The following is a 144,179-nucleotide window of genomic DNA, read 5'->3' as shown; positions in this document are numbered from 1 at the left end:
CCAGGTGGGTGTGGATGCGGTTCAGCAGGAAGATGATGGCACCCTCAACTCCCAGCCGGGGCTGGTAGGCGAACTGAAGGGGGTCCAGGAGGGGTCTGACTATGGGCCACAACTGTTCCAGCACCAGTCTCTCCAGGGTCTTCATTATGTGGGATGTCAGTGCCACCGGTCTGTAGTCCTTGGAGCCACTGGGACGCGGCGTCTTCGGCACAGAAACAAGGTAAGATGTCTTCCACAGAATAGAGACCCTTTGAAGACTCAGGCTCAGGTTGAAGACATGCTGAAGGACTCCACGTAGCTGGGGGGCACAGGCTTTTAGCAGGCCCCGAAGGGGCAGCCTTGTTTGAGTGGAGTTTCGTCAGCTGTCCTCTCACCTGGTCAATAGTTAGGCACACAGCAGAGGTTACAGGTGGGGGAGGTGGGGAGTCATCAGTCTGAAAAGGGCCGTTAGCCTGAGAGCCAGTTGAGGGGGGAGTAGGAAGATAGAGGAGGGGGGAGCAGTGGACTCAGAGGAGCTTGAGGGCTGACAGCAGCTGAGTTAGAGGGGGGATGAGCAGGAGCCAGTGTGTCGAATCTGTTATAGAACAGATTCAGTTCGTTGGCCCTGTCCAAGCTGCCTTCAACTCCTCTGCTGCCAGTCGGTCTGAAGCCAGTGATGCTCTTCATGCTTCTCCAGACCTCTTTCATGTTGTTCTGCTGGAGTTTCGGCTCCAGTTTCCTCCTGTACTTCTCCTTGGCCTCCCAGATCTTCACCTTCAGGTCAGCCAGGATTGCTTGGCATCTTATCGATTAAGGTCTATCCAAGTTAAAGTACATTAGATTTGCACTGTTTGTACAATAAGAAAAAAATATTTATGGTAAAATTAGACAAACAAGCTCTCATATCGAAAATAGGTAGTTTGTCTGTGCTTTGCAAAACAGCCCAAATGACTGTCCTTACAGTGACTCATATGCTGAATAAGACAATCACATTTCAAATCGGTGCTGTCTTTCCTTCAGCTTGTTTCCTTCCAGCCAATCAAATCGCTTCATTGTTAACCATATTTCAATAAATCAATAACCTGACCGTTCTATTATAGGCTGAGCAGATGGTCTGCTACACAAGAGCCACAGACCTTGAACAAGCTTTCTTGCTAAAGTGTCCTTCTTATGTGGCTGTGGTAGAGCGGGTCGTCCACCAATCAGAAGGTTGACAGTTCGATCCTGGCTTACCCCAGTCCACATGTCGAAGACACTGAACCCCAAAACTCCCGAGGGCTGTGCCTTCGGTGTGTGTGTGAATGATTAGTTACTTTGGACTGATGCCATCAGTGTGTAAATATGATATATAGTGTATGAAGCTACAGACCGTTTACCATTTATCTAAGATGAACACACATCTTGTCCCTTGTTGAATGAGCAAATATTCACTGGGGAAAAGTGCACTGCACTGTCAGGTTGCATGCTATATAGCTAATTAGCGGGTCAGCTGCAGCATGTCAAATATCAGTTCAGTCTGTTTAGATGCTGGTGTGGTCCTTACTCATCAATACCACTGTTTGTTTACTTTGTCTCTCGTTCCCCTGCTGCGGCTCAACCTGCAGCTCCTGTCAATCAAACACAGACACCGACTTGCACATTACATGTACAGTTGTGGATAAGGACACGCGCTTTCGGACAGTCTCTCCTCAAATGCGTTCATGGGGTTCCACTCATTTTTACACACAAAAAATGACAGTAGTAGATATGTGAAGAAAGGACCTCCCACATCAATCGCTGCCACTGAGAGAAGTCAGTATTCTCACAACCACAAGATTTTGCTTTTATTAAAACGTAAACATAGATCTTGAGAAAACAAGGTCCATTAGCTGTGGAGCTTTTGATCGTATTACACGATCATCCTCAGTAAATGGAGTCAGTTATCATAGACTTTCCAGCATAGATTGCTTTAAGAGACCAGTGCTGTTTTTTTCTGGCGAGGACAGTTTCAGTAGACTAATGCAGTGAGACATCATTGTCATAAAGAACAAATAAAGGCAAATGACCTTCTCTCATAAGCAGATGGTCCATTTTTTTCCAAATCTATGTCACTGATAAATGTTACATTACGGGCAGATGGCAGCGGACAAAGTTCTGTCAAGCAGAAAATGATACAAGGTATTTCACATAGTTGCTACAAACAGATGTTTTGCTCTGTTGTCACCAGCAATGACCTCCTCAGACACATTATCATTAGATGCCAGCTCCTCTGACTGTGGCTGCCATCTTGAATTAGTGACGGCCTAGTGTGCAGAAGGCCTTCCTGTCTCCCTGTCATCTCTATGGAGACAGAGGAAGTGGATCTCGCCCACAGCTTGTGCCCACATTTCACATCTACTCAGCTTCACGCCACACCATTCCTGTAGGCTGCTGGAGAGCACGATTCTGCACATGAAGCCAAGCAGACCTAATAAACATGATCAACTCTCCCATCCCTTTCCATTTAGGGCTTTAAAAGTCTTCAGATAGTCTAGGTACAACACCGGGGGTGACAGTTTGGCTGAATATGACATTATAAATTGAGCCGTAAGTGCAAGCAAGCATATTTGTAATTCAAATTTCAGTGTATTGCACCAAACACCTCTAAGCTGCTACCTGGCATGCTGCAAACTCAGATGAGTTACAAGAGACCATAAAGCTGATTAGTTTCAGCTCTCACTATGTCCACTGTCCAGCACTGCTAGCAGAATGGACGAGGCATGAAGCTGAATTTAATTTTAATGGTTTTTGATCAGAAGGGAAAATACTGTACTCCAGTCTGATAATTAAAGCAAAAACAGCATTTAAAGATTGTTCCCAAGGGATACACAATTATTGCAAGTATTGCGCTGACTTCTTTTCATTACATTACATTTATTTAGATTTACATATTTCCTGAATAAGACAAGAAAAAACAAAGTGAGCAAAGCATTATTAGAAGGTAACATGACATGCATGCATATGGCACTGCAATGAGGAGAACAAACATAAAATGATTATTGTTTTGACAAGAGCTGTTTGATGCAAGTCAAAGGAATGAAAGATTGATGGACTGAGGAAGGCAGTCAGGCTGTATTTATTATATTTATTTATTCATCATGACATTTAGCTTCCCTCAGTTTCAGAAAGCTTTCTCTACTGTCACTATCAAGAAAGTTTTACTCATTTCCAAAGGTTTACCGTGTGACATTTGAAGTCAGCTCAATGGGGAACTCCAGGTGGAAAAGGCTTATTGGGAATGTAAGTGGATGAAATATGAACTGTGCAGGAATGGAAAGTTCACTGCTTGATACAGAGGTTATAATTATGCAAATGTATTTAAATGTATTAATTATAATATCTTTGAACTGATGGATTGTGTGAATGATAGTAGAAGAAAAAAATGTAGTAAATGGAAGATTGGGCTGAGCGTAGGACAAACAGGCAGGATAGTATTCATGGAATGTGCAGCTCACACTATATACTACAGGCTGACACTGCTAAATTATTCTTTACCATTTTTTGGTTTGATTGTTCTACAGCATTGTCCGTTTTGGGTCTGCACAAAGTCCCACCTCATCTCTTCTGGATGAAATCATTTGCATCACTCAGTAGAATCTTTATCTGGGAAGAAAGATCCATATGGGCAACTGAGGAGATTTAATTAAAGAAATAATAATCCAAAAACCTATTTTTTGAATGTCAAACGCTTGCTACCTGTAAGCTTGCAAGGTGGCTCCGAAAGGTTTGTAGCATGCTTCTTTGTGGAGGACAGCAGCTGTAGTCAGCTTGGATTTACAACAGTAATCCATTTTTTACAGCAAAAAAGTATTACAACATCTATAGAAACTTACCTCACTCACCGATCTGTTTGTATAGTCACATTGGTCAGAATGTTCCGCACACTGAAATCAGTTCAATTAAATTATGGCACATAATGACTAAAAACACAAATTCAAGGTGCCCTGTGGAGTTTTATAGTAAACAAACAAAAGTAATGTTTACATTTGTAAAGTAGTTTTTTAAATATTTAAACTCCAATATGTTTACTTGCATAGTAGTCTTTTTCTTCTCTGCCTTTGCTGGCGCATTGTTGCGCATGGTGGTGTGTTACTGCCTCCTGTAGTTTAGTGGAGTAGTGTGAATCCATTGGCTACAAACTGCAGAGCTAGCTTTCAAGCTTACATAGGGTGAGTGTTGATATTCAGAACATAGCTTTTCATTGCCGTATTTCTTTAACTGGAATTTTTAATTCAACTCACAAATATATAATAATAACATAACTTTAAATGCCGTTCTAAATGTCAAGTCAAATTTGTCTTTTAAGTGTTTTACAACTGATTTGTCAAGTGCACTTGAGGAAAAGGAAGAAACAGTAACAATAAAAACAGAACAATCTCCTTTATATATAATATACCCTTGTTGATAAACACATAATGGACCATGGCCATGACAGATACAAACAACCAAACCAGTTTTGTCAAGGCTCTGACATTTCTTTGTATGTAATTACTCATCGTCACACCACATGCTATCTCATTGTAATCTTTTTTTGCCAGTCCGCAAGCCATCTTATCGTCCTCAGACTCTGTGAACCGTTTCCTAAGCCCAGCTTCCCGAGCGCAGCGGGGAGTGGATATCTCAAACTTTCCTTGTTAAACACAAAATAGAAGACAGGCCACAGAAAGGCTGAGTGTCAAAGCCACTGTGTTTGTTCAGCAAACACCATCTGTAAAAAAAATTATGTTTGTGTAGAGGAGATGCTGACAGTATGTGAAACAGGAGAAAGGAAAAGGTGGGAAGAAGACAGATAGATAGATGGATAGATAGATAGCCTCTAGAATGACACATAGAAGCATTTTCTGATCTGAAGCCCCTATCAGACATCAACATCATTTGTCATAATCATATGGTTTGGGTTAAAATAAGTACTTTGTTAACATTAGGTTAACAATACTCTTTAACAGTTTACTTATTGCGCGTGAGTCTCATGCAGCTCGCCATGCTTTAAATAAATAGTGGGGCTTGTGTAGGATGATTTGTGTAGGATAAAAAAATTACATATACACTATATTGCACACTGCACTATAAGCATGCAACCTTTTAATTTTTACTAAATTTATAAACATTGCTACTAAATTAAAGGAGTTGAAATGTGTAGTGTAGTATCACCTAACGTCCTCCTTTGCTCCTGTCATCATTTCTACGGCCACTAACCATATGCCGTTTTGGGGCACTTCTTCTGGGGACGAAAGACTCTAGAAAAGAGTATTAAAAATATAAATTTGACGTTTTTGAAAAGTCAGTGCATGTCACAACTCCTGAACTCCCACCACAGCAATTTATAACTGTGTTACAAAAGGTGGTGCCTTTTTTAAATATGGTTTATTGGTATTTTACTGATTACTATATTATATTTAATTATTATATGCATTTTTCTTTTCTTTTTACATACATACATTTTCCTTTTTTTTTCTTGCTTTTTCCTTGTTTGCACCTTGGCCCCAGTGAGGCATGCCACTTTGTTGAACTTGAAGAATATTTATCTGTTTTTTAGTGCCTCCAAATGTTCTAACATGTGACTTGCTGAGCTTGTACTTGTTTTCAAGAAACAGCATACATTTTATGGGCTTTCTGCTACACATCGTCTCCCTTTCTCTCTGTCTCTTTCTGTGTGTGCATGCATACGTGGACCAGAGAGGAGCATGGTCGTTATCCGTCGGGAAGCTAAGATGAGATAGCAGTAAAGCATGGTGTGTGGGAGGTGTATGATGCTGGCATGCCACATCCATTCCCCTGGCTCTGCAGATGACATCGGCCCCGAAGGCAAAGTCTTGACAATGGATGTCTTTGAGTCATGGGGCAGAGGGCCACAGTGAGATGAGATCTCTAGTTCCTTACTCACTCTCTCTCTCTCTCTCTCTCTCTCTCTCTCTCTCTCTCTCTCTCTCTCTCTCTCTCTCTCTTTCTCTCTCTCTGGCTCACACACACATACACACACACACACACACACACACACACACACACACACACCTCCTATCATGAAGCAAGGAAATACTGGGGTTAAGTAGTCAATTAGAAGTCTAAGTTGAATAATGTATGCAAATGCACAGTATAGAAAAATCAGGTAGAAGTTCAGTACAGTAATATATTAATATTTTCATGTCAACACTTATAGTCAGGTATACACTGTACAGATTAAGCGTGATTTTAACCCTGAATTCGTTGCACCCGGCTAATTACCGACAGATCAGGTTGTCGTTTGACGTGCAGTTTGAAGGGGGTTGCGAGGCCTGATTAATTGGTCGGCCATTTGAGCAGTTATGCTCAAATGCTGCTATTAAAAGATCTGTTATAAACTGTAGTGAGCTTGTTTTAATATTAATGGAGAAGTATTTTGCGTGCTGTGGCTAAAACTGCAGTCTTGACTGAGACTGTGTTGTGATGTAAAATTCCAGTCATCTGCGGCTCCATGTTTTGATGTTGTTCTTCTTACTTTCTGTTCATAGTAATATTGAACAACGTAATGCTGCCTTATTTCTTTTTGTCAGCATTTTAAGGACTATGGACGGATGGTCGTCACGTTTCAAAAAACTTTTATTCACGGGACGTTCAGTGTGAGCACCCACTTCATGGAGGGTCAATTGATCCGTACAGCATAGAAGCACAGAGCATATCATTTGCATTTTCTGGCCGTGCAGAAAGGCCGATTAAGATGTGTAAGGTTAACACAATGTAAGAGATTAATAAAAACGCTGTGTCTGCCCAGATTTACTTAATCGTCTTATTAAATGAAGTGAATGAAGGACTAAAGCCCATAATTACATACAGTAATGTGTCTGATTAGATTTTTTTGTGAATTTATTCATTCACTTGTTATTGTTTACATACATTCACAAGAATGAGGCTGTTCTCATTCACTTGTCGGAGTGATACCTACAAAAGGTAAAGCACTATAATTTGTTAACCACATGTTTATTGTTACCATGACAACAAAGGTCTGGTACGCCTGTTGCTGGTTGCTGGACATTTGTAGGATTTTGCAAGAAAAACTTACTTTTGGTAAGATATCTACGAACCGTTGTATGAGGATACATTGCATGAATACATATTCATATTCAAATTCAATTTTATCAAAAAAACACAGGTTTGTTTGAACCAATTTTCATTTGTATGTTATGTCCATGTGCACTCAAAAGATGTTGTGTGTTTTTTATAAGATTTTTTATCTTAATATTTAAAATACACACTAATAAATCCCAGCTGATGCATATTTTTATTCTCAAAACCAAAACTAAAAATCCCAATCTGTTTTTATTGAGAGTACTTGAATAGCTTTGCCCATGTCACACAGAAAAGGAGGTCAGGTGTTTCTTGGTTTGGTTTCTTTGCTCTTTGAAAAGTCATTTTTCAGAAAGCCAATAAAGAGCAACAAAAGAGAGAGTCACTGTGTGTGTGCTTGTATGTTGTTGCTTGTATGTTTACCATCACGCTCAACTACCGGGATGTACCTATTGGGAGGCATGATTGTGATTTCTAAGGTGCACATTGTATGAAATTCAACCAGTGATTGATTTCCCCGTGTGCAAGGGAAATGACAGTAGGAGGATTATCGGTTTGTTTTTCCTCTCCCTCTCTCTTCACAGGTAATTTTCATGTTGTAAATGGAGGTATCGATTCACTCTCTGTTCTGTTTGACCTCAGCTCAGTTTATCATCTGAGAAGAAAACAAGAATGGAAACTTGCAGAAGTTTGACTTCATAGCATGGGGGAATGTGATCAATGGCTCCAACTTAATGTGATGTTCTCTGAGGGATGTTTGTTACACATTTGTGATTTGATTTGAATTCTACTCTATTGATTCTCTCTTTCTGAATACACCCATTTCGCCCTAGTTCTCCACAATCAAAAGTATTTTTTTCCATCCTGTTATTTCATTCAAGTGCAAGTGGCAAAGAGATATATGTCTTTGTGATTATTTCTAAATATCTGCTTATACATTTAGTAGTTGATGTTTGTAGTAGGCTCATAGAAAGTCTGTCACAGACACAAAAAGGAATGCTAAAATCTGTATTCCACATAGATAGTTTTTGGTTACCTAATTAGCAGACAAGGAAGGAGGCACTCCATACACTTAATATTGAGTGAAGTTGACAGATCAACAAAAACTTAGCTGTACAGACTGACTGGGGTCCAGATTTACTAAGAGAACGGTGTAGCACAAATGTGCATTGCGAGTTTCATTGTATTTGAGAGAGAGAGATGAAGCAGCAGGTTCAACAGCTGAGACAGGATCAGGTGGAGGTGGCGAAGGTGTTGATATGGCTGATGTTAAATGCACTCACTGTAAATGTCTTGTCAAACGGAAGAAGAGTGCAGTTGCTCACATGTAGTGATTTCTTCACTGAATGTCAAGTTCAAATTCAAGTTTAATGAACACAGCCCACATCTTGCTCACTATTAATTTGTTGTCTCAGTAATCAGATGTTGTGTTCATTAATAACCATTGCTTTATTGATCTATATTGAATCATCAACTAATTTAAATCAGCAAACCATTTGGAGGAAACAATACCTGAAGTGATTGCAGCTGGGGATCTTTGTTGCATGTTATCCCCATGTTTTCAGTCTCTCAGCTGCTAACTGACTTTTTGGGGTATTTTGTCTTTATTTGACAAAGTCAACAGTAACTGACTTGAAGCATTCAGCAGGCCATCCATACCTCCAATGCTGGATTACCAATTGGGCAAAACAGGCAACTGACCCAGGGCCCAGACTCCCAAGGGCTCCTACTGTAAGTGCCTATGTCAATTGGTTATGGTCATTTGATCAACAGGTTAGTCAGGCTATGCATACCTCATCCCTATAACTTTTCACTGTGGTAATACATCACACTACTATGAACAAAAATAATATTGCCAATGAACATAGATCAACATTGCAAATAGCAACATCTGTGTGGTAGTACATATCTTCAGCCAATATTTGTATAATGAACATAATTTATAGGAGGTAGGGTTGCCTAGTTCAGTTGTACTTTATGTCCTGTTGATACATATATTACATGTTCATGTTCATTTTCACAGTGCTAGCAGTCCATAAAAGTTCTCCGCACTGCAAGCGGCTGAACAGTGGGTGGTAAAAGGTTAATGTCATTGTTATTTACAAAATGTATCTCCCTTTATGTGGACCAGCTGGTCACATCCTTGGTGAGCTTTTTTTTTTTTTGGATGAAGCAGAGTTTATGTAAGCATTCATAGCATGTTAATAATACATGTAACAGAACATACAGCAATGGAGGTAAGTGCTTAGTTTCTTCTGGCAACCATGTTTGTGCACTTGAATTGAAAGAGAGAGAGAAAAAAAAAGAATCTTAAATGGACATCAGCTGCCTACTTCAAGACATGTTAAAAAAAAAAAAATTGTTAAAAATGAGAAAGATGTCTGGAAAGCAGTGAACAATCCCAGAGTTGGTCTGAGTGGGGGAGAGTGGTTTGCCAACAGACTGTAATGTCATGCTTCAGTAAAGCTGCGGTGGTCAGAGGAGTCAGCAGAGGACAGGAAGAGAAAAGCAGCACTGGTGACATTGTTTGTTGAATCAGTGATGTCTGCAAGATGTTGTGGAATGCTCACCTTCAGAATGTGCTGTAGCCTACTGAGGCATTCCTCAAAATTTCCACTGTGGTTTAAATTATTGCATTTTCATCCCAAATTGAATAAAGTAATGAACTGATGAACTGATGTAGGTTTCCAAAATAAAAATGTGATAAAACTAACTGTGGAAATGTCGAAGTTCATATTCACCAAGGACACTGAGTCCATGCAAATGCATACATTTTTACATTTTTAGTATAATGATTCCTCCAATGAGTAAACTGGCCATTGACATCCATCTCTTTACTCACTCTGTTGCTGTTAAAGACATGAAGCCTCATAATTCTGTTAAGTCAAATACTTTGGTGTTATATTTATTCCCAGGGAACTACAAATACACAATCCAGTGGTGCAACACGCCTTTTAGAAATGAGATTTAGCTTTTCACTAATGCACAGCTGAGTGTAATAGGCTTTTCGCCCAGGCCATGGTACAGTCTTTATTACTGCAGCTAGAGCGTGATGCAGCATGGAAAATATCAGCTTTCTAATAGAAGAAGAAAGGGGAATTCGTGTCTGACTGTATTTCTGGTGATGATTTAGATTTGTCATCTATTTAACATTAATACTGACTCCCTAGACATCAAATTTGTTCAAAAAAGGAAATCCATATATGTGAATTAGAGGACAACAATTGAATTTCACATTAGTTGGATGAAAAGGCCAGTGTCTATGACAGTGGTTGTTGTTCTTGGTCACCTTCCATGTTAGGCAAGCAACTCTCAGAAGAAGTTGTGCACATATGAATATTTGCTTGATACATTGAGGAAAAAGCTAGACCTAATTTTCTCCAGAATATTCTTTGATAATGCTGGTCTAGATAAAATAATGATTATGCCCAGTCCAGGAGATTAATGTTGCCACAGGTGGTGTGAAGATTTCAAAGTAAATTAGATATGTCATAACTCTGTTTAGAGTGTCACTTAATTGTAAATGTATGTGTGAATGTATTTTTACATAAATGACTCAAGAATAGACATTATATTATGTTGACTTATATTCTACATATGCACACATACAGTATAGTATACACAGTAAAGATACTGTAGCTCTCTATTCATACTAATGCCACACTCAGATTTGCAGCTGAACACATGGTCCATCACAGCTGCATTTAACTGATAAGGCACTTAAGGAACAAACCTGATTGCAGCACTGAGACCAAAGACCTGTAAAATAGATTGACTGTATAAATCCCATGTGGAGCTTTCCATATCTTAATAGACCAGTGAGAGGGCAATGATTTACAACACAACAAGCTATGGTGGTAGGTTGGTGTTTGGGTGTGTGTTTGTGTGTTTGGCAAGCTCAGGATTTTCTTGTGCAGGACTTCACATTACTTTTCCTGAGTTAAGAAATACAGCTTGTGCATGGCACATCTGCTCAGAGCCACAGACGGACCCCACGAGAAACCAAATGAAGCTGTCTGCTCAGCCACCGCTCTCTACCCACTCACACATTTCCAACTTTCAACTGGCGACAAACTACTTACTCTTTATACCCTAATCCAATCCACACATCAAATATATTTGATCTGTTCTCTAATGTTGTTATTCCCAACCTGTAGGTCCGGAGCCCACCAAAGGGTGGTGAGATAAGGGTGAGGCTTAGAGGATTGATGTGTTTGGAAAGCAGAAAAAAATGTCTGCTACACTATTTACTTTTTGGTAAATGGGTTGAAGGGGTCACAACCTATAGACATATGCAAACTGTGACGTTCATGGTTCCCAGAGGATGAATACTACTGAATTTCCTGTAGCCCTACAGCAGTCCAAATATTTCCCATGTGGAGTGAGTTATCTCAACATCTACTACATGGATTGCCACAACATTTTGGACAGACATTCATTGTCCCCAGAGGATGAATCCTAATGACTTTAGTGATTCCCTGTATTTTCCTCTAGCGCTAACATGAGATTGACATTTGTGGTTTTGAGTGAAATGTCTCAAACAAATGGAAACATTTCATTTTAAAACATCTTCAAACCTCTGATTAAATGGGAAAAGTCTTGTCACCTCTTCTACAAAACCTCTACAGAATAAGTGGATGTGTGAGTTTTCTTATGTCTTCTTGATATTTACGTTACATTATATATGCCACTCATGGCTGTTACCCAAGAGAATCTATCCTGATTTTCTGAGACCTTTGATCTTGGATTACACAGGGACAGCTGAGGAGAGAGCTAAGTGATTGGCCTGGTAGAACTCCTGAGGTGGTCCAGGCATCTGAAGTCAATGCTGCTGCTGAATCTAATGAAAAGACAGGAAAAGGTCAAACTTAAGTGTACAAAATATTCAGAAAACAGTTTTATACTGCTGGCATGATTTGGACTGGTTTTAATCATCAGGAACATAGCCAAGATTTAAATATTAGACATAGACATGTGGAATATTTGAGTATTAAAGCTCAAGATAATTTTGCTTGTTTGTATCTGCAAGAGCATGTGTGTTTTCTGTTACCCGTACAAGTTATGAAAAAGAGCAGTTTCTTTTCTTTTTTTCTTGGTATTGTTACAAAAACAAGAAAACATATACTGTATATAGCAGGCGATGATAAGACTAATACCCTCCCCATCATCACACTATTTTGCATTTTATCCACATTTGGATTGTCTATTTTAATGTAATGATTATTTTAATCATTTATTTTAAATCAGTACTAAATGTGTCATTAAAAAGGAAGTGATAAAAGCCATGTTCACCCTAGTAAATGGTCCTGTTTTTCAGTTCCATTAAAAGGATTCTGGGAGGAAAAGCATGGAAACAGATGTAGCACCCATTCTCACACAGCCTCGGGCTTGACAGCTCACTGTACTTTAGGAAGATGTCACCTCCCCTCAAACCAAAGGCTTTATACGAAAAACTGCACAATATGTGTGTCACACAGCTTGCCTCGGGTCTTTAGACTGAGAGGTGAGATGCCTGCTGGTATCACCTTACATTACTGCACTCGCTATCCACAGTGAGCCGAATCTTCAGAGGACAAAAACTTTTGAATGTAAATAAAGACGTAGATGTTTTCTATATGGTTCCCGTTTTCTTTTCAATTAGCCTGAAATGAACTTACAGTTGATCTCCTTTTACCTAAATGTTTCTTTCCTCTTCCTTACCTCTTTTTTCCCCATCAAAAAGCTTTGAATCAATTTCATGCCCTACAAATGCTGTTTACCCTCTTGGGTGTGAAACATCTGCTGCTTGCTCCCACTGGCTTCTTGAGCTTTCCTTGCTCTCTCTCTCTCTCTCACTCTCTGGCTTTTTTTCAAAGACTTTATAAAGAAACTTGTCGCAGTTCAGTCCCGGTGTGGAAATGGTCGATTGCTCATAATGTGCCTTCAAGGATGGGCGGGTGCGGCATATTCATTTCCTGTATCCATTGATGAGGGACACTGCTACAGTCTATTGTTAATTCAACCTACAGTATATTTTGTGCTGCAATCTGTTCCTTGTATTCAGTGATTCCTTAGTGTGCCTATTATGCTCCTTCGAGTTGTTGCTGAATACGTATCTCCGAGGTCCAAAGAGCCTTTACAGTCAATAAAAATGTCCACCATCTGGAAAAGTCTTTTATGAAACACTTTTAAAATATATGTTGTATTTATGAACATCCAATAAATGCTATAAGAATTTCTCTCTGTGTCATGCTCTAACACTGTTTCTTTTTCATCTTGTTAAATTTGCTGTTCTGGGGGCTGTCGGATTTGGAGTGATTTTAAAAAGCCTATAATTACTGATACACCCCAAGGTTTCAATGCAGTGCCACGCTAACAACTGAAAAGCAGCTGTTTATACTGGAGTGCAATCTTAGGAGGAGATTTATGCATCTATAGTGGATGGTTTTAATGTCCAGTAATATATACTGACATAGGAAGACTTGTATTATTCGTGTCCAAGGAATGCAACATGAAATCCTGTAATCCATAGCATGTTCAGAAACATATTAAAAAAAGTTATTTTTATAGCTTGTAACCACAGTTACAGCCTCAACAGGCATTATGGTCGCAATATCAAGCAATAGTTGAAAAATATATTAAAAAGTGAATGAAAATCATGTTATGTGCCTTTGTTACTATGTATGCTATATGCAATGTTTTTATCTGTCTTTCATCAAAGGTGCAGTTTAACTTTTTAAATCATCATCTGTGAAGTGATCTTTATGCTCATTTCCACTGTTTTAGATCAAGAAACACTCTTGACATGTTGAAAGGTGGACATTTTCTATTCACTTCACTGTTTTTCCAAGACTGTGACTGGGAAATGCCACTCTTTTCTCACAGAGACCTGACCTTTTCTGCTCCTTTCTATTACTTCAGCAGGAGATTACAAGGTTTCAAACCCACAAGATGAATATTTCCACAGTTATCACTGCCACTCCATACAGAGATTTGGCTAACATGTTCGAATGACAGATGGTTTGTTTCCAAAAGGTTGAAGTTTTAAGTTGTTAGATACATTTGTGTTGTATTATCATGTAACCACTACAGCTGATATGATGCAGACATGATGCAGATACAGATTTGCATGACAAGCTGATTTACATTAGGGATGCCAAGTCCATTGTTTATATTTCTATAACTCAAATCTACTGCATGCATATTCTGTACAACATTACCTGGGATTCTTCAGGATATCTCAGACTCAGGTTGTCAAGCTTAGCTGAATTTTATCTCACATAGCTCAACGTTCATAAAACTCAGACGACCCATGTCAGCTTCAGCTGTCCCTCATCCTCTTCAGCTATATTTCATCAGCCTCAGTTATATTTGGTCAGCCTCACCTCTTATTTTTCAGCCTCAGCAGTGCTTCATCAGCCATGAGTAGCATTTCATCAGCTTCAGCGACTCTTCTTCCACTGTATTTTGTGAGCTTGTACTTTGTCAGCTTCAGCTGCAGTTTGTCAGCCTCAGCTGTACTTGATAAGCTTCAGCTGCAGTTTGTCAGCCTCAGCTGTACTTGATAAGCTTCAGCTGCAGTTTGTCAGCCTCAGCTGTACTTGATCAGCCTCAGTTTACTTCCTCAGCCACAGCAGCATTTCATTAGCTTCAGCAGAAGCTATCCTCCCAAGAAACATGACAGCATAAATCGTTGCAGCAAGTGCACCAAAACAACAAGGTTCAAGTAAGACAGCCCTCTTGCAGTAGGAATTATGACAGGCAAAGTAAGGTGACATTATTATATCAACAAAGTCTGTGTAGAGAGGAGGAGGGTGGATAGATGGGTCAACAAAACAGGGGACTTCAACACAGGATTTCCCGTTTTTCCCATTTCCAACTGACGGTCAACATTGTTTTGTTTTTTTGACAGCATGACCAAGATGGTTCCCTAACCTTAACCAAGTGTTTACCCTAACTAAGTACTTACTTTAATCCAAACCACAATCTTTCCCTAAACCAAGTAATTTTTGTGCCTAAACCTGACCAAACCTTAACCATAGCTTTGTCACACCATAAAACTGATTTATTTTCAACAGCGATTTGTAACAGTTTTGAAAGCCACAGGCAAATAATGTCACCCTGCCAATATGGGCGTCAAATGTGAAAACGCTTCTATATGCCGTTCAAAAGGGCAGTTACATACAACTTATTTTGTCATTTAGCAAATACGTTGTTTGTAACTCCAAGCTGCACTTTGTCAGCCTCAGGTGTATTTTGTCATACTTATTGGCTTTACTTTGTTAGCCTCAGCTTATCATCAGCTGCACTGACTTTACATGTAAGCATGCTATTGCTTATGCTAACAATCGTAGGAACACACTGGAAGCCTGTGTATACTGGTTGTATAATCATAGCAGGTCTGAACCCTCCCATCACTTGTTAAAAGGACAAAAAACAATAATAATGCAGAAAAACACTGTTGCTGTTGTTCTAATATTATAGAGGATTTATCCAACCTTACAATATGATGCTGATAAAAACAGACACCATCACCCCCTCTGGACCATCACTGAACACACACATTTAATCTTGATAGATGTATTTGATAAAAAAAAATGCTCACATAATGCTTACTGTAATCCCAGTGATCCCAACTGTAGTGTGAAATACAGGCGTTAATGCTCTTATCGAGTAGATTAAGGTCAGACTATAGGCGTTAATATGTGCCAACATGCTAAAGTGGGTATTCCAATAGTGACACATTTATCCAATGCAAATAATGTTACTGAAAATCACAAAATAATAACCATAATAACCTTTGATGAGTGGGACTTAAGTATATAATCCTCTCTTTTGTCTGATAAGGAAAATTATCCACTGAACTTTTAAACCTCAACATGTGTCAAGACGTCCATAAAAATATGGGCTTAATCTTTTTCCCTTTTTACCCTTTTCAGAGAAGTATTTTATCCTTTGGTGTTACTGATACAAAACGGTTCACAGAATGCTTACTGTGTTTTGTGCTGTGAGTGTTGTGTTGGTACATCTAAGGTGGGCTGTTTCTGTTAACCCTTACCTGTGCCATAAACGGGTCACCACTCTGGGGAGGTGATTATTCTCTAGCCTGGTTAATGGTCCTTACTGACAGCACTTAATGAAAATTAATGACCAGCTTTAGGATAGCGTGCACACAAATAGGGCAGCAACTGTATTTTGCTTTCAGATCCCATATTCAGAAGCCAACCACAGTATGAATTTAGATAAATAGATACATAGATAGATACAGATGGATGGGGGTGCTAGGAGTTTACAAAATCTTATTAACTTGGTTTTAGTCCGTGCCAATGTGTCCCTATGCAGAATAAACGTTCAAAAATAAATCAAACTGCCCTGTGGTAATACCCCAAATTTACTTGATGAAATGAACTCCAGGATGTATTTCTGTCTAATAATAACACATTTCAGATCCTGGCCAAGCCTCTGATGAACTACCTTGGCAGTGTTCTTGCTTCATCATCCACTCATTGGTTGGCCCAGATGGCTGGGGAGAGAAAGCAACACCCGCTAGAAGAGATCAGCCTCAGCCTTAAACCTGTGAGAATCCCATTAATGAGTATTAATGGGTGTCTTGGAATGCCGTGATCCCCGAAACATGGATGGGATCTACAGCCTCTTAACCTGACTCAGTCTCAAAGATTAGGTCTTACTGGATTTACAGGTAGATACATTTTACTTACTGTCTTTGAGACTTTACTTCATTGCCCTCATCGTACACAGGCACAGCTGATTAGACTGAGTTGGACCAAGTCACTTCCTTGGACAGTAGGTAATGAAAGTCAGTAGATAGGTGTGTGGTGTTTAATGATCATGCTGTTTGCCTTATGATGAAGTTGGTCCCTGTCATTGTCATTAAAAAATGTTTAAACATGTTTGATTTTTATGATTAGAATCAGGACTGTTGACATCAAAATAGAGAAAAACTGTGCAGTATGCCATGAGGTCATCCAGGTTTCAGTGTAGAGCCAGAGTTACCCTTGCTCTTAGAAAGTTCCTTCATCTCCAACTATCTCTGCAGAGTTTACAGTCATTCTTGCCCACATTGCTCCATCCATGTCTTTGCCTTTTGCCGCCTAAATTACTAAGGTTAACTGTTTTGGATGTATGTCTGTGTCCGTTCTTTGTAAAGTCATGCATGTTCTTGCGGGTTTTGCATGGTTGCCTAGCAACACATTGATTGTCAACCTGTCATTCAGATTGTTGTCCACAGTATGTAGGTTTTATTTTGGATGAGCATCTTCCTTTTAAGGGGAGTATTAGTGTTTTGGTTAATTCAGCAGGTAGTGTGCAGCTGAGCAAAGTCAAACTATGTAAAGATCTGGCATTCCGTATTTATACACAATTGTTTAAATCCCGTATGTGTCCGGTTTCACATTATGCTTCATTTGGGCGTTCCATGAATCCGATCACTTTGTTAGTTCATAAGCTTACACCAGTTTTGGCCATTAGTGGGGATATAGGATGGGAACCTCTAAACGTCATACAGAAATGTGAGATAATTCGACTTTGAAATAGACCAGTGAATATGCCTGAAAAACTGCTCACCAGAAAAATCCTTAATTGGGACATTTTGCATGGACACCCCTGGATTAGTGGGGTGAAATCTTTATTTTGTTTGACTGATACATTTTTCAAAACAAATTACTGTGTAGTGCTCAACACTAATTGTTCCTGATGTACAAAGAAAGATGGTTATGATGATGATGTTTAGTACAAGCTTAAATTATGAACATATTGTCTGATGAAAAACAACTACAGTGTTGTGCCTCATTTGAGGCAGAATTTAGCCAAAAGTCAAAGATATTATTTGTTGAGCATGGGACAGGAGACAATGTAATGTATGAAGTTAGGTTCATGTCTGATAAATGCCTCACCACTGCAACAGTGTTTTTTGTGTCTTATAAGTCTAATTATGTATGTTGGTGGACAATAGTTAGAAATGTGCGGTCTGTGTCATTGTAGGTTTCATAAATCCTAAGGTCTTTTCCCCAGCTTGATCTGACTTTGACAAAACAGGGAATGCATCTCACCCCTGTTTTCCAGCTATTTCTGGATTAAAAATGTCACAATTATTGCCCCAAAAGGGGCACAACATGTTTCACATTAATACACAACTGATAAGATGTTGATAACTTGTGGAGGAATGATTCATCTCACCAGCAGGTTCAAACAATACTCCAGGGAGGACAGTGTATTTACAGTAAAACATACTTGTTATGGAGTGGCTCAGGGACAAACATTGTGTTTATCATTACTTGGTTCCCTTTGAGAATATATTCTTCATAGCACATGATATCGGGTCCGTCATGACTTAAAATAAGTTCATTGCTAACACGCACTTTTAACCAAACAGCTGTTGTGTTGCTCTTTTAATTATGATTGATTTTTGTGTTGTGCATTTAAAACACTGCATAAGTGGTTTAATGCATCTACCAAACACGCTTATTATAAGCATTCCCCAAAGTTTCCCTGTTTTGCAGAGTCAGAGGAGCCTTGGTGAATGTGCAGAATTGGTGAATATTTAGTAAAAGTGTAGAAAAAATGTGTCACATTCAGCAAGACGAAGACTTTAATTCTTATACAGTAAATGCAAGCATCAGGGCATACAGCATATTTGCATGAACACATACTGTACATAGAAAGCATAGTTGTTTATGTAAGATGTAAATGTGAGCATGCTTGTGTGCATTAAAATGTATATATGTATGTTGTGACTGTGTTCACACATATCTCTGAAAGACAGTTCTCAGGTAATTCTACAGGCAGACATAACAGATATTTCTGTGTCTGGTTTGTTCTTGTGCTATTCCATAGAGGCCCAGCCAAGATATTAGCAGTCAATACTTGCATGAGGCATCTGAAGCCATTGCAATTTATAGGCCTTGTTTTTGCTGATACAGCCTGGCTGTCAAAATCATCAGTGTGTGTACACAAACACCGGCCCTTCTGGAGGCACGGAAACGCATACAGAGCAGACACACCACACACCCTGAGAATGAGAGGAGGGAAGAATTGAATCTCCGTCTATTTCTCTCTGTCTCTCTTTCTCTTTTTCTCTGCTGTTTATCTTGCCCTGCCTCTCCCACCCCTCAATACTTCATGCCATTCAGAGATTATCTTGTTTTCCTCCACTTCCACAGCAGCAAACCCCATCAAGCTGGGATTTGTGTGGAAAGTTGTCATTCAAAACCTTTCAGCCGTGTTTTTACAAATAATCCATAGCATTAAAGGAAAATAGCTAAGATTATTATGTGCATGCTGCTTGGCTGTATAAAAGCGGATAGTAAAAAAATCTATTCTTAGAGAAATGACAGAAGACATTCAAACAACGGTGGCGTGTGCAAGTTTCTTGCATCAAGATCAGCCCAAATTCCTGTACATCTATGGTTTTATTATGACTGACGTGTTTCATTTTAATGGACACATTTTTTCATAATTAAGTTTTTTCCTGCTCTGTCAGAATTTGTGCCATTATTACCAGCGCTTTTGGTTTTGGGCCACCACTCTTTTATTCTCTGCTAACTTTGTCCTTGTGGATTAGTGTACACACTGAATCTGCTCTTCCACATTTAGAAATATTTCAACTGGCCACACTGGATATACCAAAACCCTACAGAGATAGATGAAAGAGGGGTGTGAGGTTTAAAGCTATCAAGGACTGATAAGTCAAACTGATAAACCCTACAGTGGTTCCTCCGGTGGCCTGATCTAACATACCTGTTTGTATCAAGCTATACTGTCAATAGCACGCAGTGATTTGATCTCTGCCTCCGGGCTCTGTGATAATTACCCTGCGAGAGCATCAATGAGGATTTATTGGTCTTCGCTCCACAGTGCACAAAAGAGCCCGTGCCTTTAATCTTTGTGGGGTGAGAGCCTTCGACTTTTTAGCAATGTGTGAAAAGCCCCATCGTTTCTTTATCCTTGACTAATCATTAGTGGAAATTAGCGTGAACAGGGATTGAGTGAGTGCAGATGCTGTGTGAAGAAAAATGTGAAAAGTGAACGATACTTACAAAGTAGCTAGTCACTCTCCATAACAAATGAGCTACATGTTACCATGAGAGGCCAAGGACAAGGCAGTCCATTGAGTATGTAGGGAAAAAAATTGCTAATGCTGAATAGACAAACTCAGCGGAAATTTTAAAATGATTTCCATTATGTGCACCTAGTGTGACTCTGTCTGTCATCTGTGCCTCTGTGTGTCTCTGTCTATGGCCACATTTGGGGACATGGTAATCTTTTGATTGAGAACAGTTTTTCAAAGACTAAAATTGACAGTATCACCAAATCGATAGTTACACTTTATTATTTATTATACATTATTTATTTTGGTTTTAGGGCCGGAACCGCTCTCATCAGTGTTGTTTCCAGACGCAGCAGGCAGCTGTTTTCAGCGAATAAGCTCTGATAAACACACAAACACTGCCCAACACCAAATGGCAGACAAAGTTAGCAACTAGCTGGTGAACAGAGTGGAGCATTTAGCAGTTAAAGCGTCAGATATTTCCCTCAGGAGTTTGTGGAAACCAAAACAGGATGCATGGACACAAGTGTCCTCTAAAGTATGCTAAACTGTTTTGTGTGTGTGTGTGTGTGTATGTGTGTGTGCATATGTGCTGTGTATTCCCATACCATCAAAATCTAGGTCACAAAAGCCAGTACATTGTGCCCTTGGCCTAAGTGGGTGAAGTCCGAGGTCTGAGGAAGGTGACTCCCACAGTGTGTAATTAAACAGCAAACTGCCTCACTAAACATGGATGCTGCCCTACTGAGAGCCTCCTCGCTCTGGCATCTGTGCCAGACACCAGACCGACTTCCTTCGCCCATTTTTCATGGCACTCCTCACGCTGTCAAAGAAAAGCTGCACCATGCCATCAACCTAACAGGTTATAAGTCAGGAACTCTGGAAAACACAAAGAAAAGTTTGTTTCACCTGAAGTGACACATTTCAAAGTGCCTCATTATACTGTATCTCCCAAAACACGGAGGTGCCAGTTATTAGATAGCAGCAAAGAGCACACTTTGAAGATGAGATTTATGTATTCTTTAAGAGAAATGTCATGAAATGTCAAAGACAACAGCACTGAAAGAGGAAGTGTTATTCAGTCAGTTCTCTCAGCTCCTTTACCTTACATTATCCAAGCTAAATGCCAACTTATGGTTGGTATTGAGAAATCTGGAAATAAATTCACACATTTCATATTAATTTACACCAATAATTTAAGTGTGAACATTACTACATATTGTTTTGCCTATATTGGAAGTCCCGCTGACTAACTGTTTTTTGTTTGTCTGTATTTTGCCTGCTGAAGTTGACCTTATTATTATCAGCTTGCATAATAGCATTTTATAAGCACTTGGGTCCAACTGCTGGGAATCTTGTCAAATATTTCTATTACTACTTATATCATTTTTTGTTTACTGACAGTGTCATGATATTTTTTAAACACTAAGATAGTTAGATAGATTTAGGAAAATGGTGTGTGAGGAAATTTTAGAAAGCACCCTTGTTCAGGTGCTTTCTAGCTTGAAGGGAAGACAATATCAAAGCCATTTAGAAAAACCTGACACATTCTGCTTTCCTCAACAGTTAATTAACCTCTGCAGGAATCTTCTTTGAAGCCTAGCCAGGAAAAGGTGGTGCTGTACATGTCACATGCTGCAAGCACACGGTGCACATTTGAATACAACAAAAAAGCCATATCATGAGTTCAGAATCAAATACTCTCTCACCGAACTACAAGTAATGAAACCTTATATTTGTGTGGGTTTGAAAATGATTCTGTGCATTGGTGTTTAACCACGGTCACCCGTATGAAATAGCTTGAGACCATCTGCGATTTATGATTCGCTCTCAGCCTCTGGCAAGCCAGGCTGAATAATTTACATTGTGCTGAGGCCTACGTGCCCAGAATGTTTGATGCCAAAAATAGAGGAATGAGGGGAGCGAGCGCGATGAGGGGATGGAGTCAGACGAGCTACCACTACATTTGGGATGTGGCACGAAGTGGGTGTGTCGAGGGAAAGGGAGCGGGTAGCATGCTGAGTAATTGGCCAAACATGCTGAGTCACATGGAAGTGCTCTTCGGAGCCTTGCTAATCTGTGCGCCTCCAGTGTGTCACCATGACACTATAAACACTACGTGCAGGAATCTCTTTCCCCTTCCTCTTCAGTAATAGAAAGAGATGCTCACACTGTGAGTCTGTGATCCACAAGTCAACAATAAAGTAGGTGGAAAGGAGGAAAAGTCAGATTTTTTTGTCAATGTTTCACAAATCAGATTTTTGTCAAATACTACTCATAAGCTCAGATGAAAGTCAGAAATGGGTTAACATCAAACAAACAAGTGAATCTAAAGTACATAAGCCTTAGAATAACAAATGAAGATGAAAAAAAGGCAGGAAAAATGTGTTTTGGAATTTTGGGGACATCTGTGGAGGTGTGTATTTGTGTGTGTGTTGTGTGTGTGTGTGTGTGTGTATGTTTGTAAAAAAGTATGTGTGTCCCCCCCCCACGCCTTCTGACTGTAACCTTGGATGGCTCTGACTCTCTCACAGGTGAATGCACTTTAACAAAGGTGCAGCCCCACAGCTCACAACTCTCCCAAAGGCTCCAAAAACTGCAAGATGGGGAGAAAGTAAAAACGTAACCCTGTTTTTCATGGTTATAGCATGTGTTCATTTAGCAAAGGTCACAAGTAAAAGAGTCATTAACGTTGCTAGAATTATAGAAAATAATGAGATACAATATGATAATAGCTTAATTATATTGCCTCCCCAGAAACACCAAATACTATTTGTCACTAACCACATTAAATGTGTCCTTGAGGATGCTTTTCTTGTGTCTTTGAACACAAAAGTAAGCAGGCAAACAACGATTGCATTCGGTGATAATCTTCAACTTGTGCCAATCAGCCAGCCTAATCACATTGGGGATTTAATGAAAGTGGAGGACCACAGGCAGCACAAAGTTAAACTGAAGCAGATAAGAAACTCCAGTGGCCTGTAATTGGACCTCATTGATCTGCTGGGTTTATAGATACTTATCATCTGACATTATGTAAATTCTTTCGTCTCGCAAGAGCATTAGCAGACATTCTTTGTGTCTTTACTCTTGACCCCCTATGGTTCTCTGTATAGAAGATATGGAAGCAATGGAATACATATTGTAAGACTGTATTTGTTCCTGGTATTCTTCCTATCTGATAGTGCCAACATCAGATCACTTCACAGCAATGGAAGTTTGCCATTTCTCCAAACAAAACTTAACTTGGGTGGTTTGAGTACTTAATCGATTTCTTTTGTCTTTCTAGTCATCGCTTTTCCCCAGAATCAGATCTTAAGAATTTGTGTTGAATACCCCCTGAACTAAACTGGAAACTATCTGCCTACCCATGTTCTACCCATGTGAGCTTATGTCCACAGAGACCCCATGGGCAGTCGACAGATGGCACTGCCATACACAGATGCCCACCTCTTATCTCTCACATCTTTGCCAAGACAAAACACATGAAGCAGGCTTGGAATCAAGCAGTTGGGGGAACAAAATTCTGGGGACAAACACTGAAGCAACAAAGGCACACTCGTACACTACGGAGATAAAGTGTGTCTAATCAGCAAAATTTCATATCTTCAGTGTTGTCATGTCTGGCACAGACACAAAGCTAACAATTATTTTATGTGGTGTGTATATGTGTGCATCCTGTTTTTGCAGATTGATTTACAACTAGAAATAATTAAAAACTACAAATCTTACACTGTAAATTATGTTAACTTGAGGTAAAGAACTAACTTAATGTATGTCTGATTAAAAAAAAAAAAAGTGCTTAAAGGACGATACCAATGTGTTTTCAACTTGTGGCTCCTTAATTACAAATCATGTACACCTTACTTTTTTTATTTTGGCTGGTTTTGAATGCATGTACACAGTTTCAGAGGTCTTGTGTGGATAGGGGAAACAAAGGCAGAAAGTATAGACTTGTGTAATTTACGATCACCTCCATTATTGGCTATTCCTCCCTTATGATGTCATCCATAAAATAAATCTGCTACAGAAATTAAAAAAGAAATCTGACTTTATACCTACATGGAGAGTAGTGCAAGAGAGCAGCAGATTATCAGTAAATACAGTTGTATTATCAGCAATATGACAAGCTTTACAGTGGGTGGAGGAGAACACAAACAATGTGATAATTGCCTCTAATCGTTTTTCAGCACCCTCAAGTACTAAGACCGAACAATTTTCATAAAGCCAAGATATTCTGTTTAAAATTCTGCACCTATTATACAAATTGTATATTGTTGTAAGGGTTTGGGTGTTCATCCTTTGGGTTCCTGTCCATGTACAGTAGGTGTGGAAAGCAATGAGGATGTGGACATACTGGCTAAACAGTCACTAAAATCACAGGCAGTTGATATACAGGTTCCATTAAGTAAATGTACTTTAAATATTTTATATAAATAAATAAGCAAAAATTCTGGCAACAATACTGGGACGTCAGTGAAACACGAGGTTGGTACTGTTGGAATACAGAGCAATACTGACAATAGAAAAGAAGGGTCAACACTTCATCCAATAGGTAAACACCCAACTGGACTATGCACACACTATAATCAGCAAGAGCTATGTACTACTGGAATCTAGTGTCTATGATGAGAAACAAAGGGAACTAGTATCAGCAATGTGCAAGCACGAAAGGAAGCAAAATATTACATTGGGAAATCTTCTCATCATGGAAAATATATAGTCACTTAACTATTCATACGAAACAGGTTTAGCAGAGAGAATTTTTATTTAAATTTGTTTCTGCTCATACTGCACCACACTGCAATCCAGCAGGTTTAAATTTGCAAAACACAAATAAATCCAAAGAGGAAAACTGTTTGAGATGTTTAGGATTTTTATTGATTTATTTTTTTGAGAGTCCTCAGTACTTTCTGTATGATATGGAAAGCAACAACTGATTATATTTGTTTAACTATCATTGCATGCTTATGTAGTTTGAGTGCTGATTGGTTTGAAAAGTCTGTGCTGGATTACCTTTCAGTGACCAGTGTTGGGTAAGTTACTTGAAAATTAGTTACTCATTACATATTACTAATTGAAAAAGTAATTACATTACTTTAGTAATTGTTTAATAGTGAAAATAATTAGGTACATTACGCATTACATAAATTTTGTAATTCAGCACAGCTCCATCGAAAGTGCCTTTAACCAATTCAAAAGCCTCCACACCCACACGTCAAATTGTATGTATTGAGAAATAGAAAACAAAGCATTGCGGTTTAACAAGCAGTCAGCCTTTGGTTTGGTTTTACTAACCATGAACAGCTAGCTTCACATTAGCCCGAGTGCTCCAATGTCCCATCCTCACAATGAAACACCCTCCAACTGAACAAAACCAGGTGATTCCTAAATGTAGAAATGTTTGGGCAGGCAGCTAGCCTCCCCAAACATTTCTCCAGCTCCTGCGCTAAGCTAACATGTCCAGGTCCAGTCTCTCCACTGAATGCAGAGAGACCAAACTGATATCAACCCTCCCTTTAATCCCAAGTAAATCAGCGAACAAGCCCACTCCCAAATTTATGAAGTAACTAAGCGTTACACTACTTGTCAGTGAAAAATAATCATAATCATTATTTCATTAAATAATCATATTACTAATGTGTTACTAAGTAATGCGTTACAGCACTGTTAGCAAAAATATAAGTTTGACCAAAATGAATATGGACTTCCCTGTCATGGATTAAACAACCCAAGCATGTTTCCAAAGTCTGCTAATATATTTTCCTTTTGTAGAGAAATGAATGGAAACCAATGGATATCTGGAATGGTAGACATACACAATACATTCACATTGCAGACAGCACACAGCTGCAGACTGGCAAAATGGTTTGCTGCGATGTAAAGTATGGGATAAAACTCCTAGTGCACTCCCCTCTGCGATTAATACAAATAGTGTGCTTTATCATGCTTGTTTAACATGTTTCAAGCACTTTATGTCTTGTATCGTGTACATCCGAGCCCAAGCACCTCAGCCCCAACCTGAGCTGCAGTGTGTGGAACACAGCACTCCAGATTGGAACCCAGCTTGGGGTAAAGGTTAATGGAAGCGACCTGCAAAACAGAGATTTACAACTATCACATCTGTTGTGGCAATCTTGGCATCATAACATTCTTTGTACCAAAAACAACAACTTTTTAAAGAAAAAAAAAGCAAAGGGAACAAGAAAATGTTTTATTTTCGCACGACACAGTGTTGGCTGTATAAGCTGTCCCTGGATATTTGCTCAATGATTCACATTCATAGGTGAACTCGAGAAACTCAGTGTCAGGTTGAAAATTGCCTTGAGGCAGGTTAAGATGATTCTGCCAGGCTTAAGATCAGAGGAAATGGAAAAAGAAAAGAACACTAGAGAGAACAAGTCCCAGTCTAATGTGAACATGGGAAGGACAGAACGGAGCTGTCTCTCACCCTGGAGATAGCCTGAAAATATCTTCTGTTGTCAGAGTCACTTAGACAGAACACATGCATCAGTGAAGGCCATACATTTACCCATTCAGGTCGGTCATTGAACCATCTACAGCCTGTTCATCCATCTTAGTATCTATGTTGTATCTCTGGTATTCTTTTATCAAACTTGTATCTCTATTATTCTCCTAAAATCCCAAGAAAAAAGTATTTTAAACATTTAATATGCAATTGTAATTTATCAGAACAGTGAGAGTAAGCAGGATAGAAGGTGACCTGTATTTTCAGGCACTAAATCATGCATTCAGACATTTATTAGATTTTTGCAAGCTATTTCCTGTGTTAATTCTCACAAGAATATATAGACACACACTAATGTGTGAATACTGCATGTTATTGCAATTTCTGAATTAAGTCTATGTCTACGCACTTTGTGTTACAGCCCCCATGTGTAGAATGTAATGTGTATAAAGCTAATGCTTTAAAAAAAACAATACAACAAATATCACATCTTTGTAAGCATGTGCAGGATGTGTGTTCCATTTGAGTCTATCAATAGGTTATGAGAGAGCTCAAAAAGAAGTGCTATTGAAATCAAGGTCTCAACATGTGCAACCTGAAAGATTGTTAGACATGTGAACGTTGCCGGGCAACAAACACAGTTCCAACCAGGGAAGAGTGTTTTGGTAAATATTACTTTAAAAATATATTTTGTTCCAGGAGGACACAATTACTCATGACAGTGACCAACCACCAGCTTGGTTGTATATTGTCAAAACAAAGAAAAACAATTTTACGTGAGAGTCGAGCATAAGAGATTTCTCTTTTCAAGGCCTCTAACTCCCCCCCCTTAACAAATGATGAATACTACCTACCTGACAGACACTTAAACCAACAAGCAGAGGCAATTCATTGGTGGAGTAAAAGGTGAGGGGAAACTATACAGTTATATTTCTTGAGGAGAGAAATCACTGCTGTAGCCTGTGCGCTGGCACTGTCTGTATCTCCATAACTTCACAGGGTATTAATTGTTTCAGCGCCGTCAGCAGAATGGCCTCTGCTTGTTGAACCAAATTCAGAAGTAAAGTCATCAGCCAAATTGCATGGGAGCAGATACTGAGGCTGAGCTACAGTGTAAGATGCTGAATTTTAAGATGGTATTGGAGAATGTCTGGCTCCATTTTAAGAGGTGCACTGAAAACAGGTAACCAACACTGAGCAGATGAATGGGCGGAACACTAAATACCCCGTGGGTTGGTATCATGACAAATTGCTCATTTATTATTCACTATAAAAGATGTGGTAGAGTTGTCAAAGGTGCAGCCGTCATTGACATTCATGTGACAGACGCTCTTACCAACACTGATCTACAATACTGCTTAGTATTTGTGAATACAATATACATACAAAACAATAAAATATATCATCAGATCAAGTGAAGAAGGGCATTTGGTGGCAATCATATACCACTCACTAGCTGAGAATAAATGCAAGAGGTGCTGCAGGGAAAAAAACATCAGTGCTAGGTTAAAAAGCTTCTAGGAGAGATCATACTACCCAGATTTTCATTTATGTTCTATTTAGCAAGGGCTTCAAGAAGACTTTGTTGAATTTAACCAAGGATTAGTGGTGGAAGTGGTATTGATATCCTTTACTGAAGTAAAATTATTAATTTTTTAATTAATAAAGTATGATGAAAAAATACCATTACTGCATTCAGAAATGTACTTAAGTAAAAGCATGAATGTATAGCTGCAAAATATACTTAAGTATCACAAAGTTGGAGTACTCATTGTGACTCTTGGTGCATTTAGAATATTAAATCATCATAATATATTTAGTGAGCTTATATGTTTTGAATGGAAAATCTGTATCTGCAAAGATAGTGGAGAAATAAGTATTTCACTCTGAAATATAGTGGAGTTAAAGTATACAAAATGGAAATACCCAAGTAAAGTACCAGCACCTCTGCCAATAAGGCGTTTCTTGAACAAATCTTAAATTTGCTCCTTAAATTGTTAAAAATGTGTTAACCAAATAATGTTTTGGGCTTAAAAGCTATGTATAGATGACATGGATGTCAGTATAAGGCTGGCTATATTTAAGTTTGAATAAAGGGGCAACACAGATTAGTAATCCAGTGCAGATGCAATGCACATTAAAAATTCAACTCCCTGTTTCTTTCTTAAATACAACCAAACTTTAAAAGGCAGCTGGGGTGAAGCAGAGGGAGGCCAATACGGGTTAGTGTTAAGTAGAACTTATGACTTCTGGTTCAGACGTTTCTCCTAACCTGTTTACACAGAAACTAGGAATCAGTGCCTGGGCAGTTCCAGGAATCAGTGCGCCTGTATTCACTCATGCTGATATACCATTTCAGCACCATGGACAGCGTCCTGCACAGTTTGTATTGGTTCACAGTATGTGGTTATAGCTGCTTTTACAAGAAGAGCACACACACACACACACACACACATAATCAGGAAACGATAACGAATTCATTCCTCATTATCTACAAATGCAAATGTTACATCCATACATACTTAATACTGGATCGTGATAACATTTCTTTAAAACACGTGATTTCCTTCAGCTCAAGCAAATAATGAAGCGGTTAAAATGAAGGAAGGGTTCGCTTGTAATATGTGTTTTAGGTTCCACTGTGATGAGAGGATTCACTTCGGTTTCGTCCGTGGCAACCTTCCTTAAAATCGTGCCACCGTAACATTTAACTCATGATGCAGCCCGGGACAAAGCTCATGGGTCGCACTCTCACCAGAAGAGGGCATTCCGATTCTGCCTGACAAAGTTGTCTTGACATGCAGACGTGATTAACAACAGCGTCATGCTGTATTTCAAACCGAGCAACAACGAGAATGAAAGGAACATTTGGACAAAAAGGTGGATATCTGGATATTTGACTATTCCGCGAGACTCGTTGACAGTGTTTCACAGAGACTTGTGGATAACCGACCGTTACTTTCCTCTGTGCGCCATGCGCGGAACTGACTGAGCATCCTTGAGAATAGAGACGGCGGGGTTTACTCGGCAGAGGAATCTAGGGGCTGCTTGAGTCCTTTGGAAAATTACATCTTGTTTTTTGCTTTTTTTTTTTTTTTTTTGCACATGCCAACGTATTGGTGAAGTTCTGTGACAGGATTTTCTCGGAATCTCCATGCTCATTTAGACTGAGATGAATTACTTGGAAGTGGCTCCGTTATTGTCCGCGCCTACTGCAGTACTCTTTTTGGCTGTAACTTGAAAAAAAAATAGAACGATTCTTTTCCTGCGAAGACATGGATAGGGAGTTCTGAAACCGGATTTTTTTTTTTACCCTTTTTAAACTGGAGTTGGAAGTAAATGACATTCGCCCGGTTCAGTTGTACGGTTATAGATGCAGAACTATACCGGATAGCACATCCAGGTCCGGGAGAGTAAAGGGCAGGTGCGCTTTGGAGTCGGCGGCTGCGCGGAGAGACCGGGCTAGTGGATTAGGACGGTACCTGTCTGTGGAGAGCGCGTCATGCGGACTCGGATGTCGCGCACTAGAAGCCATTAAAACCTGTAGGCTGGAGCTGACAGATAAGCGGATATGGGTAAGTTCTGTTTATGTTACCATCTTTTTGATAGCCTGGGTTGTTTCAAAATGTACAGCTGTCATCCTTTCTCATGGTACACCACAGAAGGATTTGCCTCTTCCCAGCAGAACATGGTTTGAATCAGATGTCTGCATCAAAAATGGTCGTAGTCTCAAATGCATTGTTGTAACATCTAATACGGGTTTTGGTGTCTTTTGTGAAGTGGTTCGGGAAGCTTGAGGAATGTTGCAGAAGCCTGTGCTGTTGCCTGTTAGTCGCAGAGCTGCAATGTGTTTTTCCTCCATTTCCTGGCGGTATGGCTTATTAGAGACTAAGGATACTTATTTTAGATTTTACAACGCTGTGAGCTCAAAGATTTGGTTCCAAATTATGAGCAAAGCAAATAAGCCTTTCTGTCTCAGTGAGGGCTATCCATTTTTTTTCTTGACTAGTTAGAGTGGCTGGCTCATTGACATGGACTGAAATGCTAATCACGGTAAATGTTGGAAGCCAGTCAACTTTATAAAGCGTGGCCCTGCATAATCATTGATTGTCCTTAATCTGTACGCACGAAGCCTATTGTCCCCCCCAAAAACTCTTGTGGGTTGAAGGCACCAGTCGTGCATGTTTTGCTTGGCAGACTGATTCTCATTCAAGAAAGCCGTCGTATTCTGCACCTGCTGTCAAGCGGCACTCTCCAAATCGAACATAAAAACTGCGCGTCCATCTATCAACTCTCTCTCTCTCTTTCTCTGTTTGTGTGTGTGTGTAGTTAATATCACTCTCCTTCAGTAATGATTATATGTCAGTGTCTGCGCGCGTGCACGTGTTTTCCCCATCTTATTCTCAGTTACATATAATGAGAATTTACCAGTTTCTGTTCCCCTTACACGTTAGCACAGTCATCCACCCATAACCCCCCCCCACCATCCTCTTGGCCCCCCTTTCACTCTGTCCCTCTCTTGGTATTTAACTGTTGACTGTTGAGTATTATTTCGCCCCCTTTCCCCAAAATTTCAAATAATTTGGGCTTGTTCGCTATCTTTTGCATTCTCTTGGTCTAATATTATTGTCTAATGCAGCCTAATCTCCTCAGTCATTCTTAACTGGTATACATGGCCAAGTTTACTGGTGGTGCTGTGCCATTAATTGTAAGGCTGCATGATATATTGACCCACAGTGGGTTACTGCACCACATCAATATAAGCTAGAACAGCACACAAAGCCATACAGTACATGCTGTAGGAGCTCAGACGCAATTTATGTATACTGCAAAGCAACCTATACGGTTAATCATAGAAGTCTGGTTTGTGGGCCTATTTCTTAATTTAATATCAGGGCATGTCAGAAAACTCTGCATAGTTGAGGTGCAGCGATTTTCACTGAGACTCACACACACATGCAGGTGCACACACGTGCCTACAAACACATTTGTGTCCAGGTGCACAAATCAGCCAAAAATCGCAACTTTTTTCAACCATATAGCTTCATGCTGTTGCCCACAATTACTTGATGATTACATGGCACTGTAGTCTCAGTTACCCACCAGTGTAGCTGACTGTGATGCTCTTCATTAACAGCATGCAATGCGCTGATGTTTCATGGGCCATATCATTAGAGATCTGCTTTGCAGGAAGTGAACAGTAGGGTAGGGGTAGTAAAAAGCCAGAGATGCAGCTGCAGAGCTTTAAGACCCAAATGACATTGCACACACCTTTCCTATATCTAAAAGATATTTTTGCTGTGAAAAAAAACATACGGCCACCTGTCTGCATAATAAAAAATAAAACAGATGCAATGTTACTTTGGTAAAATTTAAATCAGTGTGATACCAGCCACATTGGCTCGTCTGCGCATTCACAGTAGCTCAGTATAGGCAAGAGATGACCTTCTGCTGGCTCTACAGCATCCAACAAGCAGCATTGTTGAAATGTCAGGTGGAGCAGGTGAAGGCATGGGATCAACAGGCCCTTTGAGGACAATGTCTGGGCATTTGTTATTTACATTTGCTTATTTTGAAAGAAATAATCATTGGCTTGTGAAGCACTTGGGATCCAGCATCCATTATCTACAGTATACCTGCTTATCCTGTTCAGGTTTGTAGAGGATGGATGCATTGAGCAACAAGCTGAGTGCATCCTGGAAAGGTTTGCCAGTAATATTTGTGTACTAAAATGTTACAGTGTTTAGCAATATCAGACAATGGCCCCAGTCAAAGAAATCCATAAATATTTTTTAAATTGTAGGTAAAGATGTTGGTCATCAGACTACCTGATGTGCAAAGCTTCAACACAAAGAAATGTGTTATTGATGGTATAGTGCCACTCTGCGATATGTTTATACATCTATACTTGTAAGGACGCTCACTAACGTAATGCACTTCCTATCCCCTAACTCTAAAGCATCACAACTAAATGACCCTACCCTTACTCTAACTCTGACATAAACCTAATTCTAACCTCAACCCTCAAATCAAGTCTTAACCCTCAAACAGCTCTTTGAAGAAGAAAAAGCATTTTCTCACTAAAACTCAAATTTGGTCCTCACAAAATATACAAGAGCACACCCCAAACACACACAATAGGATTTCTTTCTACTTTCAGAACTATTAGTGTTTTTAGTGTTTCTGCACCCTTTTGTCGGAGCTGTGTTGCCCACTGATGAACACAATGACATCACTGTCCATCCATTCATCTTGACCAGGGAGCTGGTCTTTTGCTGGGTATCTGAGCTATTATAGGGTGACATGGCAGAAGAAACGAAGCACAACCTTTACAGGGACATATGAGGTTACAACCCAGTTTGTATTGAACCCTAGCACCTGGAACAGAATTTTCATTAGCATTGTTTCACATAGAAATAATGATCAACAGCAAGAAAGCTTCACAAATTTGGCAGATTTATCAATATGCTGTGTTGTCACAGTAACCATAATGAAAAGTACTGTAGTGGACTCAGAGTTTTGATGCCAAAGACTTACTCCACCATGAAGGGTGAAGGCTGATATATATATATATATATATATATATATATATATATATATATATATATATATATATATATATATATATATATATATATATATATATATATATATATACATACATATGTATACATACATTTGTATTTGTGTGTGCACAGTATTCATGACAATACTCCCTGCAGTGCTTTTCTAAATTCTACCTAATCAGTGCTACAAATACAAGACGGGCACACCAGGACACAATGTTTTCCAACTACTGTTGAAATGGGTCTAACTTGGCAGGCCTTGCTATCATCTCAAAGATAATTGGAGACTAATAGGATGGCTTAGGCTGATCTGGGGATGTCCTTCCCTATGTGTTCGGTTGCTGTCCAGCCTCTATGTGCAGGCAAGGGTAGCAGTTTTGTCAATGACAGGCAGCAAATAGCAATGAGCCACTTGTGTGCACTCAAAGTGCACCAGTTAGTGAGTCCATTTGCCAAGTTATTAAGCTACATTTGGTTTTATTTTAGGTCAGCAGTAAAGTGCACTTACTCTCTCTGTGTGTTAGGGTTGAGAGGCAGAAATATCTATCTTCTTGTGCTGAGGACAGCAGGGCTGTCTGCTATATAACTAAGTATTACGCACATGCCTTCAGACAAACTTTAGCTTTGACTTATCCATCCATATTAGATTTAGACAGATAACTGCAGAAGGTGACAAAGAAAAATGAGAAGCATATATCTATATATTATCATACCGAACATAAAAAGAAAGCAAGAAAAATGTTCATCCTAAAAGTTGGATCTGAAGGCAAGCGAGAACGAAAGAAAGACGGTTGGGGAGTGAAAATGGAATTCAACAAGGGAAGTGAAAGGGCTGAGGAGATGGTTTTGACCACATGCATAAAAATATACTCCACATTATAAAACCATCCTTATGGCTGCAGGGTTCAAGGACATGCATAACTAGCATATTTTCAATAGGATAGAGAACGAAACAAAGGAGAAATTGTTCATCTAAGTAGATACAGTAGAAGAACAGTAATGGTGAGAGGTACATCAGGTAAAAGGTAATAGAGACACAAACCCCATGAGTGACACCTCAGAGGGTGACTTGTGCTCCTTTGTGAATAAGATTAGAGGAGTAGTGGGGAAGGAGATGGCTTACAGAGGCATTAGCGCACAGAACACTCATTAAACCACATACAGTGTTGGTAAGGGGAGAGAGGTGCCTTGTGAGGCAAGCTCAATCTGAAAGAGATGGCGGAGTCACTTCTAATAAAGCAAGCCTATTATGCACATGGGAAATAAAAGCAATAGGGGGCTGTTTCTACATCCTCCTGGGATACGAGTCAAACACAAAATTTAGAAAATACGCTTTCATGTTTAACAGCCCACATATTCTGTTCCTCAGTCAAAAGTGCTGTCTGTTAAAATTGCTTTAAATGCACATGGAACATTACACATGGGCATTGTACTATTCTTCTGCTGTTTATATCTGTTTTTTTTATTGTAAGCCTTAGAGGCACAGTGTTGTTGGCAAATTAGTTAAAGAAACCTGAGAAAAACAAATTGACTACACTCAGAAATACTGCATCTTGCGATCACCATCCTTCTGCAATATTTATGTGAAAGTATCACAATTGTGGGATCCAAGATGAAGAAACATGATTGATGTATCTGCTGGTATAATCAATAGCCAGCACAAATTATCTGTACAGTTGCATGGTTCCCTCCATCTGTAAGGAATGATGAAAGATTCCTCTGAAAACAAACAGTAAGTGTGTCTCTCCCGCAGTCACACTCTTGGACACACACAGACACACACATATAATACCCATATGGGATCAGCAGATGCTTGGCAAGGAGCAAAATGGCTATGTTAGATAGCATATGCTGTATGATGCCTCTCAGCCATTCTATGACAGGGAATTATTTCTGACAAATCCTACAGAGATTACAGAAAATAATAGAAAATTGAAATCACGCTTATTGCCTCAACAAGTATCCTTAAAGCCAAGAGATTCCATGCTTTAGCTCAAGTTCATCATTCATTTTAATAAGCTGGTGAGTTCAGCATGGCACCTGCCAACACAAATGACAAATTAATCTTATCTCACTGTGATAATGGTAATAAAGTCCATACTTGATATTGTCTTGAGAAACACACATAAGTAGTGAATCCCCCCATACCACTTCCTCAAAGGGAAATCAATGTATCTTAATGACAGATCATTAGTGGCTCTGTAAAGGGGAACGGTTTTAATGGAAACAACTCTGTCTCACCTCAGAACAAGGAGTGATATCACAGGAAGCTACTGACCACTTTTTTTTACTTTTCAAATAGTATTTAAACAGACTATCTTCCTGCACAAAAATTAAGAAATTGACATCATTCTCCACAGACACATTTGGCATTCATGTAGTTGTTTTCTGTAGCAGAGATGAGTTGTGTAATTCCATAGGGTTTATAGTGATTTTTTATTTGAACCTGTGGAAAGCAGAAGCTGTGATTCATGCTGAACCTGTACTGCTTTGGTTTGGTTATACATAAAATGGCTGGAGTCTAAATTGAAACGCCTCTGGGATTGTATGCACAACCATCAGCTCTTGAATGTTAATTTGCTCTGTACAGGCTGCCTTTCATGACTTATCTGCCATTGGTGCAGTGATAACTTATGGGATGACTGAATACAAATACAGATAGAGATATGATTGAGTAAATTGCAAGTTGCTTTGCTTCAACATTGGTTGTCAGTGTGTATTCACTGTAAACATGCAGTGTAAATGACATCAATCCAAACAGCTAAGACCATGTCATTTGGGGTAATGAGTCCACACAAATAAAATATAATAAAATGTTTTTGTGATTAAAATAAAACTGCAAATAAAAATGTGAATTATACCACTTAACGACCACATAAAATAAATAATGAATTGATCAAAACAAGTAATATTAACACTAGGATCGCCAGCATCACCCCCTACAGGCACCACAACGGTCTGCAGATTGTTATATGTAATTTCCTTGTTTATGTTCACAAGCAGTGCTTGAAGTGGAAAAAAAAATAAGTGCAGTACTCCCCTTATTCACATGTGTGTCTCACTTTTGTTGCACTTATAGATAATGAGCATTGTCATCGTTGACTCCAATAAAATATATCCTGAAGTCTGTTTCATTCCCTCCGCTGTTATTTATACCTGTTTATAACTTATTTATAACTAACTGTTAACTTTCTGTTTATAATTTGGAAGTGACATGAAAATCATAGACGCACGAAAACAAACCCGAAAAATGGAACAATGACCTTATATGGTCACAGTGTATCATATGGCAACTGTGGTCATTTATTACTTTAATATGAATCAATAAAAATTAGTCAATTCTAAATTTGGGTAACTAATAAAATATACTCACAGAGCAGAGGTGAGACAAGAATGCAGCAGTGGTGGGACCAAATCCTGTTTTACAGTTTACAAGTGAGTCTCAATAGTTATTCATTTTAATTGAGTTTTTAAATAATCTCCTAAATAACAATGATTAGGTCATGTTGTGCCACAAATCAAGTTCTAAACAAGTTATGCTGCATTTACACGCTCACTGTCATGTGGAACAAACTGGTTTCAGACAAGCTGCTGTCCCTTCGGACTACCCGCTAGATATCTGACCATCACAAAAGTAGGCTACATAAGAGATTACATTCTTAAATGATTTCTGTACATAAATATATATTTGTCTTCCGGATTCTGATTTTTGTATTAAAGCTAAGGAAGCATGCATCTTTAGGCATCTCGTCCTTTGCTAAAACCTACGTAGAAGTTGCACTGTGAAGTGTTGTAGAAATATATATAGCTGCAGATACTGTAGGTTGGAAGACACCAGGTATGATGAATTACTGTTAAGCACATTCTCTCCTCAATTGTATGATGTGTTATGACTGGATATATTGGGTGTAAATATGTGTGTTGTAGGGATGGTGAACATGGGTCAGTATGGGGGGTGTTAACAATGTATGTGACAAACTTAAAATAAAAGGGATGAATTACATCATTGCTGTAACTGTTGAGTGGAGGTAGGGAGTTACGATGAGAGATGAGATATGGAAAAAAGGAACCTGGAAATCTTGAACTGGAAGTATATAAAATTTCTGGAAACTTGACGGATGAGTCTGACAGCTTTGGATTTAAACAAAGGGAAGGGACCTGGTATGTAAAGTGGAGAAAGGAATATATAGAAAGTGCACAGAGGAATATGAGTCTGAATCTGAATGACTGCAATGGGAGGAGAGATCACTGAAGGGAAACCCAACAATTTTGGAAGTAAAAAAATATCCTGAAGTAAGGCCCTAGAGAGTGGCCCTCATTTTTAAATTCTGACACTCACTGATCAATTGGGATGTGGAAAAGTCTTCCTTCCTTAGGATATAGCACCAGTTTTGTATAATTTTCTTGACTTTCCCAGCTCAATGTTATGTTGTTTGGTGATTTTGGCATTCAGATGCACACACATTAATCATTACACTGAATTTGAGCTAAAACCATAAGAGTTCACTTTTTGCAGCAGATTTGTTACATGATAATAAAAAGAAAACCATACAAATGTAGAAGCTCAGATACCTTGATGCTTGCCTCAGGATACCTCTTCAGAAGCTGTAAGCAAGCTGCCAAGATTGCCGGGCCTCATCTTTTCTTAGACAATAAGACAGGTCAATTCTAATCAATTCTAATACGGAAACCCACGAAAAATAAGCCACTCAGTGTGCATGCCTTTGTTTACCATAGGATAATTATAAATTATTAATTAGGGTTTTTAAAGATTGCAATACGCTCATCTGTTTAACTTTGTTCTCCTTTCTTGTTTTCCTCTCCCCTTACCCCTCCCTATAGGCTCTGCTCTGCGGCGTCGCTGGCTAGTGGTCCAACTCCTGATGCAGGTGTGGCTGGCGGCAAATCCATCTTTGAGTGAGCGTCCATGCCCCAAGAGCTGTCGCTGTGATGGAAAAATTGTCTACTGTGAGTCAAGCGCCTTTCGTGATGTCCCCAAGAACCTCTCAGGAGGCTGTGAAGGCCTGTCTTTACGGTACAACAGTCTTGCCAGTCTTCGTGCTGGCCAGTTTGTAGGCCTCAACCACCTCATCTGGCTCTACCTAGACCATAATTACATTGCCTCTGTGGATGGAATGGCCTTTCAGGGGGTCCGCAGGCTCAAAGAGCTGATCCTGAGTTCCAACAAGATCACAACGCTCCACAACACCACATTCCACCCTGTCCCTAATTTGCGTAATCTGGACCTGTCATACAACAAACTGCAAGCCTTGCAGCCTGGGCAGTTCCAGGGCCTACGGAAGCTTCTCAGCCTTCACATACGCTCAAACTCTCTTAAAATCATCCCAGTGCGTTTGTTCCAAGATTGCAGAAATCTTGAATTCCTGGATCTGGGTTACAACCGCCTGCGCAGTATCACTCGGAATGCATTTTCAGGCCTAGTCAAGCTCACTGAGCTGCATCTGGAGCATAACCAGTTCTCAAAGATCAATTTCTCTCACTTTCCTCGCCTCTACAATCTACGGGCACTTTACCTGCAGTGGAATCGCATTCGCTCAATGAGCCAGGGCCTGACCTGGACCTGGGCCTCCATCCAGAAACTGGATCTGTCTGGGAATGATCTGACAGAAGTGGACTCTGTAGTTTACCAATGCCTACCCAACCTGCAGACCCTCAATCTGGACTCCAACAAGCTGACCAATGTCTCCCAGGAGGTGGTTGATGCCTGGATCTCTTTGACTATGATTAGCTTAGCTGGGAATGTATGGGACTGTGGCCCTGCCATTTGTCCTCTGGTGGCCTGGCTGAGAAACTTCAGAGGGGCAAAGGAGACCACCATGATCTGCGCCTCCCCCAAGAAAGCCCAGGGTGAGAAAGTGATGGATGCTGTTGAAGCCTTTGGTGTATGTCAATCAAACCCAGCGACAACGCTCACTGTGAGTATTCCTCTAACCCCATCTGGTGTCCCTGTGCAGACTGAACATCCCCCAGCCATTCTGGCTTCACCTACTGGTTCTGGAAAGAGAGGAGAGGGATCTATCAGAGGTCCCACATTGTCAGCTGTTACCCCCCCTGTGGCACTTCACCCAGAGCAAGACTTGGAGCCTGTGTCCTTCCATAAGATTGTGGCTGGAAGTGTTGCCCTTTTTCTATCTGTTGCGATGATCCTATTAGTAATCTACGTGTCGTGGAAGCGCTATCCTAGCAGTGTCAAGCAGCTGCAGGAGCATTCGGCAGCAGCCCGCAAACGCCGCAAGAAAGCTAGAGAGACGGAACGCACCCTGAGCTCTCCGCTGCAGGAGTACTATGTGGACTACAAGCCCACCAATTCTGAGGCCATGGATGTGCTTGTCAACGGGACCGGACCTTGCACCTATACCATCTCAGGCTCTCGAGAATGCGAGGTATGACCCACACCACCGCCACTCCTCCTAAACAAAACTCTGTCCACAGCGAGGCGACGAGAGGTAATTATTTACACTGCTTTGACAGATGATAAGTCTGCTACTTGATTACTTAGCCTTACCCAGCAGGTTAGGTAAATACTGTGTACCCATGGATTATTATTGAATGAAGCAGAGGTGGTTTTAGCATCACTTTTGATGATAACAAGATATCTCTTGTTTAGAGATGGGTGTTTGTATATTTGCTTAAACCCTAAACTCTGCTGAGATGCACGTGTTTGTTTTGCCACAGAATTGTACAAAAATACAGATAAATGAGACTGATTACATTTCCTATTCTGCATAATCTTGAGTTTAAGATATGCTGTTTCTGATAAGACATTTGTGCTTGTTTAGGTACTCATTTGCTTTTTTTGCTTGCGTATCACACAGGCTTTGTGCTTTGTGTGTTTTCTCTTCTGCTATTCAGTTTTTGATGAGCAGTATTGTGTGGGGAGAATAGCTGAATAGTGGGATGATTCACTTCTGGACACTGGATGTGAATGCTAATATAGACTCTTGTTGTCACTGAATAGAGCTTCCCCTGAGCTGATGACTTTACACTTTTCTTGACATATGACTCAAGATAGTTGCTGGAAAATACTTAATGCTCATAGTCCCCAACAGCACTTCTTTCTGATTTTTTTCCTTTCCTTTGCACACTGATTTGCTGAAGTTACTCACTTGTTTACTCACTGGCTTCATTGATTAGTCACACATAAACTGAAATACATACTTTCACTGGCCATCCACATTCGCAAAAGGGTTGAAAAAATACACATTTTGTGACACACACACACACACACACACACACACACACACACATACACAGAGAAAGAACTAGTGTTTGATCATCCCGAAAGGAGTGGGAATCCTTTGAAATGTTTCGTACACAGGCAACTGAATTTCTTCAAAACAGTATTTACAGACAGCAATGTGGGAATACCACTTTTCTCCTCTTGCTTTCAGCTGCTACACACTTGTGTACCTGCCATACTGTATCATTCTTGGTTAAACCTTTTATTCTACTGCTGAGTTTTCCAAGCTATAGCTAAGCACAGCTTCTGTAGAAATTTATATTTCTTATCACTGATTAACTGGCGCAGTTAAAACAGGGGGCTAAGGATGGGTTAAGCCCACCTGGATGATCAGGTAGCCCACCCTCCGAAGTTGTAATACTGTATATACATATTTTGGTCAAACTCTCTATGTATTTTTACAGTACCAGCATTACTACTAGTTCCTAGATTTTCTCAGTATTTCCATGGCATGATTTTCTGGCCAGTTCTCTCTGGATGAATGACTATTAATGCAGAGGTTTAAACAGTGAGGAGGAAGTGAGCTCGATACTCCACATTCTTTTCCATTCTTCTTACTGACTGTTTGGCTTTTCTGGAGGCAAGTCACCTGATAATATGTAGTAATCACAGTATGCTCACACTGGTTTCACTGTAAAGAGGGACCACAAATCACAGCTGCCATTTTGTTGTTGTTTGCCCTTCCCTTCCCCATATAGGCTTTAAGTGCCTCCTTTCAGCCTACAGCACCGCTTTATGTTTAGTGTAAATTGTTAAAGGTAAAACTCCATTGAAAGTGATGTTAGATGGATGGAGGGGGAAAATAGAAGATTTTCAGCAACTGTACTTAATTTTATACAATGCCAAGCAACCTTCAATTTAAATTATGTGGTTTGACCTCATTTGATGCATCTTTTGTGGCTTCAACCTAACATGCCATGCTGTTTTCAAGCCAACAAAATGTGTGCAAAATCTTATTTTCTGATCAAAACAAGGATCACAGTATGATCTCAAACAAGCAGTGTGCACAGAATGTACCAAGGCTAGATATGATAACAGGGACACCTGTAAAACATAGTATAATCCAGTACAAGAGCATCACAAATGTCTAAAAAATATGTGTGCTGACTTTTTTTATGCAGTCCCAACAAAAATTTAAAATAAGCTTCACAGAAGTATAATTTGTTGTAAGGGTGATTTGGATTTCAAAAGCTGCTTGTACCAGTGTTCATGTTCTTGTACCGCCCCCTATAATTTGAATGATTAGCTAGTTAATTTGCAAAGTACACAGCTGCCCACAGGAATCATATCAATATGAAAAATGCTTTGTAAAAACAGTTTCAGTTGTTATTAGTTAGCTTATTTTTTTATAGCCCAAAATTACAACGTTGTCTCAGGCAGCTTAGAATTAGCTCACACCGTGTGTTGGACCTACACATTGACATTTTAAATCAGAGACCTGTAATACCATATGTTACCCGTGTTTGTTAGAGAATTGTTAATATCAACAGTAATATAATATTAGGCAAACAATGGATGGCTATTGCAGGAGGAATTAACAGCGCTGGGGAGAAGGGAATACTGTCACAATAGGTGAAAGCAAACAAAAAAATGCATTGGTTGCCTTCCAGTATGTCACATTACAAGGGATAAAATGGCTGATTGTCATTCTGAATAATCATTTTCATTCTGCCCCATGCCAATTGGATCAGACTATTATCAGACTTATATTGAATGCTCCAGAGGGGCCCTATAAGAAAGGTGCCCTCCACTTCCACTCTAAGGTGCCCCACACATAATACTTCACAGCCTGTCCATCAGTGTAAGCTAGAAGCGGGCCTGCTGTGTACCATTGAAATCATTGCATCATTAGCCTTTTATCTTGACTTGATTGAACTTGGCAATTTAGCTGATTCTTTTATCCTGTGAGCCAATAAAGCAGGAATTAACCCATACTAAGAGGGGCAAGGGCCAAATCAACATCTACATAGCCAGCAGAGTGTAACAACTCGTGAAAAAAAGGTACTGGAAATATTTGTGATTCATCAACAAGCAAGCGTAGGAAGGAATTGTTGACAAGTAAGTAAGAAGCCAAGAGTTTTTGTTCTTTTATAATTTAGGGCAGATCAAGAACAGAACAGAACAGATCAAGTAAGTAAAGGAAGGTAATAAAAGAGAGAGTGAAGTGAGCCATTCTCTAAACAAAAGTTAACACTACTAGTGTAGTGCTAGTAAAAAATAGGGCTCCCAATAGAATGTTTAAAATTATACAGTTCTAGTTCTCATGAACAGCAATTTGATCACATGATCTTCAGCAGGTTCAACAATTCTAATATTCTCCACCTCCTTATATAAACTATACCTAAGGGAGAGGAAGTTTGCACACACAGGTGATGTAAACCAGGCCATTAGCTGAACAAAATTTTAATCTTAGGTGAGATTTGTTCATTTATTTGAACATAAACCCAATATGCAAGCAGATAGGGAGCCCTACAGTGTTGACAATATTTGTTCTCTTGAAGTACTCTGGATGTCCACATCCAGTATTTAAAGTACTATAACAGAGTGCAATGTTGTATTGTTGGAATTGCTTAAGTTTTAAAAAATCTTAAATTTAAGGCTTACTCTGTCCCTGTCTCCCCTGCTTTCTGCAATCTGCTAATTCAATACACCTATAGGCCATTTTGGCTTCTTACAGCACAATCTATATAGCTATAGCCATATTATGAAGCCAAATTGCATGAAAATCATTTAAACTATTTTTGTAAACTTATGGAGGAAAACTGAGCGAAGGCCCTGCACTCTGCTAATTCCTGTCACATTAGCAGTTCTGTTTCCACAAGCTTCCCTTTTATCCCCACACTCAGCACCGGCCCACCCTATATGCTGAATACGCAATTGTGTAGGGCCCCGCTTCTTTTTTTTAATAAAGAAAGTTCCTGGGAGTCATAAAGCCAATCAATAGATCTGACCCAGAACAGGGGCCCCCCTCCTCAATGGATAGATCATGCCAAGCCAATCAACATCTCTGCTGGTGACATCGCAAGCTCTGGAATCTCTGCCTGCATCACCCAAAGAGAGGACAGAGAGAGAGGAGCGTGCATGCGTCAGCATAGAGTGCCAGTGTAACAGAGAGAGAGAGAGAGAGAGAGAGAGAGAGAGAGAGAGAGAGAGAGAGAGATCGACCCTCTCAATGGGACTTTATTTCACCGGCAGCGTAATCACGAGGATAAAACGGTCAGGTCATTTAAAGGCAGCAGTATTACAATTCTGTCAACAGGTCTACAGGCACTGCCATCAATAAACAGCAGGCGTCATACATGTATGCTAATTAAATATCTGACAAGCCCCCTGCATCAACCTATCAAAATTTATTGATTTGAAAAATATATTTTTAAATTCTTACATTGATCTACAGTTGTATTTGCGGCATCTACAATACCGCAAACACAATTTACACCATATATAAATGAACCATTTAGATTATTAGTGCAAGAATGATCTCATTTTTTTCGAGATTATTTTGAATTGTATGACTACCGTTAAGTGCTGGCTGGTTGTATTGTTTTTATGCAAACATGCCTGTCGTCAAGAGTTGTATCACCCTCATTTTTTGTTGTTACTGAGACCGCTGTTTTAAGGTCTGAGGGCAAAATTTTTGATGAAGGAATGTTTACTACAAATGTGTGTTTTGTGTATTAATGTCATGCATGGATTATGCCCACTTTATAGATTGCAGAAATGTTCTTGCCACAGTATGATATATGGCAATATCAAAGGGTTGTGATGTTGTCCTCGTAAAACAAATAATAGTTTTATATATATATATATTTAAACTACAGTTAGTAGTTAGTTAGTTAGTTAGTTTTATTTCAGGCTCCAGGCAAAATAAGGAGGGCCCCCAAAGACAATCTTGCCTAAGGCCCCCTGTTTTCTCAAGATGGGCCTGCCCACACTCTCCTCCATTTTGTTTCTTGAGATATCCTTGAAAATGCATTTTCTCCAGCCTTATCTGGCCCTCTGTCTCATCTTAAAACATTGTAGAGGGGAGACAGGAACTATCAGTCAGAAGTCCACAGAGTCCTGAGTTCATCACAGAATGTGCTCCGATCTTGTTTCTACATTTTGGTGCTCTCACGTGGACATAAATCACTCGGCAGAACGCAGCAGCACCCTGCTGCACTCTCCGCACCTCACAGCCTCACTGCCTCTCCTCATGCTCGAGGCCAAAGTGGCTCAGGTCTGTTCATCTCTTGTGAGTGAGAATTGCTTATTCCTCCTGTGTCACTCTTACCATTTCTTTGATATGGATTCTGTGACATCACTATTACTCACCCTGGACCTCTTCACATGATTGTCCTTTATCAGCCCCCAGGTCCACCTGACATGAATGTAAGTTTGACAGCCTTTTTAGTGAATTGCCTGAAGATGGTGCAATCCTCATTTTCCCACAATTCCTTCCTTTTCTTCTCTCCTTTCACTTTATACAATTCCCATGTGTCTAGCAACCCTGTCATCATCCTTTGACCTCTACCACCTTCCATCCAGATCTGCTCATTTGTTGTATCCTGCCCCTTGGTGGGTCTGAAACAGAGTGAACTAACTGAGCTGACGCAAAGTGGCTCAAATCTTCTTTTGATAAGGATTTTGATGATATGCCAGGCCTACTCTGCCAACTACCCAGTAGTGCTACCCCTAATTAAATCACAACCATCTCATCTTACCCAACATGTCCTGAAAAGTCCTGAAAGCTGTTTCTGCCAGCAGGACTGCTACATGCCCTCTTGACTCTACCTCATCATCCCTTCTTCTCATACTGCTGCTGACCTTTTTCAAACTACAATTGTCCACTTACTATAATGTCACACTGCATATATCTGTCTTAGAATTAATTAATGTGGTTACTATTTTTTAACAAACCCCATCTGATGCTAAACACTAGACAAATTAAATGGCACCTATTTCTTCTGAATGTACTGCCCTATAACCAAGTTTCTGAATAGGTCTTATAGAGCAGCACCCTGAGGTTATTCTCACTGCTGTCACAATAGTAATTCACTGCAGTGTAAAGAGAAATGACTCAAATATTTACACCTGTCTGCTGACGTTAAAATGGGAATCATTAAAAGTTCTTAGATGTCCCTTGCTTAACTGTGGCCTTGCATTTTCTTGAGTTCACTCTTAACAGGAATGTCACTCAAAAGGAAAAAAAAAGACTTTGTCAAATTGTCTCTGTTGTGCTAAAACAAATTGGTGATTAATCAATCAGTTGGTTGAAAGGAAATTAATCACCAAGAATATTAGCAATTGATTTATCATTTAAGTCATTTATCAAGCAAAACCGGCAAATGCTACACAAGCATAACCAGCTTCTTATTCTTCCCGCTTCTCACATGTGAGAAGTTGCTGCTCTGTTTTATATTTTGGTAAATTTGAAATCTCTCTGTTATAAGCTGTTGGTAAGACAAAATATGCAATTTGAAGATGTCATCTTAGGCTCTGGGAAATTATGATATAGTCTAAATAATATAAAAAAACAGATTAATCCATAAAGAAAATAATTGCTAGTTTTAGTCCTAATGCTTCAACTTCATAATACTTAAAATATTGGTTCTGTCACAGTTTTTTTTTATGCTGATGACATTCAACTCTACCTTTATATTCCATCCTGGTACTGAGAAATTAAGCAAAACTCCTCGTACAAAGTAGGTCTTCACTAAACTACTTCGCAACAAAAACTACGTTGTTAAGGGAAAGATTGCATTCATAGTTAAAAAAAGTAGTGTTAAATGTAGAATTAGGGTGTCAAAGTTACAAACTTTGTACGGTTTTGTTTTTCCGGTGAGGACAGTCTCAAATTGAGACACACACCTCTGCTTACAAACTGTATCTGCTTGCTTGATTTATATCCACAGTGTGAGTTTGAGAAAGCATGTTGCAGGCTTTGCTACTGAGATGTGATACTTTTGTGTCAGTCCAAGCCCATGATATAAGACTGACATGAAAAAGTACACACATTTTTGTAAAATGTCAAAATTTAAAGGGGAAATTATATTGTTACTAATTTGTCCTGTGCCATTGCACAGTAGTAGTTATTTCTTAAGGTATGAGGCAGTTTCCCTCTCTCCCTGTTTCTCTGCCCTATTTCTCGACAGTCCAAGGTCATGGTGTCAGATTGTTAATTGCTTAGAAAAAAATCAACACAAACACTGGGAGGCTAGCCAAGGGCAAGTAAGCTATCTGTAATTCAGTGGGGAGGCAGAGCTTCTCGATGCTAGTGTCTTCAGTTGACAATTAGCCATGTGGGAGACTTCAAACATGCACTGTGCGTGAGAGAACATCTCTCACATCCGCTAATCCTGTCTGTTTCACACTCTGGTTCAATGCTGCTGCTTTCTTCACCGCCGTTTGATCCATGCTTAATGAGGGTGTTAGATCACCAATATAGCAATTACATTACCTGGAAAAGAGGCAAGACTCTTTTCTTTTCCTCCCAGTTTTCACAATGCAACCCAAGTGCATCATTAATGCTAAGCTTCCTGATGCATTGCCTCTGTTATCTCTTCTACTCATTGGTGATACTCATCTTGATATCTTTTACAATTTGCATCTGATGTACTTACCTTGTACCTACTCACTCAGCAATTATTATTATTTTTCCCCTACTGGTCTGTTTACTTTCAAAGCCATTTTTCAAAGCTTTCCATGATTTGTTTCACTCAGGTCTCTTGGCCTTTTTACTACCTTTTACTTGCTTCACGACTGACTAATAAAAGGACTTATATTCATCCCCCCATATGGATGAGAAAACTAGAATGACTTATTGTAACTTTATGTGAATGGACAAAAATACAAAAAACTGCTGTTTTTATAAAATAGGTATAATAAAATAAGATTTATTTAAAGAACAAATGTTGAAAGGGTCATATCACATTACAGCCACGATTTGCTTGCCCCAGAGTGATCGATGTTTGGCTGTCTTCCCATTTTTGACACTGCATTTAGTTACAGCGGCAGCAATCAAAAATGTTCCTAAACTAGCATCTATCCTACAGCTAAATTGATTGCAGCATATAATATACAACTCTCCCTACTCTCTCAATGATAGGAAAGTTTCATCAGTGCAACTATTCACAACATGACAAATTATTGTTTATTGATCAGTGTCTTATGTGTCTTTATACAGATTTGTTTTATTTAAACAGTGATAGAGTAATGTGTGGTAAATGTTTCGGTGCAGGGGAACTGTTGACAACTTGACAGCTGCCTTACTGTAATGTCCACACAGTCACAGTGTTGTAAAAGACAAGGTATAGATTTTATTCGGAGCTGAGGATGAATCCACAATGTCCAGAGATCGCTGTCTCTGTCCTTACATTGATGACAGCTTTATCATGAAGGCCGTCATGTTGTTGAAGTAAACCTTACAGTCAGTCAAGTTACCTTCTTTCTGGAATGGAAAAGAGTTTCTGTCATTTCAGGGTTAACAAACTCAGAGTTTTCACTAAACCTGCTTTCTGAAACAGGGATGTTTGGATATAGAAGTTGTTTTTATTACTTCAGGCTTGTTGTTTGTTAATCCACATTTGAGCCACATGATTCTGCGGGCGAACCTGTCCAAATGGTTTTAATTTGTCATTTACCTGTCTATATGCCTACAACATTCTGCGTGGGTTCAGTTCACGAAGCATTCGCATTACCGCCTTTTAACACAGAGGCCATGTTTCTGCTTTAAAGTGAGCAAGTTCTGAATCCAAACATCTGATAGCCTGATGTTAAAGAGCAGGCTAGCTGCCCCGTTTCCTCAGTCCTAATTCTTTCAAGCGTGCTTTCAAGTCCCATGGGACATTTTAATGTCATGATATGTTGAAAGCATATCAAGAATTAGGCTATATCATGTCCTTTGTTAAAATGTTTTCTTATGATTTCAATCTCCTCTTGCATCCTTTCAAACTCAGTTTAAGATTTGTGCAAGGACACTGCTGAGAGTAGTAGTCTAGGCTAGGCTACACAAACAGGAAATGACATTGAACTGTCGCCAGAGACTTGGGTTCTGTTAATCACAAACAAGAAGTGTTGTCCCTCCTTTTCCGTAATCTGAAATGTTGTTGTTTTTTGTGAAATATTGTTGTGTATTTTCGAAATGTTGTTGTGTTTTTTCAAAATGTCGTTGTATTTTGACCCTCAGGGCCAACATTGGCAATAGCTCCTCCTAAATGTTACACAATGGCCCTTTAAGAAAATAGGACTTGTAACTATAGCGTGTGTGTAACTATAGCCACATGTTATAAAGCATCCCATGAAATTAATTACTTGCATTTCATAAAACAAATGTACTTTTTTCATAGTTGGTTTTTTGGTTTTTCATAGTTTCTTGTTTGTAATATTGTGTGGACTAAAAGGAAGGTTAGAGGATATTAGTGTGGATCCAGCCTAATGAAGCACTACGTTTTTCCCTTAAGTATATGATTATTTTCAGTAAGGTTGGACAGCCTTACTATCCCCTTGCCCATTAGTCATACAATTCAAATACTTGTAAATCAGTAAGTATGAGGCAAGATGAAGATGAGTCATTCATGGAGCTGCATCTAAATACACCGCTAAGTACCTGCAGCAGTGCATCTGCTCAGGCCTAAAGTGCTATAAAATGAAGAAGTAAAAGGGGACCAAGCCATCCCTATGATAGGTAATTTGAATCACTTTTTTATCTCAGGAACACTCACTGTTGAATGAAGCACTTCTGCTGAAGTTGTGCAGACTTGTTCACTCTTACCAGAAAATGATGTGCTATTTAATGAATTGACAATGAGTCAAGTATAATTAGCCTGTCATCCTTGCATAACGCTGCTGTCAGATGAAAATATTTTAGCTTTCTAAAGTCAATTTCATATTTCTTTTTAATAGGTTTCATGGGGCCTAGTGTCAAGATACTTACTTAGAATTCAAGACTGCATCTTTCAAGGAACTAAACTCTCAATTCACTTCTAGGAGGAGTTGTTATCTGGTTCTATAGCTTGTCCTAATTAACTAACTACTGTAATTAAGGGGAACATTCTCCAAAACGGGTAGAGATATTGCAGTTCAATGTGGGTGGACAGAGTATTAAGAGTCAAAAAGACCACAAATCTGTGTCTCCAGAGGATTTCTGTTATCTGGCCTGGTTTGGTTTTTTTTTATCTGTTCCTAACTAAAGAACAAAGTACATGATCTTTCCACTGACATTTATGTCTCTTGCAATAGTGCTTTCATATCTATCTATGAAACTAGTCAGTATTTCACAAGTAAGAAGGAAACAGAGAAAAATGTTGCCTTTTGTTTCATACTTCCAAACCCAGAAATCATCTCAGGACCCCTTGTAGGAGTCACCACTGCATTGTATCTTTGGTACACCCCTTCAGGTGTTTTCACTTAACTGATTACACCTCTTCTCAGCACTGAATGTCCTATCTGGATTTCTTGCACCTGTCAGGATGTGAAAATGTACATCTTTAATATTTCTATTCTGGGACTTTAATGTGACCGCACCTACATACATGAGGTCACCAGTCTTCCATACAATGAAGCTACCCCGATAAAGGGATGTGATGTCATTTATGCAGGTAATAAATAGATATTGAGCAATGCGTGACAGCAACGATGCAGTTTGTAGTCTGGTAGTGTTATACAAAAAAGGTGGTTGCAAGTTGTCTGGTAGTTTTATATTATGCAAGGTGGTGGCATGTTGTTAGAATAATGACTTCCCCATTTCAGAAACACAGTGGATCAATGTTTCTATTGGGCGACTATACAAATTCAAGGTCAGAGATCATCTTGAACAAAGGTGAAGTAAAGATGAGCCCACTGGCTTAACTGCAATTCAGCATGTTCCAACTGATGAAGATGTCAATTTCCTAGTCAATTTAAAAAATGCATTGTATTAAATTGCATTAATTCGCAATACATTATGTAATTGTATTAAGAAAATGTCCCCCCTTTCCCAGAGCTCAGGAGATGTTTGTGCTTTTATTGGTACTGACAGCATTTAAGTCATCCTGTTCAGCAGAAACAGGCAGAAAAGATAGACTGGCACTCGGCGTTGAAGTGGAGTAAGACAGGTAGGCAAGTGAACCTGGCAGAGAAGCACGTTCAACAGGATGGAGCAGCCGACAGGCGGACAGGAGAAGCCGTTAGAAAGCCAGAGAAATCAGGCAGTCATCCAGACTCGACAGCTAGATTGGCAGGCGTCCGTCCACAAAGACACACAGGCCTTTGTCCACGGACAGCTGTCCATCCACTGATCGGTGATGGCTCAAAGCTTTTTTGAAGTAAGATAAGTAAGTAAGTCCAAGGCAAGGCCCAGCAGATTGGCATGTTTTTCTCAGTGGTCAAATCAAAACTGCTATATACCGAGGATGGTGTGTGTGTGTGTGTGTGTGTGTGTGTGTGTGTGTGTGTCCATGTGTTTGTGCCCTCAGAAAATAAAGGGCACTTTTGATCAAAATTGTGTCAAACTTGTTTGTTTAATTAATTATGCGACTTGGATTGAAAAATTATAGATGAGATGAAAACATAATTTTTAGCTCTTTTCTATTAAGTTTTTATAGACTAAATAATTTGCCAGTTAATCCAAAAAATAACTGACTGATTACTCGATAATGAAAAAGTTTCATTAAAGCAGCACCAGCACATGTTTACTAGGCATCGTTATCATCAATATTGAAAACTACAGAACAAACACTGTCAGTCTATTGAAAACAATCAAAGTTTCAACCCTTTAAATGGAGATATTCCAGCTGCAGTTATAGTAGTTTGGAAATCTAGCTATAAAGATTGTGTTTACGCTTGTTGTAAGTGATTGTAAAACTTTCGGTCTGCTCTCATCTTTTTGCTTTGTTTCTTGAGCTTTTGGTGGAACTTTCAGTGGTTAAGAAACACTTGATTAAGCTCCTTCAGTTTCACATTCCATTCAAACAAAAACAAAACAATAGGGGCATGTACACTATGTGAGGGTGCCATTCCTAACATTTCTACAAGTTACACCAGTCCAACAAGAATCGTAACACAGTAGCAAAAGCAATCAGACATCAAATTTACAATACTGCTGTGATGTGCTCCCAGCCTTTTATGCTGTATATATAAAGAGATCAGATGAGGGGTTGTGGGTGAGTGAAATGTATTGATGTTGAAAATCTAATGAAATTTCCACATGCCTTGCGAGTTTGATCCTTCTCCAGTGTGTAGGTGTCAGAGCAGGCTAGGTGCATGTGCTGCATCCACTCAAAGTAACCTTCATCTCCCCAGCTAGGATATTCTTGGAGGTTTCATTACGTTGTGTCTCCTATTTCTTTTTAAGCCCTTGTCTCTGCTGTGTCAAGCACATATTATTTTTAGTTAATTACCTGTCTCTGTCAACCTCCAGCACCCTACTCTGTGGCCTCACTGCATCAGCCTTGATGCAGGTTTTCTTCCACTGCAGGAAAATGTATGCCTCATGATTGATGACTCGTATTCTCCCACAGTTTCACTTTAGTATTCCAGCCTCACATGTCCAAGCTGCAAAGAACATAATATAAACATGTTCTAAGAATGAAGTCCCCAACCTGTGGTCCACATTTTTTGCCCCCGTATGGTGTTCCAACCCAAACAGAATGACATCCCAAAAAATTTGTGGAAAGCAAAAGAGAAGAGGAGAACAAGTGACTACAGTGTTATAGCAATCTAATATACATACTCAACCAATATCTGCCCTATGATGCAACACGCTCCATGTAATAAAAACCATATATTTGGAGGCCATCTTTCACAATAACATATAATGGTCCCCTCTTATCGATTGAATTAGCAAGGTAATAAAAGCTCTGTATTGACAAAACTGACAATAGATACTTTAGGAATTGATAGTGCCATGAAGCTAGTGTGGCCACTTATGACCCCTCTCTGTATTCATCGACTGTCTCTTGAAATGTGAAAAGGATCACGGATAATGATGATCATAAAATGAGGAAGAGTGCAAAACCCACCTGAGCATTGCATCTGTTATAAATCATGACATCTGTTACTTTACATTTCAAAATCCTTGGACATCTTAAAAAAAAAAAAAATGCAATAATAATAATATCTCCAACCAAACTATAAGCAGTTGAAATGCTTTGTGGGTAATGTAGGTGCCATGTTTTGACAAGGACGAATAATGAGTGGAATAAAAAATTATGTCTCTAGTTTGGCTGCATTGAATTTTATAGCAATAAGGGTCTGGTCAAGATTTCCTCTTTGCCTGGTTGGTAATACAGCCTTGGGTACATCAGATATTTGGTAAAGTTGCAGTACATTTTCCTTAATAGCTAACTTCTTTTAAGAATGATCATTAAGTGTATCATGTATTTTGTGCAGTAGTTACCATTGAATTATACACCATCTGTGGTTTAGTCAGTTTCATGCAAAAGAATAAAACGGTTACATCTCAAGGTACATATTGAACGCCATTTTGCCTCCTGTTACCCCCCTAATGACTCATACAGTGAAAGACTGGTGTGTAAGGGCTCTGAAAGGGCAGTTAGAAGTCTTTGTGCTACAAAATTGTCATTCATTGCTCATGAATTTGAAAAAGGAAACTGGAAATCATTCACAACAAGCATCTCCCATTCTTTGCAACTGTTGCGCAACTGTTCTTCACAACTGTTTCAACTCCTCAAATGTGAGGATCTGTTTTATATCATTGTGAATGGAATATTTGGGGATTTTGGACTGTTGGTTGGAAAAAAAATCAATTACTATTATCATTATGAAATCAATAATGAAAATAGTTGCAGCCCTATTTACTCTCAATTTTTCATTTTCCGTGTCCCAACTGTTCTTCAACCCGTCTCTCCTTCAACCATGTGTTAAGTAGTTTCAGTAGGTGAAACCATCAAGAGACTGCCTTTTTAAGCTGCAATGTGTCTGATATTTCATTCATTCATCTTACCTGATATGCAGCCTTTGAGATATGATCCTCACTGCTATTTTGCCACTGATTATAACCATTAACAAGCAGTCTGTCGGTGAATGGATGGGATCACTACCCTCAGCATTAAAACATTCATCGGGGAATGTGATTTACTGGGTGCTCTCACCAAGTGGGAGGCTACGCTCTTTGTAACGTGGACATTCAAAATGGGACGTATTCCAAAGAGCATCACAATCAATGCAAATAGAAAATTTTAATCACCTCAGCCATTCTCCTTCAACTCTATTCTGATCTATTGAGTTGTTCCCTTCTGAAGCAAATGCATGTCTTATTTGACAATGCAGCTCCTCCTCTATGACATAACCGAGCCCTTACGTGTCTAAAGAAAGATTCCAACCTTTAACAGAGTGCTATTTTCAGCCTTTACTGAAGTAGTTGTACCTGACCAGTGATAATGAAATTCTGCATTCCCATATTTTTCAAAAGAGATTAACTGCCCACAAATTAAACAGTTAAGCAGATTTTTTTCCTTTTCCTTTTTAATCAAGGTAGGTGGAGTATTTTCGATTTACTTATAATAAGAGCCAGAGCAGGGAAGTAATCAACATCAGGCTAACCAGATTTGGGTTAAAAAATTGACATTTTGGATCTTTGACCGCTATAGTTAATAATGGCAGAATAATCTGCACAGCGCGCATGGGTGCTCGGGTAAGATTAAAGTGGTGGGTGTCAATCTGGTTATCCATTCATCTGTGAATTAAATCACCTGCAAAAAGGATAAAAATACATACAGAGAATTGCAGGGAATCATGACAAATACAGGAATGGTACAATAACACATACTCCCAGCGGACTGAGGACCTTAATCAATGTCTCAGACTTTTTTGGGGGGGAACATTTATGCTGTCATCTGAATTTATCAAGTCAGCTGCAAAGGAAGGTGAGGTACAGAAAGGGCACAGAAAAGCAATGGAAAATTACAAGTTGAGCCAAAAGATAGAAGTAGACAAAGGGGGAGAGGAGAGAAATGGGTAGGTGAACCTGGAGTTATGTAGGATTTGAGGATAGAGAGAAATTGATAGTTCGAAGGGAGAGCGGGGAAGAGCACACACACAGTCACTCTCAGCTCTCTCTGACCTGAGAGGCACAGCCTGTTTGATTTAGTGCCAATCAGAGTTTTTAATGTCTGTGCAGTGCATCATAATTTATTAGGATTATCATAAACTTGTGCTGGGAGAAGGAGCAGGGGCACTTGTGCCTCCCTCTCAGAATGAATTACTTTGCTGCAAGCTGGAGCGTCAATCAGGCCAGAAATGGCGACACCAGCTTTTTCCCACTTTGTTTTTTCTCCAACCTTTCTATGCGGCCCATCAAAGCTAGGACCCACAATAAATATTCATCCCATCATATTCCACCCTAGATGGGGCCAAGGATATGAGGTGAAGGAGAGCTAAAGGCAGGTTTGAATTACTTTCTGTGCTGGAGGGGGTCGTCTCTGTCGTCAACAGCGAGGGTGGGGACTTTTTAGGGGGAATTATTTGCTTTGAATTCATGAACCAAAAACTATAGCGGCAAATCATGTGTTTCTCCTCTATTCAAAATATATATAAAATATAGTCAAAAAGAAATGAACAAGCTCACTAGAGAATTCAAATGTCTTAAAGTACAGACCAATTTGGAATAGAAACTTTTGTTTCTTGTGGACAATGACTAAAAATTTATTTGTATCTGTTAATTACATGAGTAGAATTATTACTATTAATACAATTAATAGTTAATTAATTATCACTTTTACAACTTCACCCCACCGCCCTTTCTCTATATACTTCCAGTATTGATTTCGGAGGATTTCTGGTCTCTTCTGTGGCAGCTGAGCTCCCCACTTAATTTGAACACTGGGTAAAGTGTCTTGTCTCTTTGGCTGTTTTTGTTGAGATTGAAATGAAGACACTGATCTCCCATCCCCCTGCTAAGCCTTTTCATTCTATTTTGAGCACACACAAGAAGGGAAGAGCCATTGAAAGTATCGCCTTGAATATGGTAATGAAGCTTTATTGTATCTTTCCAAGACTAAAAACCCTCTTCACCTACTTTAGCCCCTTCGTCATGATGGACTGGTGTTGAATTTATTGACTCCGGGCAACACAAATGGGTGAGTGGGAAGAGAAACAAAGGTGATGATGTAACTTTAGAAGGCTGTGAAAAGCCACTAGCTTTTCCCTTTTGTGCTGTTTCAAGATGTTAAGTAAATACAAATATTAACTCATCAAGCCTCAAAGTCATTTTTGATGAAAAACATGATCTGTCTGTGGAGAAAGAATATTTCTACCTGTTTCTAATCAAAATCAACTTGTTTGAAGTATTTCCTAAAATCAAGTTTTATTTTTCTCAATTCAAGTGCAGTGACATCCCTCATTTGCTCTTGTTTCAAGATACAGACTCATTTCTTGAAAATTCTTGAATTATGACAAGTATTTTCTAACTGCACTGACATGCAGTTTTTAGGACTCAATATAGTCAGAAATGACTTGAAAAGCACATTTTTGCAGTGTACAGTACAACCATGAGCGCTGTATTACAAAGTAAAGGCCCTGTCCCTCAACTAGAGAAGAGTCCACCTTTTTGCAAATTTAAGCATCATTAACCATATGTGGCTCGCAGTAAATTGCATGCGCACAGGCAAGCACAATCTATCCATGCAAGGTTATGGCTGTCCTTTTAAGGTGTTCCCTGTAATTTACCGAATTTACAGCGTAGCTTTAAACCCTATGGTGGCCTGCATTGATAGTGAAAACACACATTCCAATGAATGAATGGAAAATCTGTGGAACAATAGATGGGCTGGCTTTTGGGAGTTGGTTTGGGGCCTGTACTGGCATGAAGCTCAGTGGGAGTATGAGAAGCAGGCAGACTGGAAGCCTAATTAATCCAGCCTTCCTTAATTAGTCTCTCTCCCGTACATGACGCACTCGCCAATCTTCTGATGCTCCCTTTCCCTGCTCTGCTCTTCCTGTCTACCTGATATGCTCTCTCTTTTTTTCCTCCATCTATATGTCTCTATCTCTTGCTCCCTTTCTCTCCTGCTCTGTCTGGTTTGCCATCTTCCCAGGCTTGACCGAATGGTGACAATATGTTCCGAGGTGATAAACAAGCACATGATGCTGCAGAGGGCAGCTTAGGCAAAGCTATGGTTGTCTGGGCTGTTGCCTGTGTTGCCGCTAGACGACCTTACAAAAGCCCAGCTGTAGACGGCAGAGATGGCCTGCACCACATTGTTTTAGAGATATATGGTGTGTCTCACAATGCAGGTGGTCACTGTGCGGCTAGATGGCACGATGCCACGAGCACTGCACCTCTTGCGTGCAGATCACTGCAATAATCTGCAAACACTGGCGCAGGAAAATCCTGGATGCATCCCTCCATCATGGCGGGACAACAGGCCATGGCAGTAGCTATAAGCCAAGGATGCTATGCACAAAGATGCTGACTTTAATGACGCTACACATCGCCGAGGCCCAGCCCACTAACTCTGTGCCCAGAATAATGAGGCAGTTATTCCACCAGTGGCCATGACCATTCAAAATGACTGCACTGTGAATACTGATCAAGACTAACTGTTGACATTCTCATGCACCATGCTGGCTTTATAATGAGCCACATGATTAACTCATCAGGGTTTGCTTGTCTTTATTGCAAGAAAGGTAATATACTCTACTTCAACATAGAGATTAGTGTTATAGAGAAGCAAAATTTACCCAATGTATTAGTTTCTAGTGTTAAAGCTAGAATGCGGGACTTTTACATATAAATGAACGTCCTTTACATTCAAGCCCTTGCCAAACAAGTTCACACAATGAAGATTAAGCCTATCACTCCCAGGTGTTGGGATTTACAATGGTTAAGGTGGGCACCCACTTTTGTAGGTGCAATCAATTAATAGCTATCAGAATTATCAAAGATAATCATAAAAAACTTATAACTTGAAAAAAGTCCTCAGGGGCACCACTCTTCTTAAAGAAGAGAAATGATAGCCAATTAATTGATTAAGTCTCATAAAATACACCATCAATTTGTAACGCTGATTAATAATTAAATTAATAACTTTAACCAGAATTACCATTGATAGCTAGGATTCCAGGAGAAAGATACAGAACAAATCATTATTACACAGTACAAGGAGTTTTTAAATCTGGTGTCTGTGGCGAGCATTGTTTATTGTTTATTTTGTTCAATATGATTCTCTAGTTTTCATTAATGTGCTTTGTCAACATTGTATTGTGTGCAGTCACGCCAATAAATCCACTTGAATTGAAACTGAACAGAGCTGAAGCAACTCTCTCGCTACATGGCTCTGGAACAACCGTAGCGACGGAGTAGGCTACAGCAACTAGGAGTAAAACCTAAGAAGCGTCCAAGAAAAGTTTCTGATGCTCCAGATAAAAAAGAAATTCAGCATTCAGAGGAAGGATTAGAGTCAAAAAAAGAAAGCGATCGACGGTGAGGACAAACACGAATAACCATTGGTGTAGCTTTAATGTTTCCTTCTTGGGACTGAGGGCAGACACAGATGTCACGTTACTGCTCTTGGACAGGTTGGTAAAATATTTGAGTAGGCTATGTAGCTATAACATTTATTCTACCTCAATAATGGGTTATTGTCTTGAAACTGTGGAAATTTCTCTGTATTTTTGTAATTAATTCTAATTAAAGGTTCCGCACTACAGTTTTAAGCAGCTTTAATTTTATTTAAAATATGTGCCTTAAAACATTTATTTGCAATGGAAATGTTGGTTATATTTCCACATCACACACACAAGCTGTATTTATCAATTTAAATAAATCAACTATACACAACCTGCCCAGCACAAAATGGAAGACTGGCAAAGTCAGCGACTAGCTGGTGAAAAAAGTGGAACATTTAGTAGCTACATAGCCAGATATTTTTCTCACGAGTTGGTGGAGACCAAACCAGAGCTAAAAGGAGAGTCAACTTACATTTATCAGGTAGACATAAAAATTACTCCAAATTAATGCTAATGTTGCTTTTTGTTTGCTGGATGTGTAATAGGCAAATGCTTGCTAGCACGATAGCCAGAATAAATTTATAAGGTGATACTATGTAAAAAAAAACATGATTTTGATACTTTTGATGGAGCCAGGCTACTTGTTTCCAGTCTTTATACTAAGCTAAGCTTGGTATCAATCTTCTCCTCTTACTCAAGCAAGAATGTGAATGACCTTATTTCCCAATATGTCAAACTATTCCTTTAAGCAATGCTATACTTTAACCACATTAATGCACTACCACTGGCTAAACGCTCATATTGCTAACAGCTTTATATATCAATTATGTTTGTATTGAAAACATCATTAAACTTATCATTAAAAGAACAAGGTGAATTACCAAATAATGTAATCCTATTGACAGCATATTAGGGGAAAGTTAAGTTAAATTTGATAGGATTTAATAGAGCCCCTACCCCAGCTTCACCCCATCAGGTATATAAAAAAGCTGATGGAAAAATATGATAGAAGGTGATAATTACCTGAAACAGATCTGCCATACTGCCAATGGACCATAGTTTGATAAATATCTTAAGGGATAATTATTCATCTTTCCCCCTTTTTTGCCTGTGAAGATGGGCTATTTGTGCATCAAGGTCATCTTGCATCCCTGCTGCATTTCCAGTTGCCAGTTTATTTTCTTTCTGTCTATCTCTGTCTCTTTCATCATCACATATACATATATATATATATATATATATATATATATATATATATATATATATATATATATATATATATATATCATCTTGGGCGAGATGCGATATATATATACTGTATTTATACAGTGGATATGTTTTTGGATTTTGGTTTTAGTTTTTTACTTCTGTTGTTTTTTACTTCTGACCCATTATTTCCATGGGGGTAAAACACAGTCTGAAATAGAGACCAGGAGAGGTGAAGTTGTCTTTTACACTCCAGAAGCTAAAAATCCCTTCTGTAATAATGCTTCAAATGTCAAACCTTAATCGTGATTGCCTTCACCATATTAGATGAGGCTTAGATCGTGGCATTTCGCAGTGAACTTGGTTTCAGATGAGATAAAAATCCTTCCCATTATTTCAGATGGTATTTCTTTAGGTTTCAGGTGGAAATTTAAAGGTTTACGATTGAGACGTGAACATTTTCAGCAGTGTACTTTAGCTTTGTGTAAGATAGACCATATCATACAGCTCAGCTCCGGGAAACCCATGGATAGAGTGATCTCTCTAAGAAAAAATGTGGCCAAAATACAAGCCAGAGTTGTTAGCTTTCTGTGGTTTCTGTGTAACAGCTTGGTGAGTTTGTTTCTAACTTCTTAGCCCTGCCTGTAATCCCAGGTTACTCCAAGTCTGTGTGGGTCTGAGATCTGGGAGCTTTCAAGGTTCTGCATTCTAACTGGTGTATATAGTGAGTCACCACTACACTGCTGTCTGCAGACTTAACCACCACAGTCCCTGAGCACCGAGCATAAATCTGTGCAGTCTGCTCCAGTTTAATGTGTCTTTCTCCCACATTACTTGTTTCTTTGATGCTGTGATTCACTGGTTTTGCATCTCCTCTTTGAGAAAACTGGAATATTTTTTGGGTGCAACATTTTGTTTTGGCCTGTTCAGTGTGGCCCATATCTTCTGTGTGGATTTTTGGTTCTCTCTGTGCCTTTATTTCTATAGCTTGCTCTTTCCCAGGGCCTCCTCGGCATCATTTGCATGGCCTACTTTCTGTACGGGGTTTGGTTAATACCCACAAGTAGACACTTGAGCAGTAAACACTTCCCTTGCTGTGACTACTAGTGGGCTTCCCTGAATGAAGTGATCTACTTAAGGCTTGATCTGTATAACGCCTGTTATACCATCCAGGACCATATTTCCCTTCTGGATCTTGACCAAGCAATCACATACAGTACCTCTGCAGGGTCGAATTAATTCACTTCTTTCTAAAATAGAGATACAATAATTGTATCAACTCAGTTCTTCTTAGCAGTCATGTATAATCTGTATAATTACCACATTCCTATTCCTATATCACTGCTAATGCTACAAATTTTGCCACTACATAGATAGACACTGTGTCCTGTGTGGAATCGGAGTTACATTATCAGAGACTAATGAAAACATGCTCTTTGTAGCAGTAAGAATTGTTTCAGAGAGATAAGGAATGAACCGACACAGCAGTTTATCAAAATATTCCACAGGGAAAAGGAAAAAAAAACTCCTCCAAGGCTTCTGCTGCTAATTAAGGTTATTGATCCTACCCGACGGATTTTCAGCAGAGAAAGATCACACTAAATTTTGACGTACAGTTTGTCCAGGTTCTTGAACGTCTCAGAACAGTCACTGCCATAAAGTGTGATGCGATTATTTGCACCTGTCACAGTCCCTTTCAAAATGAGTTTCAGATGTGCAACAGCTGAATCTAGTCAACACAGCTGCACCTCTTTCACTTGAGAGTGAACACTCTGTGTCCCTGTTTACAAATCCATCCATGATTTGTTTTCCTCTGTGCTTATTATGAAGTTAGAATTCCCACATATATTTAAAATATTTGGGTGTGAGATGATTTGCAATTTTACCCTGGGACATATATACATCCATCTATATATATAAATGTATATATATGTATGTATATATGTATATATGTCCCACTGCATTTGCAAGGCTTTCTGGGACACCAGAACCCCAGGAGAAAGCTGTGTGTGCACTACAAACAACTTTTCTGAGTTTGTGTCAGGGTTTCTTTGAGAGAACAGGAGATAGACATGGAGGTTTGTCTTCCTAAGATGGGAGCAGCAAATAAAAGATGGGGAATAGATGAGAGATAGAAAGTGGAGAGCAGGGTTCATATATAATGGCTGACTGGGAGAGAATGAGAATTGGCTGTTTTTCATTTTACCTGTCATTGTAAAGGAAGCGCCTGTCACAATGAGGGCAATGTCACCAGGACAGACAATGTTTCCATGACAACTGGGAATTTTTCCCCATCTTTGTGATTTGTGTTGAGCTGTTGCATGGGATCAGGTCTTTAAGCACAGATGTGTTACCCCTACACAGAACATAAATGAGAAGAACACTTGTTCTGTCCATACTGTGAGAACACTATTGTATCTTTCTCTCTTTTCATTGTCACATTGCTCCTCAGATCTTTTTCTCTGTGCTGCTGTTTAATTCTGCTCATATCAAGCTGTGCCTTTTGATCGTCACTCTGCTTGTTCTACATCAAGCACTAGCAGTGAGAGTAAAATTATAGTCTGTTGTGCTGTGGCGCCACTAATGCCTTACATCTGTGTATAACATCTTGGCTAAAGTCAAAACAATGAAGTTGTCATTCTCAGATTCTCAGACACTCCCAAGTTTTGCCAAGTGTGTTTTGGTAAGAGCTGGAAAAAGAGGCACTGAGGATTCTGCTTTGTCCGACAGAACAAAAAGTGCACAGGTTAAGATCCCAAGGCTGTCTATAAAGATAACAACAACCCATCGGGTTTAGGATGTTTCATGTGCTATCCATGAAATCCCAAGGATGAAATGTATCAGCGCTGTGATCCCGGATAAGGCAGGGCTGCATACTGACACACAGCAGTGATTCAGTTCATCCGAGTGGTTTAATAAGTGTTGCAGAAAAAAGAGAACATCCTAAACCTCTGCTTACAGTTATGATTGCAGTGACTATGTGTGTAAAGGGTTGGTTCACCCAAATCACAAAAAAAGATGTTTTCTCACTTACCTTTAGCAGTATCTGGCCATGCAGATAGTGTTGTTTGCCCAGGTTTATGTCACTACCCAATACAATGAAGGTGATTCAAATTACTTTATGGTGCTCAAAAGCTTTGAGAAAAGACATTTAAAAATCATCAGAATCAGTGTCTAATTTATGGATAATTCACAAAACACACCCAGTTGAGAACTCTTCACAGCGAGGTCTGTAGATTATCCAGTGCGATCTGGACATTGTTTATGGAAAGACACATTAATGTAGATTTTTTCTAATGGAAGACTGAGTGGCAAATATCTCAAAACCTCAGCAGATAAAACCAAAAACAATCTGCATGCCTAGATACCACTAAAGGTAAGTAAGAAAATGTGTTTCTTTTTTTTTTTTGTAATTTGGTGAACCAACACTTTAAGTGGAGTCAGCATTTGTGTGAGGCTCTCCCATAAAACAACATACAAAGTGTTTTGTGGTTTGTATTGTTGAGGCATTGTTGGCTTGTGCACAATCAGACCTGATATAGAAAGAAGAAAGGAGTTCTAGCAGAATCAAGGCCACTTTTCCTTTGTCACGCAGTTGGAAAATGATGAGGCCAATCTGTTCCATGCAGGGAGAGACAGTCCCCTGTAGGCTTACTGATTTTAAGGCAGTACGTTTATGTTATGTTCCACCATCTCTCATTTTAGGAGCTGCAGGTGGGCTTTTTTTCTGGAGCACAGCTTCTACTTCCCCATCCCCCCCTGGTATTGAGTCACTCCCCGAGGTACTGACAGACCTACAGTAGCATGCGCTGTTTTCAAGATGTATTTACATTGGGCAACGGGTATAACTGAGGTCCATTTCACCTTCAGTGAAGCAGATTATTATGTGCCATATCAATGTATTGCGTTTTGGTTTTAGAATCATTTCTTGGATATCACATGTATATTTATTTTCAATAGTAAATAACATTTCTAAATGTCAGTGAGGCAATCAAATAATGGTGAATTTAATGGTATGAATCCAGTGATGAATGACATCTCATAGTTCCACCTCCTCAGAGACATTTCAGTTTCAGAGTGCAGTCATTGTAGAAAACAAGATGGTTGGAACAAATGGAGAAGTGAAGCTAAGCACTTATATGCTACATATTGATTGCGATCTGAGCCACACATTAGTAATCATCCGTGATCAAAATCTTGACCACAGATCTTTATTAACATTCTGACAGAGCACAATTGGATAATTATGCAAATCTCAGGCTCCTTTTAAGTGTCTCTAAAATCTAGTGAAACTGTGTTTTCAATTAAAGGCAGAGACCTCTGGTATTCTTTGCCAAGAAACTTTAGATCTTGGAGTTTTTCTACAGCAATCAAGTCCAGGCTGAAATAAGGCCAAAGCATTACTCATTCCCATTATTTTTGTCCTTTTATTTTGCTATTGCCACTTTGTTGATGCATGCATAGATTTATATTTGAAAGAATGTCACTTCATTGATTATATGGGATTTGAATGTCCCTGCTAATCTGTTTCTTTTACTACAATTATTACATGCACTGATCTTTAACTAAAACTGTGAATATTATTCCGTACATGGGCACTGTCAATGTCATTACAATATAAGGTAGATACAATAAAGAACATAATTTTTAGCATTTAGGAATCATATTTCCCACATTTGCCTATTTCAGCAATGACATTGCAATAAAATGGTGTGAAACTATATGCCAATAAGTGTTAGTTTTGGGTTTGATCCTGGGTATCACCATTAACTGGAAGAACAATATGGATGGAGACGGGTATGTTTTAAACTTCTTTTACTGTTCCAGTGATGTTGATAGGTTTTCAAATTTTTTTTTTTTTAAATTAGGTAAATAAATTCCCAAATCTATAAATACCCTGCAGACACACAGAAAGAGGGGGTCATATTATACAGAGAAATATTAGCTTTTTCTGGGTGAATAAATGTTAAAAAGGGAAGCTAAAGGGCAACGAGAATGCTGAACTTTCAAGTTTCATTAGCAGTCATAACACCATCAAGCACATCATGTTTAATTAAGAAAGTAGTTTAAAAACACGCACACAAAGGGCAGCCATTTACTGCATACTAGTACATATTAGATGATAATTAACCTGATCAGCCACGTTCACAATGTACGTTACCATTATCAGGGGAAAAATATGGTGCGTTCCCTGGGCGCATCAACAGTGAGTTTACTGCGTCCTTTCAGATTTTAACGCGTCAGAGACGCAGGACGCATACCTAGCAACATCACTGCTGTTCCCCACACGTTTATCAACTCCACATCAGCAATACTTCCTGGTTTCAAAACGCAATGTGATGAAAAACAACAGACATGCAGTACATGCAGCAGTTTATTGAGACTGTCTAAGATGCTGGTAAAATATTTAAACTTGTAAATATATAAATAGTATAACTCTGTAAACATTGTAACTACTTTCAGTACTTCAACTAAATTACATGAATTAACTTCTCCTAACTTCCTTTGTAAACTTTACAGAAGAATAAAAAGAGGCTTGAAGGACTGCTAGCAGGTTAGCTGCAGCCTACGGATATCGCATGTGTCTAAAGTCTTATTCATGTTACATGTGGTCAAAATAATTAATTATATATTATCATGAACATTTTCTGATGGTTGGTATGGAGAGATGTCCAGCAGCTCAATTTACAGTAATATAGTAAGTGCAAGCACTTGGCTTTCATGACAAATACATAAACACTATGGGCATATCACCTCTCCGACTCCCACATGACCAGCCTTGCTCGATTCAATCAGTCTTGAGCTGGGTTGTCAGATCGAGGGGTCAGAGTTGAAACAAAACTCTTAATGACTCCCAGCAGAGACAACATTAGGCTGTGGTCTCTCACTTCAGCATGATGCAAATACACTGGAAGTGTGCATTGATTTTCCCATCATGTCAGGACTATTCAGAAGCACCAAATCCTTTCCCAGTCTCTCCCAATTAGCTTTCGGCCCGGGGAACACTGTCGATCCCCATCTGCTCATCTGCCTGTCAGTGGCTTCATTCCACTGAAGGAGAGAGATAGTAAAGGGGACGTGGGGAAGGAAATGAGAGAGAGAGCAAGCAAGAAATGGATAATTCTGTGTTTGGCGGCTACGGGCGAGAAGGCTTGGCAGATCTGTCCAAAGCCAAAGCCAGTAGGGGTGGTTTGGAAGCAGAAGGACTCCCTGAGAGAGATACTGTTGTTTGGATGATAGAGTGAGGCACAATGCCCACTCGCTCTCTCTGCCGCCATTTATCAATGAAAACACAGGACTTGTTCTCCATATAGCTTCTGCCAAAGAGGGATGCAGATTTCTCATTTCTCTCTGAATTTTATATATCTTCCCATCTCCCCTTGGGATGGAGCTATCACCGCGCTGCCCTGAAGGTTAGGGAATCTGGTCCAGATAATGGCCTGTCTAAGCGGACTTCAGCTGAGTCTTTCACTCTCCCAAAAGGCCTTGGCACTTGAAGATGGCAGAGCCAGATGGACGTTCTGTATGATTGCTGCCTCATCATTTTCCTCTGGCTTCTTCTGCTCCTCCCCCCTAAAACAGAAGATAGTTCCCCTCTAAACCGAAATGAGTGACAGAATATATCCTCACAGTCACCCTTGCGCGCAACGTCACTCCGTATCTTCAACTGCCAAAAATTGGCCACATGCCACAATTGTCAATTTGAGAGCTAGAATGAGAAATCTGTGCAAAGTAAATGAGTTGAAAAAATAGTCCTGTCTGTCAAATTTAATTTGACATCCAGTTTTGTCCTCACAGGGGTCTTTTGCCTTTCCCACCTCCCACAGCTGAATAGTGTGAAATTTTATTTGCATGGAATAGCTGTTATATTCCATTGACCATGAGTGGTTTCATCCTCTGGAATTGGCTCCTCGCTCATGACAAGGCTTTGTCCACGCACATAAAAATGAGTCCATGCTGTTCTGGAAGCTTTGTCATCCTCACTCTCTTCACTCATTGGTATTCCTTATCACTCTTTGTCCTGATGGGTGGTGTAATTACTGAAGCCACAGGGAGGCAGCTGGATTTTTTCATTTGTGGAAAGCCTGCTGGGAACTGCCCACTAGTGGGAAGTAAGAGGAATGCACAGCACCCTTCCGTAACCTCATCAACCAGTGCGCAACAGCCGATAAAACCCCAAATTTGGTGAAAAAAAATGCATGTACACGCACAGATGTTGAGACATGATTGGACAAACACTATCATTCATGCACACAACACACACTGAAAAACACTCATATAAATGCGTGCTCACACAGCAGGACATGTAGACACACATTGTGGAAATGTAGCTGTCCGCCCCTGCACGCAAACAGATAAAGTCGCCATTGGCCCGGGCTGCAGGCCGATAAATTTCACCCCACATCCCTTTATGGGTTGTGCTTTTTATTTTGCTGCTGGGGTTTTATCTGGGGGCAGCAGTAGCTGAATCCGCATATCCTGGCCCCGGCACAGCCGGGACTTCGCCTACAGTGCATTAGTTCTCACATGAGGAATGAGTTTTTTGATGAAACGGCCCACCATTCTCAGACCTGATGGAACACACTATGGGTTTACCCACAGTGATCTAATCCACAGCTGCGCCCAGACACCGGCTGATATACTAGTGCAGAGAGACAGAGAGAGATTGAAGGAACTGAATAGAAGAGATGTGGAGTAAGAGCAGGGGATTGAACCAGAATGAAAAGGATATACTGTGCGAGGAGCAACAGCGTGAGAGGCTCCTCCATTAGAGAGTCCATATTTGGCATGTGTACGTGTGTGTGTATCTCACCCATGTTGCTGGCAGATAAACATCGCCTTGCATGACTGCAGGCGCACTGGTGGGTCAGTATGGTGTGGTTGAGGGGGTAGAATGAGAGAATAAACATCAATAACAGCAGCCGCAGTAGGCAACAACAACAGCAGCGGTGATGGCGGTGGCAGTAGTGTTGTAGAGAAACCCACAGCGGCGGCCCTGGAGGAGCAGAAGTTGCATTCAGGAGCGTGGGTATGACTCACTGGTGGGTTATAATGACCACAGATGCCCATTAGCGAGGTGTGAGGTGAACAGCGTAGGCTCCGGGCCCCTAGCGCCACAGAGGTGTACACTGCTCAGTTATGATGGGCTCAAACTTGATGTGCATCTAACGAGCCCCCTGGTAAATTGTGACTGTGTACAGAGTGTCTCCCCTCTTCACCTGCCGGAGAAAATTCTAACAACATAGCAGGCAGATTCCACATTGCTGGGATCATTTACCAACCTGAAACGTCTAGACTACGTCTAGATTTTTAAACTGATCCTCTGGCTTCTAACCAATTTCAAATTGTGTTTGTCACATACTGTAGCTTCTCAATCAAAGTTTGTGTGGGATAAGCACCTCTAGAGAATACAATCTAGTCCTTCACTCACAAAATGCTATGCAAAGCCACATAGTTTGGGCATTCTTGACTTAATTTAAATCAGTTTTTTTGTGTTGTTGGCATTCCATGTTGTTAACTCTGTTAAGTTTCACATGCAGTAGTTGGCCTTTCCCAACTAACTGTAAACCGGTAAGAAGTAATCAACTTCCATCGATAACAAGAGGAAATAGGAAGGTTTAGTAATGCTAGACAGCTTGCTGTACCATGAAAGTAGCAAAATGGAATTATACGTACTTAAGAGTAATGTAGTTGTTTAAATGAATGCTGGATTCTGCATTGAAATATATAAAATCTAGTTTTGGGAACTTTAAGAACAACAAATGACTTTCCTTCCATCTTTCCTTTCTGGCTATGTTTGAATTTTGCATATCATATTTAATGACACTCCTTCTCAAGCCTCATTCTCCTTGCATCCTTCCCTCCTACCTCATATCATCGAGTGTGCAAGGATTCTCAATGTGCCACTCTCCTCAATCATGGTCCCAGTGGCGCTCTTATTCCCCAGGTGTATTCTGTGTAACTGTACAGGAAGTGCTAAGCCCCTCTCCTGGGGAGTGGGTGCTCAAATGCTTCAAGGAGTTTGGAGGAAGTTTGCCGCTCCCTCTATTGTCTGCAGTTCGTCCCACATCCCTCCCTTCTCCTCTCCTCCCTCTGTCTCCCTTCTTTCTCTCTAAGCTCGTTTAGATTTCCTGCCACGTTCCATCATGGCTAAGCTGAACAAATCCCTGCATATTTTCCTGAAAATTGCCTGATGGAAGTAGGCCTGGGAAATGTGGGTTTTATTTCTTTTTAAAAGAGTTGTTGAGGGAGGAGAGGGAAACAGATTTATAGTTGGATCTGAAGGGGTATTGGCATACTAATATGTGTTTTCTTTTATTTACACACCCAAACTTAAAGGTGCCTTCTATTGCACAAGTATCTGTTTACCTGTTGTTGTTGTCTGCTACAGAATAAACCAAAAATGACTGAATTATGGGTCCACTGACACTTTGTGTACACCTTGGTCATGTGGCTTTAATGAGTTCATAAATAGCAAAGAAATTGGGATGCAGCCTCATGCTGTGAACACCAATCCTCTGCCTGGCACATAACGCGTGAAGCCATGTATTATTAATAGGATACATTGTACTAAGCCTGGAACAGCCAGGACCACACCAGAAAATGAAATGCTACAAGTCCAAGAAAGAGCACGGGCACTGTCCGTGTGTGTTCATTTTTTTCAGCTTTGTCAGGTTTAGTTTGACACATTTTCTATTTTTTCCAGTGGACTGGAACCCAGTGGAACTTAATATCTGCCAGCAGAGTTACACCTACCTTCGTTTTTTGTTGCTTTCTTGGATTTCAACTCACCTTATTGTATTGCACTATTATTTTTAAAAAAGCCAAAAATACCATAACACCAAAACCATATTCAACTTGAAAAACCTACTTAAAAAAACATTTAAGTATGTACAGTACAGTATGCACATGCAAGGAATTTGTCTTGGAAAGTTGCTCAAATAGAGCAAACTGAGCAGCAACAGTAACACAGTAACGATAATAATTCACAGCTACGTGAGGGATCTGTGTGAGCAAGTCACTTACTCAAGAGTATTGCTGCATTTAGAGCTATTCAGTTACCAGAAATAGAGGACACTGGTTAAACTGGGCAGCACAGAGGTAGGAAGGTTCAACAATGTACTTTATAACTGTGAAGCAGTTCTGCTGGAAAAGAACAAGCAGGTCCATTCAAATTTCTTTGCCTAAGTTGTGTTCGCTTATGTCAGAGTGCATTCATAGGCAGATATATTTCTCCTTTTTCAATATGGTTAAAAGACTGTTTGAGAACTTTTTCCATTAGTGTCTAACATGACTAAACCTAGTTTGCACCTAGTACATGACCAAACACTTTTCATCTGGTGCATCCTTTTTCCTAAAGCTCAAAACTTCTTCAAAGAAATGCATTGCAAAGCAAGACTGTTTCCAACTCTTCATACTTTGAATTTTTCCATCCTGTCCTTTCTTGTTAGTCAAAACAAGAGTCTGATTCCTGAGAGACTGCTAATAGGTTCTGGGCGTCCTTCGTGGTCTTTTATGGTGCATCAGGCCGGTGATGGAGCAGCTTTGCTCGACTCAGCAGGTATCCGTCTCCAACTCCTCCTCTCAGAGGGAGCTGGACACCAGGCAGACAAAAGCGTAGAAGCCTGTGGCAGGGCTGGAGAAAATGGATCACATAAAAACAACACTAGCTGACTGTAAATGAGCATGGGAGCAGCGGGGAGTGGGGCGGGCACAGAATGGCGGCGGCTGGGTGAGGCAAGGAGCCACCAGGCCTCAGACCAGACGCTCCGATTCAACATATCCAATCATTCACACTGCCTTGAGCCACAGCGGGGGTATTATGGGATTCTTCAGGATTTTTTCCCTCATTGACTCTCTCTGTGACTGACAGCTATCTACATTGATTGACAGTGAGGGAACTAGCAGCCTGCTGAGAGGGGGGGCGCCAGACTAATTGACTGTCTTCCAGCTGGTTGATGGCTGGCTTCAGAAGAAACCACAGACCCAAAGACCACCACCATTTTTCTCTGCAGATAGCATGGAAATGATGAATCCTGCTGGAATGTTTTGGCAGAGATGCATGAACTCGGCTAGTCGATTCTCACTTTGTCTTTTCCATAATGTGGATGTGGATGTTGTGAGTCACCACCACTACCATCCTGGGTGTGGGGAGTTTTCTTTGCTGTTATAAAGACTGTCTCCACGCTCCAAAGGCAGAAATTAGAATTAGATAGAGCCAAGGGGGTCTACTAAATAAAGTATTTCAGTGGTTGAATTATTGAACAAATAGAGATGTATACCTGCAGCAAGACAGCATGGCCTGATGGTCTTTTTGAACACAGCACCAGAATCAGTCATGTATTAAATTATGTGTTCCAATTATTTGTTCCAGCCTACAACATTGGACTAGGAGTTTTTTGTTTTTTTTAACAAGACCATGATTAGTAAATAATGTATATTGCACATAGAACACACACATGCACTGGAAGTGAAGACAGAAGCCTCGGAGAACCCAACAAGACAGAAGAGACAGTTATTGCAAAGTCTGCTGTAGTTGGCCACAGTGGCGCAGGTCACATCAAAAAAACATAAACTAGTCTTGGATGGAAGAATGTGTATTATATTGTGTATGATTTATTACACATTATATAAATTGGGTCACCATTGTGTCCACCAAATATGAAACCCCACTTTGGCCTCAATCATATAATCAAGAAAGCAATTTGGGAACCAAATAACATATTTTATATGTTCTCTTTTGCATCTGCCCACTCTACTCACTTCCCAGTTATTGTAAGACAATTTGTTTTGTTAATTAGATGGAAGCTGTGTGGTAACAATATTAACATTCCTATAAGAAGTAATTTATTTTCTGATCTTGCTTTAGAACTGTCTCCCTTCTATTCTCTATGCAGAACTCTAAAACAAACTTTCAGAGCCAGAGGATAATAGCAACAACACCATTTCAATATATTTTAAATATCCTCTTGAGTAATGCTGATAAACAATATCTGATCCAAAGCTAATTTCCATTTTAATTTGCAGGAGATACACAATGTCTGCACTGAGGTCATCCTATTGATTTAATGTAAGCCGCTTCAATGGGAAAAATGGCATTCATTGAACCCATACACAGAGGGTTGCATTTGAAATTGATTTCGCAAGAAGACACAGTCATTGTAATGTTTCTGTACACTCCAACTATGGAATCTTTAAGACAAATTAATACGTGTGATTTAACTATGGCTGTGGAAGATGAATCGTTAAGGTGAAGGCTTGATGAACCATAAAAACGTCCTAGTCAACTCTTATGCAAGCCACTTGTCATTGTAACTACCAAGAATGCTTCTTTGCAAAAAGGGAAAGTGGCCAGCGTGGAGTTTGGATGGGCCATCCAATTTTATGCTTCAGTAAATGTCTGTGGGTGTTAGCTGTATGTAGCCTATGGAAGGCCATGCTTTGGTAGTAACACATGGAGACTTCAGGTTAGAGTCAGCAAAGAAAATAAATAACTAAAAGACAGACAGACAGACAGACAGACAGACAGACAGATAGACAGATAGATAGATAGATAGATAGATAGATAGATAGATAGATAGATAGATAGATAGATAGATAGATAGATAGATAGATAGATAGATAGATAGACAGACAGACAGACAGACAATGAAAGCAGTGGGCTTACAAGTGTGGTGTGTGTGGTGTTGCTCCACAGCTCTGGCTCAGGCTTCGCCATTGACAAGCTGTCCACATCTCACTGTAATTTAGAGACCTTACCCCAGAGAGCGGGTCTGAGTTATGACATTTCTCTCTACCCACCCTTCCTCCCCTCTTGCTCTTTTCTATTCCCTCCACCCATCTTGCTCCCTCCCCCTTATATCTATCATTCCTACTGGTCGTAGTAGCATTGTAGTCACCAATTTGCAACATTTGCACCAAGTATAACTGGGTAAGAAACACAAGTGGTCATGCATGGATACATCATTAACCTACCGTGACCTACCATTCAACTTCGACCTACCATACTTAACTTAGTTGTGGTCACACAGTTTTCCTGTGTAATGAGAGATTATTATCAACATTTCAGATGCATTTACTTTGAGTTTTACCCCCAATTAAAGGGGTTGAGATAATCTGTCTAAACTCTCTGCTTGTTTGCAAACTGTCTGATCGTCTGAGTGCTTGTTTCTTGCCAGATTGGACTGTTGTAGCGATGCCGCTGTGAACACAGCAATCACTTTGGTGAATGTGATGCCATTGTAACCTATGGCCAGTGTATTTGTTCCTCTTCTCAGCACCTTCCTTCCCCCTCCAATTACCCAGCTCAGTCTCACTATCACATTTGGACTGTTTACAAGTCACCCCTGACTGCTATTATTACTTTTGTTGGTAGTGACCCAGGCTCCTTTGCCCCCAACAGCAGCTGGTTGGGTTCCATTTTCTAAAGCAAAACAACATAAATCTTTAGAGAAAAAAATCCATCTCTGTGAGAAAAATAGGATATTTCTGCTTCATTTGTGAGCTTAAGAAGTGTCTTTTATGCAGGTTTAATGACAGTTTTAATTGAATTTTGAATTTTCTCTAATGGTCTTGCATCATCTTGACGTTATATTAGACAGATCTAATTTTGACAAGTTGATTGGAATGGAAACTTCTATGTTCCTTCTGTTGCAAGGGATACCGCATAGGTTAGTAATTGTATAAGCTTTTCCCATTTTCCTCCAACTAAATCTATCCTCTGTGGTTTGAACCTTCTTTATAAAAGCATGTGTATCCAATCAGCCTGAGTGCTTGATCAGGTGTCCCAAAGGACAGGTTAGAAGTTGGTTTCTGTACACATGACTGAGAAACAATTACAGTAAATGAAAATGGACATCCCCTTGGACACTCAAAAAGCAGTTTATCAAAACTCTAATTTTGTACCAGCAAATTACAATGTAATTTTGTCCCTGCTTATAAAACAGATGCCTGTGATCAGCTTAACAAGAATTCAAACAAATGCAATAGTATTCAAAGTGGACAAGGTAAGAAGTCAATTCCAGAGTGGTTCCATGTGCCTCATCACTGTTGACATTTCCTTGAGACAGCAAGAAATTAAGAACGGCCACTTTAGATGCCAATTTAACGGCTTAGCACATGATTTCCCTTTCTCAGTAAAGCTTTACTCCCACCATAAAGCTGCTGCGCTGCCTTCACATCCCGCTTCCTTACAAGCCGAGGTACAGAGGTACACAGCAGTCCTCTTCCCCCACCGAGAGGAACAACAACCTTCATTATGTTTAGTTTTAATCACTTAATCCGTGCTTTAATATAGAAGTAAACAAATAAAAGCACATCTAAGTAAATGAACAGTTGGGGTTGTTCTGTAATAGCTCGTAAATCTTTCAGAGTTCGTAATGAGCTCCTTTCTCCTCTGGGCTCAGCAGCAAGAAATCAGCACTTCACACACGAGTGAGAGCGGCATGCAAGCAGACTCCCACTTTAAATGTGTACTATTGAGAGACTTGGGGGAAGATTGGCTTGTTTGTATGGTGAAGTTGTGTTAATCCGTATGAGCAACTTAATACTCCATTTTAACAAACAATGACCATCTCAAGAAAATGGTACAAAAATATGGCTTCATATTGCAACATTTGAGATTTTTTTTTTTTTTTTTACTCAACTGCATTTATGAAAAATGCAATGTCATACCGTTTTTTCCAGGAGATCTCTGAAACATGCTGATAATCACATACCTTAAGCAGATAACTGTCATGCTTTTTTGAAGATTGTGCTGTGAAAAGCATGTGCATTTCAATTTAAGCATTATATACCTAACAATAAGATGAGATGACCACCCTTTTTCCTGTATCCAGGCAACAAGAAAACCACATAACAATCCCTTTCTCTCTCTCCTGCTCTGTCTCTAACTCTTTATCTCGTTCGCTCTAGGGAACACCATGTCTTACTTTTAAAATTAAAGGCTCATGTAGACTATCTTTGTCCTAAAATTTGTGCCGATCTATTCCGGCTTTCCCTTTGAATGCAAAACTATGTACTGGTGGATTCCTGGTGCATCATCCACTGAGCAGTAGCTGTGTTTTATGACTCTCCTTGAGGAGTGATGAAATGTTTACCAGTGGGTGAGGGCAAGGGGGGGGGGTGTGTGATGTGTGGGAGAATTGGCTCACTCCTACCACAGTAGGGATGGGGAGGGGGGAGGAGGAGGAGGAGTACGATGAGATGTAGGTGGAGTTTGATGTCATCTAGGCACAACCCCCCTGAAATAAATCAAATACAGGCGCAAAGTTAGTTAGAACATGTTTCTACAGTGGTACCCATCTTCTTGGTTTTTGTTCTATGTCATTGGGCTGTTTTGCTATTTCTCCTGCTTTAAATGTTTCTGTTTTCTGCCCACCAGTCTTTAATTTGCAGTAATTTCCAGGCATCAGACTTACATAACCTTCATTTACCCAGTGATGTCTGGCATTCAGCACTGATGCTTTGAAATCGAGTTGCTACAGAAATGGTGCTGGATTTTTACTGCCCTAGAAAAAAAAATGACAGCTTCGAGAAATAATTGTTTTTAAACGCACGAGGGGCCATTAATTGTTCGTAGTATTATAATTAATTTCTCAGTTGCTTATTATATAAGTAGTTATGAGTTATTGCAATTAATTTCTTCGGTGGGATATGACACGTCAGCCTTGAATACACGTGATAAAATGGTTTCATGTGATGTATACTCTTATGCTTTCAACTATGAAATATGTACCTTTTTTCTAATTAGCCCTTGATGATAGAAAAGGAGACCATTTGAGAAAGATTTCTTCACCAACATCTTCTTTTTCCATCTTTCTGACGTTCTGAAAATTATAAACAAACTGAGGGTTAACTCGTACAAAACCTGGTGGTGCATTATGTATTTTGACTCTTTGTTTACGCTGCCACAGAAGCTTTTAATAGTTAAATTTGGTGCATTGGTGGCGTTGCCTTCACACTTTTGGGAAAATAACCCATTTACCTTTTTACTGACAAAGTATGTTGAGTGTAAAGAAGCTGTGCAGGTGTAGCTGTGGGTACACGTTCCACTCATGTTTTAATTTATTGCTCTTGTAGCAAAATAAGTGCACCTGCTGAGGTCCCAAAGTATCCATGCTTTTAGCTAGTCCAGAAGTTTCAACTTTGACACTATGGTGGCTGCAGAGAGCTTAACTGCTGCTGCACTACTTGAAAAACAGATTTCTTTTTTTTTTGCCATAAGGTGTAGGAAATTGCTAAGCATTAATGTGTAGTATGTTATAACTTTGCTTCTACTCTTTCACAATATTATTTTGCAGATGCTATAGGATGCATAATAGAGGCAGGATGCAGAAAAATGTGGCAGATGACCAGACCACAACACCATACTGTGATGTACTACTACTACTTTGCATCTACTTAAAGCTGCAATAATTGATTTTCTGGCCTCTAGGGGAAGAAGAACTTAACAACAATTTACACATCCAGCAGACACAAAGACATATTAACATTCATCTGGAGTTCAGTTTCTAGCCACCTGATGAATCTAAGTCCAATATTCACTCCTTTGCTCTATTTTTATCAAAATATCTGTCTCTTGGCTGCTATGTTCCACTTTCTTCACTAGCTAACTTTGTTAGCTGCTGTTTGGTGCTGGGAAGGTAGCATACAGCAGGTTTATTAGCGCTAAAAAGCTCTGTAGAGCTGCAGAGTTGGGTGATAATTCCCAAGTCTCACTGCCGGTAACCCTTTTCACATTATGCTTTCTCATTTGATTGATTTTTAATATATAAAGCAATGACTAATGGAGCTGTAACTATGACAACACATGCCTAAGGTATGTACATTTTACCTGCTCTTAGTTTTCCTCTTCATCCTTGGAAAAGCAGTAAGGCAGCACAGGAAGTTGGCTACAGAGGGAAATGAGACACTAACTCTGGCTGATAGTTCCACATGATGGATGCGGCTCACAGGTGACAATTCATGCTGACACCCCCAATGACAAAGCCATGCTTTATGGCGGCCGGTAGACTACTACCTGCAGCCCGGCCTCTCCGCGGATGAGACTCGATATGCCCTGCAGTGTAAAAATCACTTGTGCCACATGCCAGCAAATCCTTGGAGTGATATTGAGAAGTGCTACCACGTAGAGGTAAAGTGAGGTGGTGTCTAAAAATGTCTTATACCCAGCCAGGGCCAGCCAGTGTTTTGATTCCATCTATGTTGGAGGAGTAGTGTACCTGGTAGGCAGACTTGCAGGGAAAAATTACTAGGCCAGTTGTTAATTATAACTACGCTGCATTGCACAAGTGCACATTCTGGCACCTCTGTGCTTGAAGCATATGTGTGTAAAGGCAAGGGTGGGGTGTGTGTGTTTGTGTTTGTGTATATATAGACATATTTTGTGCATGTTTGCATATGCACCTTGTGTCTGTGTGGAAACAGCATCTTGGTACATGTAAAAAATACTTTTCTTGCCAGGAACTAGCATTAGCACTAGCACCAGATTGTGAGATATTGTTTGCAAAAAGACACAGAGAACATATACTGTGCAGAGTCGCAAACACAGAAATCAAAAGACACACAAATTAAAAACATATTTCATATATGAAATATCAGAAAGGAGGCAAACAGTTACCTGTCAAATGTTGCCTTTTTTCTTGCCTTAGATTCATTGCATGATCTTATTTTTCCTCCGACAACATCCTTTCAAGAAGAGAAACCTGCAGGGGAGAAAACAAAACGTCAACACCTTGTCTACTTTTCTATTGTTTTACTCTTTTTTTCTTTGTTTTGTGTGAAACATACTCTCTGGCAAACCAAGACTTATTAGAGGGCATGAGAAAAACTGAGTAAGGAAGATAAGACTCCTCTTTAAGTACCTCTCCATCCATTAAGATGGAGATAATAGTTTCAAAGCTGATAGTTTTTTTTTCTTTCTTTCTTATTCTTTTCATGGAGAATGTGCAGGAAATCAAGAAGTGCGGCCCTTTCTTTTCAATTGCCCTACTAATAAATTCCCCCGCTCTTATCCCTTGTCCTAATATAACTGCAAATTAAAATTCATTGAATTTCAATGTGTTCATTAGGCTCTGAAGGTGAGCTCTCTGTGAGAGGATGTGGTGCTTTAGAGGTACTAGTCTTCCATTGTATAAGTGAATGACAAATAGAGTGTCAGAAGTGAATGCAGAATAAGTGTAAAAGGTTGGAGGCTTCCCATTTGCTGAATGATTTTCACTTAATGTACAGTATACTGTACTAGTACTATTTTCCATGTTGTGTATGCTAATAACTATGCATTGCAGAAACACAAAAAAACAGGCAATCAATGTCATACAGATCCATTTACACTGTACTAGCCGCATGCTTATTTTAGATGACAATGGACAATTCAGTAGAAAGTTTTAGTTGCGGGCATAATGATAAAAAAAATATTATTGGCAGCTGTTGAAGATTCATTTGAAGCACAAACAATGGTTCAGTAACCCTGACTTCCTCAAAGGGACAGCCTGCAAGCAAATAGTCACAGGGTCCATGGGGAAAACTAAATACCAGACTGCGAAAACCTTTTTCCATAAGGAAAGATGAATCATGAAACTATCTGGATATGATGTTGATAGCAGTCCTGTGTTTGCAGAACAGAATTGTGGTTGAGGGTAATTTCTTAATATATCATAATACCTGAATTAGGTTTTATATACAAGGGATTCTTTCTGGTTTTGAGGTCGGTACAGGGCAAAGGAGTTTAATCCCGATTGGCAATACCCATTACTTTGACTTTTTCAGAATTCATTGTTGGCATCTGTGTATGTCTTAAGATCTCTCTCTAATAAGGTTTTTCTTTTTCTTTTTTTTAATGAATTCTAGTAGCAGTAGTAAACAGTAGTTGTAGTAAAGCAGTAATTGTCATCATTTTCACTGCCACTGGAGCAAGTTATGGCTACCGTCAACTGAAATTAAGAGTAATTAAGGGCTTGTGTCTTTACGTTTACACGGTCAGGCCTGTATATGTTGCCAGGATAGTCATACTATGACTGGATGAGAACAATAATGCATTTTGAATTACTGCAGCCAGTAGTAACGTCATGTTTAGCATAGTCATTACGTCATCATGCTTAGCTATAACTAAAACTGCAGAGGAAGCATGTAAAAACAAATAAAAATTCCAGTTTCATTTCGACAGATCTGGCTCCAATAAAGCAGTCGTCGGTTTACGAGCACCCATACATAAATGTAAATCCTGTCTGTTAATCCAATTTTCTACTGTCTGTATGCCTAATGTTAGTACATTTTAATGCAAGTAACACTTGAAATAATTGAAAAACATCAATGCAAATGTAAAGGAAGCCACTCTTTTGACAGATAAGCCGTGTAAGTACTCATAGATGACAACACCCTGATGGATTGATATTAAATTTAATATTTATGACATGAATTAAGTATGTAGAAATCCCAGTAGACTATCACATATATAATGTATATAAGCAGGGCCATTAATTCCCTCCTGCAAGCTTTTCACCTTCTTGTTTTGTGCTGAAGGAGAGACAATGACAAAGAGAGCAAGAAAGAGATAGAGAGGGACAGACAGAGAAAACAACAGAGTTCATCAGGTCTCGGCCTACTGTGAAGTGAGCATGGTGGGAGAAGTGTGTGTGTGTGTGTGTGTGTGTGTCTAAATGCGAAGGTTGAGTGCATGTGAATGTGTGTGTGTTGGGGTGGGAGGGTGATGAGAAAAATCAAGGACAGCCGCCTGTGCCTTCCCTAACTCTGTTAGGCCAGACTGGCATTTTAATAAGGGCTGCTGAATACCACTGCTTCTTCCTTCCCCGGGGAAGCCGAACACACACATTCACACATCTTCGGCCACATGCACACAAAGTATACAGAGGGAGGTAGAGGCACAAATCATGTGTAGGTGTGTATGCACGCTAGTGTACACACAATGATGCTGGGTATATAAAAAACCTCCATGTCTACATATTATAAAGATATAAAGGCACACTGGTGAATGTGTTCTAGATATTAAATTACTGCAAAAGTAAATCTATAAATGGTAAATTAAGTGGCTGGCAGAGATAGCCACCGGGGAAACCCTTGCCCACATTGTAATGCCATTACTGTCCATAAGAGCAGCAAGGGTGGGCCGTGTGAATACAAGAGGGCTTTCATATTTTCACATGTCAAGCACAGAGCCCACTGACAATGAGGAGTGGGAGGGAAACACCGCACGGGGCTTATGTTAGTGTTTGCTGCCTATCAGCTGCCGACTGTAGCGTGATGTGTCACATCCAGAGGTGGTACATCTGGCAAAGGAGACTCATCTGTGAAGAGTAATGCAGATAGATTAATGCTGCCTCACACTGACCAATGCAGATAAAAGCAGAGTCACGCATAATGTTCACACATACTGTGCCTGCTCCTGCGATCGATCTGAAGTGCGGAAGCGGCGGAGATGCCGGCTTGCTGTGACGCACTCATTGGATTGCTGCTGTCACACTCTTTACTCTCAGCAACATCCTGTGTCGGAATTTATGTAATGCATCTCTGCTTGGAAGCCCGGCCCCTGCTGTAGTACAATTCTCTCCTTGTTTCTTCTGTGACCGCTTTGATCAAAAAACAGGAAATATATTAAACATCACTGGCTACATATAGAAAACGCAGAACATTTTTATATAATCTTTTTTTTTTTTTTTTTTTTTAGCAAGAGTGAAAACATGAGTGCTGAGTTTGTGTGATGACTTGACTGGAGCAACTTGCAAAGGCAGACCAAACTAATATGTTGACCTTTTAAGCTGACAAGTGTGTAATGTGATTGCATGCACGCAGCTCCGTTTCTATTTTCTTGAGACTCCTTTTCACGCAGCAGGGAGAGCAGCTTGTGAGAGGGATCAGAGTGGTTGTGATACCACTCGCCCTTTTAAGCAAGGAAGAGATGAAACAGAGCAACGTCCTGATTGAAGATAAATCCGCCCTGATTAGCTTTGCTGTGCTCCTTATGTTGTTGTTTCTTCTCCTACTTTTCTTCTTCATACTTTTTTTGTTACCATTCCAACTGAAAAGTAAAGTCTGTCATAAAAGACTTATATGCTTGCATAATTATTCACTTTATAGAGGCATATTTTTAACTAAAGCTGATTTCTAGACATTCAGAGCTGTGCTTGTCTAACACCAAAAAATCATTTGTGTGTGAATTGTCATGCATGCATGCATGCATGCAAGCAGGTAAATGCATGAAACACTGTGAATTACCATATGCATTACTTCAATTCAATTATTGGTATCCCCTTAAGTTAGAAGAAAATATTATTGGATTTCCCCTCTAGGTCTTGATTTATTCATTTTCGTTTTCCCACTAAGAGACATGGAGGGCATCAGTGTCCATGCCTATTTTTATTTTTTTTTTTACATGCATGCAATTGCTTCCACATAGTCCTTATACATACACCTATGCATAGCCCCAACAGGTATAGGCTCTGGCTCATCCCTTTACATTATTGGAATTGCCCAATGGGCATTGACAGCAAGGGTTTAATGAATTAAAGTGGACATAGCTGACTCAGTTCAATCGATAACTGGTACCATGTGGAGCCCTCTGCTCTGTGCGCCACCAACAGCAGAGAAGAGGAGATAGAAAGACAGAAATAGAGTGACAAAGATAAGAGAAAAAAAATAAAAGTGAGAGAGCAGAAAAGAGCATACAAAGGAGAAAAAGATGAGGGACTGACCCTCAAGAGAGAGATGATGTGAAGGGAGAGAACCAGGGATGGAGCTGAATACAAAAATGAATGGAGGCGATGAATGAGGTCCAGCTGATGAAAGGGTTAAGTGTTTTGCAGTTCCTCACCATAATGGCTCCTGAGGCTTCTCTTCAAGAGGGCTGGTTTGTGTTATTTCCCCCAAAGATCCTGGAAGATACACACTCAATTCCTGTTTTTGTTTTCATCCCAACAGCGGCTTGTTTGTACTTTACAGTGCAAACAAACTGGGACTTTATAACACATGTGGCCTCATTCATTCCAGCACTCATAGAAACAACATTTGTCTTGCTCTTCATCGTAGCGCTGAAATCATAATTGTTGTGGCCTTTTGAGCAATAAACACTTTCCACTGGTGTGCTTTGTTCCAACATGCAGTCTGGCAGTAAGAAAAAGTGAGTTTTGTTTTGTTTTGCATAAGAAAGAGATTAATGAAAACTGTTGGCCTTGAAAAGAATTACATAAGATGAAATGCAATGCAGTATAACTATCTTACAAGGCTGAATGATCTCTCTCTCTCCAGGGTCCACACTGGCTTATGTCAGGGGTTCCAACCACCCACTATTAAATGGAGTTTGGCTGTTTTATGTGTATTTCACTGGTGTATGAGAGAATATATTCTACATAGTATCCAACAGAGCCCTTGCTCTTGAAATAAATTACAATATTGCTCATTGGCTCACACCACTTGAAACAAACTATGTTTTGGTTGACAACTTAATAAGGACACACATAGTGTTGTTGGGATTCAGGTATGGCATGGGGAACAGTGAAGGGTGAGATCCGAGCACTGACCGTCGCAACCAGCTATTATCACAACATTTACACACAATAACCACAGGCACCTACTCTTTAAAAGATACAATAGTGTTTATTTAACCTTAGCACTGATTAACAATCAATAACTTCAGCCAACAACCACTATCGACTAGTCTAAACACAATAAGCATACAATGAGCAAGCATATAAGATGTGTGTGTGTGGGGGGGGGATGAAAGGAAGGTGGCGGCCATGTGAGTGGTCATCACTCACAGAGCCAAAATGGCTGGCAGACTCGTAAATCTCAAACCAAGGGACAGCGCCAAAAGTGGAGGACAAGCTCTATTTGTCCTCAAGATAACGTGCGGCTTAGCTGACTAAGCTACCGTGTTATCTGGGCTGTTTGAGATGTGTGTAAGCATGTAAATGTAAGACACAAGGAATCTCAAATGCTGTGGCAAAGCGTACTAGCTGTCTCTTGATCACACAGTAATCCGGCAGTACTTTCGTCCAACGGCCGTGTTACTGGACCTCAGTCTGATGAAGCACAGCTATTAGCTCCCACAGTGGCTAAAGCTAACACAGTTAAAACGGCCCAACCGCGTGGTACCGATACAAAATGGAACATGCTTAACACAAAGAAAAACACACAGCTATTCAAGCGCAGCAGCCCGTCAGTTTTCCAAAAACAATTCACAACAATGAAACTTTATAAAATCTATCTCTGCCCAGACACAACCCTCTTACCTGAAATCGCTCCCAGTTAGCGACTGATGGATGTGTCAGTTTGTTTGGATTTGTCCGCCGGAGTTTCTCTCAGGCTCGGACGCTGACAAAGTCGGGTCCAATGGTGAAACTGTTCCTTTCGGGGCAGCAAAGGAAAACAGCAGTCGACGTTGGTAGGGAGAGGGGCTCAGCGACGATCTTGCTCTCGGAGAAGGGAACGGTCAGTCTGTGTCTCTTCCATCTGCAGTTATGGGGAATAAACGATCAGGATCCAAAAAGTGTTCAGTAAACACAAAAGAGTTAAGAATCTTCCTAGAGAAATTAAAGTTCAGGTGAAGAGCGTCTTCTTCTTCTTACTGTGGTCACCGTGGAGAGACGTGATGTGCCTCCTTTAGTAAACGGGTTACTGTGGAAATGGCAACGGGCAGTGTGGAGCGCCAGGCTTTATAGAGTTGGTGTCATCATAGCTGTGTGCCGAGATTTCATGCGCTGTCTCGCGCGTCTCATCCAATAGGAGTTTGTGTCGGCTTGGCACCTTCTTATTGTCTGTTCTTTGTTTCTAAGTCAAGTCTCTTAGTGAAGGCTTTGGCTTTTCCTGGTAGGCCTATCTTTTGTCCCTCACACATGGTGAGGCTACGAGAGGCCCAACAGTGTGAAGCTCTTAAGGGGTGTTCAGACAGAATGCAAAGCAAATTTTAGATGTAACACAATTGCATACTATTGCAAGTGACAACAAAATGAAAAAAAAAAACACTTCTGACATATGGTTTCCTTATAAAAATGGTATAGCTAATGTGTCATCAGTTACCTAGACATGCAGCAGACATGAAGCAACACAAGCATTCATTAAGAGTCATGTTTTATGGCCATGATGAATGTGAGTTCAATATTCACTCTCCTTATAGCTCTGGTTTAGTCTCCACCAATATATTGTTTGTTTGCAGAAAACAGCTGCTTGAAACAAGGTTGATGAGTGTGATGGGACCATAGATGGGATTGAGCCATTCAGTTAATGTGCCATAAAACCAAAACAGTATGCCAAAGAGGCTAAAAACCTCAGAGGAGCTGCTACATATAAAACGTATTGATTAGTGGAGCTATAACAGTAGGGACTGCAAATTAGAAAATGCTAGAGAATTAGAGACGTTAGAAAATTAGAAAATTAAAATAGTATTTTGCTATGTAGGGCGACTTGGAATATCAAGGTTCATGGACTGGATAGAAGTCATATTTGTAGTCAGTGAAATTATCCACTGTTTTTTTTCATGTTTTGAGTGGAGAATGTGGATTTCTTTCCAACTATGCCAGTCTTATATCAGCGAAAACACATTCCCGTCCAATCTGAAATGATTGCCTCAATCTTGCCTGCTCTTAGCATCTCCACTCCTTTCAATCACAGTTTCTCTTTTCTCATATTCTATTATTTTTGTTTTAGCTTACCCCACCCCGTGCTCTCTTTTTCTTATTTTTCTGCCTTGACAGGGAACGGTTTTGCCTGTCTTGTCACACTTGTGACTGACTGCGTGATGGATGGTATTCTGGTTAGAGCTCTGCTCTGTTTAAGGCACATCCCACCACCTCCCACTCTACCTGTCACGCACCGCACCCTGCTCACGTCACCCTGTATTACTTGGGATTTTCTCTTTCTCCTTTTCAAAGCAACCTTGCTGTGGCTTTTCATCCATTTGTTGGCTTTTCACTCTCATCTGGCATTACTTGTCTTTCTACTGTGTATCTGTCCGCTGCAGACGGTCCATCATTGCCTTATACTGTGATTCTTTTTGCATTTGCATTTTGCCATCATTTTAGCATAAGGTAATATCCTGTAATAACAATGTCTCTTTCCAGTAAACCTGTTAGCTGCCTGGTGTTTAGTCACATGGTTTTTACATTTCGTAAAACTTCTCTGCAGTTCAACATTCCTGTCTCTGCACTATTGTCTTTGAACAAAGACAATGTAATCTAACGGTACCCTTTTTACAAATGTTGTCCATTAGGCTCTCTGTTCAACCATCTTTTCGCTCCCTATAATTGCCTTGCAGTATCCTATCCCTCTAATCATAGTGTGTGCGGATGGACAAAGTGTTAAAATTTAGTTATGCTAACAAGGAGTGGGGCAAATGAAGCCTTTTCAGGCGTTGCTCCAGTAATGGGTCCTTGACTGATTGACAGGCCTATTCTCTGCTCCTCCTGAGTGACAAGTCTGCAGTCGCCGCTGCAACGTAGGAAATGAGACTGGAATTACAATACCAACCATGTCACCTCCTCAGGGGACAGAGAAAGGAAAATACAATCACAGTCCCCATCTCACACACACACACACACACACACACACACACACACACACACACACACACACACACACACACAGAGAGATACACAAAGTCCCAGTCTCCATTTAGCTTCACCCTGGTGGAGAAAAATACATATACATGCATACACACACCCAAACTCCAACAATGTTTTTACCTGCTATTATGCTGGCTTGTACTTAAGCTTAAAATGACATCCACCCCAGCTGTTTAGGCAATAAAAATGAGTGAAAAGCAGCATGTCTGTGAACCTGTAGTCTTTGGATCGTGGTGGCTTTATTCTTATAAGCCATTCCAGAAAAAAAAAAAAAACTTGGTTAAAATCAAACAAACTTGACCAAATTCAGTCTATCATGTTTCATTCTGTGTACTTGGAAACATTTGGGACCTCAGTTTAAATAGTTTTTGTTTAGAGGAAGTGACAATGTGAATACAAGGGGAGGCTAATTTATTTCCCTGTCCTCCTGTAGGGAAGATTGAGTAAGTGTGTGAACAAGTGTGGCTTTCTTAGAGAGGACTGTGAAAACACCCTTAATATTTTAGGGTGTACCAGGAATTTGTTTAAAGAAACTGTGAAAAAGACAGAAAGTCTCTCTATATCTCTCTTTGTGTGTGTGTGTTTCTGTGTGTGCATAAGAATGAGAGCCACAAGAGTAAAAAGAAAGAGTGAGACCATGCAGGAGAGCTGAGGTATGTTGTCTATTTACACCACATGACAAAATGCAAATGCCAATTCGCAGATTTCTCTTCTGTCTGTCAAGTCTAAGTAATATAATCCCTGTAAGCAGGGGGGTGGGAAAAGATACTGACACTGACCGAAGCATCAACCACTGAGTGAACCCACACTAGCTTTGTCCAGTTCAAGTTGTGATCACCATGTGCATTACTCCCTCTGAGTCATTACCAGGTCTGGTTAATACAATGCTTGGGTAGATTAAAGTCTAAATGGGGACATTTCCTATTAAAAGCTTTCTAATATGTCTGCTTTTACATGGGGTCCGCCACTGGCACGGAGTCTGTTTGTGCTTCCTTTACTGCCTGTGGTGCGAGTGGGGGTGTTTATGAGTTTATAAAGGCTCGTCATGATGCATCATCATGCTTTTATAAATTCAGACATGAAAACTGATCCCACAGGTCCTTCTCTCTTGCTCCCCACCGTCAACCCCCATCCCCCCATTTCCTAACCATCCCAGCACACTCATTTAACTTTGTTAAACCCTCTAAACCGGGCCGCTCAAGGGCTGTTACATGCCAAAGCAATCTCTAACAGGGAATTAATTTCCATCACCATTAAAGGGGAAAACGGTTCACATCAGCCATATATAATTTACAGACACCAAGCTCCAGATCTTTAGAGGAGGAGGAATGGCTATTGTTGTGATGTTACTTGAAGATGTGGCCTTGGGGGCAGAAATAGAGACAAGAGGCAGGCCAGTTAGTGCTCGGAAACAGCATCTTGGCCTTTCGTTGCGTGACAGGCCAACACAAGGTGAAGGGTTTAAGGCTGTAAGAGCACAGGAGAGCCAGCGGTGGAGGCAGAAAGACAGATCCATGTCTTCAGTGTAAAGCAGCAGCTGGACGGGTGCACAGCCGCCATAATGAACCCTATTGAAGGTGAGCAGGAGCCAGGTGGCCAGCCTTTCAGGGGTGGACAAAAGGCAATCAGCACTGTGCCCCCTTTGTTTGTGTGTGTGCGTGTGTGTGTGTGTGTGTGTGTGTGTGTGTGTGTGTGTGTGTATGATGCACATGCTCCTGTACAAGTGAAAGGGGGATCAGTCAGAGAATGGGATTGTATATGGCACTGAGAATTGCTTTCAGGGGAGTGTGCTGCTGTAGATGGACTGGTGTTATAGCCTCAGCAGACATCTATTGGAAAATCCCCTCAGAATTCATTGTGGTTAGAATAAAGTCCCGGTGTCAAGCATAAGACCGTTTAATAATTCTCCAGTGTAAATTGATAGTTTTGAGTGTATTGCACCTTATGGTGTCATGGGCTTCTGAAATAGTTTTTCGTTGAACTATTAGGCTTCCAATCCTACAGTTAATGATACTTGTATTTTATTCTTCCGACTGCAGCCATCTGTACTCTTTGAGTTTCGAACCAGGCTCATGAGTGCACCTGTTTGAATGAATAATGGCTTGCGCAATATTGTGCTGTTAAGCGTCATATGGGGAAAGAAATGATGATTTTTTCCTTCCTAGAGATGTTCTCGGCAGCCACAGCATGGGGCCCACTCCATAGATAAACCACCAGATGTTTCAGTGCTGTAGATTGGACTATGAATCTTCTGAACTGCAGCTCAACCCCCGAATGACAGAATGAGTATATGGTCAAATCACTGTTTGTGACAGCACCCTACAAATTTTGCTCTCCTAACAACTGCCATTGATGGTTTTCCTTTATTCATCCCCACCCCTCAACTTTATAGGTCTTCCTCACATTTTCTACGGGGTTAAGCTCCTGTGGCACGTGGCTATATTTCAAACTGCACTGTTTGCTGGTGCTAATACGTTTAGTATCAATGGCTAATTAAAACTGCAAGATCGCTTTGGTAAAACATCTGTTCCACTCCTAATAAGCAGGGCTGTCTTGAAGCGATTGCGTTAAGTGTCATTAAGTGCTGATCAAACGATGCTTCCCGGTCAATGGTAGTAAACGTTGCTGAATGCTGAGTTGTGCATGCCCTGAATTCAAATACATTCCATGCCCAACAATCACAGTCTGTCTTCTTCTTCTTCCTTATTTTTAATTTTCTTTGGTCTATGTTCTGCTATTGCCGCATGTTTTCTGTTCTGTCTTTTGGATGCTATTTGTTGCTTTACTCTTTTAAATATGTTCACTTTGAAAATAAATAAAATGAAATACAATAGTCAATAGTTACAGAGTGCTTGTTAACATCTGTTCAGGGACACATGGGAGCCTTCTAGGCTAACTAGGACCATTTACAGTTTTTCTGTAAATAAAATGTTGAAGGAAAAATCCTATAATGACTTAAAAAGTCTTTACGTATGAACATGTGGATATTGTTACAGTGGTTGTGTGTTCAGATTCAGGCTGGAATTTACTAACAGTTTAAATCTAATTGTAGGAGTTTTGACATAAAAAAATACTTACCAAATGAAGCTTCTTGCCTTGTTTCCACTGTTTTGTGTTGACTTACCCGATATCAGTAAACGGAACAACAAATGCTTCCCTATCTGGGGCAACCATTTACATACAGACAAAAAAGAGACAGGAAGAAAGAGAGAGAGAGAGAGAGAGAGAGAGAGAGTGGAAAGAGGGAAAGATAACGAAAAATGATTCATTTGAAAGTCGGATAGCAGAAAGAGAGGGAAGGGAACTGAATTTTAAGCGTGGTGCAGGAGACTTCAGAGAGACTGATAAAGTGTCTCCTAACTAGGTCAGACAAAGGAAACCATGACATCTGACTGACCTTAATGGTGGATATGGTGAGATAATGTAGCTGACGGTCTGACTTCGCAAGCAACTTAGTGTCAGCTACCCATTCCTAACAAATTATCAACATCAGCCCTTCTATCGCTGTGACACATCACAGATGACACACAAAGATCTTTTCTCTAAAATATGTAGGTTTTTACAATTTCGAGAAAGGTTACATATTCTTCAGGCGGTGAGCTCTGTTGTATGAAAGCAGCCAAAGGTGTACACATATATCATTATCTTTTATTAAAAAGTTTTAATCTAAAGATTATCTAGTGGGTAGTTGAATGTACTTTGTTAAACCATAAAAAACAAAGTGAGCCGTGTCAAGGTTTACAGACTCAATGAAGTTTATTGCCCTAGCGATGGTCTTTTTATTAAAACTTAATGGATTTGGCTGGCTGTGACAAATCTCCAAGGCTTTTGTGTTTCTAAAGATTCTCTTTTTTAACTCGACTTTGTCTGCTCTTTTCTCTCATCCACCGCACTGCCTCAGTCGCTCCACTCTGAATTACTGTACTTCTGTTTTATAGTCTTTTCTGTGCATCCTTCTATGCAAGTGCTCTGTCGCTTGTCCCCACATAATGTCTAAAAGGCAGCATTCCAAGTCCTATTGTGTAAAGCATTGGTGTGCATTGCTGAACTAATGGCTTTTAAGATGTCAAAGGGAAATGTAGCGCACAGAAAAAGAAAACTCCTTGCCCTGTGTGGGTTTTCATCTAAAATTGGTTCCTGTGCACTGTGCACTCGGACGGCTGCCATCTATTCTGCAAGAGACCTTTCTCTCTCTCTCTTCAAAGCACGGTTAACAGCAGCAGGTAGCAATGACAATTCAAGTGGATGCATATTAAATCTGATAATGTTCACACTGACTCGTGAACTTAAAAGCATGTCATACAAAAGATGTTCCCATATCCAGTTGACTGTGTTTTTGCAGCGTGCATCTCTGCATTTTACTCTCAGATGTGGTACTCTCAGGTGTGTCAAGAGTGAGTTGCTGCCTTTGAAAATGTGGCAGTGGGGGGTGGATCTGATTCCATTATTTTCACCATGGCTTATAAAAACAGTGTCCGGTCTGCTCTCAGGTGAGCAAAGAAATCTCACATCCGCTACAGTACCGCCATTGTAGACACCATCAGCTTATACAATGCTTCTTTGCACTGGCAGTCTTTTAGCCGGAAAATAAAGGGCTGTGTGTGTTTTATCAGCACTGCAATGCTCCCTCTGAAGGCTTCCTCTCAGGAAATGGAGGAGGAAGTGAGGGGTTGTGCACCGTCAGTTATCAGATATACAGTAGTTGCTCTGGGATATTACTCGCTGATAGATTCTGAATAAGACATCTGCCAAAATGTCTGGAGAGTCACCTCTCGCATAGGTGCTTCACAGGAGAGCAGACACTATTTGATTCCAAGATTGGAAATGCTAGAAGTTGCAATTGTTTCGGTTCTTATCTGTGCAACATAGTGAAATTGCAAACAGCCGTACCCCCCCACACACACACACACACACACACACAATTTACCAAGCCATGTGGATTAAGAGGATGTGTAACCACCAGAGGAGGACAAGTCTACTATATCCACAACACTTGCACCGACACATCTGACAGGTGCTAAAATGAGACATAAGGGCCTGTAAAACCCAGACATGGAGAGCAAGAAAAGAAGCTGCTGATTCTGAGAGAAAAACACAGAGACGCTGCTGTCTCAGGCCATAACCCCGACAGCATCACTATGTACCATTTGTCTTCATGGATATGACAGTCCTTAATTATTTCCACAGGAGGCTGAATGATTTGTATTTCAGTCGATGAGCTATGGGCCTTTACTTCATCTAGTGTTAATGATTTAACTAAGTGCCTCTCATGTGCTTTATCTATATGAATTCTGTTAACCATGTTTTTAAGCCAAGCATATTCTCACTGATAGCTATATGATTCTCTGGCTTCTGTTTAATTATCATTATCATTAGAGTATAAGGTAATTGTATTACTACCGTAGCTATTGCTATAATTGGCTTTATCATGTGGTCCAATGGCTTTAGTGTGTGTTTTTTTAAGAGATGTCCTTCAGTCGACAATATGCTAATGAAATTCTTTTTGAAAATCAACCTGCGAGCTTTGAAGCTCTGCTTCTCGCTCCATTTTGTGTTCTTTGTTTTCTTTGTTTGCCTTGCACCTTGGTGATATCTTTCCTGAAACCCTTTTTTCCACTCTCTTCCCCTCCTATTTCCCAAGACATTGTCGCTGTAAATAGATTTACCTTTCCCCATAGCAAAGTCCTTTCTGCATATGTTTTCCCTCCTCGATCAAGCCTTTCATCCCTGACTATCTGACTCTTTCTTCTTAACTTGAGATTAAACTGAGCGGACCGATTGATTGATAACCAAACTTTTATATGCATCAAATGAAAATGTGTGAAAATTACCTGTTTAAAAATGTATTAGCACACCCTGCCATTATTAGCGTCTTACTAAGCTGACAGCGTTACCTTTCTATTCATAACATTTAAATCTTCCTGCCACATGACAGCAAACAATGTAGGAGTGTCTTCCAAAATCCCCAGTAATCCATCTTCTCAGCGATTACTGCAAGAACTGGCGCTTAACTGCTTGTGACAGCCAACATGAAACACTGAGACAGATGTCATAAGTTATTGTCGTTGGCAGTCAAGAGGCATTATGCAACTTTAATGATGACTTTCATCAAGCCTCACAAAGCCCCGTCGACTCCAAACGAGGATGCTGTGTGGCTCGCTGTGCGATGTCTCTCCAGCCCAAATTCGCCGTCCAAGAGCGTGAGCTGCAACTAGAAGAGCATCGCTCCCAAAAGACTTACTGGAGCATGGCCTCGAGCCACCTTGAACTATACCACTGCTCCTCAAATAACTCAAATGGAGGTCATTTTGCAGAGTGAAGTCACTGTAAGCACAATGGATGTACTCAGTCTGCAGCAATGGCCCGAGGAGTCCGAGTGCATAAATGAGGCCTGGGATATTATATTTCAATCTCTCCATCCTCCTCGTCTCTCTCCTATTTGTGCACGCATGCACAACATGTTGTCTTGCTCTTTCTCTCTTCCAGGTTTGGTTCTTAGAACAATTTACAGTGATGGTGGAAGAAGTCCACAGATTGCAACTCCTACTCACGTCCCTCAGCTTCTTAACGTTCAGACTGCATAGTTCCTGTCCTGCTTCACTCTCCCCCACCAACATGTCCCTGACTCTTGCTCAGCGCCTATTTTCAACCCCATTTCCCACACCTAAATCCTTCTTCGCAAGGCTAGCATGTCCCACTGTCTCACATTACCCTCAGCTGCCCCAGCCCCGTTACGTACAGCATCATGAAAACCCACTCATCTACGAATGTTTCCTTTTTTTTTTACGCATGGTTACCAGCCGGCCACAGAGACATAATCCTCTGCCCAACTCATCAGGCTGCTAATAACAGTAGTCTCTGCTGCCAAGCCACCCAGAGAAGGGGAAGAAAACAAGGACAGGGACGGGGGTTGGGTCTGGGTAGGAGGATACAAAGAGGTGGGGAAGCAAATTCTCTTTGAGGATGATCTGGCTTCTGAACTTAGCGAAAAAATATAATTTGCCAAAGACCACCAAAGTGTAATGTGCAGCCCTAATGAATGGGAATGGCAAATGAGGGACTGGCGTATACAAACACAGGCTGTCTGAATAATTCCATTAGAAAACAGTCAATGTTCATTTGGGCCGTAATTAGGCCCCCTCTCCCAGAGACATACTGGCCTGATTGATAGTCAAATTGCAGGAGAATGTGTTTACTTTTTCATCCTATCTAGTTAGGAATTCTTCCTACATCTCATGTCTCATGTTCTCTCTTTCATCCCTCCCCCAACCCCCCATCCGTCTCATGAATAAATCAACAGAATGGCCGGAGGTTGATTCTTGGAAACAGGAAACACAGTTATTGTAAACTCTAGGTACACCTCTCTGAAGGGAAGATGGGGGCAATAGCAGATACATTTCATCACTATGGGTGTGTGTATGGACGTGTGTGTGTGTATACTTGCTTTTAAACCCTGTTATAAATGTCACATGTCCTGTCATTGCTCACAAAACTGGCTCACTTGCTCCTTTCAAAACATTTAAATATTACAAAATCTTTTACCGGTGTGAAGCATTTTTGTGTTTGAGTTTTCTCTTTCAGTTGTGCTTTAGTGAAAAATGTTTGCTTTTCCATGGCTCATGGAATAATGTTTTATCTCCGAGAGAAGAGGAATGGCATCATGGTGTCATCATGATTCTTGAAATCTTTAGCCTTAGGGCAGCACATGATACTTGCCGTGTTACAGTGTTTTTGCAGAGGGGGAGTGTGCCTTCCAGTGCAGTCCAGAGCAGGATGTTATTTTTTTCTTTTTGGCACCAAGTGGGTGGTATTGTCTTAACTGCTATTTTGGATGGCAGCTGTTCTCATAGCTCACCAGATAATGATTCCACTATTGTGGGTACCCTTTGCAACATTAAGTCTTGCTAGACCCTGATTACATCTGGTTGTAGAGTGAGTGAGTCAGTCAAAATCAATCCATTTCCTGGATCCACACTGTTTCCCCATTCGTGCAAGAAAAAGGGAGTAAAAATATAACAGGGATAATTTAGCATTTTATACTTTTCTTTGACTATTCCACTACCAAAGGGCCTTTGCGCTTCCTAAGTACCTCACAACAGCAGTTTTGTTTTCTTTAGTGTTCGCTCAGGAGGCCGGGCTGGTGAAAAAGGCAGCCTGCATGATCCAATGGCAGCACACTCCCCCTGGCAGCCATGTGCGCAATCGGAGTGTGCTGGCAGCGCCTGCAGTAATGACTTAATATCAGTCCTCCCACGGCGGAGCAGATGAGAGCACAGGTGTGCAGATTGTCCCCTGTCACATGGCACTGCAGGGCCCACACACGCCATTCTCCATTAGTTAACCCCCACCGGGCCACTAACATACACATTGACATTAACACACATGTATACCATATTTATGTGTTTGCTTAATCGTCATTCCTCTACTACAGTAGCTCTTCCTGGCTGTTTTTCATATGAGACATGTGCAGCACGTTGCCTCTAAGCGTGGAAACCTGTCTCAAAAGGAGAAGGCATGCGCATCTCTGTACCTTCCTTTATCTTTCTCTCCTGCTTGCGTCCACACTCCCTCCTTTCTCATTCTGTCTCTCTGCTCTCTGTCTCTCTCTCTCTCCCACACACCCACGCTCTCACATGCGCCTACATAACCACATTGTCTTGCACAAACACAGCAGGGGGGAGAGGAGAGGGGAATGGTGATGACTAGTGATGGGAATGTGCTTTAGCTTGAATCTCATCCGAAGCCGCCCCAGCTGCACCATACAAGGCAGAAGGACCCAGCTGCTATTTGGGCCACGCACGCACAGCTCTGTCAACAGGTCAGGGTGCTTCACTGCCTGCACTTTGTTCTTCCTCACTAACTATAGCAGCTTTTTGTGCTTTAAGACCAACCCAAATTTAATCTCATTTCAGTTCTCTTCAATCTGAAACCCAACAAAATATTGTTACATTTTTGGGGTCGGCTCCAAATGCAAGCAAGAAATAACTGCTGTTTGCTGCTGTATATCAAAGACACTGGCCAAATTTATTTCATGCAGGTTTGAAAGGATAATTTCAGTGTATTACAACTTGGGTCTTATTTTAGTAGTTTTAGCCATTGTTTCTTTCACACCATGATAGACACCATGTTCTCAGATCTCAGCAGTTAGTTTGGTGAGTACAGTGTTATCATAACTGGTAAAACAGACAGCCAAATCTATGATAATAAGCCTTAAATTGGAATAAACTAGAATTATCTTTTAACACGCTTCATTTGAGACAACTGTGGCACACCGCAGGTGAGAGATGTGAAGTTAAAGTGGCAGGGCACAGGCGTACGCTTTTTCACTACAGTCTAAATTCCATAACCTGTCATACAAGTTAAAATAGAACACCAAAACCTCAGCAAGCTGATCTGACTAGCTGCCGCAGGTTATAAGCCAATTATACCCTGTATGACTCAAAAAGTACAAATAAACAAAAACAATAATGCATTGTAAAATGTGATGTGTCATTTGGGTGATTATTCAGCTGAAAGTATCATCCTTCTGGGAAATAAATGTATGCAGTACTGTATATTTTTTACAGTTCTCCTTTTGCATCGCAGCTCCTGGAAGCAGCTACAGCATGTTGGTCTCAGCTGACAGTTTGAAGAAAACACATCAAAGCAGTTTGACTCGCTGCTGGACACCAAAACACTTGCTGTGTTTGAAAACAAAAAAACTGACTTTTACAGTGTGCTTCTGGCTTCACAGCTGAAAGATATCTTTCTATAGAAGCGAGAGAGTAGAAACGCAAAATGGGACAGACCAAAAAGATTGTCACACTGACATGGAAAGCCAGTGATAATTGCCTTTAGTGGGTGTAACATAGCTTTGCAGAGCATGCTAGTCACTTATTTAGGAGTAGATTATAAACAATAGTTTCTGAGTAGAGATGTATAAAGCAAAATGTAATGGTTTTAGTTGTGTCTCACAACAGTAACATCATGAATAAAAAGTCATATAGAGCAGCTCAAGACAATATTGTGCCATCACAAATGCCTGTATGTTCAAGGAACATAAATGCTTAATAATTGTCTTTGATTTTCTTTTCATCATCTTAGTTTATTTATGTAGAGTTATTGAATTTTTAGGATGTGTTTGAAGTAATTTGCACTGTCAAGATGATTTTCTAAGCAGCACATTTATCACCAGCTGTGACTCAGCCAAGGAGCCGAAATATGTTCAAAGCAGTGGATGTACAGTTCATTGAAACATTTATTTTAAGGTCAATGAGTTTGTGTAAAAGATGACAAAATGCAGAACAGAAACATGATTTGTCCCCAGTACCAACGAAATTACCTCTGGCAACTGTTATAAATGGTTACTGTGATGTCACACAAAGCCTGCTAAAACCATTGCAATTAAAAACTCAGGTTGAAAATTGTTAACCAGTTGAGACATTTTATGGTACAGCTATTATATCTATTTTTAGAAAAGGATGCACACATTCAGCTGCAGAGTAAAGTATTTCATATTTTAAGCACAGCTGATGACATTTTGACAAGAAATTTAATCAAGTGATGAAAACCATATTTTGTTGGAGGGTGGGGGGTTGAAGGGGTATGAAATACAAGCTAGTCTACACTGTGTGAGTGTTTTTTTTCTCTTTTCAATAGAGTAGATTTTGTATCAAGCATTTGATTCACACTGGGTTTACTTCTATCACTCAGAAAAAGAAGTGAAGGTAAATATTCCTGCAAGGTGGTTTCAAAGAAGTGTCAGGCCATTTGAGCTTGTCCAAACTTGTTTGAGTGAACACTAGGAGCTGACTCCCCCCTCGTGTGTATGTGTGTGTGTGTGTGTGTGTGTGTATCTGTGTATGTTTCTGTGTGTGTGCAGCTAGAAGTGAAGATGGCACTGACTGCTGCTGTAGCCTTTGTGTTGTGATGTTGTCTATGTGGTTTTCAGACTGAATAAATTGCCCCATCCCTGTATGAGTTGTAAAGTACAGGAATTTGCATGAGCTTGTACTTAACCTGAAAACAAAAAAGAATATGAATTTTGAAAAGTGAATTAGTCCATTTGGATGCACTTTAAAAACAGGGGATACAGGAGCAGAATATGTAATTTTCCAAAATTAAGTTTCATACTGACAAAAACCTTCTCATAAAGTCAAACTTTGATGTTTTGATGAATGTTGTGTTGATTATTTTACTGACAGATTGATCACTGGCTAACTCTCATAGTTATTGTTCATTTTCAGTACTGTAGAATTTTAAATCATCTTTGTAATGTCGTGTGTTGAGTCGAGTATCAGCGATCGTTATTGGTTTATTGTTATTATAATTATAACGCACTATTTTGGATTTCCTAAGGTCAGGTAAAGGTAGAATAGGTTTCCAAGTAATGTAACTGACTGAAAAGAGCTTGGAGATAAGCTTGAAATATGAAAGACTGTGCATGGAGCTCCTTATTGGGCAAGTTATGCATTCAGAAATAGTCCTAAAAGATCAATAAAACTGAGGCACTTTGATAAGTATGAAAAGCTATAGATATCTTTACCTTTTGTTCAGAATATTGGAAAAATAACATTCAAAGTGCTATTGAAAGAAATGTTTCTAATAACTACATTTACCTGAAGTGAACAAAAAAATAAGCAGGAAAAAGCAGGTTGCATTTCCTTTCATGCTACACAATCTATATAAATAAATAAATATCTAAATAATTCAGTGCATTTTCTGAATTTGTGTCTGGGCGAATGCAAGACAGCAGTAACAAGATGGTGAAGATAATAATATGGCTATTATCTTCACAAAAAAATGTCTGGAAACAGTGTCCATCCACTTTGACTGCGCTTGAGCAGCAAGCACCATCGATGTAAACACAGAGTCCGCCTCCCCTCATCTCACCGGACTCTTGCGCTCCTTCAGCTCGAAACACGGTCCGCCTGCTGAGTGCTTGATCCGGAATGTTGATGGAGCAGGTCTCTGCAAATATGAGTGCAACACAGGCTCAGATTTCCAGTTGTTTGGCCAGCCTGAGTCTCATGTCGTCCAGACCAGACATTAGCCAGGAGCAGCCTTAAGTCCGAACTGTGCCAGCCTCTTCCTCTCCTCCCGGGGCAATCACACAGCACCCGCCATCGTGTCTGGTTCAGTTGATCTGGTTGGGTGGATCGTCTCAAGGTCTGCTGCTCTTTAATCCAAACCCCGGCTTCCCTTTCCGATGAATAGGTAATACATGTTTCAGCAATAAATCTATAGAGTCCATATTACTAACACAATAAAATAACATAAAAAAATAGAATGAAATAATGAAAAACATTATATAGTCTACAATGTTTCCATGGAAGTGATAAGGATTCCATTTCATTCAGTATTTATTACCATTTTATTTCTGTAGCTAGAAGGTATAAATCAAGCCCATTGTTGGAATTCTCTGGAACCACCATTTAGTGATTTAGTGATTTTTTTTTTACCTTGCAGCCATAAAGATCTTTAAAAGATACATACAAAAATCCAAAATACAGAAAGAGGAAAGTGACATAAAACCAGTTATCTTTGCAATTAATCATTGTCCCAGACAGGCTCGGATGTGTGGACAAGGCCAGTGGGTCATGGTCCAATGCTAATCCACACTCCCTCCAGCAAGGGTACGTATCTGGCAATACAAATTAGTAATATATAAACATAATTTGTAGGAGACAGGGTTGTCCCAGTTTGTAGCTACGCCTTCAATTGATTTCTAATTGGGTTGTTGTTTTTGCTCAATGATTGTACAATCATTTTTTTCTGAACCCTTTGCTGTAACAGTTATAAGCATTAAATCATCTGAGTAATTCCTGATGATGGCAATATTAGAAAAAAGTTTTAGGTTCCAAAACTCAGCCATAGCTTGAATATAGGGTTGGTAGTTTACAAAACACTCATACTGTATGAGTCGTTTTGGAAGGCACTGACACATGTTTGACAACTTGTTTTAAATCTCACTCTTTGCCTTTGTCTCTATTTTTCCTTTTGTTTTTACACACCAACATTATCTTTTTTTTGAAGGAAAATGATTGAGACAGTCTGTTTTCTCAGGGTGTAATAAGATTGACTCAGATGACACACCCGCTTCATCAGACTAATTGCCTTTTCTTGCAACTATGCCACAGAGGGATTTGTAAGAACCCACGAGACATCAAAGACAAGCATCGTCTGCTCATCCCCATATCCCCTGTCTCTTCACCATCCCTTCTTATAAAAACACTGGTCTGGCTTAATTGACTTGGCCCCATCCAGAGTAGCTCTTCCATATTACTGAAACCTAAGCTGCTTGTGAGTGTCATGAGGCAAGTCCGCAAGGCCCGGGGAGAAAATATTCTGTGACAGCTCCTCTCCCCTGAGCCTTTATTGTTCTTCCAGCAGCATCATTGGCTGAGAATGGAACATTTGGATGATTAAAGGGATTTGGTGGTGCGCTGTGTCATGTTCCTGTAATCTCCCAGATGATGGATTAGGGGTCTGCCCTGTCATACTTCCCTAAACTGGCCCAGATGATGTCTGCGTGTTAGTCCCAGTTGCCTTGACACCCACGCCGCCTTCCCAGAGGCCTCTGCTGCCCTGGAGGAGCAGCAGTCGCAATTTGACCCAGTCAGCCAGATTCCTGAATACAACAGCATTGCATGAGCGGCTTATACTCAGTGAATGCCTGGCACTTATCTCTCTGCATTCCTAAACTATAGCCATAATAGAGTGATTGTTAAATATGCATGTTTTTTTCCTCTCATATTTGATCCATATATCACTTTTCTTAGAGATCAGAAAAAAGGAGGGTGGTGATAGATAGAGTGAGAGAATTACTATTCAGATTTTTTTTTTTTAAACCCAAGGGAGTGTCACACTTGCCAGCTGTCATAATGCACATTCTTACCTGACACCATTGATTTGGCTGGATTTTCTCAAGGGATTTTGAATATGATAAAGTGGAATGTTATTGAAATTAATAAGGTGAAATAGACAGATGTGAGCCTTGGCCTTTGCCTTTTAAGTGGCTGTCATCGCTTTTTGAAAGGCTTCATAAAGAGAAAGAAAGAGAATGAGGGAGAGAGCAAAATAGAAAAGGGACAGAGGGGATGAGGCAAGAGAACAGCTTTCCACTACTGCTACCCCTAACAATAGCCCTGTCATCTCCCTCCAAAGAGCAGATGCCCAGGTTCCCGGTGGCATCTCCAGCTAGAATGTCAGGGGAGAAATAAATCTCCCAGCCAATTTATGTGAGGAAGGTGAACTTTTTACTCGCTTTCCATGGTAAGGGCAAGAAAGGAAAATCACTGACAGTTCTGAGTGGAGATTTTCTTTTTTCTTTCCTAGTTGACATAGCATTTTTATTCATTGGACCTCCAGAATGCACTCTTGTGCAACGTTGGGGTGAAAGTGAGTCAAAAACAGTCCATGTGAAACTCCCCAGAAAGCAGAATGGTAAAAAATGAGAAGTGTTTCTTTTTACAAAAGAGCTCAATGCCCCGCTGATCAGTTGGCTCCCCTTTTTTGTGGCAAGATCCCATTAGAGGCAAGCTGTAAATACTCATGCGAGTGGATGAAAGAGTACATTGTATTATCTATTTGCTGAACAAACTGCATCTGCAGTAGGCTACATGTAATGTGGCATTTACCTCAAGCAAGCAAAATAACATGAAAATCCAATGGCACATAAAATCTGCTGTAACTATTTCTGTTGGTCTTTGTTTTTTCCTAGAATATGGAGCCATCATATTACCCAATGTGATCGTGAAAAACATGGAAAATATTAACATGGAGCTGTTGCGGTTGCTGCAGGACTAACTGCCTTACTCATAAAAACACACTGTAACACAAGTGAAAAGGGCTTGGGATTCAGTGCACGTGCAACATATTGATGTGTCATTTCATGCCAAACAAAGCAGTTAATACCCTTGAAAAGAAGTGAGGAGAGGACCAAGAATCCTGCACATGTAATTTACAGGATAAAAGAGGAGAAGAGAAGGTTACAGAAATGTAGTATGAATTTACAGAACAGTGCAGTGCACCTCAGAAATGCCACGCAGTGGAGAGAACCCAAATTGTTACTCTTTCAGAGCAAAATACATTGGAACAAGACTAAAATTCTACAGCCGTGCTCGCTGCTCTGTAAGGCTGTGCGTGCTAACATGCTCACAATGATAATCCTAACATGCTAGGTTAATGTTTGCCATGTTTACCATCTTAATTTGGCATGTTAGCATGCTCACATTTGCTAATTTGCACGAAACACTAAGTACAACTGAGGCTGATGGGAATGTCATTAGTTTTGCAAGTATTTGTTCATAAACCGGTGTACTGGACAAATAGAAATTTTGACATGATGATAGCACTAATTGAAAAGTTAAGGGATCCATTCCCTGACAATTCAATTACAAATACAATTCATCCTGAGGGGGACATGGATGTATGTATGAAATGTCATGCTAATCCATCCAGTAATTGTTGAGATATTTCAGTCTGGACCAAAGTGGTCAATCAACTGACAGATCGACATTGCCATCCATGCCATCTTGGTACAAAAGTGAAAAAAAATAATTTTCAGTTCTGAAACTGATGTCGCACTCGCCACTCAAAACACAAAGATGCTGCAGATGCAATGCGAGAAAGGTTTGATATTGAACTGAAAGATGGGTGCTCTCCAAAAGTATATCGCTGCTAATAATGGGTGTCTTGATTTTACCACATGATGATAGTAAATAATAAAAAAAAAGAAGATAACAACGGATCTTGTCAGACCGTGGCTAAACTTTCCTCAATTACTTGAGTGTCTCTAATTCCAGATTTGGGCATTTATGACATTTTTAAGTAGTTTCTAACACATAATAAAAGAACCCCAGACAGCTATTAATTGAGAAAGTAGTGCAATTAATTAATGGAAGCGGCCTATTTAAAACCAAGTTCCATCAATAAAAGTGAGACATGATGTAAAAGATGGACTCTGGAGATGCTATGGCATTTTGTTCAGAAATAAGAAGAAACTGAGGCTGGAGAAAGTTTGAAAAAAAACAAAGTTTTCTCTAACATCCTGCATACTTTCTATGAATGGGACCTGTGTGTGTGTGTGTGTGTGTGGTGGTATTTTAGTGTGTGTCTCTGTGTTTCCTGTGGTATAAGCCAGGCTGACAGCCTTGTATTGTACCGGAGGGGTTGACACTGCAGAGGTCAGCGACTACTTTCACTTGTTCAGTGATGATGAGATTTTGCACTTAAGAGCATAACTCTCAGGTCTCACCGGGCAGCGCAGTGAAGATATTTTGACAAGTCACTACATGACTATGTAGTTGTAGCAAGAAATGTTAATTAGAAAAAATGCTTCCCCATCTCCCTAGGTGATGACTCAGTGGCAGTCAAAGCTACAAAAAAAAAAATGCAGTGGGGGGAAAAAAGCTGTTCTGCCCAATTTCTTTACAGGAGAGGTTTTTTTTCCTCCTCATGATTTCAATGAAACTGAATGTGAGCCTTCTTGGCCTTATTGCACAGGAGGAAAGTCAAGAAAAATCCAGAAAAAATCATTCATCTTTGTGACACTTGCAGAGTTCAAGTGGAAAGCTGGTGCGGAGGAGGTCTTATTCACATCCATCCTGTTCCGTCTGTCCTGCTTGGTGGAGTCTCCTGGCCCTGAGGGGGTCTGCCCGCTTGCGTGGCACACACTTGGTGCAAGGATCTGCAGTGTCGGCTGGTTGCCGGGCAGTTCAGATCTATTTCTGTCTGTTGTGGCGCATTTTTGGGGTGGCTACTCCTCGGCAGGATATCAGCTATACCTATAAGGGTGTACAGGAATATAACAGTAGCTGCCAAGGCACTACCAGAAATGTCCATTCTCTTTCTGTTTTAATGAGCCCGGTCCATAAACAGACACATCACCTGCACTGTCTCGGCACGAGGAAGCTCATTAGTATGTGCATAAAACATAAGGTGGAAGGGAGATGGTACAAATGGTTATGCTGTCCCTCCATTCAATGTGGTGTTATTATGTGTGTATCATTCCTTCCAAGGTCGATATATTCAATGTATAGAATTCAAATGTATGTGAACCTACTTCTTATAACTCCTCTCACCTTGTGAGACTGTCCATGTGAAACTGTTAATAGGCTCGTGCTTTATCTGTTGAATATCATAGCAGCATATTTGCAGTCAGAGCCAGAGGTTGTTTGGTAGCCTTCATATGGCTTATACTGTACTGTATGTCTGGATGACAGGATTATTCTATCTCACAATTATCCTCGCAGTCTGTGTTCCAATTCATCCCAATGATGTTTGATGTGGTTGAGGTCACGGCTATGCTTAGGCCAGTCTAGTTCTTCCACCCCGAACTCACTTTGTGCGAAGGGAAACTGTCATGTTGAATCAGGAAATGGATTTCCCTTAAGAGGAACCATGAGGAACAGCCTCAGACCAGTACACAAAAGTATATGGATGTCCACATACCTTTGGCCACATAGTGTGTGTGTTTTGTCATTTGGTTGAACCATCCCTTATCTTATCCTATACTCAGGTTTATTCTCTCTAGCTTTGCCTTTTTTTCGTCTGTGTTTGCACAATGCTGCAACTATGGCATTCACAGTCAATATCCATTGACCACTGGAGGAGCATTATAGACTAAGCACTTTAGACATAGCAAATTTGCTGTGTGCCGCATGTCCAGTTCCGCTTTCTTCAGCTCACTATTTTAATAACAGTATTATGCTTGTCTCCATGTCACATCCCACATTACAGGGCAATTTGTTCTAATTCAAAGTATATTGTTTGTTTGGTAGTGCCATGCAGACCATGTTGGTTCTTAATGCTGTTAGAAGGCATTGCTTTTTAGCCAATGTATTTGTGTGTATGTGTGTGTGTGTACGTGTCCACTGTGGGACAGAGGTCTCCTCTGGACATGCCAGGGGGCGGCTCGGGTGATAGGATACACTGCCGCTGTCGGCCATCCTTCTGAGATAATGTCATAATGGGGGAGTGGGGGGGGGCAGCTGGCAGCTTCGTTTCCTGTCGGCGCAAATTTTCTACTACATCAATAATGAGTGCCACAGCCCAGTCATGAGCGCTATGGCTCAGTAGGCGCATGACTGTATTCTCATGTGTCTTCGCCTTCTCTTTCCTTTCTCCTTCTCTCTGTATTCCCCTCATCTTTTTACCTTGCCCAATCAATCTTTATTCTATCTCCTTCACTCTTTTTTTTCTCACCATCTCCATTCTCATTCACATTCGTTACTCTGCATATCAATCTTTTCCTCCTACAGAAATCCATTTGTCCTCATTTTTTTTTCATATTTCCAGATGCCTTTACATGCTAAATGAAGCATAACAGCAAGTGAGGTTTACTGTATGTCAAAACACGGTACACTTCTGATATTAGAAGGAGTTTTCAGGACTGCTTGGGTACACTTTTGGTAAAAATTGTGATATTTCAAGGCATATACAATGAAGCTCCCATTAACCCACAGATGATAGACAGAGCCTCTTTAGCCAAAGAGCCAACACAACCAAAATAGAGATTACTAATTAGATACTTGAAAGCTAATAAGAAAATGATCCACTTTTCTTTTAATTTAAATTGTTGCTTTCGGCATGCTTGTCTAATCTGCAATTTTCTTGGTTTTCTAATATAATTAGAATAAAAAAGGGATGTCTTGTAAAATATATGCTACACAATAAAATACCAGTAAAACCCCACATCCTTTTAAAGGTACTGTATAACAGTAAACCAGAGTTCTGCCCTCAAAGTGTTGGCTTTGTATATAAATACAGGTTATGGAAATGACAGGGAAGTACAATCTGGAGGGCAGGCGGATGTGACTACTGATATGTTAGAGCATCAGTGACCAATGGGTGGCATGACAGTGTGACACTTAAATGTAGTTCAGGATTTCATGAAGACACATCAAAGCTCAGTGATATGTCATGTTAGCGGTCTTTCAAAGAGTAGGAACAAAACGCAGCAGAAAACAAGAGTGCAGCAACTCGGAAACAGTTAAACTGAGATGTTCTGTGGCATACAGTATATCTTGGCTCTGTTGTCTATTTTTTTAATTGTTTTATTGAGCAGGGGAGCCTTGTAAAGTAGCATCACACATTTAGTTATTTGTCAAGCAAACTAAAAAAGGTTTACACCAACAACATATGTCCATTGATATTACAAATTTATCCTTAATCTTCCTCAGGAAAACTGATCTCTATGTAACCTTTCAGTTTAGACCCCTATGATTAGAAATTAACTTTGGCACACAGAGACATTAACATGGTAACAGTCACATCTTTCATTATGCACCTGAATTTTAATGCAGTTTATTGCATGGACAGAAATGCTGCACTCCAATTAAATGTCAGAAACATGCAGATCCATGTCATTAGCAGACCTTAAACATGATGTTGAAATACACCATCTATGTGGGCAGCGTTTATGCATTGCAGAATCGAGAGAGACATCGTTATACTTTACTGTGTGTCATTTATCTGAGCTTTAGGTATCCCAAGTGACTACACATCTAAAGGAACACACCAGTAGATGATGATAATATGTTATGATCTCAAACTGTAAGGCATTATGTTGTCACTGTCACAAATTAGTTTTATAGTGGGATGTATGGACATGCTTCTTGTTTCTTTCTAATCAAATCAGTATTGTCATCAATTTTAGCCATGCTAGTGGCATGGCTCCAGGTATGGCAATGTCTGTCAATCGGCCTCCACCACTTTGCCCCAGACTGAAATATCTCAACAATTATTGGACAGATTGTAATGAAATTTGGTACAGACATTTCTGGTCCCCAGGCAATGAATCCTAATGACTTTGGTGATCCCCTGACTTTTCCACTATTGCCGCCAGCAGGTTGCCATTTGTGGTTTTGAGTGAAATGTCTCAACAATGGATTTCCATGAAATATGGCTTCCGTTGCTCCTGTTTTAGCAATTGATCAACTATGTTTTAGTCTTTTATTTAGAATTGATTATACTCTTTGAAGAAATTGTGATTAATTCCAATTTTATGAGTTATGGCTGTTTTGTATTCGCTTCTAGTCTAGTCTCTTAAATGTTTTGATCTAGATATGTCTTTGTAAAGCACTTTGTAACTTGGTTTTAAAAAGCACTTTATTTAAATAAAACTCATTAGAATTAGTTAGTCAGTCCATTATCAGCACTTTGGTGTAGTTATACCAGGACTGAGTAATGACCTGGCAGAACCTGTTTTTTTAACTAAGAAAGAAAAAAAAAAAAGAAAAGAATGACTAATCACTCCTTCCAAATACAACAGTGTCAGAAGGAAATGTAAAGAACTAGCATGTAGGCCTGCAAACTGCCCTTCTACTGTAATTAAGCTAACAATTGTTTGAACAGTGTAGGCCGTTGAGTGCTAGATCAAACTGTTGGCTGTGGTTTTCCATCACAAACTTGCTAGTATTCTGCTGCTAGCTGTGCTGCTAGCTTTGTTGTTGTTACAGATTGTAGGGGGACTTTGAAAATGTTAACACCCAGTGCAGAGCAGAAGGAGAGGAAGCCAGCCAAAATCTGCTGGAACCAATAGTGGAATTATCTAGAGTCAAACATCTGGTGGGTTAGACTATAGTTAGGCTGCCAATATATATGAGTGATGTTTTTCTTTCATTGAATATTGGATACCGGGCAATCATGTGGTCCACTGCTGATATGATGGAGATACTCCTCTGACCACAGCTAGAACAATGTGTAAAAACATGCATTACCATTTGACGGTTTTACACATTTAATTTACTTATTTTACTTTTATAAGTGGTTTTGTTATCAATCAGTCAGCAGTTGTGCCCAGGCTTCCACCAGTCGTTGAATATATGAAATTGCCCGTCCTTCCTTATGTATTTCATTGCTATTAGTATTCATTGGATTTAAGTATTGCCTGGTGACTTAAATGCTGTTTCATAGGTATGTTTGTTTTAGTGGAAACACAGAATTATTAACATTTTTATCACATGGCTTTGTTGAATTTCCAGTGTAGTGTATTTATTATTTTGCAGTGAAGACTCATTACATAAAAAATCATTAAAACCAAGAGATAGCTGTATATATTTAATGACAGCTACTGCTTATACTTCAATGTGTTCAATAAGTATGATGGTTATCCCTGTCCTTCATGTTTAATAACAAGTCATAAGGAACATTGTCTTATCATGAAGAGACAGCTACAACTTTTGTTTTAAGGCTTTGATTTAACAGCCTACTGCTTAATGTAGTGTTCTCATCTGACCTGCATCTCTGAGCAAAACACAAAGCCAAATCATTCTGCTAATATGAAAACCTGATGTCTCATATTAAATTCAGCAAACCCTAGCTGTAAAAGCACACCGCAGAGAAATCTGAACATTTACACGACTTGCTATGCATAAACAGTGTAATAATGACAGCTACTCCAGGGTGCCACATTCTGTGATTTCAAACAGCATTTCACAGCCACAAATGAGACAAATCATCGCAGTAAGATGGCAGTGAAAACCCTCTTAACAATTTTACATATTTTTACAAGACACTCAACATGAACATATTGCTTCTGTCATTTGTTTTTGCAAGAATGTGCTGTTTCCAGCCTCACTGTCATTAAAGTAAATCTTAAAAAAAGCTAATAAGTGATAGTAATCACTTATGGATAATATTCCATATTCGGGTGTAACACTGTGGTGATTTCTACAGGTTCAAAAATAATCCATTGTTCCTGTGATGGCAGGGAACGAAAATGCCGAGCATTAATTGAATTGACTTTGCATCAGACACTTGCAAGAACTTTTTGATATGTGTCTGGAGAGATTGCCATGGAAACGGTCATCTTAATGCCCAGGACATGACCACGCAATCAGACCACTTAGCAAGCAAGTCAGAGGAAGGTGATTCTTGGCTCCCTCTCCTCCCTGTAATTCGGTTACCACTAGGCTGTCATTTAGCTCACCAGACTGACAGGGCTGTAAAAGGAAGAAACTGCAATTACCCTGGGAGAAATGCAGCAAAAAGGCAAGAGCTATCAGGCCACTTTCATGTCTACACTAACACACAGAAAGTGAAGGAATGGCTCCATGTTACACATCAGTGAGGCTGTAGAAAGTGTCCTCAATCTTTTGATTTGTTTTTTTGTTTTTTGTTTTTTGTTCCCTGTATAACACATTGTGCTGCATTTTGAGGCTTTTAGATGTGATAACTCTTGCAACATAATCAGTAGACTGCGTGTCTTTTACATCGGTGTGCTACACATCAAATACAGCCAGTATCTGGCATTTGATAAGGAGCTGAATCAAATACTGAGATATGTCTACCCAACGGCATAAATCTGACACATTCTGTCCAGTTGATGATATTTTTTGAGGCAGATTTGTCTTTGGAGCTTTCACATCACAGACTGGACCTTTATAACTTCTTACTGTATATCTGTGTTTCACTTCAATCTGTATTATATTTATATCAGTGTTTAATCCATGGTGGCAAGCTACATACATACTGCTACATACATACTGCAAGATACATTGTGGTGTACCTGATTAATGCATTTTGTGTCAAAAAAACACAACTGTTCATGTCAGTACTCAGTTAAACTGAAACAGACAAACATCACACACATCCTGCTCAAATCAGCAGAACTTACTCTTTGCAGTGCTACATGTCTTTGATGCCTAATGATCACAAAACGGTGAATCAGCTTAAAAATCATACAAAAAAGACACACCATATGTTATGTCTTGCCTCATAATAGTCAAATTTTCTTCTGTGACAAAAGTAATCAGGTTTATTTTGTTATCTGTACATTACAATACATACAGGAACTGGTAGTGGTAGTAGATCTTAAATGGAAATAAGGAAAATAATGGTAATTGGAGTGACAAAATCCATATGATATTGTCATTTGTTTTTTGGAGAGTGCCAAGTGTCAGAATGTGAAATAATTGAAGAAATTGTTAAAACTCAACTCATTATTATGAAATATTATTTCAGCATTCATTTTCATAATAACATAATTGTATTGGAAATCCTTTATGCTTAATTATATATTATATTTTTATTTCAAAATGCTCTTCTTCAAAGTCTGTTTTTATTCCATAATGGCATTTCCCCAATAACGCTTTTATTTCATGTCAAGAAGCATTTCATAATGACACTTTTCATAATGAAGCATTTTATGTAATGATGTGACTTTTCATGACAGTGGTGTTGTCACCATCCTCTTACCCTTCATCAAATCCCATGCCCCCTGGCTTTTAAGCAAGCAAGCTCAACAACTGCTACCAGATTTAGCCAGATAGCACCTGTTAGAGCAGCAACAATGTCAAAGTCATTCTGAATCAATGGATTCTTTTTCACAGAAAATGTCTACAGAACGTGTGTAACGCCACTCATGTGACAGTTGATAGCATCTCTGAGTAGCCCAACTTACTGTATCCTGAAAAAGCAAAAAAAAGTTCTTTCTCTTATCTCAATGTATGGCATGCCAAGAAATGTAGTGACTATGCCATGAGCCTATAAATAAAGGGAGTGAAGAATAAGGGGAAAAAAATGATAGCAAAAATGATGATGATAATAATCCAAGATTTTCGTCAGACTCCCACAAATTCCCAAAGACACGAGCTGTTGTGTAATTATCCAAACAAGGGGTTTTGCTGTGTTAAGTTGCACTAGAATTGAAACTAGGACAGAAACAAGAACAGGCATGAGACTAAAACCAAATTACCCTCAAATCACTCCATACTGCTGCAACAACACAAAAAGGAAAAACACTGGAATATGTTTTTTTTCATTGCAAGAGATAACGAACTGTTCTGAGAAGGACATCCAAATACACTCTATTAAAAGTCTGACAGGGTCTCAATAGAGTATGAAGCTAGGTATTAGTATTCTAGTACAGTATGATAATGCCCTAAGACAGTTCTGGCTATATTAATTAATTTCTGTATTTCGCTAATATACATAAACATAAGAATTAATTTGTGATGCCATTGCAGAAAGATAACTGACTCCACCAAGGACAAGAGGGATCCCTAAGGTCTTTATTACTTAGTTCCAAATTTCTGTCACCTCTCAGCATCCATGGTCCATTATGAGTGCTGTTCTCACAGATTTGCACTGCGCGAGAATGTCGGGGTGTTTGATTTAGTAGTCAGGGCAGAGCAGACCAGTAATTTTACATCTGTCAGCTTTAAATTCTGTTGAAGTACATGCCAGGATACAAATCGAGCTTGCCTGTGTACATTTTGTTTGTCTGTGTGTTTAGTTGGGGGTTCTGCCAATCATTGAAATGTAATTTTGAATAGAAATGGAAAATGTTATGGGTCTAGCTCAGAAGAGCAAATGTAAAGCCCAAAAATGTACCAGAAAAGACGAGGCACAAATATATGAATATATATATTAGATGAATCTATTTCAAGAATGTAAAAGACAAAAGGCTGAATATCTGTTCTGTTGGGCTGAATAAGCGATTGATTGTCAAATTTGCAAAGACAGCAAAAACCAGTCAGTTGTACACTGGCAAGCTGACTGCCACTATCAGCCAGATGGACTCTGGAGTGATAGTTTGGGCTGACACTTGACTTGGCTGGGAGCATTGTGGTAAAATGCTTACAGCTACAGCTCGACTAGCTATTGTTTCCAAGCACATTTTTAAAGACATGACATCTACCAATGTGCATTTAAAATGAGTCACTATTATATCTGATGTTTTCTTAACATGTCTGTTGTGTCTGTGGTCTGCCGGCTCATTAGTCAGCTAGTCACTGGAGGACAGACTTGTCAGGTTTGTCCCGACATTTTTTTGAGCTGAGAAAATGGAATCATGACAACGATATACCTCCAGATGAAACAGCTTCAATATTGTCAACTTGAAACTTTTGTAACTTAAAAGTATGAGAAAACGTGTCATTTGTGTTGGGGGTTTGAGGTTTGCCTCCAATAAGCTTCAGCTCTTTACATGACACCTTTACCTGAAACCACTGAAGGTACTGTATTCGACATTCAAAAAAATAAAAATAATTATAACCAACAGTTTCACAGGGAGTAACTCCCATGCACTAACATGCACGCTATATATACGGATATAGTTGTATAAACAAAGCACAGAGAAGTTCCGATAACAACACAGGCAGAGGGGGTGTAACGTCATTCTATGCTCAGGACGATATTACGCCACCATACCTTTACATAGCAAATTGTTGTTTTCTGCTATATTAATGTTCAGAATCTCATATACAGAACCTTTAAACAAAACAATCCCTGTAAATAGTGTCAGCATATCATGCAGCTGCTTCCCAGTAAGTCAGTTCTCTTCATTGGAAGGTTGCACTGGGAAGCAGCTACAGGGAGTTTGACCTTGCACTGACAGAACACTAACACTGCAAGCAAAGAGCTATTGATGGCAGATCCAGCAGTTCTTTGTTCCTGTGCATTACGTTACGTAAGTAAATTTATTTATTTTTCAGCAATCACAAAGTTAGTTAGGTGCGGTAAAAAGGATAAATTAGGTGGCACATGGATTTGATGGCACATGGGAATGACATGAGAAGCCATTTTGTTCATATATTAAGTAAAGAGTAAAGTTAGATTTCCTTTTCTAACAAGCAAATCAAAGCACACAGTAGACAGGCAGAATTATTTAAAGAAAATAATAATTTGGATTGGTTTTAAAGAAAAGAGACACATGAGTTTGAAATGATGAACACATATCCTCTAAAGCTTTGCATCTATTCGGAGATTTTACTCTATCTCTGGTTCATTTGTACAACCTGAACTGAACAAGAGAAAGGACAAGATGACAGAGGTAGGTATAGACGAGGGATAGAGAGAAATAAGATGAGGTGAGAGAATAACTCACAGGCATAGGAGTGAGGCAAGAGACAGTGACAGGGAGCCTGACAGTGCATGGAAACATAGTGCTGTAGGCTTGGACAGACTGTTGGTCAAAGTGCACCAGACTGGGGTATTTCGCTGTTAAAAAAAATCTGTCAGGTTTGGATCCCCCCTGGACCACCCCATTCTGGTTGTGTAACCTCATCTGTTAACAGAAGTGCTCTGAAACACTGCAGTGCCTCTGCCTAAAACTCCTCAGGTGGTACAAGAGTCATTTTATGGTTTAGAAGAGAGAGTGTAACTGTAATATTAAAAAGTGATGCGGGGCTAAGAGGGCGATCCCCCGAACTGAGTTTCGATAGTAGATCTTTCATTTACTGACAACAGCAGAGTGGAGTTTTTTATTTCCACTGACACTTTGTTCATATTGTACATCGGTGTGACAGCCATCCATTCATCTTTGAGACATGCTTATTCTTATCATCTAGTCATGGAGGAGTAGGCACTTGTCCCAGCATGCACTGAGTAATAAGCAATGTATGAATGATGTACAGATTGTCTTGGTGTGAATTCGCAAAGCGAGTGTTATTCACTTTTAACTTCAGTCTTAAAACATACTGTATGCATTTTTGCATTTATTTGCATTAAAGGTGTGTTTCTGTCTAATAGAAACAAATTGTTACTCCAGCGTTGTCCAGTGTTACACAGTGATTGTTGCTTGTTGTTGCATTTAAATATTCACTCGCTGAAATGTAGAAATTGCTGGACAAGTGTGATTATTTGCTTTTGTAACAGGGGGCAGCAGTGTCTGTGAATATGTATATGTGTTTGTGTATGAGCATGAAAAGTGCGATTACTCACTGTGTGTGTGTGTGTGTGTGTGGTTGTTTCATGTCCTTATATCCTGGTGGGAACTTTAACCTCAATGGTTAAGGTTAGGCATTTAGTTGTGATGGTTAGGGTAAGGGGCTAGGCAAAGCATAATGTCAATGAATGTCCCCCACAGGGATAGTGAAACAAACGAGTGTCTGTGAGTGTATGTGAATGTTTCTGTGCACTATATGTATATACTATATACAATATGTGTATGCAGGTTTATGTTTATGGATAGTGCCATCTGTGTGTGTGTAAGTGTGAGGGAGAGTGGGTGGGAGGATCGTGAGGGGGAGGGGGTGCCGATAGGGGCTCTGCAATAATTCCACTAAAGGCAATTTGAATATTGTTGCTCCATTACAATAGCAATCACCAAGAGCCACCTGATGAAAAATTTATCAGGGATTTGAGGTTTCAGGCGGTTTTAATTACCATTTGCTAAACAAGCATCTCACAAGGTTTAGTATGGAGCCATCAGTTCTGTCATTCAGTGTTTGCTTGTCTCTACTCACAGCGACATGTTTTCCTCTGTTTTCAGTGTGGATTCCAAGTAGAGGAAAATGGTAAACTCACATAGGAAACGTATTGGTTTTTGTTCTCATTAAACTATCAGTCCGACATCTTAGCCAAATCTTGGTTTTCTGTCATTTATAGTAGCCTATAATATGTCATAGTACAACAGGCCTATACATAAGGCAAGTCAATTTCATCCATTGCATAAAGCTGCCTATTTCTTGACTATCTTGAGTAGGACTAATTTGCTGTGAATTCTGGGTTTTTTCAAATTACAAAAACTTGTAAAACTTGTCAAACTGCTCAGCTCCATTCACTCTAGCAGAAAAATGTTTCCCTTCTGGAAGAATTTAACAGTTACAAGGACATTTTACTGTGAAAATTCAGCAAAGACAGTAACACTAAGTATCATGCCAACATGAAAGGGATCCCTCTTCCAGGACAGACAAACATGCAGCAGGTCTCACATGTAGAGAGTGGGCAAAAGTAGCAGTTGTAGAATTACAGTGTAGAGAGACATAATTGCAATAGAAAACAAAGAACTTAGAAAGTAGAAACACTACAAGGTACCAGAAATACAGAATGATGATTACAATATACAGCCACAAACTACTAGATAGCAACACTACAAAGTAAGACCGACTGCTGAGGGTCAAGTTGGGGATCAAAACTGATGGGGATGAAAAAGATGTCAAGTGTGTTGGTAAATGATAGATGGGATAAAACAAATACTATGTGATTCTAATCTAATAACATTATTTAGGTGATCTTGTAATGCAGTAAATTGAAAACCAATTGATAGAAATATAGAAACATAGATAGACACAGATGACTTTATAGTCCTAGGTGAGGAACTAAATTGCTTGTATCAAAGTAATTGAAGAGGGGTGAAACAGGCACCAGACTACACATCTTGTCAAACAATGGTAATCAAAGAGGTTATTTGACAAAATTACTCTGAATTCCAGATGACTACATTTTTTAGCGGCATGGAGATTAGTTCCATTTGCACTGCTTCTTATTGAAATTCAGACTTGAGATGTTCTAGCCTCAAAGGAACTGTGTCTGGTCAAGGTTTCTCAGTGAAAAGGTTCTCTCTTAAGGGATTTGCTCCGCCAAGAGTGTATGCAAAACTGTCCCCTCAGGGACTGCCTGCAATGACCTGGATTTTCCCGCAATTACTTAAGCCCTATGGCTAATTACTGTTTCAGATGAAAACATACGCCTCTTCATTATTTCAACACTGCACAATCTATCATAATTACTGCCAAATAAGTTGTTGTTATCGCTTTAATTTAAATTAGTGGCTGTGATTCTGCCTTAAAAGAATTTTCATGTATGTCTGTGAAACACACCAAATGTAAACTTTTACTAGTTACTATTGCATTTTCAATGTATGAAAAAAAAAAAAGTACCTGCTCTAAAGATTCTACTTAAACAGGTGACTGACAAAAATCTATTATTGTACCAGCCAGGAATTGTAATACTACCCAGTAGACTATATTTTTACTACAGACATAAACTCCTCTAGCAGCCACATATAAGTTATCACTACAATAAATTATATCCCTTCACTGGTGCAATCAGTACATAGTAGCTACTGTATCTGATCAGAAGCATGTCAATCATCAATCAAGTATACTACGCCACTGTATACAATTTAATGCCATGATTTTCTTTAAACTGAGGAGTATTACTATATGTATTAAATAACACAAGAGTCAGTATACATGCAGTGCCTATCCCTGTATGCCGTATGCTGTTGTCTCAGTAATGAAATCGTACAGAGACCCAGGAGCGAGTGAGGAGTAGCATTTTGCCAAGAAATAATTAAAACAAACTGGCATTTCACACATTTCATTAAGAATCAAAACGTGTTGATTTGAAGAGCTGAAAGTGTGGTGAACTAAGTTGAAAGTTAGGGGGAAAAAACTCGTGTTCCTGACCTTATCTCTTTTAAAACAGTGAGACAAGGGTAAAAAATCTGAGGAGAGCCAAGAGAGAAAGGGAGAAAATGATTAACCATGAAGGCCACATGCTGCTTTGAGATGCTTTGCGTTGTTTGTTTGCATCAGTGAATATCTAGCTTTGTTAAAAGGCCATCTGTGTCCGAATGCTGTTGAGGCGGTGCGTGGTGAGTCAGGATGGGAAGCAGATAGGGAGAAGGTCTGCATATCAGTTCTGGCTGCTGCCCAGCTCCCTTTGACATGTCTTATTAGTCAGGTCTTTAAAAGCTTCGGCCTGCCTTCCCAGGCACACTCCTCCTCAATATCCCTGATTAAAGTGCGACTGACGCTCCCAGTGTAGAGCCAAGTTGGCCACACAGCGTTTATGTTGGGTCATGCTCATTACTCAGACACACTGCCAGTGCCGCCACGACTGGAAGCAGCACATAATGCAAGACATCACCAGCCAAGAGAATTGGGAACTTTGAATTCAATATGGTACAGCAGAAATGAAACTACAAATTGTTCTCCTTTGACACAGCCCATCATTCTGCCTTCTTAATATGCATTTGGGCACTCTGCAATGGGTGCAGATGATTTACTGTATAAGTGGAGCTGGATGCAATTGAAATTTGTTTGTTAAGCCATGAAATAACATCAGCGTGCCGTGACTTTGATCATTTGCATGTATATAGATAACATAAAAATAAAAGGACATAGATGGTTTTAGCTGCACAAGGTACCCGCTATAGGGTTAAGTTATATTACACCACCCAGATTTAACGTCAGTGATGGGTTATGTGTTTGGATTTAGTTTGAATTAAAGAGTAAGTGTGCTTTATCACTTGGGTGATGGCAGCTAATACATACAAGAATTGCTGGGGAGGGCAATGAAGCAATGAGGTAAAATAAATACATGAATAAATAAAAATCCCTACTTAAATCAAGATTACTTTTGATAGAGACCTGATACTTTATGGCAGATGTTTACAAAGAGCCCTGTGCTTCACTGCCTTGTATTTGATTGGTGTTTTATTCTAATGTCTTTTTAGGAGAATATTAACTTACTAAAAATGTATACTTTTTAAATTTAAATTTTTACTCTAAAAACATGCAGAGAAGGTGAAATTCTTTTTATCCCTAAGTAATGTCTGCAGATATTAACACCTAGGACAGCCTGTGTGTAGACTGAGAGGCAAAACAAGCTATTTGCAGACGTCACATTAGGCTGTAAGAAATTGCATTTTTTCACAGTTTTCCGAGATTTTATAAAGTAAACGAATGATCGAAAAAATAATTAACAATGATAATAATCATTAGTTGCAGCCCTAATCTGTACTGACAGAAGTGAGACAACATGAGACTCTGAAACAAACTATGAATACGTACTGTACACTGCAAGCTTTCAGTCCCATTTCCATTGTTCCACAGATCCTCTGCCCCCGCCTCCATTAATTGTGGTACTTGTGTGTTGTGCTGGATGTGTGTGTGAAAGCAAACCGGGCTGAGGAATGTATTGAGCACTGAGTAACATTTCACGGCCCATTTGCTGTGGTCAGCAGAAGCTCCTTTACTGTATGTACCGTAGAGTGGGAACAGGTTGTGATGAGTCGACGGTGGGCACTCATCGCTGCGTGAAGGGGGCCTCGATCCTGCTCTCTTCTTCTCTGTCTTTCCCCAGTTTTCTCTCCCACTTTTCCTTCCTTCAAGCCAGCTTTCTGAGTGGAGTTCTGTATGTATTTGTTAGCATGTCTATCTATCTGTGTGTGTGTGTGTGTGTGTGTTGTGCCAGAGACCTGTAATCAAGAGTCACTGCACATAAAGGGACCTCCAGTCATTAAGGAATTAGTGGGAGGCTAACGGCTTGTTTAGAGAATCAATTAGTTTAAAATGTGGACATGTGGGCTCATTTTCACACACAGCACTACGAGGGAATGTCAAGGTTGTGCATTCTGCCTCTCTAGTTAACTGACCCTTTATGACTCTACGACTAGTACAGTCCTGGGAGGCCTCTTTAATCCCAGTCAATGGAAGCTGGGCTTAACGACTCAGTAAAACAGCAGTTAGAGCATCTTTAGCTTCTTTAATGTGACATATTTCCAGGTGAAATGGAATATGAAGGCAGGGTATAGTTTCAGGAAAAATTTGATCGGATCGTTAGGGCACTTGATCTGATCGGCCAAAAGTGGGCGTTATTTAGTGAGCACGGAGTCTCCGGAGAACCACAGTGATTCCTCTTTTCAGTTGTACAGGACTGTTTGTGTTGTTGTATCAGGACGTGGAAGAGGAGAAAGAACAAATCAATTCCAGACACTTCGATCGCAACCACAGCACTTTTGGAAATGTAAATGGTTAAGTCTTTGCCAAATAGACACTTCCTACCCATCATGTCACTCACAAACAATGTGTAAGGTGGTTTTATGTGATAGGAGGGGTTTTCTGGTCATCCCAAATCACATTTAAAATGTGTATAGATTAAAATTGAGTGCAGGATGAATCATCAAAAATGCAACATTTTTTACAGGAAGAAAAAAAAAAATGTTTGTGATACTTAAAAGTGCCTTTTAAAAAAAATATTTAATTAACGCAGGGCCACGGGATATGAACTTGAAAAAGGTATTTTTTATTTCGCTTTGCCATAAAAGAGGATGATGTTGTGAGGAAATGCTGATTTCCCAGCACCAACGTTCTTTCATGCAGCCTTCGATTATGTTAATTACCACAGATAACACATAGACAGGTGTGTACTACTACACACACATAAGTCCATTACACACACTTACACATGCAGCTGGGAAGTCTTCCTCTCGGGATGTGCTGTCTGAAAACAAACTGATGGTGTTTAGCTTCACACCCTCTCAGACACGTCCATGCACACTGCTCTGCTGAAAAGCTGACTGGTGGGCTCCATGTCATTGATGCCCACCTAGCAACATCTGTGCCGACTACCACCTCATGCTAAAGCAGCATACATTTGAAAGACAGCACTCACTCACTCACATGGAGATGTGCAAACAAGTACACGTAGTATTGCGCATACATGCACACACAGAGTCACTGTTTTTAGATGACACGTGATTATGGTTTAGTTGTTTCAATTAATTTGTAGGTTTATCATTTCACACGTTCACGTGGCTGAACACATAACAAACCACTGATGAGCGAGAGACGTCCATGTCCCTTTTTCAGTGTTTTCATTTATTCAGTTTTGTACTCAATATGTCTGAATTGTCACTTGAGTTTGTGTGTCCTCGCCCAGTTTCTCTACTACTACTACTACCTCCACCACCACCACTACTACTACCACCACTACCAGTACTACTACTGCTACCACCACCACTACTTCCTACTACAACTACTACTACTACCGCCACCACCAGTACTAGTACTGCTATCACCACCACCATCACTACTCCTCTGTGATGACTTGAGAGTAGTAAAACATGGTAACTGTACTGACTCATTATTCCAATCTTCATAATCTTAACAATCTGCACCATTACTTTCTGATCACACAATGAATTTACAGTGATTATACTGGAAATGTATTACCAATTGTGATTACTTTTGTAAATACAACTTTCATTCTTTCATTAAGTAATATGCAAGTAAAAGTAAAGACGAGATAATAATGGCCATGGAAATTATACTGTAGTTGGTGACAAGTATGAAAAAAAAACAAAACACAGAGCTCTCTGGAAGCTGCGATTTATTCTCAGTGGCACTAAGTACTTTGTAAAACAACACAGCACTGTGGGACATGGTTATACTGATACAGTTTCAACAGCATAAACAGTGGACCTTTACATCAAATATGCATCACAGCCCGCTTTAAATATACATGGACCAAAATGAATTATGGTAATATATCTCTAGACTTCTACAAAGATGATTAGAGGGATAAGAACAAAGACAAAGAAAAGAGTAATTCAACACTTATTTCCAGTAACTCAGACATGGTTCGTTTAAATAATTCCGAAAAATGAATAGTGAGCCTACAAATTGTTTTATAGTTAATAATGCAATGTGGACAAACATATACATGCTGAAAACAATGTTACAGAAGAATAACAGTCAATAATGAACAATGATATAACAAAATGCCAACAATAATATTTAACAATGTATGAAAGGAGACAAAGAACTTCCCACTCAAAACGATACAATAACTAACAATTCACAACATAATTCGTAGGTTCACAGACATAAAAATGGAACATTAATGAGACTATAAGAAAAGTAACAGCCTAAGCAACATTTTAGTGGGAGTCTGTTGCACCTCCTCTCCACTTTGTTATGCTTCTGTGTGCCACAATACGGTGACTTGAGAGGATCAAAGTGTTTGGCTGGGAGAGCGGCAGACTTTTGAACCGTAATGCTCCTAAAGCCCAGGGTGGCATTAGCATTGTCTGCCTGTGGCACAGTTACTGCATCCTTAGCTGCTCATAAAAGCAGGAATGCAAAAAGCAACACAACTTCTGAGGGGCAGTTGAATACTATAAAAATGAATTTATGGGATTTGGGGCTTTTTTAAGGGACTCCTCTAACAAATTAGAGCTGTTGTGAGGAAGGAAATGTTTTGCAATTCTCTGATCAGGTTTTTACAGTCTCTGGTTAACAGGCAGATAAGTGTTTGTGCACAGTGGTACACACAGAGGTGTCACTAGACAGAAAAATATGCTAACAATAGATTATGTATAATAACAACTTAATTTGAACAGCACCTTTTAAAATTTCACTTACAACAAAATGTCGCACAGCTGATATTCAAACATACATAAAAGATTTAAAAGATGACACTGACCTGGTTGACTTAATCTCCTTGGGCAGGTTGTTTTAAAGCTTTTTTCACCCTAGTGTGTTCAGGCATACAGAGATAAAGACACAGGAAGATGCAGGATGCCAGTCATTGTCAGTTAAAGCACATGCAGCTACCTGTGGCAGAGATCCAAAGAAAAAAAACCCCATCCAGCGGTGCAGCATGGGCAGTGGAGAGAGTTTTTTCTTTATGCAAATATCTTCTGACAGGTAGAAGCTGCAGTATACAATATACAATATAGGATTCAATCAATTTCAACTTTGACCTTGTTTGTTGGGGACCTTTTAATGCACGCTCACGATGACAACTGTCCATGGCATAACCTAAATGTATCCAGTGATGCATCTGTCCTGATGTGTAGTTATCCAGAGCAAAGATGTTGAAATCAGAATGATATGATCTGGTGAGATGCATTGGAAGCAAAGACCAGAAATGAAATGATGACTGATAGATCGTCATTTTCACATGTGAATGATCATAATTTAGATGTGCCCTTTCATATTGTATCCACTAAACTTGCAGACAGGAAGACAATTTTATTGGTGGATAAAAGGGTCAAAAGAGGCTAGATTTGTATCAAAGTGATTGCTAATGGACAGATCACAAACTGAAAAAAGAATTGGCTCTGTGATTTTTTTCACTTTATGAAAAAGAGCAGGAATTCCAGTGTTTGGCCTGTTAGATAAGCCCCAACTTAACATCATTCATTCCCAGCCAAACCACGTTTTTTTAAAATTTATTTTAGAACATTTGGAAAATAAATTGTTTATTTTGTATTTTTTGTTAGTCTGACCAGATGTTATCCATTTACATATTTGGCTGTCTCCACTGTCAACAGACTATTCATTGCGAGAAATTAATAATTCCATAATGCTGAGAGGCACAAAGAGAGGCTGATAGCATTCCCAATGAACTAGCTGTACCTTGCAACTACATGGATGGCTGGTGAATATTAATAGCACCTTTTGTTCACGGAAACTGATTTAAAGAGCATTTTGGGTCAATGACTTTCTCCAACAAGCCAAGTCCGGCTGTCTGGTATTTATGCATCTTTCAACATTGCACCTTCCCTTAGAGCTACACAGAATGTTAGAAATTATAGGCGGAATGTCAAACTGGTATAAAAACTCTTATCTGGCTGTAGCATTTTCTCTCTTTTTCTGTCTCATTCTGTCCCTTCTGCCTTCCTCTATCAAATACATTCACAGACATGAACAAATACAAGACACACACTCACACACACTCTACACAAGGCCAGATTTATGCCCTGACAATTTGATAGAATCCACTGAAACGGTTAGGGCTTAATATCAGTTAATTAATTTGTTGGACCTGGGCAGGGAGCTTCGAGCAGAGCTGAGGTGGACTCGGGTGTGTGATGGGAGATGAGGTGGTGGAGGTCGAGGTGGTGGTGTGTTGTGGTGGCGATGGCATCAGGGTTGGTGAAGGGTTTAAACTGAAAAGGGAATGAGGGGAGTAATCCACTGAGTGCCTATAATGTAATGAGTCAGCCTCACTTAATGGAGTCCATTTGAGGAGGAAGGAGGTATGGAAAGAAGAAAGGTGGTGGTTCTGGAGGTGCGTTGGAGGGCTGAGGTGATTTTCTTACAAGTCCTGCTACCTATATTAACACTAGACCATGCAAACATGCTCTCAGCAGCTGTTTCATATGAATACATGACTACAACTTTGTGCAGTTGCTGAATTGTAATGCAGCACTGCATCACGGAAGCGTGTTACAGCAAAGCTTGAGGCTACAAGTAACACTATTTTTTATCTAAAACAGAACCAATGTTTTGAGAGTGGCTTTATCCTAGCCCTGTGGTTCAGGATAATTCCTGAACTGCCAAGCTGCGTTAGCCCAGACTGTTTCCATTTGACTTTGAAATCTGTGTTTGCTCACACACTCATACACACACCCTCACAAACACACACTATTCCCCCTTCCCAGCCAGCATATATCTGCATTTCATTGACACAGTCGGTCCTCTTTTAAAAAATCCTGTCTTGAATTCTCTTATGTTCCCTCAAATACGATTTCTCCACTCTGAATGTCTTTATATGATAAGTTTAATAAATGTACAAGGATATTGGTGATACTTTTTTTTTGCTCCTGTTGCTCGTACAAATGACTCTCTTATTTCGAAATCCACTTTGTTGACTTGTCTTCTTCCGCTTTACTTCTCTGGGACATAATTTAGAGTTTATTTGGGATCACTATTAGAGTATCATTTGTTTCCTGTCTGCACCTGTTTCCCTTCCCTTCCACATCCACTTAAAGGTTCAGTTCACCAAATTAAAAAGAACATTTTCTCACCTGTGGTATCTAACCATGCAGCTAGTTTTGCTTTATGTGGTTTCGAGGTTTTGAGATCACTGCATCTGAAATTTCTGCTGCCAACCATTTCTATTTCTAAACCTGTTCAAACCAATGTTTGTCTGTTAACCAGGTTAACCAGACCATTGTTTCTGGTACTGAAACAATGGTCTTGGTATTGGTGCTTAAAACCAAAACTATCTACATGGCTAGATACTAACAGGGATAAACAAATTAAATAAAGTGGATCTCTCTTGTAAATAATATTTTGTCAAGCATTTAAGACCTTAAGATCTTGTTCTCAAGATCTGGTTACCATCACTGGTTAAGGTTAAATGTAAAATATCATGGATGTGCATGGAAGATTGTGCAGTTGTGACACTTGCTCTGCTTCCAACACCTCCTCAAGAGTCAGGGGTTGTATTATTCATGTCTTCCGTGTCGGTGTCATATCTGTAGCTCCTGCTGTTGTTGTGTGTTTCTTGTCGCCTGCGTGTACAGATCTGATGATCTGTCTTTCTGCCAGGCTGCTGTGTTTAATCCAGGTCAGCTGCCATCTTACCCTGCTGTTTTCACGGCCTGTTAGAAATCTCTTAATTGGCCTCCTTTTTGAGGCGAATAAGTGTGTGATTTAAAGTTAGGGAGACAGAGTGTCACGAGAGTCTCATCTGTTTGTCTGGCACTGTTTTAAGGTTTGGGGAGGGAACATAAGACCAGACACATAGCCAGATGTGACGAGTGCTCCTGGCTGTGACACAAGTGACATGGCACCGGAGAGAGCTCACAGACCTATTTGCTCCAGCTCTTGTACCAAAGGTTGAACACAAAAGCGTCTGTGGTTTTGTCATACCCAGCAGGGGTTTGTGTGTCACTCATACATGCCTACCTAAACATGCAAATGCACATCTTATTCTTCTGACAGTCACGGTGAGCATTACAGTACAAGTCGTGGGCAGGAAGAGTACTACATGAAATGTAGAATCTGTAAAAAGCAGTTGTCACAGAGGCTTTACAGTGCACATTGTGTAGGAACTTTGCAGCAATTGGGTTTTGGGTAGCCGGAGGCTCAGGTGGTCACCATGTGAGGACGATTGCAGAGGGCCAGCAGTGAGCTGCCAAACTAACTGTGCTGTAGGCTTGGAGTAACACGGGCACAATAAAATGTTGTGTGACAAATAAACTGCATTGGAAAAATTAAATATAATTTGAAAGTATGTAATATTCATTTGAAAAGAAAACAGATGTGGCTTTTGTAGCGGCAGTAACTCTATGGCTTGTTATTTTTGTTATTTTAAAAAACTAAAAACTATGCAGAAATTGGGGTGAAAATCTGATTTAAAAATGCCCTCCACAACACAAGCATCAAGCATTTTGTAGTTTAACTATTGACTTCTCTTTTAAATGACTTAACTCTGGTGCATAATCGTTTCAGTCATCAATCACCAATTTTCTGAGCTTTGCTCACTGCGAGAGGACATTTTTTACTGTATAGTATTGATCAGTATCCTCTTGTAGAAGGTAAAAGCAGCATTTGGGTGTATGGGAACATAAATAGATATTTTTAAACAATCTGTTTCTGGTATATCTGAAGGACACGGTTTTCTGAGAATTTGTATGGCTAATGTTTTTTCTCTGTCCCCTTTTGTTCCCTCTTCTCCTTCCTGTATTTCCTTCTCTACCCCGACTTTTTCCTCTCCATTACATTCTCTTTCTATCTTTTCCTCTGTGCTGTCTGTCCGTCTAAACAGGTCCCCCACCAGTTGGGTGCGCTGACCTTCTACCGCTATGAACAGCCTATCGTAGACTACTGCCAGGCCCATCAACCCCTGCGGCTCAACATGGGCTATGAGGGACCCCCACAAGGCCTGGAGAGCCTGGAGGACCTGGGGCCGTGTGATAGGGGCGCTATACAGACAGTAGCGCTGCCTGCCGTGCCTACTGCTGCCAGCATAGGTGCCCCTGTGCCAGGGCCTCGCTCTCCTCCACCACCCCTCAGACCACCGACTGAAGGTCCCAGCGGTCCTTTTCCTCCCGCCGAGCGCACCGGCACACTCAAATTTGGACGCTAGCGAGCCAAGCCTGGTTGTTAGAAGTGGGGCAAGGGCCTCTTATTCACCATGACTTTGAAATGAAGGGGCAGGCGAGCTGGTTATTCAGTGGGGCCTTGTTTTCAGAACATAAGTATGTGAACTAGAGGACGAAATTTTCTAAGTCTGCCTGGAGGGATTTGGCATCGGAAACATAGTCTCACTAATATACAGTAGAGGGGGAGACATCCTTGCAGATCATTTTGATTTATTTTTCCAAAGCACCTCATAGAAAACTCCTTACTACTTAATCATGGGAGGTAATCCAGCATATGACAAAAAGTATTACTTTGTTTCCAAATCTGGTCTTTGCCATATCCCATGACAACATCATGGGGCACCTGTTCACAAGCATAACAGCAGTCCACTTGCGCTGAGTCAGGAGTGAAAGGGGAAGTGCAATATACACAAGTTCTCGATCACAAAAAGTGAGAGCAGTAACATAAAAGATATAAAAAAATGAAGCTGGACATCATTCGAAGAGAAAGGGGCTTCTTACTGTGATTATTATTAAAATATCTTGTTGGTAGTTGTTAACAAAAGTAAATCCATGTCATTATTTCATGAAGATGAGTCATTTTCTCAAGATAAGTAATTTTAATAGAATTTATCTTTCTTTTGTTTTACTTTCTTTTGTTTCTTTAGATGTGGGATCTCATGCTGAATTCCATTAATGTGCATGTCAAACCAAAGAGTTTACTTATATTTTTCCTTTAATGCACATAAGCTACTTTAGCTGAGGGCATTCTTAAAATGCCAGTTGGTCGTCTAAACTAGCCTCTGTTAACTCACATTCACAATTACAATCAAATCCCCTGGTGGTTTCAGATGAACTGGGCTTGTCTTTACAGATTAGCAAAGTAGTCATGTGATACATAAAGTGAGGTAGTCAAACTGAAATGTTAAAGATATCTATCATTATGATGTATCCGGTTCTCCCAACATCAGTTCAATTGTTATCCATGATATTGGCGATGCAATGAACAACAATAACCACAGAAACTTAGAGGAGATATCGTGGCATGTTCCATACATTTCTTAAACATACAGGGGCCCTTTTCACAGCAGAATGGCAGGTCTTTGTATATGATTATATCCCAGCTGAATGATTCACTATGCTTTAAAGAGGTAATCATGGGGAATTTATGTGGTAAAATAAGTACATTTGAATGCAAAGTATTGTACATATTCTTAAAAAAGTTCCACTTTACTGAAGGTCAAACCACTCTCACTGCCCCAAACAGTCATTTGAAACATTGTTGTGTCAATGTTTGACTTTCATCACACTGGACAATTTGGAGAGCACCATCTTGCTGGGTTGGCAAAGTGTGCTCCCATGTGCTCCCGTCTCCCCTCCACCACAGAGAACATCAGTGCCTAGTGGGGCCATGTTCAACCAGCATGTTGACTTCTCTTTGACCTGCGTAAGAACCCATGGGCTGTACTGGGAATATTGCCTGACATCTCCTTTCTTTTCCAGAAAGCGTGCCTGCAGTGCAGGACTTTATTGCACTTGGTAACCATTTGGCCACTGTGTCGAGCACTGCTACTTATTGACTTATGGAGCTGATGAGGACTTCATATATGGCTGCGATGTCATATAATATGACTTAATCCAAGCAGTGCTCCGTGGTCGTTTTCTACTTGTCAGTGGTCATACTCTTGGGAGTTGTGGAAACTGTGCTTGGTCCTCCCACAGCGCAACTGATTGATCCACAGATGAAAAACTGCGAGGGGCCAAAATTTTCCACTAAAGTGGGTGTATCCTCAAGATAAGAGAAAAAAATAGGGAATTGTGTTTTGTTTTGTTATTTTGTCTTTTTGGCTTGGAGCATAACAGACAGTTTTTGAGGTGTTCAAAGATGATGTCAAGAAATTCTATAAGACTAATCAAAGGACAAAATCGAATAGAACTTATTTATCGTGTAAATAGTGAATCTTTAAAGAAGAAAAAAAAGTATGAACTTCACTTCTTCTGAAACACAAACTGCTTGTGAACAGAAGAGGAGCCTTATTCACTTTCCAGTGGGAATCTGTTACCAAGATGACTCGGTGAAGAGGTTCCTATTGTAACGCTCCTGTTGTTTCAATGATAAATATTTTTCTATCTGCTCCCGTCACTATTCTACCATTAAACACAAATTATGTTACCGAGGTTATTTCTCAAATCCAATCATTTTACTGAAACACATGAAGAAGGGAAGATTGGGAGCCCTGTTATTGTGATGTACTTCAAGCGTCAAACCTCATAGAGATCCATATTTTCTGTTCTGACTTCAGACATGTTTCATCTTGCAGGAGGTGGCCGTACGATGTGTGGTTAGTTACATCCCAATCCACTCCTCTCGTTTAAGAATTTCAACACTATCTTGCCATTTCAAGGTCTACTCGGGGAGAAGAAGTGTGCTATTCTTTATACCAAGAGTTTAACTTGTAAAGGATGTTATTTTTGATGTGCCATGATTTTGTTAAATGTTTTACCAAAAACCAGCCCCAAAACAACAAGTGACCCAAAAGGTCTACATGGTTTCACGACTAAGAAGGGTTCAGTCCCCTTCGTGTACAGGACATTGCATAAAAAGCAGTTGATTCGCTCAGTACAGTTGCTTAATAGTGCTGGTGGAGTTTACTTTGTAATAGCAGCTGTGCCAATGTCTTTATAATGGGAGCTCTCTCAAATCTATCCATGTATTGTCTTGCCTTGCTCTATATCACCCCTGCTAACTCCTTGTCCTGAATTTCATGTCTGCCTCTTGGTGACTCGGGTGAACCTGTTTAATGATGTTCTATTTCTGTCCGCATGCTGATATTTTGGGAAAGTATGCCCAGTTAGGAAGGAGTGCTGAACCAGAGACAAACAGTATGGGAGATATTTCCTGTCTAGAGTGCCCTAGAACCAGCAGCACATGTCATGGACAACTTTGCTGTTTTCAAAGCAACTTGTTTGCTGACCCATTCCTGCCCCTGTCTCGCCTAAAGAATTCCCTGGCACTATATAGGCTGTTAAGCAGAGAAAGATGCTTGTGTTGGGCACTCACTCCAGGGCCAGACTTTCCCTTTAATAGTCTCCTGCTAAAGCCCAGTACCCCATGTGTAGTAATTACTTCAGTTTTCAGAACAGCGATAATGGTTTAATTCAGTCTAAACAAAATGATCAAAGCTACTTTGCCCTTCATGTGTAATTAGAAAATGCTAATAAAAATCTATGTTCACAATTAAATCAGCTACTAATAAGCGATTGATTAATCATGACTACCTCCCTGATAAAATTGGATATGTTCAGCGGAATGTTCGAATCCTGCTGCCAGTAATTATTTAGTCTTTTGTCCATTTCTTTTGCCATCAGAGAGCTGGAAGCACAGGCGCTGCATGCTAATGACGCATGTTTGAGCTGAACTCCAGGACCGTCTGTGCTAGCCCCGCAATGCCAACAGGCTTTATTTTCTCTTCTGCTTTGTTTGTTTATGGTTTTGTACACCCCAAGCTCCCCACCCCACTTCACTCTTTGAGTTTGGGCTCAAGTCCCCACTGGACTTTTTCCCCCTCTTTTCTTTTTTGCTCGAGGTGGGGTGAATAAAGGTCTGAAGAATTGCAGTGAAAACTTTCATATTTCAGTGTTAATGCGCTGAGGTAAAGCTAATGCAGAGGAGACGAGAGGGGGAGCCAGAAATGCTGTACAATAGGGAGGATATAGAGGGACAAATGGGTAAGTGCAAGGACATTTTATTCTGTTACAATGAAAGCTTTGTAATGTTTCTCAATGTACCAGGCAGCTTCATTTCCACTTAAATGACACAAACTGCTTCAGTCAAACTCAGACACTTGCAAATCACACACGCAAGTATTCTGTAGAGCTACATATGGCACGCACAAACAAAACAAAAGGCATACTCAAATCAACTTGCATCTTCTGAACTGTATGTATTATGCATGCTCACATACAAAGATAAACAGACACACTCACATGTTTTAAACACTTTATTTGAATTGAAATTATAATTTACACTACGTTATCAAGAATCCATTTTAACTAGCCTTTATCCACAGAACAATCACACATGAATACGTATACACAAATGAAAAAACCTACAAAGATGAGCAACCCACATCCCTTGATAAATGATAATAAAGTACTCCAGGTTTTGATGCACCCATCTATTCTAGTTCACCCAAGGCCATCTGCGACGGTTCAGTAGGTTCTAATCCATTACCTGATAAACAGATTTGAAAAATGAATTCCAAGACAGACGTGGAGTTGCAGCTTTTCTTTCTCTGCCATACATCTGTGTCTTACCCGCAGGCAGCGCTGGGGCATACCCATACAGCACACTGTCATGACTCCAGAGAGTCAGCAAGTATACGCGCGGGTAGGGGGGCTAAGCAGGAAAAAAAAAACAAGCTAATGCTCCCCGTCTGCCACTTCTAGATTCCCAATTTGAGTTTCTTGTTTTTGTTAGTGTGTCATTAGTGTGTGTACAGACTGCAAAGTGGTAAGAATTAATAACTTTATCATGCTAAAAGGCATAAAGAGAGACTGGAAGCATTGCTAGTGAGTTAGCTACCCCGCATGTACCCAGATGGCCTGTGTGTTTGTGTGTATCTACAGTATAGCAGCACCTACTCCTCTACCTCCTCTGAACCAACTTCACCATTACTGGTGTTCAGGCCAGCCCAGCCCCCATTGATTGTTATTGTTCCATGCTGTTTCACATTAGCAGAAGTCTTTAACCTCTGACCGGCATTGTCCTGACTCTGTTTTTCTGCCATTGCTCATGTCAGAGGGGACACAGAAAGGGAAGGCATGATCATTAACCTCTGTCAGGGAAACACACTTTTTCGTTTGTCTGACAAAGCCCGTTTACGCCCCTAATTGGATTTAATGTGAGCACAGAAGAAAGGAAGGTTTTTATTTAAATGGGCTGCATTCTACTCCTGCAGTTGGCTTAAGAGTGCAGTGAGAGAGAAAGCAGAGAGAAACTGACAGAAAGCAATATCAGAATTAGTCTTTGTTTCCTTGCAGGCTCAAATCAAATTGCTGCCTCTTAAATGCTTTCCATACAAACCAGGGGACCCCCGCTTTCTCCCTCTCATTCATTTCCTGCAGAGAGCATTGATTTCTGTAGGGTGTAAATATGCGCTGCATTGTTTTCTTTGGTAGTTGGTTTGTTGTTGATTTTTTTTTTTTTTCTTATTTGGATTTTTGTTCTTTTTACTGTATTCAGATCTAAAGCATTTTTGTGGAGACCTGGTCCAAGCGCAAAAATATGGCTCTTCTTTGAGTATATTATTGTCAGAAAATTGTTTTGTAAAAATTTTGATGATGATATCAGAAATAAACATCTAAAGATGAGAATTGTGATGACTTGTTTACCTGAATATGCTGTATTGTAACTTGCATTAACATTAGATGACCAGTTATGGGCAGTACTGCTCCGCCTGTGAACACAGTTATACTGTCATTGTAACAGTATATTGTTTTATTTGGTTATAAGGGAGCTTTCTTATCTTCTGTGCTTCTGAAGGAGCAGGGGTCTAAGAAAATAACCAGTGATGATGTCACCAGGGTCATCTCTTGGTTGGGCTTGGAGACTACAAATGTTAATGGAAATCCTGCATTTTAAGTGTTAACATTTTGAAAGACATGTTACCAGGCTAGTCCACTATCATATGGGAAGTGTATGATCCAGTGTTTTTGGAGCTACTCAGGACTAAAAGCTCAAATCATTCATTTTAACTTTATGAAAGTGACAGAAATGACAAATGACAACTTTTGAACGTGACAATACCAACACCCTATTGGATTCCCATGCATCAGTCACAACAAGAATCCCAGTCGTCCCACATCTCAACTGGGACTTTTTTGTTCTCTGTTACCCTGTTTCCCTTTGTACTGTTTCTACAGGTACTTTACAACGCCAGCTTTTGGTGCTAGCAGTTGATGATTTACCCTGAAAACACTGATGGTAAAATAAACTTGTCTCATCGGTTCATTATGCAGTTGTTTCTGCACCCTTTTCAGGATTTTACGAGCCGTGTGGTTTTTACAGAGAATCCGGCTCTGGCTGTTTGGGATAAGGCTTTAAATGTCTCATGGTTGAGGCAGATCTGGTTTCTTTGGTCTGTGAGCTTCCTTGCTGTCTTCTCAATTCCTTGCTCTAATTTAAGGATGCCCTTGGTAAATTGTGCCACAATTGTGTCTGGAAAGATTCATTTCAGTCATAGTAAGATGTCCAAAAATATTTTAATGCACATTCTGTTGGACTGGACTGTAACTGACAAGTTAAAGACATTTCAACACCCATCCAAACATCTAAACAAATCACAGTGATGAGTGTAATCCGGACCTTTCACCACCTGCAGGACTGCAATCACAGAGTCCAAAGAGAGAGAACAAAATCACACTCAGCAGGCAGCCACTTGACAACCTGTGGTTAGCCTGACTGGGGTGTCCTCAAAATAGCAACATGATCTACAAAGGGCACCATAAGAATAAGAAACACAATGTGTCTCACATTGTGGTCTGTGATCACATTGTGACAGTCCCCTCACAATGTGTGAGGAGATTGTCCTCCCCTTTACCTGGAGTTTCTGAGAAGTTCCACGCAACATACTAGTGTTTTAGAAACCTGCCAGCATGCTAAAAGAGGTTGGTTTCTGAAAATCTACTTGCTGAAAATCTTGCTGTTGAGCACCAGAAGTTTAAGTGTTCACCTTGCTGCAATGATGTAGAAGTGTACTTCAGGGTGTGTCAGTACACCTTGACATCACTGTTGGGTGTGCTGGGTATGGACAGAGGTGCAACAGACAGACAACAAAACATTTATTTTCAGCCTGTTGTTAAGTTACTCTTCGAGCCTAAGATACTCTTAGTTCCACTATGGGCTGAAAGCAGTTTTAGATAAGATATTTTTTTATTCCATGATTTTTTTTTCTTTTCAAAACCTGGCACCTACACTACCCACAATGCAACTCAACCACCGACCGTTCCATCAGAGATGTGGGTGTGTTATGCTAGTAGCAGTTAATGTAGCCTCGAGCCACTAGCCTCAAGCAGAGATGAGGAGCGGGCTACAGAGGTCTGGTAAGCTCACTTCTTTCTAACTCCACACCCTCAGATTTTTTTCATTTTCAAACTTGTAGTCTTCAGCCCCAACTGACACTAACTCAAATGACATCACTTGAGGCATTTTTCAGCCGCCCCTGGAGCCACAACAAGTCTTTATACAACTTTTTTCCACATATGTAGTAGCACTCCCCAAGACCTATAAACAGACTTTGATGTGTAAAATCGGTGGAGCTCCACTTTAAGATGCTTTTGGGAAATGGGGCAAACAGAAAGGTGATTGATGGCGAAAAATTTAGTAAATCTTAGCTCCACAGCAATACCACTGTATTGCCAATGACGTTCCTGCAACTGTGACTCTCCTCTCCTCACACAGTGAGTCACCAAAATACTGAACAGGCACAGCTGAGGGGAAAAACCTTAAGAAAATGCAAAGACAGCAGCCCCATAACCTACATTTCAGAGTTTGTGTTTATTTTATAAACTTTTGGGAAACAGTGCTGTCATATAAACACCCAGGAAGTAAACTTGACAAATGCCTCTGACTTGTTCTGAGTGAACCAAATAGCCTACCCTCGGCGAAGGAGTACCGTCAGTGTCACAGAGATGGGAGATCTGTTTGCTTCAGCCTGCTGTCACTTCAGATGCACACATCATGCCATCACCGCCTTGGAGGAACATGACAGGCCCGCTCACAGTCCGGCTCACAGCGGTTTCCAGGACATGAGGTCTTGCTATCTTTTACTTTTCTCCTCCAATGATCACACACCCTCTGGAGTAACGTCAACACGAACGTCAAGAAATTATCCAGTACTTATTCAAACGTCAATCACACGTTTAAACCTGTATCCAGGTAACCATCAGTTAGGTGACACATTGGTCATCACCCTTTTGCTAACTGCTTATGGATACATGCATTGACATGTACCCGTTTTTGCATGATAAAAACATAACCAAAGTGTGTATATTTATTATAGGCATTACAAGATACTGTACAAGATACACTGAAATGCTATGAGCAGCATTATATCAAAATTGCTGTGTTTATGATACCAGCTTTTCTTTTGCAAAGGCACAGCTTATCTGAAAGGTTAATAAAAAAGGTCTGACATGGCTGAAGGGTCAGCCTCTTTCAGCTGATTGCACACAGCCCACCTCATCTCAGTCTGTGTGAAAAAGCCCGTGGCTGGTGGTTGATTGGCCAGGTCAGGTGGCTTGGTAAGTATGCAGTGTTTGATTCTCAGTGACCTTTAAAGCAGTGTGATGGTGGTGTGGGGCTGAAATTCTCGACTGGAAGGCAGTGGGAAATTCATGGGTTTGAGACACTCTGAGGTTGTTTCTCAATGTTTTGCAACTGCAACTCTCTCTCTCTCTCGCTCTTTTTCTTTTTTTTGAAACCAGGCAAAGATCTATCTTCTATGGCACTGTTAGCCCTACATCCACTGTAAGTAATGGAGCTCCTCAGGGATGTAAAATGTCTTGTCCTCATACAACCTACACAGGCTTTCAACTGTGTCCTGCCACAGTCTGGAGCTAGCTTAAGTAAATTTCACCCACAATTGTTGCCCTCTGTGGAAAGCCAAAGAGAGCCCTTTTGCAGTTCCCTTTGGCACTTTCCTTTTACACACTGCACCGTGTCTTCCCCTTGACCTGAAATGAGCAGTCAACATTTAAAAATAGAGTTTACATGTTGCTCTATTTGATGTCTTTTGGTTTTGTGCTTTCATGCCGTCTTTTTTTTTTCAGTGCTTCCCCAATATAAATGTATTTTCTTTTAGATGTTTTAAGAAATTCATTGCTTGCTAAGTAATTGAAAAATATAATTTTGTTAATGACTGCTCTGTGCACAACAGATTAACTAGAAAATATCAATAACCAGGCAGGGAAAAGTGAACATTTGTGAGAGCGCAAAAAAACATTAAATAGTAATAAAATTATGTTAGAGGATTCAGTAGAGGCAGAGTCCATCCCCCTGTGGCAGAGCAGAGCAAAGCCTAGCTGCCAGGTCGCAGACAGACAGATTTGAACATGCACATTCTAGTTCACCAAGGTTTCCTGGACAAAATCTTAGAGTGTAATAGAGGGAAAGCAGCCCTCTGAAAGGAGGGCAATGAGCTTAAGCTTAATCAGCAGCCACCCCCCTACGCTACTGTGTCACAAAATAAGAGGGAAGGCAGTTGAGGATGCAGAAACTCGAAAATGGGGTTGGTACTGTACACATTTTGCACATGAATGAAGCTTGCACAGGGCGTGCAGGCAAGAATTCATGATCTCAAGGTCAGCAGTGAGCTTGATAGTCTGGCTTCAAGAAATGCCATGAAATGAGCATGGTTTACTGATGTACAAATATCACTCTGTGCTTGGAAAGTGAGAAAACAGCCCTCCCCCCAAACAAAGATTAAATGATGAAGTCACAACTGGGGGAGGTCCATGCTGGGCACACCTAGTGTGTCTGTTTGACAGGATGGGGAAAGGTTTCTTACCCTGAACATGTGTTGGAGATGCAGTGTAAAAAAAGTTGAGAAAACTCAAAAATTCAAGGCAACAAACTTCAATACAATTTTGAGTTGCCTTTTTAACTTCTTTTTTCTCACTCCACGTTAGATTAACATTATTTGTTAATTTACACTTAATTAAAGTAATTCAATTGTGTATGCTATACCCACTAGAAAATCGCAGTTTACAAATGCTTTGGATTCCAAAGCTTTTTTTAAGTGTATCATTTCCTGTGTCAGTTTTATCATTCATGATGACTTTTGTTAGAACAGTCACAATATCCCAGGAACAATATTATTCACTTCGACCCTTTTAACTCCTGTGCTTTACACTGCACTAAGTGTCTGAAGTGCATTATCTTCATCATGGTTTACCTTGTTTTAATTTTGATCAGAGAGACCATCTGACTCCTCTGAGACACATGACAGACTCCATCATGTTACTTTTTTTATATCAGAAAAATAAAGAATTTCTGGAGAAAGTTAATAATGAATGCTAGGTAAGTATATGCGACTAATCTAACACTGTTTCTAAATAACTTAATTTGATGAGTTAAAGCTGCAATGTGTTATGGCCAGAATTTAAAACATTCAAAAAATGAACTAACATTGTCAACATAATGTGCAGAAGTAACATTTCGGACGTTATGTCAAAGATGTCTATATATTGTGTTGCAGAGATATCAACTAAAGTTAGCATGCTAACGAGCTAGCCCCGGTCTGTCCTGTGTCCGTACTGCTGCAGTAGCTATTCTCCCTCTCCCTTGCGCTCCTCGACCTCTCGTTAGAGGTCTTCACGGTTCCAAATATGTGTGCCCGAACCCAAAAAGACCCGGAAATGTACTACCCGGAACCGAACTGGACCTGTCTATTATTTTAAAGCTGGGACCTGAACCCATGCAGAACCGAGAAATGTCACATGTCAATGGAGACACAGACCCGATCGGCACCAATTTCACAGATGAGTAAAATACATCCAGGTTTTCTGTTATTCCTCTCTTGCTGATTGAAACAGCATGGATAATCCACTCATTATTTCATCTTAAAAGTTCACTTGCTGGCAATCTCGAAGATGTTCATTTAAATAAATGTCTGTTAAGTCACTGTCTGAGTTAACACAATGGTGACTGAGCCTATGGCCCACTGATGAAATTAAATGAAAGTCCTTACATTTACAGTATTACGAACACTGTGGAGACATTCCCGGTTACTGCTAATGCAAACTGAACATTTTCTACTGCTGCAGCTACCCAATAAAAGCATTTAACTGGCAAAACACCAGTTGACTTCTATTATGTGGTAGTCACAGAAAATGCAATGTGTTTGTCAGTGAGCTTGACACTGAACGCTACTGTTCATCAAAAATGCATCTAGAAAACAAGACAACGGTCATTTTCAGCATTTCTTTACAGTGGATCAGTTTAAAATATTGCAGGGAGTAATGAACCTGAAGGAGCAGCCACAGTGAGCTGTTAGATGAAGAGCTGCAGGCGACAGGCTGCACAAATCCAGCTTCTCAGCGAGGTAACTTAACCAACTCCTTTCACTGTGCCCTGCTGTTCGCAGACTTGTGCCGTGTGCAGCACAAAATCAAATCACGGTTGCTCACAGAATGGTGGAAAGAGGCTTACTGCCTGACTTTATTAAAACGACAATAGTTTGTTTTGCTGCCCCCTGAATTATGTGACCTGTAGTATTACACCACATTTGCTGTTACCACCAGTAACTAGGTGTCACCAATTCAACCAGGACTGAAATCTTAAAGATTTCCACTTTAAAAGATGTGACGTGCCTGTCCGTCACACGTAATACACTTAACAGCGCTTACTTTCTTCTCGTCTTTGTCCACAATTTGCATGAAGGAGGACTAGACAGAAGAGGTTTGATCTCGTTATATTCATTTCTTTGAGCTTTTTTTTCACATCAGAACTCCACTGCTGCCTCAAGTTTCAATACACACCCACAAACACACCCACACACACACACACAGCACTCCCATCATGATCAGAGCTGTCTGATCACACTGTCTCTTCTCTGATCTGATTAAAATAAGTAAGTTACATTAGTAACTCATATTAAGTCATGTGACTTAACTTATGTAGGTTACATAACTTAATATAATTCAACATTGACATTTGGTTTCACATGGGACACAAACCCCAGTCTTCCAGGTGAAAGTCCTGTGTTTGACTCATCTATCTACCCTGCCCACCTCTTTACATGGACTTTGGTGCTCTTTATGCTTTCTTATCTGACTTCCTTCTTTGCTCCCGTCATAATTACTGAGGCCGCTAGAGGTCGTGCCTAATAATAAATGTAACTGCCTCGTGGCTCCCAATTACATGGGTTGTATACAAATATATGTTACTTTTCGTAGGTATTATGGGTGTAACAGTAAACAAAATTCATGGTTAAGCATGTACCTCGGTTTTAGGGTCACAGTTCGGTACGTTTTTGGTACAGCAGGGAAAACAAATTTATTTTGAAAAATGTAAACATTCAGTGGCTCATTGGCCATGATTCTTACTGTAACAGTTAATGCACTCAGATACTTTCATATTGTCAACAAGAATAAATAAATAACAAATAAATTACACAAATGTCAGTAATGCTCCATTGTAAGACTGTTGATAATTCCTGAACAACTCACACAGAGAAGGCACAACAGACTGACTAAAATGCAGACGAGAAGACACATTGTAGCGGGGCTCAAGCACTTTGACAAACATGCTTAAATTCTGTATTCTCTACGACCCATAGACTGTATATATAGACCGAGTACAGTCGCATATCTGCAGCGATACATACTCCTATAGCATTAGTTATTGATTTGGCACTGAATCTGCAGTGAGAGGCTGCCTGAACACTGTGGGGAAAAGGACTTGCCTCCCAGTCTGTTTTTGTCTCGTTCCCCTAATCAATACATTCAGGTGATGCCGTCGTAAATGGCACGTTTGAAGTGTTTCCACACACATATCCGACTTCAGTTGAACGATGTCGGCATACAGTTTGAGATTCACAGTTTGACATTCTGCCCATCGTAACTAACCAGGAAACAGTAATGCTCCCATACAGTTGATCTAAATTTCAGGGAGGATCCTCCAGCTCTGGTCTCTCATATGTGTTTGCCATTCAGAGGCAGAGACACTACATGAGCTTGACTAACCTGGCTAACCGGACTAAGCCGACTAGCATGCTACAGCTGATAGACAGCAACTGGTGCACTGCCAAAACGTTCCGGGTAAAACTCGCGTTCTAGAATTTCTGTTCCGCACATACGAGTAGTCAACATAAATACCTTATTTTGAAAGTAATAGTTTGGGTCACAGGGCGTAACAATCCGAGGAAGTCGCATACCGAACCAAAGGTCCTGTACCGAACAGTCCCTCCACCTTTGCCACGTTATACACTAAAGACAAATTTCAACCAAAATGCTCCCAGGCATCTAGTGAAATCTAGTACAAGTAGTGTAGACAAGAGGCTTTAATATCAGACTTTTTGTCACACAAAGTGATTTGCAATATTACATCTTAAAAATAAATTATATATAATATTACATCTTTGGTCACTAATGTGGTGTTACTACAAAGATATTTTCTGTTTTGGCAAGGTAGTTGCAAAGCACAACTCCTTAATTTCACTAGCCATTTCACCTGAGGTTTCGATGTCTCTCATGGGGTTTCTTGCTTTTTTATTACAAAACCATCTTTAACTCCCGTGTGTGGAGGTTTTAGTCTCTCTCATGGGGTGCAATCACTCTCCAGAACTGGACCTCTCTTACCTGACTTTAACAGCTTTTGTCTAAATTGGTGCTTCTTCCTCCAGCAGAGCCTCCCAAGGCAGAACACACACTCACACAGCCTGTGCATTATTTGAAAATTTATTGAGTGAGGGCTGCACTAAAACCCTCCACTGGGCAGGGCCTTTAGTATTGAAAGGAAGGAATGGACTTCATTAAAGGTAACAAAGCAAAGTGGAGCAGATCAGAGAACAGTGAGGCTCCTATATTGGAGGGTGAATAGTTAGAGCAGGATCATGGTAGTAAGTGATTTCACTGAAGCTCCAAAACAGCAGGGAATTTTGAATTTGTAACGAAAACAGAGATATTAACTGTACATCTTCCAAGTCCAAACATGTTATATCATGAGACTGTTCTGATGTGGGGGAAATGGGTATTGAAGGTTGGGTTGATAGATGGGTACATTTGGCTTTAACTATAATAACACTAAGCTGCTTCCAACTGTAAGTGATGTCAGATTCTTAACACATTTTTTCAGAAGCAACAAGCGAAACCTTATACCAATCTTAATCAAATTCAGTAGGTAGGTAGGTTCAGTAGGTCATTTTACATGTCCAAACAAGTAACCAATCCCCCCCATGTCACAATAACTTGAATTGACCAGTCCAGTTTGCACCATTTTCTTAATTATTTCTTAAAATCCTTAATCCCTTTTGTCCCCCTGAGGCCATGTTTATCAATTTATATCACAAGTGAATTACATGAAGAAGACACAACTAAGTACAGTGAAATAAAATGCTCTGAGACGCAGGTGAGGGATTGGCAGGGGAGTATTTGCCTTCAACTCCACTAATTTTACACATCACGTCTGTGTGCAGGTACTGCTGCATGTGTAAAAAAAAAAAAGTTGTATGAAACCTTCTGTGGCTCCAGAGAAAGACCAGACCTCTGTAGCCCGCTCCACATCTCTGCTTGAGGCTAGAGTAATGTAGGCAGCAGGTTTTGACAAGGAAGAAGAATGCGTGGAATAAAAAAATTCAATGTCTCTGGTTCTACTGCATCTTTCCTATTTTTTAACAGTCCATTTTGTCAGTTCGACAATGTTATAGGAGTGCAATGCTAAATCAGTGGCGTACTCTTTTAAAATAGATGCAATCAAATGCTGTGTTTAAGGTAAAAAGATGCATCAGGAAGAAAACATCCACAATATCCAACAAGTCATGCCTCTCAAGAAAGGCTGGACAAGTGCCAAATGCCTTTTCAGTTGTTTACTTCATGGTGTCAGATCAAAAATAGACATCAGTGTTCCATTGTAACACAATGCATTGACACAAGCAATAACAATATCCCCAATACACAATACATACACAGTAACATCTGAACTCTCAGGCATAAAACTCCACACACAGTCCCGAACATTAAAGGTACATTACAGAAAAGGTAGAAAGATTAACTATTCATTCATCCCTTTTGGAACCATGTTGTTCAGCATATTAATCTATCGAGCTTCAGTTTTCAGCAATCTATTCTCAACTTGCCTAGACTGAACCATCTGAGGGGATGGAAATGATGTGTCCAATTGGTACTACTGGCGTATAATTGAATTCTTTGTGAAATCAAGTTCAGTTTCTCACTGTGTGTCTACACCACATATCTGTCTTATCTTTTATAGTTTAGTGTGTTCAGACAGAATGTGCCGGTTAGAGGTCAGTGAAGACGACCGGCAGCATAGCTGCGAAGAAGAAGGAAGAAATGAGAGTACAAATGGTAAGAGTGGTCAGAGTCATTTGAATTGGTTGCGTGCCCAGAACATGAGCTTATTGGCTGTGTGTGTGTGTTGTTTATCTTTTGTCTTCTATAAAGCACTTTGAAATCAATCTATTTGTTAAAAGTTGTAGGGTACTTGACTTACATTACAGATAATAAAACGATAAAGGTTAAAAGCACAGGAGAGGAGAGGAATGGAAAGGAGAGGAGCAGCCATAATCCCAACTTGATAGACTTAGATGTGGCTTTGATAAATGTATGACCTTGGTGTTAAACTAAATTCTCTGAGGCCCCAAGAGAGGGGTGAATATTTTAAAGCTACAATTCAGAGTTCAGTTGGGTCCTTACGGTGGGAATTTAATGAGATACCTATCTAGTGTTTGTATTCAGATTTCAGTTTTATCCTTGGCGTGTGGGTTAGCTTTTCCCTGAACTACACTGTCCAGGGATATACCTGAATCAGCTTTTGCAAAGTGCTATTATGGGTTTTAATAGGCCTACAAGGAATTTTGTGTGAATGAGAGTTCAGTTATCCCATATAGTACATATGACTAAGAAAGTAAGTGAGTCAAATTTATTTGTGTAGCACTTTGAACAGACATAAGTCACAAAGTGCTTTACAAAAGAACTATGCAACATACAAGAAAGAAATCAAAGCAGATGAAGTGACCACCCAAGCCACGTGTGCTAGTGCACAACTAAATACACAATACATAATAAAATACACAATACATACATAAGATGCAGACCTGGTGCATACAGGTTACCCAAAATGCCAAGTCTAAACAGGTACATCTTTAGCTGCCTTTTGAAAGAATCCACGGAATCAGCAGACCGTAATGCGGGCAGAGTGTTCCATAGCTTAGGTGCTACGACCTCAAAAGCTTGATCACCACGGGTCTTAAGGCGAGTGCGTGGGCCAGACAGCAAATTTTGCTTATTTGCCCTAAGAGAGCGAACTGATGAGTAAGGATATAGTAGTTCAGCCACATATGCAGGAGCCTGACCGTGCAATGCTTTGTAAATAAGAGTAAGAGAATACTAAGTGAGGAGAAAAGTGTGTTACACTGGTCAATGCGAGATGAGATAAAGGCACGGATAAGCATCTTTAATTCAGCAATTGAAACAACAAATCTCAGTTCACTAATATTTCTTAAGTGGAAAAATCAAAATCTGGTCAGCTGCTTAATGTGGGTGTCAAACGCCTAAGCACACATGATTCCATTTGATCAACAAACTCTGAGAGCAAAACTGACAGAAAAGGTGGCTTCCAAACATCTAATTAGTTAAAAAGAATGGCAGCTAAACTTCAAATGTAGTCCTGGCAATTAATATGCTAAAAGGTTGGCAACACATCATCCCTTCTACTTTGTACTTCACATCATTCTGTCTTGCTTTGCAGGAAACATGTTCTTAGGTAAATATTTAAAAGGAACATTTAGCCATTAATTATGTGTATTCTGTGCTGGTTCCAGAGAGCTGCATGGATCTGACCCAGTTCACTCAGGCCCAAGCCTGACAGCTAACAAAACCAGCCTGAACCCAGCCCAAAGGGGTTTGGGAAGAGCAATTTCTGTGAAAGGAGACTTGGGCAAAACTATCCACATAGAATCTAATCATTGTATCGTCATAATTTTAATATGGGAAGTAATCTTTATTTATTCTGATACTGATATTTAGATTTTGGAAATGCACACCCCTGTACTGTAAATTACAGACATAAATTGGAGTTTACATAGCACTTCTGCTGCTGTATGATGGTTACAGTGATTTCAACTGAAGTGGAAAGCCTTCATACATCCTTCATGCAGTTTTGCTAAACAAGTCCTCCATGCCCTCTAGAACGCCATCATTTGTCTGTGCCTGTCAAAACCGTTACAAATCATTGTGGAAAAATAAATCCGATTTATGATGTGCTGACGCTTATGGTTAAGGTTTGGTTAGGTTTAGGGAAAGATCATGGTTTGTGTTAAAATGAGTACTTTGTTAAGGTTAGGGGACCTTCGTTGTCATGGTTACAATAATACACATGTGGTTAAGGTTATGGAATGATTGTCGTCGAACAGCGGTCTCACGTGTTAAGTCCCATGTTTTATTGACCCATCCATCCACCCCCGACCATCTCCCTACACCTAATTTGTTGCTCTTTAACAACTCCTCCTTTGCTTCCATCATTATTACTACTGTCACCAGAGGGCTTTGTCACTTCAACATAAACATATGTCATTTTGAGGCACTTGCTGAAGCATCTGTTGTTGTTTTTCTTGGGAGGACTGTGTCATTTTGCTAGCATTAGAATTAGCCCTAACCAGGGGTTAGGGTTAGACACAAAACCTGCTCTATTCTCTTGTAATTGCAGTTTCATGTCAGAATGGATACCAAAACCTCCACTGATCTGCAGTGTGTATAAACACAACCTGAGCTGTGCCACTCTGCCCTCCCACGCACAAGCAGATTCATTTGCAGCCACAAAATGGCCAAATATACACAAGTGCAAAACAATGGTGTTGCTTCTACGGGAGCCAAGTATGTTTATTTGTTGATAGCTTTTTCATTCCTGAAGGAATAATATCTGTTGGAATAATATGTACTGTTAGCCCTATGTGGGCAATTCAGAAGCATAATGTGATAAATACTGAATACTGAATAGCAGCAAAACACCCCACTGAAAACAGGAAATCCTTATTTATGCTCTATTTACTGTATGTTTCATTTCTATCACAGACACCATCACGCAATCTTATTCTTCTCAAAGGGGCAATAAAGATAGACATGTTGGGTAAAAGCCAAGTGTAGAGATGAATGAATGAATCTCACAAACAGCACAGCAGTCTTGAATGATAATCAAGCTGAAACACTGAGCTCCAAGTCTGATAATGAACAAATACAATGCGCAAATCTTTTCATATTCATTTTCTTCTGTACATGTAGTCAAATATAAAATGTTGTTCCACTGCATGCAATCCTGAGGGTCAATCTAATTGACTTGGAGCTTTTTCATTTCCATCTTCAGTTGTTTCTTGTTTTTTACGCCTCCACGCTGGCAGTAGCTGTGGCCAGAGGCATTATGTTTTCAGGTAGTCCGTCTGTCTGTCCCATTCTCGTGAACATGATATCTCGGAACGCCTTGGGGGAATTTCTTCAAATTTGGCATCCACTTGGATTCAAGGATGAACTGTTTAGATTTTTGTGGTCAAAGGTCAAAGGTCAAGGTCATTGTGACCTCACAAAACATGTTTTTGGCCATAACTCAAGAATTGATGACCATATTTCACAGTTGGTCTGACAGTGAATTGCTGACACTTTTGACTCAAAGGTCAAAGGTCACTGTGACCTCAAAATGACCTTGTCAAACACATTTTTGGCCATAACTCAAGACTTGATGCGGTAGTTATGACAAAATTTCACACAGATGTTTAATGGGATACAGCACTGAAGTGAGGACATTTTTTCACCCAAAAGGTCAAAGGTCAACTTCACTATGACATCACAATGTCCTGGAAAACACTTTTTTGGCCATTATTCAACAGCATAACTCAGGAACAGAAGGGGAGATTGTAACCTTATTTCACAGCTGGTCTGACGCTTAATATGTGACACTTTTGACTCAAAGGTCAAAGGTCATTGTGACCTCAAAATAGGTTTTTAGCCATAAATTAAGAATGAATTGGGTGATTCCAGATTTCACACACATGTTGACTGGGACGACACAATGAGTAAACAATAACTAGCACAGTACAGGCTTTCCTCCATCTCATCCATTCTGCCTTTCACTTCCTGCCTGATTCTGAATTTCGAGCGCCATCAGAATCACATGACTGCAAACAACATATTGGAGCACACCTAGTTTTTCATGATCCTGTGAGTGAGTGAGTGCGTGAGTTTCACATATAGCTCATAGACAGGCTTTGCATCTAAAAATGACAGGAGAAAACAAAAGCACCACATGTTGTGTAGCCATACTCTATAAGAATCCATCTTTACATAGTAATCTAGTACATGTGTACCTGTTTAGCCAATACATCTATGATAATCCTTCATTAATCAGTTCAACAATGTTAATGTTAAATATTGACTGGAATCATACATATGTATTATCAATATAGTGATAACTTCCATTTAGCCAGAAAATACATTTATACCTTTTATTCAATTCCTTCCAAGTATTATATGAGTCTGGACAGATATGGATGTAAACCACAACTTGACTGGTTGGCAGAGGCATACAACCGGGGGGTGGTAATTCTAGTTTTTAGATATGCTTATAAAATGGCATTAAGCAGGGTAATGACAGACATCTTGCTCTCAGCCACCAGCCAAATAGTGCAGTGCAGAGCTGTAACAGGCCACTAATTTACCTGCATAATTGGCAAAATTTATCAAGGCACTTTGGTCTCTGCAGGCCAGGGACTGTGCTGGCAGGGGTCTAATGGCCAGATGGGAGGAAATCATCAAAAAGACCATGAGGAAGCTGCATAGCCCCTGACCTCTTGACTCTTGCATAGCTCAGACAAAGTTGTCATATTCACTCTTATCGTAGAAACTCGCTCAATACAGAAATTCAGCTTTATACAAGAACAGTATTTAGTATATGTGTCTAGAAAGGAAAGAAGTGGTCCTAGATGTGTCCTAGATGATTGAAAGTATGTAACTGGGCCTTTTGAAGCCATTGGGTTCTGCTTTTCCCCTCTAGTATTTAGGCCTTAGCAGCAAGTGAAGTGGATCAGATTTCATTGATGTGTAAATTCTACATGCTCAACATCCATTGTGAAGAAACATTTTCATCGACATCGGCAATAGAGTGCATCTGATCTCTGCTTTCAGGCTCCAGACACCAGTCTCTAACTCATCTGTGGTCATCTTCAAGGGCACAAAATAATTCTAATCCCCCATTGTCCTAAATCTGTCTTTGCCAACAAAGCTCCTGAGTGCTCTTCTGTCTTCTTTCTAGCCATCAAAAAACTCAGTTCTCTAAAAATGTATGAGCTCAATGCAGGAAATAGATCTTAACTTCAATTGAAAAACACACAGAAAAACTGTCTTTGAAAGTTTGTGGCATGTTATTTTTGGTAAAGCTCTTGTTTGCATCAAGGCCTCTAACTTCTAAAGAACTGAATCATGCCTCCGGAGAGTAACAAGTAGAATTCGGCTCTCATCACTTCACCATTTAAGCAGTTGGAAAGCTCAAACTGAACACTGTTATCAAACAGAGAGAGGCTCTTTTTTGGACAGCCTGACTTGCAAAGAGCTCTGGATCTGTGATGTATTTAAAAATTATCATTATTATTTTAAAAAGTTTTTAGAAGTCAAGGCAAATAATATCTTAATATATCACACTCCCGAGAGAGTCTAAATTGATTAATACGTTTTTGTTGTGGTTGTTGTGAACTGCACAGATTGCAAATGTATCAGATTTTCCAATTACTGTAACTGCACGGTATACAGAGCTCATAGAGAAAGCACCTCGTTCCCTGTTGGTCTTTCTGAACCATTTGTGTATCGCTACATGTATTGAGGCAATAACGCTGCTCAATGAGCAACACTTGAACCCAGCAGTACAATAGATCCAAATCCATAATACCCTCTCCTGGATGCCACAGCAGCAATATAAAAGAGCCCTATATTGAATGCTCTGCTGGTGGCGCAACCCACTGTTCTGTAATTCTTATGATTTTTATTATTACACAATCCCCTGCTGTCACTGATTTATTAGTCTTTTTGAAGTTATCCACTCATTTATAATACAATGGCATTACTTCACTATGCTGGCCCCATATGTAGCTCTTACTTTATTCCATCAAATAAATAAGAACAATAGAATAAGCTTACAATAATGACAAAATGATGATGATGAAATGAGCAGATTGGTTCGACAATTTCTAATATTAGGGTTATAGTTTTCAAAGAACTACATTATTTATACCAAAGTTAAATTTTAACGGGGCAGTCCACCGATTTTATCAAGTTCAGTTTTCTTGGCACACAGAGTACTATTAAGCCTGTGAAAACAGCCTATAATGTCTTTTATGGCTCTGGAGAGAGTTTTCCAAAGTCTCAAAAATAACCCTGATGATGTCATCATGCTTGGGCTTGGAGACTTGGGTCTGTACATGTATGTTCACGTGTCACCAGGTGGTGTGCCCCACCTCTGAACAAATGCCAACTCACAGTACACTTAGTGAACTTAGT

The 144,179-nt window shown here is 39.9% G+C and overlaps 1 protein-coding gene across 2 annotated transcripts; it reads left to right on the top strand.

Annotated features, from left to right (window-relative positions):
* Positions 1-29,220: 29,220 nt before the first annotated feature.
* On the top strand, positions 29,221-128,276 carry LOC122865799 (leucine-rich repeat transmembrane neuronal protein 4). Of its 2 annotated transcripts, none has more exons than XR_006375545.1 (3): positions 29,221-30,127; positions 37,961-39,585; positions 122,588-122,710. XR_006375545.1 is itself a non-coding variant. In XM_044174667.1 (3 exons), the coding sequence occupies exons 1-3, from the start codon at positions 30,124-30,126 to the stop codon at positions 122,906-122,908; spliced, it is 1,887 nt and encodes a 628-aa protein (XP_044030602.1). In that variant the 5' UTR covers positions 29,224-30,123; the 3' UTR covers positions 122,909-128,276. The 2 variants fall into 2 exon arrangements, 1 of the variants encoding a protein (XP_044030602.1); XM_044174667.1 differs by having other exon boundaries at positions 29,224-30,127; positions 37,961-39,522; positions 122,588-128,276.
* The last annotated feature ends 15,903 nt before the right edge of the window (positions 128,277-144,179 follow it).

Source organism: Siniperca chuatsi, linkage group LG18 (assembly GCF_020085105.1).
Source record: "Siniperca chuatsi isolate FFG_IHB_CAS linkage group LG18, ASM2008510v1, whole genome shotgun sequence".
In the NCBI taxonomy this organism is placed as follows: domain Eukaryota; kingdom Metazoa; phylum Chordata; class Actinopteri; order Centrarchiformes; family Sinipercidae; genus Siniperca; species Siniperca chuatsi.
The sequence above is the reverse complement of the archived record's forward strand: the minus strand, read 5'-3'. Positions and strand labels throughout refer to the sequence as shown.

Excerpts from the sequence above, each read along its gene's own strand:
- LOC122865799 (XM_044174667.1), top strand. Across the intron at positions 39,523-122,587 it reads CAGGCTCTCGAGAATGCGAG|GTCCCCCACCAGTTGGGTGC; the intron begins GTATGACCCACA and ends CCGTCTAAACAG.